Here is a 144,179-nt window from a genome sequence, read left to right on the forward strand (position 1 = left end):
GGGAGGGAGAGAAGATGTCACATCTAAAAAGCAAACCAAAAAGTTGTTTTGTTTGTTCTGTCAGTTGAGTTGGTTCTGCACTCGGATGAGACTGGATACTGATTTTAATGGATCAGAATTGAACACTACAATGGAACATCTTAAATTTCAAAAACGTTGAAAGGACAAATCAAACTGTAACCTTGAAGAGGTATGCTTCCATTTCTAACCTTCAGTGATCCAAATGAGACATTTTTACTGATCACTCCATTTCAGAGTGCTGCTCTTTCATCAGGAGGTCGTGGACAGTAAGATCATGATGACAGAATTTATAGCCAAAGGAGGCCACGGTCATGGAGATGTCCTTCATTGAACAATTTTAGATGAAATCTTTCATATTTTAGACTGGGCTTCTATTCTTTGGTACGTTAATCCCAGAATTTGATTTAAATTACTTTCAAGAATGTCATTTAAATGCAGAGCTTTCCGAACAACAATGTCAGTCTGACTCGATATTGGGACACAGAGAGAATGCACACCTATTGTTAGAAAAGCTCTACATTTAAATGACATTCTGAATTGGCTGATCTTTAACATTTGAGAATAGTTACATGATATATTCAGAAACATTGTTAACGTCCGAAAGCATGTTCACTTTTTGAAAAGAGCTGCTGAAATCTTTCTGAAACTTGCATTGAAATGTGTGCAGTTAGGCCACAGCCCAAGACAGGCTGTAAAGGATGAATGGCCTAATCCTAGTTTTGTGAAATAGAGTTGTAGAGCACAGAAGCAAACCCTTCAGTCCAGACAACCAAATATCCTAAATTAATCTAGTGACCCATTTGCCAGCATTTGGTCTATATCCCTCTGATTCTTTTCTATTCACGTCTCCAACCAGATGCATTTTTTTTCTTCTTCAGCTAATTGAAGCTGGAGAAGCCTGAAATCTTTAAGGATTTCCTGAAAAAAAAACTGGTGGATTTTCTACAGCTTTGCTATTGTAGTTTTCAATTTGTTCAAAAAAACTTTCAGTTGTTGTTGTCCAAGGCAGAGTAAATATTAATTTAAAATATAACTGAGATATATATATTCTTTACAATGCTTTTCCATAATTACTAGTGATTGTCCATCATTTCGTACACTGAGCATCATCTTTTTGTGATTCAACAGATTTGATTTGAAGCGAATTGTGCAAGATACTTTTGTATTTTATCTAACTTTGCTTTGTGTTAAAGATTTCCTTTGTGACATTTTAATTAAAATATCTCAATGTATAATAATGAAACAGCTAACTTATTCTGAAATTATTTCAATGAGTTGGTCGATTGCCAAATAATAGCTGCATAACTGTGAATATTTATTGCGCATTTCTGAAATTCTCTGCACTGCCATTGTATTTGGTTAAACAAGATATATATCCCTCCTCATAACTTTGTATTTCTTTGATATTTCATTTGCTGTTGCTATTGCCTAAATAACTTCATCAAATGCCAAAACACTTTTTACTAGACTGAAAATTCACAGCCTAATGTCATTCAGTTGTGAACAGTCTGAAGATTAATTTAAATACATATAAGAATGTCAAAGAGATGTGATAATAGAAAGTCAACATGTAGAATTGCCAATGAAACGTAAACCAAGGCTGCTCTTAATTTGGTACAGACTAAATCCAATCAAAATTATAAGAATAAGTAGAAATAACGTCATTGTGCACAAACTGTTTGTCGTGAGTTCAGAATTTTTCTGATCATTTAATTCTGACACATGCAGTGATGGCAGCACCATGATCGGTTTTATTTGTTCATGGAATGTGAGCATCACTGGCAGACCCAGTATTTTTCATCATCCCCTCTTTCCCTTAAACTTGACTGTTAAGCACACACATGAATATTGGGTGAGGGCACAATGAGGTTGAGTTGCAAGACCTACTGTGGCATAACAAATTGTACTGGCTTACACTGCACCCTGACGACAGATTTTGGGAGAAGAACAAAAATTGGAATTCCAACTTAAATACTGATGCTCCCATTTATATCTCTCAAAAGGATATTGTTTGCTCCGTAAATTTGTAATGGCTCTTTTGTTGAATTATTTCCCTGCATCCACATATATCTGGAATCATGTTCTTTTCAAGAATTTTGTATTAACTTTTGCCACTTGCAGGTGCCATCGCCCCTTCAAGATCATTCCAAATTGTAATAACTTGCTTACTTTCTTAAAAATTAATCTCTCCACGCCCCCCCCCCCCCCAACTCCCAACCCAGCGCGTGCCCCAGCCCAAATCCCTTTTCTTGTAAACTGGCTGCACTATTTCGAACATGGTCATGCTTTCTAAATATTACCATGTACTTTTAATTATGAGATTTCAATGTGTCTTTTTAAATATAAAAATGCCCCTTCAAATGTAGTTATGCCTTTTAAATGTGTTGTGTTCCTCTAAGCGCAATCTTGCCCCTCGATAATGTATATTTACCCCTTTAGATATAACTGTCTCTTAAAGGGTCATTTACTCTCTCTCATTCCTGATGAAGGGCTTATGCTCGAAACGTCGAATTCCCTATTCCTGAGATGCTGCCTAACCTGCTGTGCTTTTACCAGCAACACATTTTCAGCTACCTATAAAATAGGGCAACGTCTCTTCGAAATGTAGATTCATTTAGATATGACTGCGTCATTTTGCATATTAAGATATCCCTTTGAAATGTAATCTTGTCCATTTCAATCTATTTGCAGAAATAGCCCGTTAAATGTCCATGTCCCTTTAAAATGCAGATTTCCCGCTTCAGGGAGCAGCAGTTGTAGCGCGAGGTGGCTGTTGCTTGGTGACGGTGAGGCTCCCCCGGCCCCGCCCATCCCCCCCGTGCAGACGTCACGCGGGGGTGAAGGCGGTTGGGAGGAGAAGTCGCTCGAGCGGGGAAGCGGCGGCCGTTAGGAAAATGGCGCCGTGCGGCCCGGGGCAGACCCCCGTCACTGGTCACCGCCGCCTTCCTGGTGCAGCTGCTGTGTCACGGCCACACCGGCCGGCTGTACAGCAGGCAGGAGCCGGTGACCATTCTGGAGGCGGATGTTCCTCAGTCATTGAAGGGACAGGACCTGTTGAGAATGGTTAGTGAAGTGTGTGGTAACTAAACCTTATTAACATGGAGATAGTTTGTAATTTGTCAAAGTATACATTTTATTATTTAGAGTGGGAGAGATGTACAGCACAGAAACAGACCCTTCGGTCCAACCCGTCCATGCCAACCAGATATCCTAAATTAATCCAGTCCCACTTGCCAGCACTTGGCTCATATCCCTCTAAACCCTTCCTATACATATACCCATCCAGATCCTTTTAAATGCTTTAATTGTAGCAGCCTCCACCACTTCCTCTGGCAGCTCATTCCATACACACACCACCCACTACATGGAAACGTTGCCCCTTAGGTATGTTTTATATCTTTCTGCTCTCACCCTGAACCTAGGCCTTCTAGTGCAGATCTTCACCCCCAACACTAGGGAAAAGACAAAGTTGAGCAGCCAGACAAGATGCAAAAGCCACAAAATATCGAGCCAGATGGGGAAAAAAGTTGTGGTTCTACCTTTTTTTTTCTCCTCTTGGTATTTGGACACTTCAAAATCTGTCAATAATACCAGCATCACCACGGAGCATATTGCATCCGTTCCTGTGGGTCAACAAGTGTTGCACGTGTTCCTTGCTTTGGGTGTCACCCTTGTTCAGGACTGGGGGTGGGTGTTGGGAGAGCTGCAGAACAAGGGTGTGCTGAGAGCAGGGTGGTGAATTGGGGATAGGTGGAGATGGGTAGAGGGTACAAACTGGTTGGTCGGTGGGGGTGGAGAAAGGGAAGAACCTGGGAAGGGATTCGAGGAGTGGGGAAGGAGGTTATTTGAAATTGGAGAACTCAGTGTTGAGTCCTCCAGGCTGTAAGCTTCCCAAATGGAAGATGTTGTGGTGTTCCTCCAATTTGTAGTTTTCGTTTGTTGTGGCAATGGAAGCGGCCTAAGATGGTCATGTCAGAAAGGAGGTGGGAAGGGGAATTAAAATGGGTGTGATTGGGAGGTCCGGTCGGCCTCTGCAGACCCAGCTGTGATGCTCGGCAAACCGTTCCCCACGTTTACCCTCTGTCTCCCGAAGAACACAATTGGCAAACACATGGCAAATATAGTACCCCAATGTGAAGTTAGAGCCTTTGCGGTGTTAAAAAAAAAGCAGAAAAGAGGTGCATTGTTTAAATGGTGACATTGGGATATGGAGAAAGTGAGGACAGCAAATGCTGGAGATCAGAGTTGAAAAGTGTGATGCTGGAAATGCTCTGCCAACATTCGATAAGCAGGAGAGTTGACGTTTCAGGCATGGTCCCTTCATCAGGAATGACGTGTGGATGTACAAAGGGGCCTCAGCGTCCTTCTACAACTGTCAATGCCAGTTGTCAGGTGCAGCAAGCAATGCAAGTGGTGTATTAGCAAGTGGAATTGAGTTCAGAAGTGGGGATGCCTGCCTGCAGTTAGGGGATCATTGAATATATTCAAGGCTGAGTTCATCTGATTTTTGAACTACAAAGAGGAGGATGTTTATGGGGGAAGGTGAGAAAATGGCTTTTAAGACCAGTACAGTTACAGAGATCATACAGCATAGAAACAGACCCTTCAGTCCAACTAATCCATGCTGACTATGTTCTCAAACTGAACAAGTCATACCTGCCTGTGTTTAGCCCATATCCCTCTGAACCTTTCCTGTTCATGTACTTATTCAAATGTCTTTTAAATGTTGTTACTGTACCTGCATCCACCACTGTGTTGAGATGTTCATTCCACACACAAACCACTCTTTTTAAAAAAAAATGCTGCCCCTCAAGTCTTTTTAAAATCTTTCTCCTCTCACCTTCAAAGTTTGCTCTCTAATCTTAAAATCCCCACCATTCACTTCATCTACCCCCTTCATGATTTTATAAATCTCTAAGGTTACCGCTCAACCTCCTGTGCTGCAGTGAGAAAAGTCCCAGCCTATCCACCTAGATGTAGGTAGATTAATATCCAGTTATGTACGGGACTTTGGTGGAAAGTGGGAATTCATTGCACTGTAGGGATGAAACCCTACCCTATCCAAACATTTCTCCTGGTGGATGAGACTAGGCCACATAATTTGGAGGACTGGATTTCGGACAGAGATGAGGAGGAACTATTTTTCCTGGATAGTAGTCAATCTATGGAATTCTCTGCCCAAGGAAGCAGTAGAGACAGCCTGATTAAGTATATTGAAGACACAGTTGGTTAGGTTTTTGCATGGTAGGTTAATTAAGGATAGTTGGGATAATGCTGGGAGGAGGAGCTGAGACAATAGATAGTTTTACCATTATCTTAATGAATGGCGGAGCAGGCTGGATGGGCTAATGGCCTACTCCCATTACTATGAAACTATAACCCTGCATTTCCCATGGCTAACCCACCTAACCTGCACATCCCTGGACATGGGCAATTTAGCCTGGTCAATCCAAATTCAGGCTGGTGAGCAATGTAGTGCTATGGGAAATTAACATCAGAGAATGATAGAAAGGGACAAGGAGAGTAAATATACTAGCAATCAAAACTGGATTCTGAAGATCACAAAAATGGAAACAAAATGTGGTGTTTCTGCATGTGTGCTGCATTGTAACAAAAGTAAATGAATTGTCTGCACACATTGAAGAGAATAATTATGATCTGAGACTCCTTACAGAAACATGGCTTCAGGATGACAGGATTGGATCCTGAATATTAAAGGGGTAGTCAAATGGGAAGCTAGGTAAAGGTAGAGGGTTGCCACTGCTAATCAAAGTACTGACCACAGGGTAGTCTGATGTCTGCTCTGATTTCAGGTTCTCATTTCTCTGTCCTCTGATCTCCCTGTTCCCACAGAATAAGATGTCAGTCTGTTCTCAGCTCTACTGGATTTCTGCTGAAGCTTTGACCCCCACCCCCTCTTTTTACACATTCTGGAACAATATAATATTCAGTCAGTCAATCAAAGCCCAATGCACACAATCTCCGAGTCTCTCAACCAACCAGACACAAAAGTGTAGTCATTGCAGGGAATCAAACAAGAAAAATGAAACATTAGAAATAAATAGGTGCTAGTGCTTAATGTCTGTTCATTAGGAAGCAAACCAGAAATCGGGCTCTCCCAGGATTCGGATTGTGCCCAACTTGAGGATTCTCTCTCCCTTACATCTAACTGTTAGTACCCAGCTATGATTTACAATATTTACACCAGAAATGAAGCATCTTATCAAACAGAGGTAGACACGTACAGCACGGAAGTAGACTTTCCATGGGGGTGAATGTTTATTTGCAGATACATTCCATTTTGCTTAAAAATGTACAATCTGCAGACAGTCAATACATATAATATATTGTAAATTTGACTTTGGAAATAGGACCAGTTTGATTCAAGGTTTGGACTCTGACCTCACACATTTAATGCATTGTCTGAGCTGAGATGTCATCTTTTGTTACTAAACCTTAAATTATGTTGAGAAGTGCCTTACAGGAAGTTGGAGATTTACATATTAATGAAGCCTGCAACCTATTTCAAAAGATGAAAGACTTAACAATCCAGGTTTGTTCAATATATCATTTCAGTGGCAGGACACTGCAATGTTTTTCCATAAATTCTGTCCCTTATGATCTTATTCTCCACAACCACCTGATGAAAGAGTTTCGTGCCGAAAGCCAGTGCTTCCAAATAACTTGATGTTATGTGATTTTTAACTTTGTCCAGGTTAGGGTGGATTGGCCATGCTCAAATTACCTATAGTGCCCAGGGATGTCCAGGTTAGGTGCATAAGTCAGGGGTGAATGTAGAGAAATAGGGGTAGGGGAATTACTTTCTGGAGGGTCGAGTGGATTTGTTGGGTCAAGTTATCTGCTTCCACACTGTGGGGATTCTCTGAAGAGAAGAGATTTCTGCAAACTATGCAGGGCAGCACAGGTGTCTCAATGTGAATTTGTGCGTGAGTGTTTTTGCATGCGTGCTTGCTTGGTGAAGTGAGTGTTATGGAGTATCAGTCTGTGCGAGGGTGAGTATTGGGGATGTGTGTGTGTCAGAGAGTATGTGCATAAGAGAAGTGTGGATAAAAGCCAGGGATTGCATTTTGCTCAAACAAGGAAGGGCAAGAGGGTCTGCAGAGGCTGACCAGATGTCCCAGTCACCATCCATTTTAATTCCTCTTCCCTCTCCCTTTCTGATATGATCAGCTTTGGACTCCTTCATTGCCACAACGATCCAATCCACAAATTGGAGGAACAACACCTCATCTTCCACCTGGAGTTGTCTAATTTCTTCCCTCCCAGCCCCAACTCCCTTCACAGCCTCTGCCCCTCCCATTCACTCTTCCCTGCCACCAACCAGATTCCTTCCTCCCACTGACCATCAGGTTGTACCCTCTAACTTCACCAATCCCCATTTCAACAGCTTTCCCCGGCACCCCTTTATCTGCATCTTGTTCGACACCCATCCCCCATCCGGAAGAAGGATTACACCTGAAATGTCGACTTCTCCACCTCCTCATGCTGCCTGGCTTGCTGTGTTCTTCCAGCCTCCTGACTGTCTATATTGTCAATTGAGACACAGACCTGGACCAACTGTTCCAGAGTTTGCCCCCTTCCTGGATTCACTCCCTTTCCACTCAGTTGCTGCAAGTCAACAATTGAACCCCAGAATGAAAAATAAATTTAAAAAGTGGGTGAGAAAAGAGAGTATTGTACTCACAGATGTTGGACAAAGGAAGAAAGTTGCAGTCTGGGGTGAAGCTCAATCTTCATTCAGAGGGAGGAGCAGCATCTGTAACCAAATAGACAGTCATAGATGTATGGCATAGAAACAAACCCTTCACTCGAACCGGTCCATGCGGAGCAGATATCCTAACCCAATCTAGTCCCACTTGCCAGCACCTGACCCATATCCCTCCAAACCCTTCCTATTCATAAACCCATCCAGATGCTTTTTAAATGTTGCAATTGTACGAGTGTCCACCACTCTCTCTGGCAGCTTACTCCTTAACTGCACCCCACACTGCGTGGAAAAGTTGCCCCTCAGAACGCATATCTTTCCCCTCTCACTGAAAACCTATGTCTCTGTAGTCCCCCCCACCCACCACCCCCAGCCCCAGCCCAAACCATGCACTTCAAAGAATTTAGAAACCTCATCCTTTACGATGGATTCTAGAATTTTACCTACAACTGAGATTAGGCTAATTGGCGAGTAATTTTCCATCTTTTGTCTTGGTCCTTTCTTGAACAAAGGACTTACGACAGTGATTTTTCAATCACCTGGGACTTTCCCTGACTCCAGTGATTTTTGAAAGATTACAACCAACACCTCTGATAATTCTTCAGCCACGTCCCGCAGAACGCGAGGATGTAGCCATCAGAACCAGGAGATTTCTCAATCTTTAGACCTTTTAGCTTTTCTAGCACTTTCTCTTTTGTAATGGCTACCATACTCAACTCTGTCCCTTCACTCTCCTTAATTGTTAGGATGTTGCTCATGTCTTCCACTGTGAAGAATGACACAAAGTATTTATTAAGTTCTTCAGCTATTTCCTTATTGCCCAGCACTATCCTTCCATCATCAATTTGGAGCAGCCCAATCTCTACTTTTGCCTCGTTTGTTTCTTAATGTATTGCAAAAAACAGCTTACCTTCATATTTGATCCTCTCCTTCCTTATTTCTCTCTTTGTTATCTTCTGTTTGTTTTTTGTAGTCTTCCCAAGCATTTGATTTCCCAGTGCTCTTGGCCACATTGTAGGTTCTCTCTTTTTCGTTGATACATTTCCTGACTTGCTTTGTCAGCCACGGCTATCTTCTTCAACCCCCTCCCCCCCAACCCCCAATAATCATACTTTTTTTTGGATGAACCTCTGTACTGTGTCCTCAAATACACCCAGAAATTCCTGCCATTGTTAATCTACTGCCTTCCCCACTAGGCTCCAATAAATTTTTGGCTGTTCTGCTCCCATTGCCCTTGTAATTACCTTTTAACTGTAATACCATTACATCCAATTTTACCTTCTCTCTTTCAAACTGCACACTGTACTCTACCATATCATAAACACTGCCTCCTAAGTGTTCCTTTGCTTTAAGATTTTTTTATAAAGTCTGGCTCACTACATAGCACTAAGAATTAAAATATGCTCAGTTAGGCCACAGTTGAGGACAGTGTGTAAGAGGCAAATGGCCTATTCCTAGGATTGTGAAATTGGTTCTAGCTCTGGAGAAATAGAACCATTGAGTTGTAGAGCACGAAAACAACCGTTCGGTATGTGCTGACCAGATAGCCTAAATTAATCTAGTCCCATTTGCCAGCACTTTGTCCATGTCCCTCTAAAACTTCCTATTCATATACCTATCCAGATGTCTTTTAATTGTTGTATTTGTACCAGCCTCCACTATGTTCTCTGGCAGCTCATTAAGTTCACACACCAACCTATACGTGAAAAAGTTGCCCCTTGGGACCCTTTTAAATCTTTCCCCTCTCACCCAAAACTAATGGCCTCTTGTACTGGATTCCCCTGCCCCAGGGAAAAAAAAATATTTTTATCCTATCCATGCCTGTCGTGACCTTTTAAACCTCCATAAGGTCATCCCTCAGCCTCCAATGCTCCAGGGAAAACAGCCCCAGCCCATACAGCCTTTCCCTGGAGCACAAACCCTCCAACCCTAGCTAAAAATCACAACACCAGGTTATAGTCCAACAGGTATAATTGGAAGCACACTAGCTTTCGGAGCGATGCTCCTTCATCAGGTGATAGTAGATCGATTGTAACACAGAATTTATAGCAAAAATTTACAGTGTGATGTAACTGAAATTATAACCCTAGCAACACTCTTGTAAGTAATTTCTGAACTCTTTTAAGTTTCACAACATCCTTCCTGATTAGTCAGTAATAGGCTGTGAACAATATTTTGTTTGGGTCGTAAGAGAGGGCTTTTCTTGAAGTGAATTAACTTTCACACTTTTGGTTCTAATCCTTGCAACCCTTTTAAATTTTTCCCCTCTCACCCTAAACCTGTGCCCTCTACTTTGGGATTCCCCCTCCCCCTCTGAAGAGAAAAGCAAATGGAATGAGATGTGCAACCACAGGGAAAAAGAAATTGTGGCTCCCGCCATTTTTACCCCAAATTGGCAATTGGACACAAGATCTGTCAGTAACAACTAGCGCCGACCGCAATTGGTCAGGTGGAGTAAGGTGCGCTCTGATTGGAGGGGGCCCAGATGACGCACGTCAATGAAAGAGGAGACGGAAAGAAGAAGAAAAACAAAGATGGTGGCTTCTCCCCTATGTGGACCTGCTGGTGTTTCTGAAGTGTGATGGCCTGGGTAAAGCACTTGCCACACTCAGGATAACTAAAGGGCCTCTCCCCGGTGTGGGACTGCTGGTGTATCAGCTGGGCAGAGGCCTGGGTAAAGCACTTCCCGTATTCACAACAGCTCAAGGGCCTCTCCCCCGTGTGGATCCGCTTGTGGGTCTGTAGGGTGGAGGAATCGCTGACGCCTTTACCGCACTCTGGGCAGCTGACGGGCCTCTCCCCTGTGTGGACCCACCGGTGGGTCAGCAGGTGGGAGGAATCACTGAAGGCCTTCCCGCACTCGGGGCAGGAGAGTGGCCTGCCCGCCACCTTGTGGATTCGCTGGTGCCTCAGCAGGGCGAAGGAATTGCTGAAGACCTTCCCACACTCGGGGCAGCTGAAAGGTCTCTCCCCTGTGTGGACCCGCCAGTGGGTCAGCAGGGCAGATGCCTGGGTAAAGCCCTTCCTGCACTCGGGGCAGCTGAAGGGCCTCTCACCGGTGTGACTGCGCCGATGAGTCTCCAGAGCAGATGGGGCACAGAAGCCTTTCCCACAGTCGCCACACTTCCATGGTTTCTTTACGGAGCGGGATTCCTCGGGTTTCTCTATGGCCAAAACTTCAGCTGCACACAAATGTGGGTACAGCCCCACCCTGCCTTGAATTCCTCTTTTCAGGCCGTATAACTGTTTCAGGATCCACACTCACTGCGCTGCAACGTAGGGTCTCTCATCCAGTCCCACGGATTCCGAAAATGTACTTGAGCAAGAAGCAAATGCTTTGCTCCTCTCTCAGAATCACGCTCAAAATTCATTGCAGTCCCGATGTCCCAGTGTCACTGTCAGACATTGATGTGAAAGTGAGGATTGCAGATGCTGGACAGTCAAGAGTTCAAAAGTGTGACGCTGGAAAAGCACTGTAGGTCAGGCAGCATCCGAGGAACAGAAATCAATGCTTCGGCCACAAGGCCTTCATCTGTCGATTTTGAAATTTCCGTCTACAGATCTTCAAATACTCTGTAAAAAGAGATTACAAAAGTCATTACACTCAGTTCAGGGTAACAATTCTGAACAAGCAATTCCACTTTCTGCGGAATATACTTTTCTTTTGTTATTCCACAAAATTGAAAGCACCATCCCACTCTCTCTCCCCCTCTGTTCTCACTTCGCTCTAATTCTCCTCAAGGTGCTGATTCAGGATCTTACAGATGCAACCAACAGAGTCATAGAGATGTACAGCATGGAAACAGACCAAACCCAGGAAAAAGACTTCGTCTATTTATCCTATACATGCCCCTCATAAATTTGTAAACCTCTATAGGTTACCCCTCAGGCTCCAACACTCCAGGGAAAACAACTCCAGTCTGTTCAGCCTCTCCCTATAGCTCAAATCCTCCAACCCTGGCAACATCCTTGTAAATTGTTTCTGAACCCTTTCATGTTTCACAACATCTTTTCATTGAAAGGAGACCAGAACTGCATGCCATATTTCAACAGTGGCCTAACTGATGTTCTGTACAGCCACAACATGACCTCCCAAGAGTTCAAAATTAACATGAAAGCAGCCTTCGATAAGCATTTGGTACTTAAGGTTTGACAAGGCACTGATGAAATGCATCCAACAATTTTGAAGGAAGGGACGATAGAAATTGTGGAAGCCATAATTTATCAGTCTTCCATGGACTTGGAGGTGGTGCCAGAAGACTGGAGAACTGCAAACATTGCAGTCTGGTTTCAGAAAGGTTGTAATGCTAATCTCAGCAATTATAGAGTCATAGAGATGTACAGCATGGAAACAGACCCTTCGGTCCAACCCGTCCATACCGACCAGATATCCCAACCCAATCTAGTCCCACCTGCCAATTTAAATTTGGTGGAGAAGCATCCAATAATATTTATTCTGGTCAAAATTAGTAGTCACATGGAGAAAGGTGGATTGAGTAGGAAGAGTCTGCAAGGTATTTCTGACAGGGACACTGCATTTAACTAACTTGTTGGAGATTTGTGAAGACGTTACAGGCTTGATAAGGATAACACTTCAGCTCTCTTCTTTGTTATCCATCCTGGCTGTCTTGGGGAGCCTGGTACCCCTGTAGCCTTGACATTATTCCGAATGGCGTGTTTTTGAGGCGATTTTGAACACCAAAGTGTGACTTCAGTTTACTTGGCTACATTGGTGTCTCGGTTTTGCTATCCTATCTTTCCCATAAAGGCTGACACTGACTGTGAGCAGGAGTCTGCTGGGCACCACCTTCATTAATCAAAAGGGAAAGAGCTATTGATTCAGCACCTCAGTAAATCTCGAAACAGTCTTAGCTCCTATGCACATGTTGGGATGCATGCAAGGAGATGTTTATATTTTGCTTCTGTACTTAGAATTCATAAATTGAAGCCAATGTACATTTTAAAAATATTCAAGCTTAAAAGTACAGAGGAGATCAATATTATACAACAATCCAACAACCCGTCCCAAGACAACATGTGCCTGACCCTCACAAAGCTGGCGGCTGGTTGCCCGGACAACCCGAGAGCTCCTTCCCCGGTGAAGTAAACACTGGGCCTGTGGGGCTTTTATTCGCGGCCTGCGGCCTCCCCCTAGGAGTTTATAAACTCCCCAGTCTCCCTCCTCCCGCGGTTCCCAATCCTACCCTGTCTCACTGTCTCCTCTCTCCGGGGGCAGGAGCCGGGTCTTGGCGCTCGGATCTGGCGACCTCCCCGGGATGTTTCTGAAACCTGGTCCTGTTCTGAAGAAGGATCACCGGACCCGAAACACGTCCTCACATTTCTCTCAACACGAGCTGCCGGACCTGCTCAGCTTTTCCAGCGGTTTCTGTTCTTGTTCCTTCAGCCGCCGGCGCCATTCCTCTCCCACACTCAGTAACACTGGCTTTGTCCGGCCGCGGGACCTACACTGCACATGCGCCAACACGCAGGGGGTGTGGTCCAATCAACGTCGTCACCAATCGAGAGGGCGTGGTTGGGGAGCCATCCAACCAATCGGGGACAATGGTGCTTGGTTTTCCCCGCCCCCAGCCTCCTGAAAGGTGGGTTTCTTTTTAATTTTCAGCCTGTTCAGGAATGTTACTCCAGACCTTTGGAAAGCTGAAACATCAGGAAACTTCCAGGCACAAAGAAAGGGATTTTAAAATATGAATAGAAATAGGTAAGGTAAATTACGAAAGAAGCCTAGCATAAAATATCAAAAGCTTCTATTGGTATGCCAAAGGCAACAGAGTCGCTAAAGTAAATGTTGGTTCCTTGGAAGATGAAACAGGTGAGTTAATAAGGGGAACACTGAAATGACAGAGCTGCTAAATCAATACTTTTCCTCAGTTTTCACGTTGGAGGACAGCAGTACCGTTCGTATTGGAACGAGCAAGTCAAAGGCTCGAACTTGAACATCGATAGATACACGATTAGGATTGAGGCCAAACAAATCCCCTGGGCCTGATGGCCTACATCCTAGGGTACTAAAGGAAGTGGTGATGGAGATTGTGAATTCATTAGTTACAATATTCCAAAATTCCCTGGACATGAGAAAGATTCATTGAGTTTATTTAATACAGAGATAGGCGGGTTCTTGATTGTCAAGGTGATCAAAGGTTATGGGGAGAAAACGGGAGAATACGGGAGAATGGAGTTGAGAAACGTTTCAGCCATGATTGAATGGTGCAACAGACACGATGGGCTGAATGGCTTCGTTTCTGCTCCTGTATCGTATGGTTCCAGTGGATTGGGAAAATGGTAATGTAATGCCTGTGTTCAGAAAGGGAGACAGGCAATACGTGGAAAGTTGTAGACCAGTTAGTTTAACATCTGTTGTTGGGAAGGTGTTAGCGTCAATTATCAAGGAAGCAATATCAGGATGTTTGAAAAGTCAAAACTCTATCCATCAGAGTTTTTCATAGATGTAACAAGTGGATAATAGGGATCATGTAGATGTAATGTATCTGGCTTTTCAGAAGGCATTTGCTAAAGTGCCACACAAAGAGTTAATTCGCAAGGTTGGATCATATGGGACATGGGGTGATTTATCAGCTTGGATAGGTGACTGGCTGATGGGCAGAAGACAGACAGTCCGAATCAATGGCTTTTCTTTCTGGATGGCAAGATGTAACTAGTGAGGTGCCACAGGGTTGGGTCCTCGGACCCGAGCTATTTACAGTCTACATTAGTGACTTGGATACACGTATAAAAGACTCTTTTGCCAATTATGTGGATGACACATAAATAGACGTGATGGTAACTTGCAATGAGGATATATGAACCTTACAAATGGATCTAGATAGGTTAGGAGAGTGGGCCAAAATGTGGGCAGATGGCTTTTAAGGTGGATAGGTGTGAGGCCATGCATTTTGGTCAAAATAATAACAAGGCAACCTACTATCTATTAGAGGGTTTGGGGTGATCTGGTGCAGAGGGATCTGGACATACTCATTAATGAGTCACAGAAAACTAGCGTGCAGGTACAGTAGATAATAAAGTAAGTGAATGCAGCATTTGCTTTTATCGCGAAAGGAATAGAACATAAAGGGAAGGAAGTGTTGCTGCAACCAAATATAGCATTGCTGAAACTGCACCTGGAGGATTGTGCCCAGTTTTCAACTCATTTCCCCTTATATGGTTATGGTAGGGGATTTAACTTTCCAACCATAGACTGGGACTGCCATAGGTTTAAGGGTTTAGATGGAGAGGAATTTGTTAAGCGTGTTCAAGAAACTTTTCTCATTTAGTATGTGGATATACCTATGGAGAAAGTGCAAAACTTGACCTTCTCTTGGGAAATAAGGCAGGACAGCTGACTGAGGTGTCAGTGGGAGTGCACTTTGGGGCCAGCGACCATAATTCTATTAATTTTAAAATAGTGATGGAAAAGGATAGGCCAGATCTAAAAGTTAAAATTCTAAATTGGAGAATGTCTCATTTTGACAGTATTAGGCAAGAATGTTCAAAAGCTGTTTGGGGGCAGATGTTTGCAGGTAAAGAGATGGCTGGAAAATGGGAAGCCTTCAGAAATAAGATAATGAGAGTCCAATGAAAGTATATTCCTGTTAGGGTGAAAGGAATGCCTGGTGGGTGTAGGGAATGTTGGATGACTGGAGAAATTGAGTGTTTGGTTCAGGAAACGAAGAAAGCATATGTCAGGTATAGACAGGATAGATTGAGTGAATCCTTAGAAGAGTATAAAGGTAGTAGGAATGTGCTTAAAAGGGAAATCAGGAGGGCAAAAACTGGACATGAGATAACTTTGGCAACTTTGGGTTTAAGAGAATCCAAAGGGTTTTTACAAATACATTAAGGACAAAAGTGTAACTAGGGAGAGAATAGGGCACACCAAAAATGAGCAAGGCAGCCAATGTGTGGAACTACAGGAGATGGGGGGAGATCCTAAACGAGTATTTTGCATCAATGTTTACTCTGGAGAAGAGCTGAAAATGTGTTGCTGGAAAAGCGCAGCAGGTCAGGCATCATCCAAGGAGCAGGAGAATCGACGTTTCAAGCATGAGCCCTTCTTCAGGAATGAGGAGAGTGTGCCAAGCAGGCTAAGATAAAATGTAGAGAGGAGGGACTTGGGGGAGGGGCATTGGAAATGTGATAGGCCAGAGTGGTGGTGGGGGTGGGGGCAGAGAGGTCAGGAAGAAGATTGCAGGTTAGGAAGGTGGTGCTGAGTTCGAGGGTTGGGACTGAGACAAGGTGGGGGGAGGGGAAATGAGGAAACTGGAGAAATCTCGGTTCATCCCTTGTGGGTGGAGGCTTCCTACTCTGAAGAAGAATATGGAAGATATAGAATTTTAGATTAGATTAGACTTACAGTGTGGAAACAGGCCCTTCGGCCCAACAAGTCCACACCGACCCGCTGAAGCGCAACACACCCATACCCCTACATTTACCCCTTACCTAACACTACGGGCAATTTAGCATGGCCAATTCACCTGACCCGCACATCTTTGGACTGTGGGAGGAAACCGGAGCACCCGGAGGAAACCCACACGGACACGGGGAGGACGTGCAAACTCCACACAGTCTGTTGCCTGAGTTGGGTATTGAACCCGGGTCTCAGGCGCTGTGAGGCAGCAGTGCTAACCACTGTGTCACCGTGCCGCCCACAAATGAAGGGAATGAAGGGAAATAGATTACAACATCTTGAAAAATGTCCATATTACAGAGGAGGTGGTGCTGAATGTCTTGAAACACAAAGGTGGATAAATCCCCAGGACCTGATCAGGTGTACCCTAGAACTGTGGGAGGCTACAGGAAGTGATTGGTGGGCACCTTGCTGAGATATCTGTATCATCGATTGTCACAGGAGAGGTGCCAGAAAACTGGGGGTTGGTTAACGTGGTACCACTATTTGAAGGTGGGAAGGAAAAGCCAGGGAACCTGACATTGGTGGTGGGCAAGTTGTTGGAGCAAATCCTGAGGGACAAGATTTACATATATTTGGAAAGGCAAGGACTGAATAGGGATAGTCAACATGGCTTTGTGCATGGGAAATCATGTCTCACAAATTTGATTGTGTGTTTTAAAGAAGTAACAAAGAAGATTGATGAGGGCAGAGCAATGAAGGTATGCCAAATCTCTACCTTCTTCCAGTCAGCCAGTCCTCTATCCGTGCCAGTAACTTGCCCCTACATCAGGTACTCTTATCATATATTCACAGCCTCCTGTGCAGCACCTTGTCAAAGGCCTTCTGGAAATCCAAATCACTCACGTCCACTGGCTCTCCCTTTGTCTAACTTACTCATTACATGCTTAAAGAATCCTAATAGATTTGTCAGACATGACCTCCTCTTGTCAAAGCCATGCAGACTCAGTCCTGTTTTACCGTGCACCTCCACATACTTGTTACTCTCACGCTTCATAAAACCTGTTAAGTTTACTCATTTTTACCATAAATACACTGTTCTTTTCTTTAAAATGTATTCAAGTTTAAAGATTTCAGATTATGTATGTACACTACCTTTGCTCCTCTTAATATTTTATCCTTCTGAAGAAGACCTTCAAAAAAGATTAGCACAAGTTATGAAACTGACTGTGTGACTGCATCAAGTAAAGGAGATGGTAAGAATGAGAAAGGAGCAGCTAAATATCTAAACCTACCCATGCAATGGTCAAGAAGGCACAACAACGCCTTTTCTTCCTCAAGATGCTTAAGAAATTCAGCATGTCCATAATGACACTCACCAACATTTACAGATGCACCACAGAAAGCAATGTATCTGGTTGCATCACACCCTGCTACGGCAACTGCTCTGCCCAGGACTAGAAGAAACTACAGAAGGTTGTGTGCACAGCACGGTCCATCATGGAAGCCAACCTCCCACCGGTGGAATCCATCTACACTTCTCGTTGTTGTGGAAAGGCTGCCAACCTCAAAGACCCCTCCCACCCCGGGAATGATCTCTCACACCATCTTCTGTCAGGCAGAAGAAACAGAAGCTTGAACACATGTACCAACAGGTTCAAGAATAGCTTCTTCCCTGCCATTATTAGACTGCTGAATGGAGCTCTCCAATTTGAAATCTAATGTTGACCTTGCTTCTGCGCACCTCCTGTGCAGCTGTAACCCTGTACGCCTCACTCTGTCTAAGCGCAGTATGACCTGCATGTCCTCGTTAGCTCTGATCTGACTGTACTGCTGATAAAACAAAACTTTTGACTCCACTTAGGTACATAGCACAGTTCAGGCCCTTCGACATTCTATGCAGTACCGGCCCTTTATCCTACTCTAAGGTCAAACTGACCTACATACCATTTATTGTACTAACTTTCATGTGCCTATCCAAGAGTCGATTAAATGTCCCTAATATATCTGACTCTACTACCACTGTTGACAGTGCATTTCACACAGCCATAACTATCTGAATAAAGAACCTACTCTGACATCTCCCTGAAACCTTCCTCCAATTACCTCAATATTATGCAGAGTGTGGGGTACTGGAAAACCATATCAGGTCAGGCAGCAGCCATGGAGCAGGAGAATTGACATTTTAGGCATAAGCCCTTCATCAGGAATGATTGTTGTGGGCCAGGGGTACTGAGAGATAAATAGGTAGAGGGAGGGTTTGGGGGAGAAGGTAGCTGAGAATGTCATAGGTAGATGAAGGGTGTGTGTGTGGGGGATGGGGTGCGGTGGCAAGATGGTAGGTTGGAGGGGGTTATAGTGCAGAAAGCTGGGAAAACTGATGGACAGGTCAGAAGGACAGCACCGAGTTGGAGGCTTGGGACTGGGGAAAGTGAGGAAACTGTTGAAATACACATTTTGTCCTGTGTGATTGCAGGGTCGCAAGGCAGAATATGAGGCGTTCCTCCTCCAGGCATCGGGAAGTAACGGTTTGGCGATGGATAGGTTGGAGAAGTGGGTGGAGCTGATAGATTGAAAAGCTGATGGGATAGGTCAGGAGGGTGGTGCTGAGTTGAAGGCATGGAACTTGGATAAAGTGGGGGGCGGGGGGGAATATTTCTAGTATCTGCAGTTCTCATTTTCTCCTCCTCAAAATTATAGACATTTGTAAGGGGCATGGATAGGGTGAATACCCAAGGTCTTTCCCCAGGTAGGGGAGTCCAGCACTGAAGGGGCATAGGTTGAAGGTGAAGGGGGAAAGGGACCTGAGGGGCCATATTTTCACGCAGAGGATGGATCGTGTATGGAATGACCTGCCAGCAGAAGTGGTGGAGGCTGGTACAATTACAACATTTAAAAGGCATCTGGATGGGGAGATGAATAGGAACAGTACAGATGGACATAGGCCAAATGCTGGCAAATGGGTCACTAGATTCATTTAAGATACGGACTGAGGGTTTTGTTTCCGGCTCTAAAACTCTATGACTCTACGTCTACTTAGTCGAAACCAATTTCACAAAATGAGGAATAGGTCATTCACCCCTTCCAGCCTGTCCTGGGCTGTGGCCTAACTGCACATATTTCAGTGCAAGTTTCAGAAAGATTTCAGCAGCTCTTTTTAAAAATTGAAATGCGTTGAAACTTCAATGATGTTTCTGAATATATCATTTTAGCTATTCTCAAATTTTAAAGATAAGAGTTTCTAGTGAACACAGCCCACACCTCCCAGTGCTGCCAGTAACCTTTACAATGTTGATGAAACAATGCAGTACCTGTACTCCTTAAAAATTTACAAGTTCTAGCGATACGAGCAAATCATTCACTGCTCCATCTGATACACAGCATTAGAAACTGAGTGCAGGAGGCTGGAAGAAATGAGCAGCTTTAAATCAAAGACCATCTGGAGCTCAAAGCTTCCAATGAGAGTCTGAGTTCAGGTAATCTTTATTGTGACCCAACTTTGTTACAGCTTGAGATCTCCCCCAGCAAAAAGGGGGAGAGAAAGTAGCTGCTTTTTAAACAACTCAAGGTCAAAGCGCACAAAATCCCCCTCCCTCCACCCCACCCCACTTTCTTTACTCTTGGTCAGCACTCTTTATTCTTGGTAATTGGATCCTTGGTACAGCCTTAACCCGTGGGGCCGGGAACGGGGTCAGTGTGGAGTGAAACAGACTGCTGTGGGTCTGGAGTCACGTGTAGGCCAGACCGGGTAAAGGATGCAGCTGGGACGACTGAGTGAATCCTTTCCCACAACGGCAGTTTCCTTCCCTAAAAAGGGCGTGAGTGAATCAGATTGGGGTTTTCTCCCCCTCCCCCAGAGAAAATGGTTTCATCGTTAGATTCTGACCGAATTCCATTTCCACTATCTGCCGCGATGAGATTCAAACCCAACAGATCCCAGAACTGGGTGGATAGTCCAGTCAATAACGGCACTCGCTGTCAGTCCCCCTGCGATGGCACATGAAGTCGCTGGTGGTTCCGGAGGTTGGAGGAGCGGGTGAAGCCCTTCCCACACTCGGGGCATCTGAATGGCTTCTCCCCTGAGTGGACCCACCGGTGCCTCAGCAGGGCGGAGGAATCGCTGAAGGCCTTCTCACACTCAGGACAGCTGAAGGGCTTCTCCCCTGTGTGGACCCGCCGGTGGGTCAGTAGGTTGGAGGAATTGCTGAAGGCCTTGCCGCACTCAGAGCAGCTGAAGGGCCTCTCGCCCGTGTGGACCCGCCGGTGGGTCAGTAGGTTGGAGGAATTGCTGAAGGCCTTCCCACACTCGGAGCAACTGAACGGTCTCTCCTCCATGTGGACCAGCCGGTGCCTCAGCAGGTGGGAGGAATTGCTGAAGGCCTTCCCACACTCGGGGCAGCTGAAGGGCCTCTCCCCTGTGTGGACCCGCCGGTGCCTCAGCAGGTGGGAGGAATTGCTGAAGGCCTTCCCACACTCGGGGCAACTGAACGGCCTCTCCCCCGTGTGGATCCGCTGGTGCCTAAGCAGGGCAGAGACCTGGGTAAAGCCCTTCCTGCACCTGGGACAGGGGAATGGCCTCTCCCCGGTGTGATTGCGCCGATGAATCTCCAGGTGAGACGGAGCACGGAAGCCTTTCCCACAGTTACCACACTTCCACGGTTTCTCCATGTCCGAAGCTTCAGCCACAAACAAACACATGTACTGCCCCTCACTGCTGGGAATTCCTCTTTCCAGGCCGTATAACTGTCTCAGGCTCCACACTCAGTGCGCAGCAACAGTAGGGTCTCTCATCCAGTCCCACTGATAATGAAAATGTACTGAAATAGGAACCAAAAAGCTTTGCTCCTTCTCACAGAATTGTAATCAAAAGTTGTGGCTGCCCCAATCGATTGAGTGACTGTCAGATATTGACGTGAAAATGAGGACCGCAGACGGGGGAGAGTCTGTGTTGAAAAGTGCGGCGCTGGAAAAGGGTGCAGGTCAGGCAGTGTCCGAGGAGCAGGAGAGTCAACAATTCAGGCATAAGGCCTTCATCTGTTCATTGAGACTTCTTCAGATCTTCAAATACTCTGTAAAAAGAGATTACAAAAGTCATCACAGTCAGTGCAGGGTAGAAATTCAGAACAAGCAATTCTACTTTCTGTGGAACATCCTTTTCTTTTGTTAGTTCACAAAATTGAAAGCATCATCCCACTGTTCCTTCATCAGGTGGTTGTGGAGAATAAGATCATAAGGCACAGAATTTATGGAAAGACATTTGTGGCCTGCCACTGAAATGATATATTGAACAAACCTGGATTGTTAAGTCTTTCATCTTTTACAATGGATTACAGGTATCATTAATATGTAAATCCCAGAACTTCCTGTAAGGCACCCTCTCAAGATAACATAAGGCTTTATAACATAATGCAGTTCAGACAATGCATTAAAGGTATGAGGCTAGATTTTGTCAGTATCCCAATCTGGAGTCAGACTGGTTCTATTTCCAAAGTATTATCTGGATTGACTGCCTGCATGAACTGCTGAGTCTCATCCACCAGCTGAAATGACTGGATAGGGAGGGCTTGATCCCCACAGTGCAGTGAGTTCCCACTTTCCACCAAAATCCCAAATGTCCACACTCACTCAGTTGCTCTCTCACAAATGCAAGGTTTCTTCTGCTCCCGGGAAGCGCAAAACATCTATGAAACATCTATGGGTGGCACGGTGGCACAGTGGTTAGCACTGCTGCCTCACAGCGCCAGAGACCCAGGTTCAATTCCCGCCTCAGGCGACTGACTGTGTGGAGTTTGCACATTCTCCCCGTGTCTGCGTGGGTTTCCTCCAGGTGCTCCGGTTTCCTCCCATAGTCCAAAAATGTGCAGGTCAGGTGAATTCACCATGCTAAATTGCCCATAGTGCTAGTTGCAGGGGTAAATGTAGGGGAACGGGTCTGGTTGGGTGCGCTTCAGCAGGTCGATGTGGACTTGTTGGGCCAAAGGGCCTGTTTCCACACTGTAATTAATCTAATCTAATCACGAAAGTTGCTTTGAAAGTCCAGTCTTCACAACCACACTTCTGCTTTCACCAAGACAATTCGAGTCATACAGCATGGAAACAGACCCTTTGGTCAAACTCAGTCTGTGCCAAACAGATATCCAAAATTAATCCAGTCCCATTTGCCAGCATGTGGCTCTTACGGTTCCTGTTCATGTATCCAACTAGGTGCGTTTTAAATATAATTGTATCAACCTCCACCACTTCCTCTGGCAGGTCATTCCATACATGCACCACGCTCTGTGTGAAAAAAAATTGCTCCTCAGGTCTCATTCAAATCATTCCCCTCTCACCTCAAATATATGCCCTCTAGTTTTGGCCTCCCTGACCCTGGGGAAAAGACCTTGGATATGCACCCTATCCATGCCTGTTATAAACCTCTATAAGGCTGCCCTCAGCCTCTGATGCTCCGGGAAAAATATCCCTGACCTAATCAGCCTTTCCCTGTAGTTCAAACCCTCCAAGCCTCGCAACAGCCTTGTAAATCTTTTCCAACCCCTCTCAAAGTTTGAAAGTTCTTTCCTAAAGCAGGGAGACCAGAACTGGACATACTATTCCAAAAGAGGCCTAACCAACGTACAGCTACAACATGACCTCCCAACACCTATACTCAATGCTCTGACCAATACAGGAAAGCATACCAAACACCTTCTTCACTATCCTGTCTATCTGCGACTTCACTTTCAAGGAACTAAGAACCTGCACTCCGAGGTCTCTTTGTTCTGCAACACTCCCCTTCACTGTACCGGTCCTGTCTGGATTGTTTGACCAAAATGCAAAACCTCACATTTCTCTAAATTAAACTCCATCTGCCACTCCTCAGCCCACTGGTCCATCCAATCAATTCTAATTTATTGTCAATTCTGCTTCCTCTCTTATTCCCTCAAAGCTAAAAGTCTCCATCCCACACACTCTCCCTCCCTTCTCACTTTGTTGAGCCTAATCTCTGTTGTATCTCATCCTGAAGGGTCTAGGTGATGCTGATTAACAGGCCTACACTCAGGGGAGATCTAATTGAAACATATGGAATACTGTACGGCCTGGACAGAGTGGACGTTGGGAAGATCTTTCCATTGGGAGGAGAGACTAAGGCTCAAGGCACAGTCTTAGAGTAAAGGGAAGACCCTTTACATTGGAGATAAGGAGAAATGTCTTCAGCCAGAGAGTAATGAATCTATGGAATTAACTGCCACAGAAGGCTGTGGAGGCCAGGCCACTGAGGATATTTAAGACTGAGATAGATAGGTCCTTGAGTATCAAGGGGATCGAGAGTTATGGGGAAAAAGCAGGAGAACGCAGATAAGAAACTTAACCGCCACGATCGAATGGTATGAGCAGACCCAATGGGCCGAAAGGCCTAATTTCTGCTCCTATATCTGATGGTCTCTTGCTGTCCTAGACACAAAACTGCATGAATCCAGGTAAGAATCTGTTAATCCATTTTTAAAAATTAGAATCAGTCTGACCATTGTGGTACAGACAGCCTCACACAGGGAAACTCACACCTTCAATACATTATCTGGGACAATGTGACACCAATTGGGAATGTAACATTTAAAAAAAAATTTGCTGTTCACATATGAAAGAATGACCATGTTGGTTTCAGTTCTCAAAGATGAGAAACTTAACAATCCAGGTCACTCCAGCCTATCACCCTCACCTTGACCTCCTTCCACCTATCCCACCTCCATCGCCCCTCCCCCAAGTCCCTCCTCCCTATCTTTTATCTTAGCCTGCTTGGCTACTCTCTCTCATTCCTGATGAAGGGCTTATGCTCGAAACGTCGAATTTCCTGTTCCTGAGATGCTGCCTAACCTGCTGTGCTTTAACCAGCAACACATTTTCAGCTGTGATCTCCAGCATCTGCAGACCTCATTTTTTACTCGAAGACTTTTTCAACATATAATTTCAGTTACATCACACTGTAAACCTTTGCTATAAATTCTGTGTCTTACAATCTTATTCTCCACAACCACTTGTGGAAGGAGCAGCGCTCTGAAAGCTAGTGCTTCCAAATAAACCTGTTGGACTATAATCCTGTGTTATATGATTTTTAACTTTGGACACAGAGCGTGAGAATTGGGAGCAGGAGTTGGCCAATTGGTCTTTCGAACCTGGACCAGCATTGAACAGACCATAACTGGATATGAATCTACCCAAATCTAGGTGGATAAGCTGGGACTTTCTTCACTGGAGCACAGGAAGTTGAGAGGTGACCATACAGAGGTTTATAAAATCATGAGAAGTATACATGAGGTGAATGGCAGGTGTCATTTCCCTCAGGTGGGAGTTTCAGGATTATGCAGCAAATTGTGAAAAGTGAGAGGAGAAAGGTTTTGAAAAGATTTGAGGGGCACCTTTTTTTTTAAAATACAGTGGTTCACGTGTGGGATGAATGTCCAGAGGAAGTGGTGGATGCCGGTATAGTTACTTTTAAAAGACATTTGGTTAAGTACATGAATAGGAAAGGTTTGGAGGGATATGGGCCAAACACTGGCAAGTAGTACTAGATTAGTTTGTGAATACAGTCAGCATGGACTAGTTGGACTGAAAGGTCTGTTTACGTGCTGTGTGACTGTAACTGTTCTCTACTGGTCTTAAAAACATTTTCTTGCTTTCCCCCATAAACATCCACTTCATGGTTGCTCAAAAATCAGATGAACTCAGCCTTGAATATATTCAATGACCCCTAACTGCAGGAAGACATCCCCACTTCTGAACACAATTCCTCTTGTTAATATACCACTTGCCTTGCTGATTGCTTGCTGCACCCATCTGATAACTGGCAGTGACTGGTGTAGAAAGACACTGAGCCCCCTTTCTACATCCACATATCATTCCCTATTCCCTTGGGCCCAAAACATCGACTATCCTGCCTCTCGGATGCTGTCTGGCCTGCTGTGCTTTTTCAGCGCCACACTTACTGACTTTAATATCCAGCATCTGCAGATCTCACTTTCTCCACGTCTCAGTATATCACCATTTAAATAATACAATTCCTTTCTGCTTTTTCCCCCCACAGTAAAGGCTACAACTTCACATTGTTGTATTCTATTTCTCAGGTATTTTCCAATTGTGATCTTCTCTACGTTGGGGAGACCGAGCATAAAGTTGGGAACGGTTTGTCAAGCATCGCAGACAGGTCTACAGAGGTTGACGGGACCTCCCAGTCACCACATATTTTAATTCCCCTTCCCACTCCCTTTCTGGCCGTATAGACGTGCAGCAACGTTTCCAGAGTCCGTCCCCACCCCGATTCACTCCCTTTCCTTTCAGTTGCTGCAAGTCAACAATTGAAGCCCTGAATTTTAAAAAAATGGAAAAGATGGCGAGAAAACAGCGACCTGTATTCACAGATATTACACAGAGGAAGGAAGTTGGATTCTGGGGTGAAGCTCGATCTTCTTTCAGAGAAACAGCAGCAGCTTCAGAAGCTCATGGTCAAACTTCCGCATTCAGACAATGGGGTGACTCTGATTGGCGGGAGGACTAGACTCCTTCCGGTCCTCCAGTACTTCCTATTGGTCAATCAAAAGAAGATCGCGCGCCTTTTTTGGCAGACTGTGATGAGCATACCCGGTGTTTTGCTGACACCGGAAAACATGCGCAGTATGTTCTTTTAAGATGATGTTACTAACAGATTTTAAGTGTCCAAATGCCAAAAAGAAGAAAAGGAGTAGAGTCACAATATTTTTCCCCCGTGGTTCGACATTTTATTGCTTTTGCATTTTGTCTCGCTGCTCAACTTTTGTATGTCTTTTCCCCTTGTTGAGACAGTCTCCCCGTGAACTGACTGGGCAGAGCTTTAACCAGTTACACTGACTGAGAGGGTCTCCCCGTGAGCTGACTGTGGGAAGGAGCTTTAACCAGTTACACAGACTGAAGAAACATTACACTATTCGCAGGAGGGAGTGACTGTACACGTTTCCTGAGTGTGATCACACTTTCAGTTGTTCATTTGAAACACAGAGTCAAAAAGTCAGCAGAACTGCGGAGAAGTTGTGGAAATGTGGGGACTGAGGGAAGGGATTCCATTCCCCGTGGGCACTGGAGATTCATCAGCTCAGTCGCAGTGCGGAGAGGCCGTTCTTCAAAAAATTATTACAACATTATTTCTCATTGACAAAAACACATTCACGCTGCCTGATTACCTTGAACTTATACAAGTGCCCTGTCATAATATCTTTAATAATAGCTCTGAACATTTTCCCAACGACATATGTTAAGTTAAATGGTCTGCAGTTTCCTGTTCTCGGTCTCCTACCTGTTTTTATTGTTTTTGGCTAACTTTCTAACCCTAATTGCTGTGTTCCTGCCAACATCTCTCTAGGATTCACTTGAATCCTTCTCAGGATTCCAAATATTCCTGGTAATTGTACATCCTGGCAACCCACAATAGGCCCACAATTGGCCAAACTGTATCAAAACACCCAGAATGTCTCAGCAGGGACCAAGCAGGCTGACAAGTGAAACTAGGCAGCACTCGCAAACAAGGGAATACCTGTACACTTCAAGCACCCACTAACAATGACAGAGCACCACAGCTATCCCAAAGCCCTGAGGGCAGCTTCACAACCCAGCAACACCAAAGCCACACAAAGAACAAGTCAGACAGAGAGGCACCAGCAAGAGCACTACTCCCAGGACAGGACAATGGAAGCAACTCACCACTTCAGAGGAGACATTAGCACCTCCCTGCAAAGAGGAATGATCCATCGATACTGTCAGAATGTTGCTTTGTGTGGAGAATTAGGACATTCCACTGATAACTGTTTTCCAATTAACATCATTGTAACTGGATTACTCCATTTCCTGCAGCAACATTTCATTGCCATACAGAGAACTGGCTATGAGGTCACTTTACTACCTAAAGCCAACCTGTCCCTACAACGTGCCCCTGCCCCGAACCCGCCACCCTGCTCCCACTCACTCTGACCACCACTACGGATGACCACGACTGTTTAGACCTTGTCCAGCAGGTCGTTACCCCGCACCTTGACCGCTCTGAAACATCTCTAGACAACCCTGATCTCATACTCGATACAGATGGTTCCTCCTTCAGGCCCTCAGACCACTGCACACTGGCAGGGTATGCCATCTGCACTCCTTTCTCAGTCCTAGAGTTAGCTGCACTGCCAGATGGGGCACATCTGCACAAGCTACGGTGCTGTTTGTGCTCACTAGGGCTTGTGTCATTGCTAAAGGACACACAGCAAACATTGATCCTGACTCCAGATATGCCTTCGGAGTCGTTCACAATTTCGGCACATTCTGGAAACAGAGAGACTTCATCATTTCAGCAGGGAGGCCACTACAACACGCTGCGCTGATTTCTAACCTCCTGGAAGCAGTCCTGTTACCCTCAGCCCTAGTAATTATCAAATGCCGTGCCCATACCTCAGCCACTGACCCGGTCACCCTCGGGAATGCCTCAGCTGACACAGCAGCCCGGAAATCGCACTGCACCCCACCATCGACATCCTGCACCATCCCAGAATAGCAAAGACCCCAGTATTCCCTGAGCCCATGGAGGCAGTGCGAGCTACTCAAGAAACTTCTCCACAGCAGGGAAAGGACAGTTGGGCCCACAGTGGGGCCACACAATCTCCTTCCCTTAACCTGCTAATACACCCTGATGGCCACATCATTTGTCCAAGAGCACACACTGGCCCTAGCAGCCCACGGCATTGACCACACTGGCAAGAAGGTATGATGCATACTGAATCAGTCCTGGTATGCACCAGGATTCACTGCTGCTGCCCAAGCCCTGCTATCCCAGTGCCTCATCTGCTGGCAAGACAATGCAGGAAGCCAGTTGCCAAGTATGACCATCTGCCAGGTCCTGAAGGGCCTTTCAGCCTCTTACAGGTTGACTTCACACACATGCCCCAAAAACGGGGTTACAAGTACATCCTGGTCATCATAGACTTGTTCTCCAAATGGGTGGAAGCATTTCCCACAAGAAAAGGACAATGCACACACGGTAGTACAATGCCTCCTAAAGGATGTCATTCCCAGATTTGGAGTTCCGGGTAGCATAGAGATGGACAGGGGGACTCACTTCACTGCTAGGTTCACGACTAGCATTAGCGAGGCACTAGGGATACCATGGCGACACCACACCCCCTACCAACCTCAGTCATCAGGAATGGTCGAGCGGATGAATAGCACCCTTAAAACCACACTGACCAAGATCACCCAGGACACAGGACTGACCAGGCCAGACACTTTGCCACTTGCCCTGTATACTATACCTGTACAGGCAAACCACATGACTAGGCTCACCCGTTTTGAGATGCTTATGGGGTGACCTATGCCCACCGATACCAGGCCCCCTAAACTCTCCACAGAGACAGCTCTTCTCCTGACACAAGAGGCCCTGCAGTATGTCCAGGCCCTTAGCAGGAGCATTAGTGTTACGCACGACCAGGTCAGGGCTGCATTGCCCACATCCCAATCAGTGCCCATTCATCCGTTCCAACTCAGGGACTACATCATGATAAGATCACTCGAAAAGGACTCCCTCTCCCTGAGTTGGAAAGGCCTGTACCTCACCCTGCTGACAACCTGAACAGCTGTGAAACTGGAAGGAAGGCTCAAAATGGACACATGCCACCCGCTGCAAGAAGGCTCCACAACCAATGAACAGGGACCAGAGAGAGAAGAAGACACTACTCCAACCACCGAGGATGGATCCAGCTGCTCGCCTCAGCATCAGCACCCTCGGCCTGACCATCACACTGTGACTTGCTGGTAAACAGGGACAAGGGGCAAGATATTTAATAATCCGGCGTGACTTGTGGGCCAACACCTTCCTGAGAATGGCCCAGAGATTCAACCAGACCCACTGTTGGGTCTGCACTAGGGTCCCTGTCCACTCTCATGGGGGCATTCCCTTAGCCCCATTCCCTTTTAACATCTCTGACAAGGTGGAATGGTGGCTGGAATCAGACAGGTCCCCGGAGGTTACCACACTCAAAATAGCACCAGCAATGACCAAATATGGAGACAAGAGCCCAGCCTGCTGGAGGTCTGTGGGTTACCACCTGGACAAATTGAAAGAGTGGTTTTACCCGGCCTACAACCTCTCCCATGAGCCCCCAGCTCTGACCATTGCTGACACCAGCCCACATGGGCCACCTGCGGGATCCATCTGTTTGAAACACACACAGCCATCCGGATGGGAGGCTGGCTGGAGCCAGTGCATTGACTCCCTGCTCCTAACTCCCACACACGCCGATCTACTGAAGATGGCAGCATTTTAAACCAACGGGTCCTCAACAGGATCACCCAGAATACCACCTTCCTCACCATCTGGACAGGGACCCAGACACTCCATCTCCAAACCTACAATGGCACCTATTTTATCTGTGCCCACAAAGCCTATCCCTGGTTGCTGTTATCCTGGACTGGGAGCTGCTATGTCAGGTACACGGTACCATTCATCTATCACTCCCAGTCCCCTCCCTTCCCAAAGCCCATGACATGCAGCAGATAAGCCCTTGCTGCCCTTGAAGTAGCCCTCTACCTGATGGCACTGCATCGCCACCCACCCCCCACCCCCAATATCTTGCACATCTCTATCAAGTCACCTCTCATTCTTCTTCACTCCACGGAGAAAAGCCTTGGCTGCCTCAACCCTCCAGCCCAGGCAGCATGCAAGTAAATCTCTCTGCACCTTTTCTAAGTTTCCACATCTTTCCTATAATGAGGCGACCAGAATGGAACACAGTATTCCAAGTGTGTCTCACCAGGATTCTATGGAGCTGCAACATAACCTTGCATCTCTTAAACTCAATACCTCGCTAATGAAAGCAAACACAACATACACCTTCTTAACAACCTTATCAGCTTGAATGGCAATTTGGAAGGATTTGTGGACATGGGCCCCAAAATCCCTCTGTTCCTCCATACTGCCAAGAATTCTGCCTTTAACTCTGTATTCTGCATTCAAATTTGACCTTCCACAGTGAATGACTTCACACTTTTCCAGGTTGAACTCCATCTGCCACTTATCAGCCCAGTTACGCATCTTGTCAATGTCTCATTGCAACTTACAACAGCCCTCCACACTATCCACAACTCTACCAACTGAATGTGGTACACGTGGCAATAAATCAAATCAAAATGCTCTCCCAAACAGCCCTCAGTGGGAATCTGACCCCTGGCCAGCCCCCTATTTCTCATACAGATTCAGTCTCCTTGCATCTGTCCTTATGGCAGATCAAGAGACAATTAAATGTGTCAAGTTGAGGAAACAAAGCTGTCACACAAATGTGGACCAACATTTTCCACCGTCTGTCCGCTCCTCCGGATTGACTTGCGTTCCCTCCAGCTCCTGCAAACCAACAGTTAAACCTCAGGGAGAGAAAAGAAATGGAAAAGGAAGCGGAGGGTGAGAAAAGAGAGCATTGTGCTCACAGATGTTGGACAGAAGAAGACTGGGATAATGTTTATTCTTCATTGAGAAAAAGAGCAGCATTGGGGAGGCAGGGCTCTGATTGGCAGGAGGACCAATCTCCTTCCGGTCCTCCAGGGTTGACCAAAGGTCGATTCCCGTCCATCAAAACAATGAGGGGCGGGGCCCTATTTCTCACACATGCGCACCAGCACCTCCATTACTGCACGCATACTGCCACGGCAGATAGCGGTTTCTAGGCCGCATAGGAATGTGGGAGCTAAAGCCGCCATTAACGTGGTGAAATCCATTTTTCCTATGCCTTCTTAAGGTCCTATTCATGTGTTGGTGAAGTATATGCCAAGAGCCAATCTTTCATCGAGTTTCGATTTATGCACTGAGTTAAAACACTACAAGTGTTTAATTCTAAACTCTGTTTCCAATTCAGTGTCAGTATATCACTTTCTCTGTCCTCAAGTAAGGACCGAAACAGTGCCCTCCATCTATCTCTCTTTTCTAGGGTTTTCTTTCAGTTGGAGATTCAAACTCTCTGTTTCGATCATTTATTAAACATTACTCGTGGTGCATGGGCATCACTGGCTAGCCAGCATTTAGTTCCCCTTGAAAAGATGGTGGTGGCCTGCCTTTTTCAACTGCTGTGGTCCACACACTGTACAGTGACCCATAATGCCTTTGGGGAGGTAAATTCCAGGACATGGACCCAGCAACGCTGAAGGAACAGCAATAGGTTTCCAAGTCAAGATGGTGAGTGGCTTGGAAGTTATTTGCAAAAGGTTGTGTTCCCAAGTACCTGTTGTCCTGGTCCTTCTAGATGGGGTTAAACATTACACAATACCAGATTAGAGTCCAACATGTTTATTTGGAAGCACTAGCTTTTGGAGGCTACTCCTTCATCAGGTGGTTGTGGAATATGAAGAAGCACACCTAAAGCTCGTGCTTGCAAATAAACATGTTGGACTATAAACTGCTGTTGTGAGATTTTTAACTTTGTACATCTCAGTCCAACACCAGCATCTCCAAATCGCTTCTACATGGAGGTGATTGTTGATTTGGAAGGCATTTTCCAAGGATCTTTGGTGAATTTCTGTGGTGCGTCCTGTCGATACTGGACACTATTGCTTCTGAACCGTGGGGCAAACGGAGTGGCTGTATGTGGATATGGTGCCAATCAAGCAGGCTACTTTGTCATGGAGTCATAGAGATGTACAGCATGAAAACAGACCCTTCAGTCCAACTCGTTCATGCCAACCAGATATCCCAACCTAATCTCATCCCACCTGCCTGCACCCAGCCCATATCCCTCCAAATCTTTCCTATTCATATACCCTACCAGATGACTTTTAAAATGTTGCAATTGTACTAGCTTCCAACACTTTCTATGGTAGCACATTCCAACCACGCATCACCCTGTGAGTGAAAAAGTTGCCTTTTAGGTCTCTTTTATATCTTTCCCCTCTCATCCTAAACCTCTGCCCTCATTCTGAACTTGCCCATCCCAGGGAAAAGCCCTTGTCTATTCACCCTATCCATGCCCCTCATGATTTTATCAACCTCTATAATGGTCACCCCTCAGCCTCAAATGCCCCAGGAATACACCCAGAGTCTATTCAACCTCTCCCTATAGCTCAAGTCCTCCAACCCTGGCAACATCCTTGTCAACCTTTCAAGTTTCACAACATCCTTCCGATAGGAAGGAGATCAGAACTGCACGCAATATTCCAAAAGTGGCCTAAACAGTGACGTGTTCAACCAACCTAACAGTATTTAAAAACTTGGCTTCAATTAACACATACCTCAGTTTCCTAGACTTGCGTATTAGCATATTTGCTTCCTATTTGTCAAATGCAAGTTGCAGTTCAACTGATCGACCTTACTTAGTGATCTAAACTTGCGTATCTCTTACTCCTTTTTAATGCTATAAGGTTATACTTGTCCAAAATTCCCCATAGCACATCCTTCCCCTTCACATTTGCTGCTCTTATTTCCAACTTCCCCAAAAAATATTTATCCATTTTTGTGGCATTGTAACTAAACTGAACATACTGTCCCAGATAAGCAGCAATATTTAAACAAGGCAAAAATGCTCTTGTCCCAGTGTTCTGGTTATATTTCCCAATACTTCAAAACTATGTCTCATTAAACAGTACAAACAGCGTACTATCATTCCTCAGTTATACAATCGTTTGACTCATGCGAATAACTTTTAATCTCAGTTGAAATTTTAGTTTTCACTCGTTTTCTTTCCCATAACTCATTTAAATCCCTTGTATATCTTTAGCACTTATTGAGTACGTAATGCTGTCTATTGTAGTTTTATGGAAATTTGATAAAGGTTGCAATTGGTTTTGATTCCTACGTTATTTAAAGATCAGAAGCAACAAGCGTCTAACGGCCTTAGCATTCCACTCAACACCATTCCCTCAGTCTCAACCCAATTCTTTCCAGTTGCACTTTTTCTTATTTTTGAACTAAATTCTTAGTTTGATTTCCCATAGAATTAAATGCTTTTGCTGGGTTCAAACTTTAACATGGAATGATAGATTGTGACCACTAAGGGCGAGATACTCAGTACAGGTTTCAAAACTGAATTTCATCAATTGAATGTCCGGTTTACAGATTAAAACTGAATGTCCAATGCCTTGAGCTGCTACTAGTAGCTCTGGAACATCTTTCATAAATTGCTAATTCAACTTTTCTAAAATAGTTCAAAAAATCTTCACTTGATCTATAAAGTTTCTAATCTTCATTTATTCTAAGTGGATTGCAGAGTTGTTTTTTCCCAGTTCCGTGAGACCCATTTCCATTAGAATTCAGCATTGAGAAACTCAACGTCAGATCTTTCTAATTATTAGATATTATTTTTTAAAGTAATAAAATCCTATGCTGTTTTCATCCCTTAAGTCAAATCAATGGATAATTGAAATTGCTATTTACACAGAAAACAACTAACCAGTAATTATCAAGAGGCAGATTGCTTGGCAAAGATTCCATTTATTATTCACCATATCTCCAGCATACATCAATAGTAATCTTGTTAAACTGAATTGTTTTAAACTCTCAGTTTATAGTCAGCAATGTGCATTGATGTAATCCCGGATGGTATCAAGCTTTTTGCATGTTGTTGAAGCTGCACCCATCCAAGCTGGTGGGGGAGTATTCCACTACACTGCTGACAGGTTTTGGGAGTCAGGAGTGGAGTTACTCGCTGCAGTATTCCTGACCTCTGACCTGCTCTTGTAGCCACTATGCATATGTGGCTAGTCGAGTTGAGTTTCTGGTAAATAGTAACCCCCAAGGATGTTGGCAGTGGGGTACTCAGTGACAGTAATACTGTTGAATATCATGGGGCAGTGGTCAAACTCTCTTTTGTGGATGAGTCATTGCTTGGCATTTGCATGGCACATGTTACTTGCCACTCATCAACCCATTGGATATTGTTAAGATCTTGTCACATTTCAAACTGAACTCCTTCAATTTGGGAGGAGTTGTAAATCGTGCTGAACGTTGTGCAATTATTGGCGAACATCTCCACTTCTGATGATGGAGGAAGGTCATTGATGAAGATGGTTGGGCCAAGGACACTACCCTATGAACTCCAGCAGAGACGTCCTGGACCTGAGATGACTGACCTCCAATTTCCACAGAAAGATGGCTATGTGCTGGGTATGACTTAATTATTAAGATGCACAAACAATATTTCAAAACTAATTGAAGGAATAGGTATGAGACACCCCTCTTCTGGGTGTTTCTAGATCCAAGTGTTGACTTTCATCACTTTTTTTGATCTTGGCAGTTTTCTTTCTCTCCAAAATTTGTTTCATGTTAGCAAGTTGAATTCTTCATTTCCAGGAAAACATTTTATAGAAGGTAACATTCTTAATATCTGTGTAACTTTCCGTGGGAAAATTGTTTGTAGTCTGCCAGTTGGAGAGAATTTCTCTGAAAATATTTGACAAATGCACAGCTTCCACAAGACCCAGTGTTCCCAAAGTTGGAGTACTTTTAACAGCCCCTTTCTATTTTCCAGGATTCCCAGGATCGGGGACATGTGCCACTTTTACCCACAAATCTCCTGAAACTGGGTGCACTAAAAAAATCCAGCAGGAAGATCGTCAGTAAAAAGGTCTGGTTTTGGTAATAGTTATAGACTTATAGAGAGTCACACTGCACAGAAACAGACCCATCGGTTCAACTCATCCATGCTGCCCAGATATCCCAATCTGACCCAGTCCCAAGTTCCAGGATTTGGCCCATATCCCTTTAAACCCAAAATGTTCCTCCAGTCACCTTTTAAATGTTGTAATTGTACCCACCTGCACTACTTTCTCTAGCAGATTGTTTCACACGCACACCACCCTGTGCAGGAAAAAGTTGCACCTTTGTAAATTTTTCCCCCTCTCACCTTCAACTTATACCCTCTAGTTCTGGACTCCCCCTCCCTGGGAAAAAGGGCCTTGGCAATTTTCCATATCCTTGCCCCTCGTGATTTTATAAACCTCTATAAAGGTCACCCCTTCGACTCCGATGCTCAGGGTAAAAATGCCCCAGCATCTCCCTCTAACTCAAAACCTCCAGTCCTGGCAACATCCCTGTAAATCTTTTCTGCAGCCTCTCAAGTTTAAGAGAGTCCTTCCAAATGAATGGCGACCAGACTTCCATGCCGTGTCCCAAAAGTAGTCACCCCAATGTCCTGTACAGCCACAACAGGACGTCCCAACGCCTCTCCTCAATGCTGTGATTAACGAAAGCAAGCATTTTCTTCACAATCCTGTCTTCCTCCAATTCCACTTTCAAGGAATTATGTGCTGCATTCCTGGGACTAGTTGTTTAGCAGCTGATACATTCACTGTATCAATCTGCCCTGCTTAGTCTTCTCCAATTTTGTTCCATTTGCCCACACAGGTGTGTCTTGTTGACTTTGTTCTGAGCAGTGTGGACGCTTTCTCCCTTCCATTAACACCTATATGATACCTCAATTGCTTCTTCACCATCATTACCAATGTATGCCTTTGGCTCTAGGTACTCTCACCATGTTACCCTCGCTCTTATTCTCCCCTCTGACAAGGACATAAAAACGAGCATTTTCCAGCACCATTCAGTTCTGAACAAGAGTGAAATCAGACTTTGGATATGAACTGTTTCTCATTCCATGCACGTTTCCTGATGTGAAGACTTCTTCCCCCCTCCCCGCCAGCCCACACAAGGATAGAAATGTCAGGACCTATTTCTCCAAATGTCATGTTTGATCTGTTCATGACACATTCCTTGGATTTGGAGTGTTCTGATGTAGTGTTTAATAGGGATCCATCAAAAGCAACATCCAGTCTTGTCTGAGAGCAGAACCAACTCAACTGACCGAACAAGCTGCACAACTCTTCTGTCGGATCTGTAGATGCGACATCCTCTCTGTCTCATTAATGCAACAGGATTAGAGAGGCTTGGAGTACTATTCTCTCTAAACACTATTCCTAATCTACTGTTGTTCCAGACTTATATGTGTAACATCTAAACCTAAATAGTTAAAGCTCCTCAGCCTGATCTCCCACAAACAACAGAATGGTTTCAGCACAGAAGGAACGTGCTCTAACAGAAATACGTCTTCTTAAATTCCACGTTAAGGTTATTATTGCATTAATCTATTATAAATGGTGTCTGTTTCAGAAAGGCACAGAGGCATGATTTTGTGGAACACTACAGGAGTTTTCTGATCACAGAATCATATAGTACAGAAAAGGCCCTTTGGCCCATCAAGTGTATACCACCAATATATTATCACTTACACGAGAGTCATAGAGCTGTACAGCAAGGAATCAGACTCATTGGTGTCCAAAACTAGAGGGCATAGGTTTAAGGTGGGGCGGGGAATCTAAGGGGCAACATTTTCACTCAGAGTGGTGCATGTATGGAATAAGTTACCAGAGGGAGTGGTGGGACTGGTACAATTACAACACTTCAAAGGCGTCTGGATGGATAGGTGAGTTCAGAGAGATATGGGTCAATTGCTGGCAAATGGGATGAGATTAATTTCAGATATCTGGTCATCACGGCTACATTAGATGGAAAGATCAGTTTCTGTGCTGTCCAGTTCTATAGTGGGGTCATAACCCATGTCCACATTCCCCCCTCCACCCTGCCACTCGTTGTGTGGCTCAGAGCCCGGGAATATCGTTGAGTCACCCAAACCCTGACAATTTCCACATAGCTCTGGGCATTTCTCACAAACGCCACTCGGATTGTCAGACGCCGTCAGAAACTTTAGTTTTCTTTTTTATCCATCCTTCAGCACTGGGCAAGCATTCTCTGTTCCCGTTGTGGAATCATGTTCAAATAGCAACCAAAATCAGCGACTGGCGAAAATAGCCTCTTTATTCAGCAACTGCAAGTTGTACAAATTTGAGGTGGTGATGGAAACCCGAAATACCGTCCTTACAGCAGCCTCTTTACACACAGTTCTTATAGAGATTAACACTCCGTCACTATGGTGTCCCATTGTTTTATCTATTGTACACAAACGCTGGCTGCTACTCCCGATAGGATTGAGATTGTCTGTGTGGTCTGCTTGCAGAACTAAGAGGTGACAGTCCTTTTGCCTGTTAAGTCAGCAAATGTTAGGAAAATTATTAGGCCTCTGTGCTCTAAATAAGTTAGCCATTGTACCTGCACTGAATAAAAGAATAAACGGAATTAAACTGTTTACCGCAGCTGGGTTGGGAGACTTGTTTAGTATTTGCCAGTGAGAGTTTCATTCATTCCTGCAATTTCATGGAAGCGCAGTCTCGATAGTCAGCTTCTTAAAGGGGACAGTGGCTGCGAGTCAGGGAAACTGTTTGATGTATTTATGTATTCAGGTCCCGATAGACGGTTGGCAAGGGCTGATTAATATTGTATTCTTTCATGGAGATAAGCTGGCAGGGAGGTATTGTTCTGAAAACATGTTGACAGTTATTGAGAGGTAGCTTTTGATGCAGAAATAGGCCTAAACACTGCTTGTAGCAAGAGCTGGTAAGGGATGAAGGTGTGAAAAATCAGGAATGAGTTGAAAGAGGTGTTTTAGCTTATTCTATTTTGTAATAGTAAAATACACTACAAAACTGTGATTTTATGAATGAATGAATGAATGAATGAATGAATGAATGAATGAAGCTATGTTACAGGAAAGAGTTATGAGTGAATGAAATGGGAATGCAATATTATTAGATACAGGGCTCCTGTGAGCAGGTTAGAAAAGACTTATGAATAACTAAATAGAAAGAAAGAGTTTGAGAGTGTTAGTAAAGAGACCTACAACACAATATCTCGCACCATGTCATCATCCTGCCAGCCTTGTGGAGTCGGAGAAACCGGAGCCAATCTTTACACAGGGCAGGTTTCTTCAGCGTCAAACATGACAGATATACACCTCCTGACTTCAGTCCATGTTCCAAATCAGTAAGGGTGTCTTAACAGTTGCTCAACTCACCAGGCAATGTATGCCCTCGTGAATATTAAGACAAGTAACACCCACAAAGCATCCAAATGTTCACTACTCTGTGACTGGATTGGTGTCTGAGCAGATGGCATGACTGACTGAATCTCTTCCCACACACTGACCAGGTGAATGGTCCCTCCCCGGTGTGGACCTGCTGGTGACTCTGCAGGTGTGAATGAATGCCTTCCTGCAAATGGAGCATGTGAACGGCCTCTCCCCGGTGTGGACCCGTGGTGTCTCTGCAGAGAAGACGAATCAATGAAGCCCTCCCTGCACATGGAGCAGGTGAATAGTCTCTCCTCGGTGTGGATCAACCGGTGTCGCTGCAGGGTGGATGAATCGCTGAAGTGCTTACCGCACACAGCAGATGAATGGCCTCTCCCCGGTGTGGACCCGTTGGTGGGTAAGCAAGGCAGAGGACTGGGTGAATGCCTTCCCACACATGGAGCAGGGGAACGGCCTCTCCCCAGTGTGAATCCGCCAGTGGGTCACCAGGGTGGATAACTGAACGAACGCCTTCCCGCAGACAGAGCAGGTGTACGGCTTCTCCCCGCTGTGGACCCGCTGGTGACTCTGGAAGTTGGATGACTGGTTGAACGCCTTCCCACACACAGAGCAGGTGAAAGGCTTCTCCCTAGAGTGGACCCACTGATGACTACGCAGGGTGGATAACTGAACGAACGCCTTCCTATACACCTTGCATGTGAAAGGCCTTGTTCCCCCGTATAGACCCGCTGGGGGGTCACCAGGGCGGATGAATGGGTGAACCCCTTCCCACACACAGAGCAGGTGAATGGCTTCTCTCCAGTGTGACAGTGGTGATGGCTTTTGCAAACTCTGGAATTTGAATTCCTTCCCGCAGTCCCCACATTTCCACTGTTTCTCCATCACGTGGGAATCCCCACCGCCCTCTAGTGTCTACAATCAGTTGAAGGACCACTCACAAATGGAAGGTGTTCTATGCCTTGCTGCTGCGAATGAGGTGTTGCTATTTCAGTCTTTGTACCCGCTTAAAGCTCTTCCTACAGTCAGTTCACTGGTACACGCTCACTGAGGTCTGTGTACTTCGGTCTCACTGAAGTTTGAAACCTTTCAAATCAGACAGGACAGAAGACAAATTAAATATCCAGTGAGATTCAAAAGGCTGATAACATTCCTGTGCCAGTGAATCGATTGGCTCGATCAGATCTTGTTTTGAGATTTCTGGCTGCAATTCCATCCATTCTCATATCCTGCAAAATGGAGATTACAGAAGACATCACTGTCTACGCAGGATAGAAACTCCAAACAGACAGTTTTGGTTCCTGTGGAACATTCTTTCTTCTCTCCCTCCCCCCAGAATTTGAATCTCAATGCCACAGTCTCCCTCCATTCTCACTAGGTATTGCCCCATGTTCCAAATTCTCCATAAATGCTGAAAAATGTTGACTGATGGATCTATGCTCGCCTCTTCCTGCCCTGGACACAGGTTGTCACAGATTGAACCAGAGGTAAGCTATTCACCTCCTGAGGTTTGCTCTGCTGTTCCATAAAATCATATCTGTACTGCTTTGGCCTTCACTCCATTTCCTGCTGTTCTCCATAACCTTTCACATCCCTGTCATTTAAAATGCTCTTCAATTAAGCCTTGAATATATTCCATGAGCCAGTCTCCATTATTCTCTATGGGGGTGCATTCCATAGACTAACAAGAAAGGAATACATTCCGAATTTCTCCCTGAAATGGGAGACCACTTCCAGGCAGGTGGAGACTAGTTAGGTTTAGAATCATGTTCAGCATGGACTGGATGGAATAAAGAGTCAGAAACTGAGCAGTTTAACCCCAGAATGGAAAGGGGGGTAAAAAAAAAGTGCCGTACTCACAGATGGTGGACAGAGAAAGGAAGTTGCAGTCCGAGGTGAAGCTCAACCTTCATTCCGGGGGGTGGGGGGGGGGGGGGGGGGGGGGGGGCAGGAGTAACATCAGCTTCAGAGGCTCATGGTCAAACTGATTGACACGCGGAACAATCACCTTCCAGCCATCCAGGCATTCCAATTGGCTCACAATTGACCTGTGTGATGTCATGATATGTGGCCAATAGGAGAGACCCATCTTGGAATACGGGATTGTCATCGGCCGGCTCCCTCCGGACGTCCCGCCCTCGTATGTGGACGTCACAATGCGGAAGTAGCTCGATCAGTTTCAGACTGATACCCCGAACTCTGAGCAACATCTGGGAGCAAAGCAATATTTCCCCCTTTCTATTCCTCATCCTGGGAGGGAGAGAGAAGAGGGAAGGCACTGTGCACTTGTACCAATTGGCGTCGGAGAGTGTCGAATGCAAGCGAAGGGGTTTCAGATTCGCGCTCTCATAAGGCTTTCTGATCCTCGTGGTATTTATCAGAACTAGAACGTGAAAAGGGTCAGAGATTTATCCAGTGTTATTAAACTGCTAAACATTCAACGTGCTTTTCGTGGCTTTCTCACATTCGATTGTAATTAATTGTTGTACTTATGTGTTGTTGCTATGTCATACACTTCCAATTATGCTGTTATCGAAGGGGACGGTAAGTGGGCACTGGACAAAGAGACATAGCGATGTCCAGCATGGGAACAGACCCCTCAGTCTAACTCGTTCATGCTGACCAGTTAACCTGGATAAATCTAGTCCCATTTACCAACATTTGCCCATATCCCTGTAAACCCTTCCTAATTCATTCACCCATCCAGATGCCTTTTAAATATTGTAATTGTAGCAGCTTCCACCACTTTATCTGCAGATCATTCCATATGTACAAAGAGAGTACATTCATCAGTCTAACAATGGCAGGGAAGAAGCTCTTTCTGAACCTGTTGCACGTGTTTCCAGATTCTGTATCCTCTGCCTGACCAAAGATGTTGTGAGAGAGCATTCGGGGGTTGGAGGAGAATTTGATGATTTCGGCAGCATTTCTGTGGCAAAGGGAAATGTAAGTGGTGACCATGGATGGTAGGTTGACTTCCATGATGGTCTGCGATGTGCATAAAACCTTCTGTAGTATCTTACCATTCTGGGCAAAGCAGTAGCTGGACTAGGTCATTACACATCCAGATAGAACACTTTCTATAGTGCATCTGTAAATGTTGGTGAGGGTCTTATTGCCATGCCGAATTTCATAAGCCTCCTGAGGAAGGAGTGTTGTTGTGTTATCCTGACTGAGATTGCCCCATCATTTTTCCAGATGGTGAGAAATAATCCACCAAGGAGTTTGCATTGCTGACAGAAAGCAGTTTGTGTTCAGCAGCAGCTTAGTCACTCACGCACTAGGTGCTGTGAGATTAAAAGTACAAAGAGCCATGAGGAACTAGAGGTTTTTCCAACCAACATTCAAACTGATCAGTCTAAACCTTGAAGTCTCAAACGAAATCTAGAAGTTCACTTAGCCAAAAGCTAATGGAGGCATCCTCATAAAATTACCAGATATTCTTGGAATCCTGAGAAGAATTCAAATGAATCCTAGCAAGATATTGCATGTCTTGGACTATTTTCAAAAAGTGAATAAACTATCAAGATTCATATAAAGATTTGTGGGAACTATGGCAGGGAAGGAAAGAAAACTAGATTTACAATTTAATGCCATACACACTATTCTGCTAAGTTACTCATGTTGATTAGGTCTTCACATTTTTTAAACAAAAAAAAGAGCTGTTCTTCCAGTTAATGACTGGGTTTTCAAACTTCTCTTCAAAGTTCATAGTTCTTTTCTTCAAACTGAATGTTTGTAACAAAACAGCATCTCATTGTTGAATTTTGAATCTGTAGGATGTGCTTAGTAAAGTTTGAATGAACAATATTTCAAAGTGAATTTTATCATTTTAAGTACCAAGACATTCTGGAGAGGAAAGACTTGTCCTTGTGTGTTTTACAACACTTAATCAAGGTCAGTTCAATAGAAGAAGTAGACAGGTTGATGCTCGAGTTGAGAGCTGGGGAAAAACAGCTGTAATGATGCTGGCAGTAGCACAGCAATTAGGGTTAGAAAGTTAGCCAAAAATACAAAAACAGGTAGGAAAGTTTCTTCAGCTTTCTTTTAAAAAGTTAACAAAATAAGTGTTGGCTCTATAGAAAATGAGTCTGGGGATTCAATAACGGAGGATAAAGAGATGGCAGATGAATTTAAAAAGAGCTTGAATCTGTTTACACTAGAGAGGATACAAGTAACACCCTGGAACTAGCCATAAATCAGGAATTCAAAGGGAGGAAGGAACTGAAGAAAATTACAATTACCAGGGAAGTAGTACTGAGTAAACTGTTGGAACAACAATTTGACAACTTCCGGGTACCTGAAGGATTTCATCCAAGACTCTTAAAGAAACACTAACCAGTGAAATGGTTAACACATTGGTTTTAATTTTCCACAACGCCATTAGTTTCAGGGAAGGGTTCTTTAAATTGTTAAACTCTTTTCTTCAAAAAGGGAGACAGAGAATGGGAAACTGCAGACCATTTACCTTAACGTATGTCATAGGGAAAATGTCGAAAGCTATAATTAAAGATGTTATGACAGGGCACTTGTATAAGTTCGAGGTAATCAGGCAGTGTGAATGTATTTTGTCAACGGGAAATAATGTTGTAATAATGTTTTGAAGAACTGCCTCTTCCCAATGTGACTGAGCTGATGAATCTCCGGTGCCAACAGAGAATGGTATCCCTTTCCCCAGTCCCCACATTTCCACGACTTCTCCGCAGTTGTGGTGTCCTTTTAGCTCTTTATTTCTGATGAGCAAGTGAAACTGTGATCACACTCAGGAAACGTGCACAGTTACTCTCTGCTGCGAATAGTGTAACGTTTCTTCAATCTGTGTAACTGGTTACAGCTCCTTCCCACAGTCAGCTCACTGGGGCACACACTCTCTCAACATTGGGAAAAGATGGACAAAAGTTGAGCAGCGAGACAAAATGCAAAAGCAATAAAATGTTGAGCCGCAATGAAGATTGAGCTTCACCCAGATTGCAAATTCTTTCCTCTGTCCAATATCTGTGAGTGCGGTATTTTCTTTTCTCACCCCCTTTTCCATTTCTTTTTCATTCTGGAGTTCAACCGTTGACTTGCAGCAACTGAAAGGAAAGGAGTGAATCCGGGAGGGGAAAGACTCTGGAAATGTTAGTCCAGGTCTGTGTCGTAATAGGAAAAGTAGACAGGCAGGAGGCTGCAAGAACATAGCAAGCCAGGCAACATCAGGAGGTGGAGAAGTCAACATCTTGGGTATAACCTTTGTTCATAACTGGGGGTGGGTATAGGGAGAGATACAGAGAAAGGGTGTGCTGGGGACACGATGGTGAAGTGGGGATAGGTGAAGACAGGTGGAGGGTACGACCTGATGGGTCAATGGGAGGAAGGAATCTGGTTGGTGGCAGAGAGGAGTGGAAAGGAAGGGTCAAGGCTGAGAAGGCAATTGGGGGATGGGAAATGAAAATGGGGAGCTCTATGTTGAGTCCTCTGGGCTGTAGGCTGCCCAGGTGGAAGATGGGGTGTTGTTCCTCCAAGTTGCAGTTTAGTTTGTTTTGACAATGCAAGAGGCCAAAGATGGTCATGTCAGAAAGGGAGTAGGAAGTGGAATTAAAATGGATGGTGTCTGGGGAGGTATGAGCTGAAAGTGTGTTGCTGGAAAAGTGCAGCAGGTCAGGCAGCATCCAAGGAGCAGGACAGTCGACGTTTCGGGCCTGAGCCCTTCTTCAGGAATGATGTGTGGATGTACAAAGGAGCCTCAGCGTCCTTCTACACCAGTCACTGCCAGTTGTCAGACAAGTGCAGCAAGTAATCAGCAAGGCAAGTGGTATATTAGCAAGAGAAATTGAGGTCAGATGTGGGGATATCTTCCTGCGGTTAGGGGGCCATTCCTGAAGAAGGGCTCCGGCCCGAAAAGTCGACTCTCCTGCTCCTTGGATGCTGCCTGACCTGCTGCACTCTTCCAGCAACACACTTTCAGCTCTGATCTCCAGCATCTGCAGTCCTCAATTTCTCTACTGGGGAGGTATGGTCAGCCTCTGTGGACCCGGCTGTGATGCTCGGCGAACCGTTCCCAAGTTTATGCTCTGTCTCCCCGATGTAGAGAATACCACCATTTTCAAACACACGGTAAATGCAGTACTGTAATGTGAAGTTATAGCCTTTGCTGTAAAAAAAGGCAGAAAGGAGGTGTATTGTTTAAACCATGATGTATTGGGATGTGGTGAAAGGGAGAACTGCAGATGCTGGAGATCTGAGTCAAAGTGTGGCATTGGAAAAGCACAGCAGGTCAGGCAGCATCCAAGGAGCAGGAGTGTCGACGTTTCGGGCACGAGCCCTTCATCAGGAATGATGTGTGGATGGACAAAGAGGTCTCAGCGTCCTTCAACACCAGTCACTGCCAGTTGTCAGACAGGTGCAGCAAGCAATCAGCAAGGCAAGTGATATATTCGCAAGAGGAGTTGAGGTCAGAAGTGGGGATGTCTCCCTGCAGTTAAGGGTCATTGAATATATCCAAGGCTGCATTCATCTGATTTTTGAACATCAAATAAGTGAGCGTTTATGGGGAAAGGCAAGAAAATGATTTTAAGACCAGTATAGGACAGTTACAGAGTCATACAGCACAGAACCAGACCCTTCAGACCAACTAGTCCATGCTGAATATATTCACAAACTAAACTAGTCACAGCTGCCTGTGTTTGGCCCATGCCCCTCCAAACCTTTCCTATTCATGTACTTATCCAAATGCCTTTTAAACATTGTTACTGTACCTGCATCCACCACTTCCTCTGGATATTCATCCACACACAAACTACTCTCTGTGTATAAAACAAAAGGTACCCTTCATACCTTTTTAAAATCTTTCTCCTCAAACCTTCAAATTGGCTGCCTAATCTTGAAACCCCCATCCTAGGGAAAGGATACCCGGCGGTCAACTCAGCTATGTCTCTTGTGATGTTATAAACTTCTGTAAGGTCACCTCTCAGCCTCCTATGTTCCAGTGAAAATGTCCCAGCCCATCCACGTAGATGTTGGCAGATTCATATCCAGTTATGATCTGTTGAATGGTGGTGCAGGCTTGAAAGACCAAATAGCTTACTCCTGCTTCCAATTCTCACAGTCTGTGTCCAGGACAGCAAGAGACCATAGGACATAGGAGCAGAAATTAGGCCATTCAGCCCATTGGGCCTGTTCCACCATTTAATGATGGTTGATAGGTTTTTCAACCCCATTCTCTCACTTTGTCCCCGTAACCCTCTTATCCCCTTGATACTCAAAGTCTCCATCTCAGTCTTAAATATCCTCAATGACCAGGCCTCCACAGCCTTCTGTGGCAGTGAATTCCATAGATTCACCACTCACCGCCATTCTGAAAGGTCTTCCCTTTACTCTAAGGCAGTGCCCACTGGTTCTAGTCTCTCCAACCAATGGAAACATCTTCCCAACTTCCACTCTGTTCAGGCCGTTCAGGATTCAGTATTGTTTGTTTCAATTAGAACCCCCCCCCCCCCCTCAAGTGTGGGCCTGTTAACCAGCATGAACCAGACCCTTCAGGTTGTGGTATAGGAAGGATTAGGTTGAGCAAACTGATGGAGGGAGAGTATGTGGGATGGAGATTTTCAAATTCGAGGGAACAAGAGAGGAGAAATAGAGTTCACTATAAATTAGAATTGATTGGATGGGCTGAAGAGCCAAGGAGTGGCAGATGAAAATGCGTGGTTTGCATTTTGGTCAAGCAATGCAGGAAAGACTGACACACTTCAGAGGGGTGTTGAAGAACAAAGAGACCTTGGAGTGCAAGTTCATAGTTCGTTGTAGATGGAGTCACTGGTAGACAGGATAGTGAAGAAGGCATTTGGTATGCTTTCCTTTATTGGTCAGACCATTGAGTATAGGAGTTGGGAGGTCATGTTGCAGCTGTACAAGCCATGTTTGGAAGACTGCATTTGTTTCTGGTCTCCCTGTTATTGGAAAGATATTGTGTAACTTTGAAAGTGGTCAGAAAAGATTGACAAGGCTGTTGCCAGAGTTGGAGGGTTTAAACTATAGGGAGAGGCTGAATACACCAGGGATATTTTCGATGGAGCAGCGGAGGCTGAGGGGTGACCATGTCGACATTCATAAGGGGCATGGATAGGGTGAATACCCAAGGTCTTTACCCCAGGGTAGGGAAGTCCAAAACTAGAGGGGCATATGTTTGAGGTGAGAGGGGAATTTTAAAATTCTTCTGGCTGGGTACATGAATAGAAATGATTTAGAGGGATATGGACCACATGCAGGCAAATTGGACTGGATTAATTTAGGATACCTGTTTGGCACAGACAAGTTGGACCGAAGGGTCTGTTTCCGTGCTGTATGACTTTAATCGTCTTCTGTGAAAGCAGAAATCTGATGGTGAAGACTGGAGTTTCAGGATGTTTTGCCTTTCCTGGGAGCAGAAATGTTTGACTGAAGTGTGTTGGTGTTAATGTCTTGATGTTCCATTTTGCTCCCACCTTCCCAGGGATGTTAACCAGGTTGTTCATCAAGAAGCTGCAATGCACCCTAAACTGACATTTTTTTTTGCTGAGGCAATACTTACTTCGAGTTACGCTGTACAAAGGATCCAGTTACAAAAGGACAACTTGGTGGTGACAAACAGTGAAGAAGGTGAGGTGGGATGGGTGGAGAGTGTGTGTGCTTTGAACGGTTTAAAAAGCAGATCCTTTTTCTTCGCGTTTTTGCTGGGGGAGGGTGGTTCTGAAGCTGGGTCACAATAAAGATTACTGAACTTACTACCGGGCTCAGATTCTCATTGAAAGCTTTGAGCTCCAAGAGTTTTTAGTTTTAAAGCTACTCATTTCTTTCAGCCTGCTGCACTAAGTTTCCAATGTCGCGTATCAAATGGAGCAGTGAATGAGTAGCTAGTATCTTGAAAAATTGGGAATTTTTCAGGAGTGCAGAGTGAGTCATTTCATTGGCATTGTAAAGTGTAATGGCAGCACCGGGAGGTGTGGGCTGTGTTCACAAGTTACGAAATGCAGGAGCTGGTATTGGAGTGGGTTGGATAGAGTTAAAAATCTCACATCACCAGGTTATAGTCCAACAGATGTATTTGGAAGCACTCGCTTTTGGAGTGCTGCTCCTTCATCGGGTAGCTGTGGACCAGGGTAATAAGACACAGATTTCATAGCAAAAGATCACAGTGCCATGCAACTGATAGGAGATATTGAACAAGCCTAGATTGCTGTTACCTCTTTCATCTTTTAGAATGGGTTGCAGGTTTTGGTTCATTAATATAAATCTTTTAAACCACATTCTCGAGATGACTTAAGGTTTTATAAAAAATAGGTGACATCTCAGTTCAGACAATGCTTTAAAGGTGTGAGGTTCGAGCCTATCAGTATCCCAATCTTGAATCAGACTGGTTCTATTTCCAAAGTAGGAATGTATAAAATATTACATGGATTGACTGCCTGCAGTTTACGTGCTCTTTGAGCAAAATTGAATGTATCTGCAAGAATAATCCTGCCAATACAAATTCACCCCAAAGAGTTATGTGTGTGCATTCATGAAAGAATGTGAGTGTGTGCATGTAAGATTGTGTGCGTGCAGGTAAATTGTGAGTGTGATGGAGTATAAGCCTGTGAATGTGTTGGGGGGAGTATGTCTGTGTGTCTAAGAGAGAGCACGTGTGTATGAAAGTTATGGATAAAAGCAAGGGCTTGCATTTTGTGAAAACCAGGAAGGGCAGGACATGTACAGTTAATGGTAGGGCCCTGGGTTATGTTGTAAAACAGAGAGACATGGGGGGGGGGGGGTGGTGAGGGATCATGTACTTTTTTAGAGAGGCTGGGACTTTTTTCACTGGAGTGAAGGAGGCTGAGGGGTGACCTCATTGAGATTTATAAAATCATGAGGAGTGGCGGTAAGGTGAATAGCAAAGGGTTCTTCCTTAGCATAAAACTGTTAAAATGAGCTCGAGGCTAGGTGACATATTTCTTTAAGATGAGAGCAGAGAGATTTAAAAGGAACCTGATGGGCAATGGTTTAACAGAAGGTGATTTGCACGTGGAATGAACTTGCTGAGGAACTGGTAGATGCAGGTACAGTTACAATGTTTAAAGACATTTGGGTGGGTACATGAATGGAAAGGTTTAGAGGGATATGGGCCAAATGCAGGCAAGTGGGACTCGTTTAGTTTCGGAATCCTGCTCGGCATGGACGAGTTGTTCCTGTGTTGGATACCTCTATGAACCAGAAGTGACCTTATTGAAACCAATAGAATTCTGAAAGGGGGTTGACAGAATAGATACAGATAAAATGCTCCTTTGGTGGGGGGCGTGGTTAGGGAGTCATAGAATCCCGAAAATGTGGAAGTAGGCCATTCAGCTCATCTATTCTACACTGGCCCTCTGAAGAACATCCCACCCATACCTACCCCCTTACTCCATATTTCCCATGGATAATCCACCCTAATTTGCACATCCCTGGGCACTATAGGTAATTTAGCACAGCCAATCCACCCTAATTTGCACCCTAATCTATAAATTACCTTCTCAAGAGTGTAATTTAAATGCAGAGCTTTTCTAAGAGAAATGTCAGTCTGACTCAACATTGGGACCCAGACAGAATTCACACCTGTTATTAGAAAAACTCTGCATTTAAATGACATTCTTGAGAAGGTAATTAAAAACTAGTTCAGGGATTAACATATCACAAAACAGAAACCCATTCTAAAAGATGGAAGATTTAATCTAAAATTGTTTAATGTATCACATTTTCATGACACTGGACTCTTGCTACAAATTCCGGGATCACGATCTAATTCTCCACAACCACCTGATGAAGGAGCGGCGCTCCGAAAGCTATTGCTTCTAAATAGACCTGTTGGATTCCAATCTGGTGTTGTGTGATTTTTAACTTTGTTCATGGGAAACTCATGAGTTGTGGGACTGGTAACAGTTGTTATTTTGTGATCCATTCCAAGTGAAAATTATCCTCTGCGCAGACACGGGTGAACAGTCTGTTTTTGTGCATTGTGCGGGATCGGGCTAGCAGCTTTTAAATCCTTATGTTCAGTAGCAGAAGCAAACTGTAGATCAGCAATCGTATTCTGAGAGTGGTACTTCCAGCCCTGGTTAATCCCATTGGGTCAACAGAGAGAGAGGGAGAGGATGTCACATCTAAAGTTCAGGCAGAATAGTTATTTCGGTTGTTCAGTCAGTTGAGTTGGTTTTGCACTCAGATGAGACTGGATATTGCTTTTTAATGGATCACAATTGAAACAACAATGAAACACCTTAAATTCAAGGAATTTTGATGGGCAAATCGAACCTTGAAGAAATAATATTCTTACATTAATAACTTTGGGTGACCCAAATTAGACATTTTTTATTGATAGCTCCATAATCATATTCCTGCTGAATTTTTTTCAGGGCTAACAATTTCAGATGGGAGAACTTCTGTATCCTGGCAAGGCAGTGAAATAAAAAAAACGGCTGTTTAAAGCATTTTAACTGTGAACCCACGAGCTCTTGTCAATTAAATCTCTTTATTTGCAACAATAGCCCGTGATAATGTCCATGTCCCTTTAAAATGCAGATTTCTCCCTTTAGATTTGACGACGTTTCGATATTATGTAGAAATATCTGTTTAAATGGAGCCGTGAGCTTTCCCAATGTAGACAGGGCTCCTCGAAACGTGGCAGTGTCCCCCCTGCAGCTGCAGAGCGAGACAGGAGAGTTTGTTTTTGTGAATGAGCAGTTGTAGCGCGAGGTGGCTGTTGCTTGGTGACGGTGAGGCTCCCCCGGCCCCGCCCATCCCCCCGTGCAGACGTCACGCGGGGGCGAAGGCGGTTGGGAGGAGAAGTCGCTCGAGCGGGGAAGCGGCGGCCGTTAGGAAAATGGCGCCGTGCGGCCCGGGGCAGACCCCCGTCACTGGTCACCGCCGCCTTCCTGGCGCAGCTGCTGTGTCACGGCCACACCGGCTGGCTGTACAGCAGGCAGGAGCCGGTGACCATTCTGGAGGCGGATGGGGTTAAGGGCCTGTTTGGGAACTGGTCGGCCGCCTGGGTGGTGGAGTTCTACTGGTCGTGGGGCGGCCCCTGTGTCAACTATGGGGCCACCTGGAAGGTACTGGGCCCGGGAGGTGAAAGGTGAGGCAGGTTGTGGGGGGGACGGAGGGGAAGGAATGTGGGGCCTGTCCTGTCATAGTCACATTTTACACTCACTTTCCATCTGCTTTTACTGGCGCTTGTGCTGTTTACCCCTCACTGTTTTATTAATCCTTGAGCTTTTTGCCCTCAATGTTTTTTAATCCTTTGCTGTTTATCCTCACTTTTTAAAAATCCTTGTGCTGTTTACTCTTGCTATTACTTGTGCAATATCCTAGGGTAGTGTGGAAATACTAGTGAAGGAGATTAGGTTAGTGGAAGTACTGGTGAGGTAGATTATGCACCAGCATGTATATGTTCCTCAGTCATTGAAGGGGTAGGATCCTGTTGAGAATGGTTAGTAAAGTATGTTGTGTACTAAGCCTTGTTAACAAGGACATACAGTAGTTTGTAACTTGTCAAAGTATGCTTCTCATAGACTTGTACAGACCCTTTGGGCCAACCTGTCCATGCCAACCAGATATCCAAAATAGTGACAGTGTAATGTTGGAAAAACACAGCAGCTCAGGCAGCATCCGTGGAGCAGGAGAATCGATGTTTCGGGCATAAGCCCTTCATCAGGCGAGCGTATGCCCGAAAGGAATCAAAAGATTCCAAATGAAGTGCTTATGTCCGAAACATCGATTCTCCTGCTCCTTGGGTGTTGCCTGGCCTGCTGTGCTTTTACAGTACTTCACTCTCGCCTCTGATTTCCAGCATCTGCAGTCTTCACTTTCTCCTAGTTGGTTTCAACATTACTGCGAAGCCTCTTCCATGGAAGCCTACCTGGAAGAAGTTCTCCTCCTCTGTCTACAAAGATCTGAGTCCCTCTCTCGCTGTACCCCCCAAGTCCTCTCCTCTGCCCAGAATTTATTCAGCCATGTCCTCAAGCAATTTGACTACCACAGCCATATCTCCTTTCTCATTGCTTGGCTACAGATCCATCTGATCCCACATGGACTCCGGGTCACATTCAGACCAACCTAGTTTGGACCTGAACAGGATACCAAGTACACCCTACAAAACCTTCAACGATTCTCTTCCTGAATCCTCCACTCCACAGTATCAGCCATCTACTTTACCTGCAGTCAGTCCTGCCCAAGCTCAGAGCCTCACTTTTCCCAGAACTGCAACCCAGATTCTACATCCTCAGAAAAGATTCCTGTTGAAGGGCTTATGCCCAAAATGTCAATTCTCATGCTCCTTGGATGCTGCCTGACCTGTACTGTTCCAACATTCTCAACTCTGATCTCCAGCATCTGCAGTCCTCGCTTTCTCCAAGATATCCCAAATTAATCTAGTCCCATTTGCCAGCACTTGGCTCATATCCCTCTAAACCTTTCCTATTCATATACCCATCCAGATACAATTACAACATTTAAAAGGTATCAGCCTCCACCACTTCCTCTGGCAGCTCCTTCCATACATGCACCACACTGTGCATGGAAATGTTGCCCCTTAGGTACCTTTTACATCTTTCCGCTCTCAACGTAAACCTATGCCCTCTAGTTCTGAACTTCACCCCTACAGCGGGGAAAGCACAGAGATTGAGCAGCCAGACAAAATGCCAAAACAATAAAATGTCAAGCCATGTGGGAAAAAAAGTTGTGGCTCTACCCCCTTTTTCTCCTCTTGGTATTTGGACACTTAAAATCTGTCAGTCACACTAGAATCGCCACAGGGCATATTGCAGGGCGCGTGTTCAGTGGTGTCACCAAAACATTGGGCATGTTCTTTGCTGTCGGCAGAAAAAGTACAAGATCTTCTTTTGATGGACCGATAAGGAGCACTGGAGGACCTGAAGGTGACTTGTCCTCTTGCCAATCACAGCTCCCCTACTGTCTGAAAGCAGAAGCTGGACCATGACCTTCTGAAGCTGCTGCTGTTCCACTCTCTCAGAATGAAGATTGAGCTTCAGCCCAGACTGCAACTTCCTTCCTCTGTCTAACATCTGTGAGTACAACACTCTTTTCTCACTCCTTTTTCTATTTATTTTTCATTCTGGGGTTTAATTGTTGACTTGCAGCAACCAAAAGGAGAGGGAACAAATCCAGGGAAGGGGCAGACTCGGGAAATGTTGGTCCAGGTCTGCGTCTGAATTGGCAAAATCGACTGGCAGGAGGCTGGAAGAATGCAGCAAGCCAGGCAGCATCAGGAGGTGGAGAAGTTGACGTTTCAGGTGTAACCCTTGTTCCAGACTGGTGATGGTTGTAGGGGAAGATGCAGAATAAGGTTGTGCTGGGGGCAGGGTGGTGAAGTGGAGATAGTTGGAGACAGGTAGAGGGTACAACCTGGTTGATCAGTGGGTGGAAGGAATCTGGTTGGTGGCAAGGAGGAGTGGAATGGGAGGGACTGGGAAGGGAGTCGGGGATGGAAAGGGAGGTTATTTAAAATTGGAAAACACAATGTTGAGGCTTCCGGGCTGTTGGCTGCCCAGGCAGAAGATGAGGTGATGTTCCTTTAATTTACGGTTTGGTTCATTGTGGCAATGCAGGAGGCCTAAGGTGAGTATGTCAGAAAGGGAGTGGGAAGGGAAATTAAAATGGGTGGTGACAGGGAGGTCCATTCAGACTCTGCGGCTTCAGCTGTGGACCATTCCTCAAACTTACATTTGGGTCTCCTCGATGTAGAAAAGACCGCAATTGACAAACACGCGACGAATGCAGTACCGCAATATGAAGTTATAGCCTTTGCTGTGGGGAAAAAAAAACAGAAAGGAGGTGCATTGTTTAAATGCTGACATATTGGGATGTGGAGAAGGTGAGGTCTGCAGATACTGGAGATCAGAGTTGAAAAGTGTGGTGCTGGAAAAGCACAGCAGGTCAGGCAGCATCCAAGGAGTAGGACCATCCACGTTTTGGGCATGAGCCCTTCATCAGAAATGATGTATGGATGTACAAAGGGGGCTCAGCGTCCAGTGAACGCCAGTTGTCAGAAGTTGCAGCAAGCAATGAGCAAAGCAAGTGGTATGTGAACAAGAGGAATTGAGTTCAGAATTAGGGATGTCTTCCTGCAGTTAGGGGGTCATTGAATATATCTAAGACTGCATTCATCTGATTTTTGAACATCAAATAAGTGAACATTTATGGAGAAAGGCAAGAAAATGATTTTAAGACCGGTATAGGACAGTTACAGAGTCATACAGCACAGAAACAGACCCTTCAGACCAACTAGTCCATGCTGAATATATTCACAAACTGAACTAGTCACAGCTGCCTGTGTTTGGCCCATGCCCCTCCGAACCTTTCCTATTCATGCACTTATCCAAATGCCTTTTAAATATTGTTACTGTACCTGCACCCACCACTTCCTCTGGATATTCATCCGCACACAAACTACTCTCAATGTATAAAACAAAAGATTACCTTTCATGTCTTTTTAAAAGCTTTCTCCTCAAACCTTCAATGACAAGGCCTCCACAGCCTTCTGTGGCAGTGAATTCCATAGATTCACCACTCACCTCCATTCTGAAAGGTCTTCTCTTTACTCTAAGGCTGTGCCCACTGGTTCTAGTCTCTCCAACCAATGGAAACATCTTCCCAACGTCCACTCTGTTCAGGATTCAGTATTGTTTGTTTCAATTAGAACACCCCTCTTTCCCCCCCCCCCCCCCCCCCCCCCAAGTGTGGGCCTGTTAACCAGCATGAACCAGACCCTTCAGGTTGTGGTACAGGAAAGATTAGGTTGAGCAAACTGAGAATGGAGGGAGAGTGTGTGGGATGGAGATTTTCAAATTCTAGGGAACAAGAGAGAAGAAATAGAGTTCACTATAAATTAGAATTGATTGGATGGGCTGAAGGGCCAAGGAGTGGCAGATGAAAATGCATGGTTTGCATTTTGGTCAAGCAATGCAAGAAAGACTGACACACTTCAGAGGGGTGTTGCAGAACAAAGAGACCTTGGAGTGCAAGTTCATAGTTCGTTGAAGGTGGAGTCACTGGTAGACAGATTAGTGAAGAAGGCATTTGGTATGCTTTCCTTTATTGGTCAGACCATTGAGTATCGGAGTGAGGTGGGAAGTTTATCTGAACAACAAAGGAGTGGATGTTTATGGGGGGGAAGCAGAAAATGGTTTTAAGATTAGTACAGAACAGTTACAGAGTCATACAACACAGAAACAGACCCTTCAGTCCAACTACTCCATGCTGACTATGTACTGAAACTAAACTAGTCTCACCTAGATTGGCCCGTATACCTCAACCTTTCGTATTCATGTACTTATCCAAATGCCTTTTAAACATTGTAACTGTCCCTGCGTCCACCACTTCCTCTGGACATTCATTCCACACAAACCACTCTGTAAAAAAAAAAATCATGCCCCTCATTACTTTTTAAAACTTTCTCCTCTCACCTTCAAAATTTGCTCTCTAATCTTGAAACCCCCCACCCAAGGGAAAGGACCTCCGCCTTTCATCTCATCTATCCCCTTCATGATTTTTATAAACCTCTAAAAGGTCACTTTTCAATCTCCTGTGGTCCAGTGAAAATGAGTGTGGTGCTGGAAAAAATACAGAAGGTCAGGCAGCATCCGAGCAGCAGGAAAATCTACGTTTGGGCATAAGCTCTGATGAAGGACTTATGCCCGAATCATTGATTTTCCTGCTTTTCAGATGCTGCCAGTCCTGTGCTTTTCGAGCATCGCACTCTGGACTCTGATCTCCAGCATCTGCAGCCCTCACTTTCTTCCAGTGAAAACACCTCGGCCTATCCACCGAGATGGAGGTAGATTCATATCCAGTTATGATCTGTGCAATGCTGGTCCAAGCTTGAAAGACCAAATGGCCTACTCCTGCTCCCAATTCTGACACTGTGTCCAGGATGTCAACAGACCACAAGACATAGGAGCAGAAATAATGCCATTCTGCCCATCAGCTCTGCTCCAACATTTAATCATGGCTGATGAGTTTCTCAAGCCCATTCTTCCACTTTCTCCCTGTAACGCTCAATCCCCTTGATACTCAAGAACCGATCTGTCGCAGTCTTAAATTTTCTCAGTGACTTGTCCTCCACAGCCTTCTGTGGCAATGAATTCCATAGATTCGCCGCTCTCTGGCTGATGAAGTTTCTCCTTGCCTCTATTCTGAAAGGTTTTCCCTTTACTCGAAGGCTGTGCCATCAAGTCCTAGTCTCTCCTACCAGTGGAAACATCTTCCCAATGTCCACTCTGGCCATGCTGTTCAGTATTCTGTATGTTTCAGTTAGATCCTCCTGAGTGTGGGCCTGTTCATCGGAATGATCCAGACCCTTCAGGATGAGGTTCAGCAAAGTAAAAATGGAGGGAGAGTGAGTGGGATGGAGATTTTCAGCTTCTCAGGAATAAGATAGGAAAGAGTGTTCACTATGAATTATAATTCATTAGATAGGCCGAGGGATAGTAGATGGAGTTTGATTTAGAGAAATGTGAGGTGTTGCATTTTGGAAAGGCAAATTGGGACAGGATGTATATACTAAATGGTCAGGTCCTGGGGAGTGTTCCTGAACCAAGAGACAGGAAGTATAGGTTCCTTTCCTTAATAGTGGAGTCACAAGTAGAGATGGTAGTGAAGAACGTGTTTGGTATGCTTTCCTTTATTGGTCAGTGGATTGAGTATAGGAGTTGGGAGGTTATGCTGAGGCAGTAGAGGAGGTCATTTTTGGAATACTGTACACAGTTCTGGTCTCTCTACCATAGGAAAGATGTTGTGAAACTTTTGAAAGGATTTTGAAGAGAGTTACAAGGCTGTTGCCAGAGTTGGTGAGTTTGAGCTACAAGGAGAGGCTGAGTAGGCCAGGAATGTTTTCCCTGGAGCATTAAAGGCTGAGGTGACCTTAGAAGTTTCTCAGGGGCATGGATAGGGTGAATAGCCAAGGTTTGTTCCCAGGGGAGGGGAGTCCAGAACAAGAGGGGCATAGGTTTTAAGGTGGGTGAGGAAAGGGACCTGAAAGGCATTTTTTTTCAAGCAGAGGGTGGTGCATGTATGGAACAAACGAACAGGGGAAGTGGAGGAGGCTGGTACAATTACAACATTTAAAAGGCATCTGGCTGAGTACATGAATAGAAAGGGTTTAGAGGGATGTGGTCCAAATGCTAGCAAATGAGAGGAAATTAATTTAGGATATCTGTTCGCTATGGACGAGATGGACGGAAGGGTCTGTTTCCATGCTGTATGATTCTAATCGTCTTCGGTGAAAGCAGAAATGTGGTTATGAAGAATGGACTTTTTTGCCCTTACTGGGAGCAGAAGTTACAGTAAAATCTTTCAATTGTGAGACTGCAACTGAGTACATCTGGGATCTTGGTGGGAGATGGGAATTCATTGCACTGTGGAATGCAGCCCTATCCTATCCACACATTTCTGCTGGTGAATGAGACCAGGTGTCAAGATTAGGGGGAGTAGATTTAGGACAGACATTAGGAGGAACCACTATTCCCAGAGAGTCATGAATCTATGGAATTCTTTGCCCATGGAAGCAGTAGAGGCAGCTTCATTAAGTATATTGAAGACACGGTTGGATAGGTTTTGCATGGTCGGGGACTTAAGGGTAGTTGGGACAATGCAGGGAGGAGGAGCTGAGATGATGGATAAATCAGCCATGATCTTAATAAATGGCGGAGCAGATTGGACGAGCCAAATGGCCTACTCTTGCTTCTATTATTATGAAACTATAACCTTGCATTTCCCATGGTTCACCATGGCATGTTGGAACCGACGGGCAATGAGTTGAGCGTCCCTGAATACTTCTAAGTGCCCGTCACATTCTTCCTCATCTGAACAGATCCTGTGTGTGCGTAGGGCTTGTCCATAAGGGGATGGCTGTTTTGGGTGGAAGCTGGAGAAGTGTATCATCGTGAGGTTATGCGTGGTTTTGAGGTTGTGTGTGGTGCTGAGTTGCTGCCCATCCTTGATGGAGATGCAGGTGTCCAAGAATGAGACAGATAGTAGAGAATAGTCCAAGATGAGTTTGACGATGGGATGGAACATGTTGATATCACTGTATAGCTTTTTCCGTGACTCCTCTCCATGCATCCAGAAGAAGAAAATGTCGTCAATGTACCCGGTGTATAGTGTTGGTTTGAGGCCCTGCGTAGAGAAGTCGTCTTGTTTGAACCAGTGCGTGAAAATGTTGGCATATTGGGGTGCAAATTTGGTCCCATGGCTGTTCTGTGTGTCTGGATGAAGAACTGGTTGTCAAAGGTGAAGATGTTGAGATCGAGGATAAAGTGGATGAGTTGTAGGATGGTGGTCAGAGACTGGCAATTGTTGGTGTTAAGTAATGAGGCTGTTGCCGTGATGCCGACATTGAGACTACTGGTCTGTGGGTGCTGAGTTTCTGTAAGAAATCTGTAGTGTCGTGACAGAAGCTAGGGGTTCCATGAATGATTGGTTTCAAGATGCCTTTGACATAGTTGGAGAGATTCTCACACAGTCCTATTGTCAGGGATGTGCAAGTTAGGATGGATTAGCCATGGGAAATACAGAGTAAGGGGGTAGGTATGGGTGGGATGCAAAATAGAGGGCCAGAATGGGCCGAACGACCTGCTTCCAAGTTGTCAGGATTCTATGACGCCCCCAACGAAGGAGAATTGTATCTGCATCTATCCTGTTAAACCCCTTTCAGAATTCTACTAGTTTGAATAAGATGACTTCTGGTTCATTGAGGTATACAGCACGGTCCAACCCCTTCATGCTGACCAGGATTCCCAAATTAAACTCATCCCATTTGCCTGCATTTGGCCCATATCCCTCTAAACCTTTCTCTTCATGTACCCATCTAAATGTCATTTAAATGTTGTAGCTGTACCTGCATCTACCATATCCTCAGCAAATTCATTCCACATGCAAGCAACATTCTGTCAAAACGTTGCCTTTCAGGTTCCTTTTAAATCTCCCTCCTCTCACGTTAAAACAATATGCCCCCCAATTTTGAGCACCCCGACGCGAAGGAACAGCCCTTTGCTATAATCCTTATCTGCACGCATCAGATTTTATAAATCTCAATGAGGTCACCCCTAAACCTCCTGTGCTCCACCCTCTCCTTATAATTCAAACCCTCCAGTCCTGGTAACGTTCTGGTAAATCTTTACCGAACCCCCTCTAATAGAGTTCTTCCTATAACAGGGTCACCAGAACTGCACTCAGTATTCTAAAATGGCCTCACCAACATTCTGTACATCCTCAACATGATGTCTCAACTTGGAAACTCAACAGCGTGAACAATGAAGGCATTTGTGCGAAATGTCTTCTTAACCACCCAACCTACCAGTGATGCAACTTTCAAAGAACTGTGTACCTGAACTCCTACTCCTCCATGTCTCTGTTTCACAACATGATCCAGCAATCCCTCATTTTTATTCATAACACACACACAAACACTCCATCACACACACTTTACCAAGCATGTGCACATGCTTGCATGCACTCTCCACACAAATCCACATGCATACAGAGTCTCTCATGCATGCACACACAAACTCAACTCTGTGGAGTGATTTTGTATTGGCAGAATTATATTTGCAGATTCATTCAATTTTGCTCAAAAAGCACACAATTTGCAGGCAGTCAATCCATGTAATTTTTATAAATTCCTATTTTGGAAATAGAACCACTCTGATTCAAGATTGGAATACTGACAGACTCGAGCACTTTTCATGCATTGTTTGAACTGAGATGCCACCTTTTTTAAAAATAAAACCTTATGTCATCTAGAGAACGTGACTTAAAAGAGAAGCGAGTCAAACAGTCAGGGCAGGCAGGGACAAGGTAGGACTAATAAATTAAACTGCATTTATTTTAATGCAAGGGGCCTAACAGGGAACGCAGATGAACTCCGGGCATGGTTAGGAACATGGGACTGGGATATCTTAGCAATTACAGAAACATGGCTCAGGGATGGGCAGGACCAGCAGCTTAATGTTCCAGGATACAAGTGCTACAGGAAGGATAGGAGCGGAGGCAAGAGAGGAGGGGGGTGGTGGTAGGGGGTGGCATTTTTGATATGGGATAGCATTACAGCTGTGCTGAGGGAGGATATTACCAGAAATATATCCAGGGAAGCTATTTGGGTGGAACTGAGAAATAAGAAAGGGATTATAACCTTATTGGGATTGTATTATAGACCCCCTAATAGTCAGAGGGAAATTGAGAAACAAACTTGTAAGCAGATCTTCGTTATCTGTAAGAAAAATAGGGTGGTAATAATAGGGGATTTTAACTTTCCAAACATAGACTGGGACTGCCATCGTGTTAAGTGTTTAGATGGAGAGGAATTTGTCAAGTGTGTACAAGACAATTTTCTGGTTCAGTATGCAGATGTACCTACTAGAGAAGGTGCAAAACTTGATTTACTCTTGGGAAATAAGGCAGGGTAGATGACTGAGGTGTTAGTGGGGGAGCACTTTGGAGCCAGCGACTATAATTCTATTGGATTTAAAATAATGATGGAAAAGGATCGACCAGATTGTAAATTGGAGAAAGGCCAATTGTGACGGTATTAGGCAAGAACTTTTAAAAGCTGATTGGGGGCAGATGTTCGCAGGTAAAGGGATGGCTGGAAAATGGGAAGCCTTCAGAAATGTGGTAAAGAGAATCCAGAGAGAGTATATTCCTGTTAGGGTGAAAGGAAAGGCTGGTAGATATAAGGAATGCTAGATGACGAAAGAAATTGAGGGTTTGGTTAAGAAAAAGGAAGCATACGTTGTGTATAGTGAATCCTTAGAGTATAAAGGAAGTAGGAGTATACTTAAGTGGGAAATCAGGAGGGCAAAAAGTGGACATGAGGTAGCTTCGGCAAGTAGAATTAAGGAGAATCCAAAGAGTTTTTACATATTAAGGACAAAAGGGTAACTAGGGAGAGAATAGGGCCCCTCAAAGATCAGCAAGGCGGTCTTTGTGTGGAGCTGCAGAAAATGAGGGAGATACTAAATTAGTATTTTCCATCAGTATTTACTGTGGAAAAGGAAATGGAAGGTATAGATTGTAGGGAAATAGATGGTGACATCTTGCAAAATGTCCATATTACAGAGGAAGAAATGCTGCATGTCTTGTAACCACCTAACAGTGGATAAATTCCCAGGACCTGATCAGGTGTACCCTCAACTCTGTGGGAAGCTGGAGAAGTGATTGCTGGGCCTCTTGCTGAGATTTGTATCATTGATAGTCAACAGGTGAGGTGCTGGAAGACTGGAGGTTGGCTAACGTGTTGCCACTGTTTATGAAGGGTGCTAAGGACAAGCCAGCAAACTATAGACCAGTGAGCCTGACCTCTGAGGTGGGCAAGTTGTTGGAGGGAATCCTGAGGGACAGGATGTACATGTACTTGGAAAGGCAAGGACTGATTAGGGATAGTCAGATTGGGTTTTTTTGAGGAAGTAACAAAGAAGATTGATGAGGACAGAGTGGTAAATGTGATGTGTATGGAATTCAGTAAGGCATTCGACAAGGTTGCCCATGGGAGACTGATTAGCAAGGTTAGATCTCATGGAATACAGCGAGAACTAGCCATTTGGATACATAACTAGCTCAAAAGGTAGAAGACGGAGGGTGGTGGTGGAGGGTTGTTTTGCAGACTGGAGGCCTGTGACCAGTGGAGTGTCACAAGGATCAGTGCTGGGTCCTCTACTTTTTGTCGTTTACATAAATGGTTTGGATGTAACCATAAGAGGAACAGTTAGTAAGTTTGCAGATGCCTCCAAAATTGGGGGTGTAGTGTACAGCGGAAGAGGGTTACCTCCGATTACAACAGGATCTTGACCAGATGGGCCAATGGGCTGAGAAGTGGCAGATGTAGTTGAATTCAGATAAATCTGAGGTGCTGCATTTTGGGAAAGCAAATCTTAGTGGGACTTATACACTTCATTGTAAGGATCAACTAGGCAAAAGTGAGGACTGCAGATGCTGGATACCAGAGTTTCGATCAGAGTGGTGCTGGAAAAGAGCTCTATTCCTGATGAAGGGCTTTTGCCTGAAATGTCGATTTTCCTGTTCCTTGGATGCTACCTGACCTGCTGTGCTTTTCCAGCACCACTCTGATCTAAAGACTGAATGGTAAGGTCCTAGGGAGTGTTGCTGAACAAAGAGACCTCGGAGTGCAGGTTCATAGCTCCTTGAAAGTGGAGTTGCAGGTAGATAGGATAGTGAAGAGAACTTTTGGTATGCTTTCTTTTATTGGTCAGAGTATTGAGTACAGGAGTTGTGAGGTCATGTTGCGGCTGTACAGGACATTGGTAGGGCATTGTTGGAATATTGTGTGCAATTCTGGTCTCCTTCCTATCGGGAAGATGTTGTGAAACTTGAAAGGGTTCAGAAAAGATTTACAAGGATGTTGCCAAAGTTGGAGGATTTGAGCTATGGGGAGAGGCTGAACAGGCTGGGGCTGTTTTCCCTGGAGAGTCGGAGGTTGAGGGGTGATCTCATAGAGGTTGACAAATTTATGAGGGGCATGGATAGGGTAAATAGACTAAGTCTTTTCCCTGGGGTCAGGGTGTCCAAATCTAGAGGGCATAGGTTTAGGGTGAGAGGGGAAAGATATAAAAGAGACGTAAGGGGCAACTTTTTGACTCAGGGTGGTGCATGTATGGAATGAGCTGCCAGAGGAAGTGGTGGAGGCTGGTACAATTGCAACATTTAAGAGGCATTTGGATGGATACATGAATAGGAAGGGTTTGGTGGGATATGGGCCAGGTGCTGGCAAGTGGGACTCGATTTGGTTAGGATATCTGGTCGTTGTGGACAAGTTGGACCGAAGGGTCTGTTTCCATGCTGTACATCCCTATGACTCTATGTTCTGGGATTTACATATTAATGATCTGAAACCTGCAACCCGTTTTAAAAGAGGAAAGACTGAATAGCAACCTTAGGTTGTTCAATATATCCTATCAGTTGCATGACACTGTGATCTTTTGCTATAAAATCGCTGTCTTATGCTCATGCACCACAGCTCCCCGATGAAGGAGCAGTGCTCAAAAAGCTAGTGCTTCCAAATAAACCTGTTGGACTGTAACCTGGTGTTGTGTGATTTTTAACTTTACCCACCCCAGTCCAATACCGGCACCTCCACAACATTTTTAGTGAACACAGCCCACACCTCCTGGTGCTGCCAGGAAACATTACAATGCTGATGAAGCGAAGCACTCTGCACTCCTGAAAAACTTAGAATTTCAAATAATACTAGCTACTCACTCACTGCTTCTGCTGATACATGACATTGGAAACTCTGTGCAGGAGGCTGAAAGAAAGGAGCAGCTTTAAAACAAATCCTCTTGGAGTTCAAAGCTTTCAATGAGAGTCTGAGCCCGGCGATAAGTTCAGGTAACCTTTCTTGCGAACCAACTTTGTTACAGCTTCAAATCCCCTCAGCAAAAAGGCACAGAAAAGATAGCTGTTTTTAATCAGCTCAAGGTCAAAGCTCACACACTCCCCATTCCACTTTCTTTACTATTGGTCGCCACCGAGTTGTCCGTTTGTAATTGGATCCTTGGTACAGCCGTAACCCGGAGGAGGTGTTGCCTCATTCAGCAATTTCACCCCATACACTGCATCTAAGTCAGTTTCTTCCCACTCGTTTGCCCAAATGGGACAGTGTTGAGTCATCCATATTGCTGTGGGTTGGCAGGGCACAGGCATGGGTAAAGCCCTTACCGCACTCTGAGCAGCTGAAGGCCTCTCCCTGGCGTGGACCCACTGGTGCCTCAGCAGAACGAATAACTCACTGAAGGCCTTCCCACACTCTGTGCAGAGGAACAGCCTTTCCTGCAGTCTCCACACTTCCATGGTTTGTCCATGGGGCAGGATTCCTCTGGTTTCTCCATGGCCAAAGCTGTAGCCGCACACAAGTGAGTGAGTGTATAGCAACTTCATGCCGTGAATTCCTCTTTCCAGGCTGTTTCAGGTTCCACACTCCAAGGTCATGTTGTGGCTGTACAGGACATTGGTTAGGCCACTGTTGGAATATTGCATGCAGTTCTGGTCTCCTTCCTATCGGGAAGATGTTGTGAAACTTGAAAGGATCCAGAGAAGATTTACAAGGGTTGGAGGATTTGAGCTATGGGGAGAGGCTGAACAGGCTGGGGCTGTTTTCCCTGGAGCATCGGAGGTTGAGGGGTGACCTTCTAGAGGTTTACAAAATCATGAGGGGCATGGATAGAATTAATAGACAGTCTTTTCCTTGGGGTTGGGGAGTCCAAAACTAGAGGGTGTAGGTTTAGGGTGAGAGGGGAAAGATATAAACGAGACCTAAGGGGCAACCTTTTCACACAGGGTGGTACGTGTATGGAATGAACTGCCAGAGGAAGTGGTGGAGGCTGATATAATTGTAACATTTAAAAGGCATTTGGATGAATAGGAAAGGTTTGGAGGGATATGGGCCAGTGCTGGTAGGTGGGACTCGATTGTGTTGAGATATCCGGTTGGCATGGACGGGTTGGACTGAAGGGTCTGTTTCCATGCTGTACATCTGTCTCTTATGATAATTGGTAAACAAGTTAAGTCATAAAGGTTAGGTCATCTTTATCTTGAGATACAAAGGGCTTGCAGAGTGTGGTTAGTACTTTCTCATCGGTCTACTTCTGCATTCTAATGGTTTTAGTAGTTATTTATACAGCTATAGACACAAACAGCAGCTCGTCACGTAGCAATGCAGAAGCAATCTTGTGCAGCTCCTTCAGCCATTTTATCCAACCTTCCAGAGGCCCCATATCCTCTCACTCTCCCTCCATTCTCACTTTGTCGTACCTAATCCCATCTCATCCTGAAGTGTCTGGTTCTTGCTGATTAACAGGTGTCACAAAGCTAGTACCTTTTTTTTCCTGAAAGATGTTCCTTGGCTCAAGGAGACTGTGTCTTTGATTTTTTTTTTCCCCCAGAGGGATAATAAACTGGGTCAATCTCCGATCAGTCTGCTTTGGTACAGAGATGAAAAGGATTTTAAGATGCCTTTTGTTTATATGTAAACTGATGAGATTTCAGGCCAAAGTGGTCATATTTTAGAAGTGGCCTGTATATTTAAAAAAAAAGGGGGCGTAGTCAGCTCTTGAGCTGAGCAGTTTTAGTTCATCTTGAACTGGTTGGAAGCTGTGTGGCATTGCTCTCTCGCGTGCTCTCTACTTCAATCTGTAGGCATGTGTTCTATTTATACTGATTTTCAGATTGAGTTTGCTTATTGGGACTGTTGTATATATTCAAACAGCATAATTAAGTTCTAGTTGGATAGGCTGACCTCTGTAGGTGTTCTTTATTCTGATCTTTGTGTTTAATGATGTAATTTTATGAATAATTCTCCGTTTTAAAATCTAGTCATCAACCAAGCAAACTTATTCCAGGTAATTTTTACTGTACACTTACCAAAACAAATTGCAAAGTCATGGTGTGGGGCTGCCTGCTTAAGAATGTTTTGCATGGTCTGGTTTAGTCCATAACACAGGCCCACACACAGGGAGATCTAATTGAAACATACCGAACACTGAATGGCCTGGGCAGAGTGGACGTTGGAAGATGCTTCCACTGACAGAAGAGACTAGGAACCGAGGCCACAGCCTTCAAGTAAAGGGAAGACCTCTTAGAACAGAGATAAGGAGGAACCTTTCAGCCAGAGAGTGGCGAATCTATTGAATTCATTGCCACCGATGGCTGTGCAGGCCAGGTCACTGAGGATATTTAAGACCGAGATAGATAGGCTCTCGAGTATCAAGGGGATTGAGAGTTACGGGGAGAAAGCGGGAGAATGGGATTGAGAAACTTATCAGCCATGATTGAATGGTATGAAGATACCTGATGGCTGAATAGCCTAATTTTGTGCTCCAATGTTTCATGGTCTCTTGCTGTCCTTAGACTTATGAGGGTGAGAATTGGGAGCAGGATGCCATTTGGTCTTTCGGGCCTGCACCAGCATTGAACAGATCATAACTGGATATGAATATACCTGCATCTAGGTGGATATGCTGGGACATTTTTCACTGCAGCACAGGAGGTTGAGAGGTGACCTTAGTTTATAAAGTCAAGAAGGGATATTGATGAGGTGCGTGGCAGATGCTGTTTCCTTCGGGTGGGGGTTTCAAGATTAGGGAGTACATTTTTAAGGTGAGAGGAGAAAGATTTAAAAAAAAAAGACATGAACAGTACTTTTTTCTTTTGATTCCACACACAAACCACTCTCTTTCAATGTCCTGAGGAAATGGTGGATGCAGGAATAGTGATAACATTTAAAAGACATTTGGATAAGTGCATTAATAGGAAAGGTTTGAAGGGATATAGGCCAAACTAGATGGGATTAGTTTAGTTTGTGAATATAGTCAGCATGAATTAATTGGACTGAAGGGTCTGTTTCTGTTCTGTATTACTCTGCAACTGTTCTGTACTGGTCTTCAAAACTTTTTTTTTAATTTCCCCCATCACCATCCACTTTGTTGTTCAAAAATCAGATGAACTCAGCCTTGAATATATTCAATGACCCCCTAACTGCAGGAAGACATTCCTACTTCTGAACTCAACTCCACTTGCTAATATACCACTTGCCTTGCTGATTGCTTGTTTCACCTCTGACAATTGGCATTGACTAGTGTAGAAGGACGCTGAGCCTCCTTTGTACATCCACACATCATTCCTGTTGAAGGGCTCATGTCTGAAACGTCGACTCTCCTGGTCCTCGGATACTGTCTGACCTGCTGTGCTTTTCCAGCGCCACACTTTGACTCTTAATGTCTAGCATCTACAGTCCTCACTTCCTTCACATCCCAATGTGTCACTTTTAAACAATGCAACTCCTTTCTGATTTTTATTCCACATTAAACGCTACATTATCACATTGTGGTAACGCAATTGCCATGTGTTTGCCAACTGAGAACAGACCTGGACCAATGTTTCCATAGTCCGTCCTGCATTCACTCTCTTTCCTTTCACTTGCTGTAAGTCAACAATTGAAGCCCAGAATGCAAAACAAGAAATGGAAAAGAGAGTGCTGTACTTCACAGATATTGGACAGAGGAATGAAGTTGCAGTCTGGGGTCGCAGCTCAACCATTCAGAGATGAGCAGCTTCCAAAGCTCATGGTCCGACTTCCGCATTCAGAGAATGGGGAGCTCTGACTGGCAGGAGGTCCAGTCTCTTTCCGATCCTCCAGGGCGCTCTATTGGTCCATCAAAAGAAGGTCGCAAACCGTTTGTGCGGAAATCTAGGAGTATACGCAGATTTTTGCTGACACCGAAGAGCATAAGCAGTCCTTTGCTGCCTCTGACTCTTGTTCGACATAGTTGGAACCTATATCACAAGACTAGGAATACACCGCTCACCCATTACAGCCTATACCTAACTGCACATATTTCAGTGCAGATTCAGAAAAGTGCCTGCAGCTTTTTAATAAAATTGAAGATGCTTTAATGATGTTTCTGAATATATCACCTTAGCTATTCTTTTTAAAGATCAGCCATTTCTCATGCACCCCCATCTCTCATATAGACTCATCAACATTCATTCTCTCTCTTTCTTGAGGCACGAGAAATAACAGGTACTGGGGGGAAAAGGGAAAGAGAATGGTTGGGGGTCTAGAGAGAAAATTGACAGGAGTTGGGGGGACAGGAAGAGAATGGACAGCGGGCAGCGACACCACAAATCCCACCTTTCCCAGGACCTCAGCAGTTACTTCTCAATATACACATGGCCATGGCAGCAGAATCATATAATCCCTGCAGGCTATTTGGCCCATCTAATTCACAGGAGAAAGTGAGGTCTGCAGATGCTGGAGATCAGAGCTGAAAATATGTTGAATTCCTGATGAAGGGCTTATGCCCAAAACGTTGAATTTCTTGTTCCTTGGATACTGCCTGACCTGCTGCGCTTTTCCGGCAACACATTTTCAGCCATCTAATTCACACCAAACTTCCAAACAGCATCCCACCAGACCAACTCACCTACCATATAGCTCTGCAGCTCCCCATGGCTTACCCACCCTAAACTGCAGATTGTTGGACTGTGGGTAGAAACCACAGCACCCAGAGCTAAACCATGCACAAAGTCCACACAGACAGTCCCCAAAGGCTGGAATCAAACCCAGGTCCCTGGCGATGTGAGGCAGCAGCACTAGCCACAGAGTCACTGTGCTGCCCATAGCTTTGGGGTTCTGCTTTGTCTTTGTAGCTTCTGACTGGCTGTCTCCTCCTGACATTGTTGGACCACACCCACTGCAGCCTCCCTTTCCCACTTCTCCAGCCCTAAGCACGTTGGTTCCTGAATCCTGGTGCCATCTGGCCTCCTGCTGCCAACTGCAGAGAACAGAGACGATTGTCACTATTCTGTCCCTTACCGTCACCTTTCTCTCCTCCCCCCCACCCCAACTTTGTTCTTCCTCCCACCACCCAGCCAGTTAACTCCTCCCCCCCTGCAGCCCTCTCTCAAATCCCCTTTACCTGCGTGATTCACACTCACACCCACCTGATCCTGTCCACTGACCCAATGAGAAGGCTCTGTCTGGAGATGAATGACCATTACCCGGAATAAAATGCTGGTTAACTTTTCCCCCTGATGTCTATGCAGCCTGGCTTCCAGCTCCAATTCTGAGCCGAAGGTCCTCCAGCATGTGTTTGCTCTCATCCAGAGCCTCCCACCTTCTGCAAAACAAAACACAAGTCCCACCCTGTACTGTCCAATGCGTGTTGTGTAACTGCTCAATTGTTTTTAGTGGCTGAGCAGAGGCTGATAGCCAAGTTCGGAACCCATGAGGATGGTCTCAACAGGGACTTTGGGTGACCCCACTACATTATACACACTCTCTCTCACACAGTCACACAGACCCTCTCATATACACATGGTCTCTCAGACACACACATACAAACACACCCCACTCACACCCATGCACACGCCTTCTCAGAGGCTTATACTCCATCACACAGACAAACTTTACCAAGCATGCACACATGCAAACACATACACATGGGTCTATGGGGTGAATTTACATTTGCAGATACATTCATTGTGCACTTTCTGAGCAGAAATCGGCAGGTAGTCAATCCATGTATTATTTTATAAATTCCTACTTTGGTAATAGAAACCAGTCTGATTCAAGATTCGGATACAGACACACTCAAACTTCACACCTTTCATACATTGTGAGAGCTGAGCTGTCACCTATTTTTATAAAACCTTAAGTCATCTCGAGATTGTGACTTAAAAAGTGTTCTGGGATTTATACATTAATGAATCAAAACCTGCAACCCATTCTAAAAGATGAAAGACTTAACAGCAATCCAGGTTTTTTTCAATATATACTTTCTGTTCTATGACACTGATCTTTTGCTATAAATTCTGTGCCTTATGATCCTGCTCCACAGCTACCCGATGAAGGAGCAGCGCTCTGAAAGCTAGTGCGTCCAAAGAAACCTATTGGACTATAACCTGGTGCTTTTTAACTTAACTATGATTTTTAATTTTACCCACCCCAGTCCAACACCGGCTCCTCCACATCGTTTTTAGTGAACACGGCCCACACCCTTTACTGCTGCCAGTAAACTTTACAATGCTGATGAAATGGTGCAGCACCTGCACTCCTGAAAAATTTACAATTTTTAACGATAGTAGCTACTCATTCACTGCTCCATCTGATACACAGCATTGGAAACTTAGTGCAGGAGGCTGAAAGAAATGAGCAGCTTTAAAACAAAAACCATTTGGAGCTCAAAGCTTTCAATGAGAGCCTGAGCCCGATGTTAAGTTCAGGTAACCTTTATTGTGACCCAACTTTGTTACAGATTCAGATTCCCCCCCCAGCAAAAAGGCATAGAAAAAGTAGGTTTTTTTAAAAACAGCTCAAGGTCAAAGCGCACACACTCTCCCCACCCAACACCACCGCCACCAACCCCTCCAACCCGTTGCTCCTTCAATCTTCCTGCGATGGCACGTGAACTCGCTGATGGCTCCGCAGGTTGAAGGAGCGGGTGAAACCCTTCCCACACTGAGAGCAGGTGAAGGGTTTCTCACCCGTGTGGACCCGCTGGTGGTTCAGCAGGTTGGAGGAATTGCTAAAAGCCTTCCTGCACACGGTGCAGGGGAACGGCCTCTCCCCAGTGTGGAACCGCTGATGGGTCAGCAGGTGGGAGGAACTGTTGAAAGCCTTCCCGCACTCGGGGCAGCTGAAGGGTCTTTCCCCCGTGTGGACACGCCGGTGGGTCAGCAGGTTGGAGGAATTGCTGAAGGCCTTCCCGCACTCTAAACAGCTGAAAGGCCTTTCACCCGTGTGGACCCGTTGGTGGTTCAGCCTGTAGGAGGAACTGCTGAAGGTCTTCCCACACTCTGGGCAGCTGAAGGGTCTTTCCCCTGTATGGACACACCGGTGGGTCAGCAGGTTGGAGGAATTGCTGAAGGCCTTCCCGCACTCTAAACAGCTGAAAGGCCTTTCACCTGTGTGGACCCGTTGGTGGTTCAGCCTGTAGGAGGAACTGCTGAAGGTCTTCCCACACTCTGGGCAGCTGAAGGGCCTTTCCCCGGTGTGGACCCGCCGGTGGGCCAGCAGGGCAGAGGAATAGCTGAAGGCCTTCCCACACTCAGGGCAGGAGAACGGCCTCTCCCCCGTGTGGACCCGCTGGTGCTTCAGCAGGTCAGAGGATTTGCTGAAGGCCTTCCCGCAGTCAGGACAGCTGAAGGGCCTTTCCCCTGTATGGACCTGCCGGTGGGTCAGCAGGGCAGAGGAATCACCGAAGGCCTGCCTGCAGTCAGGGCAGGAGAATGGCCTCTCCCCTGTGTGGACCCGCTGGTGCTTCAGCAGGTCGGAGGAATTGCTGAAGGCCTTCCCACACTGAGCAGCTGAAGGGCCACTCCCCCGCCTGGACCCGCTTGCGGGTCAACAGAGTGGTGGAATTGCTGAAGGCCTTGCCGCACTTGGGGCAGCTGAATGGCCTATCCCCAGTGTGGCTGTGCCGATAAGTCTCCAGGGCAGACGGGGCATGAAAGCCTTTCTCACAATTATCACACTTCCATGGTTTCTCCACAGGGCAGGATTCCTCCGGTTTCTCCATGGCTGAAGCTTCAGCTGTACACAAATACGTGTACAACCCCCTTCCCGCTGTGAATTCCTGTTTTCAGGCCATATAGCTGTTACACACTCCACGCTCAGTGCGCTGCGACACTAGGGTCTCTCATCTAGTCCCACTGATGCTGAAATAGTACTCAAACAAGAACCAAAAAGCTTGTTTCCTTCTCACAGAATCATAGTTGAAAATTGTTGCGGTCCTGATGGATTGGGTGACTGTCAGACATTGATGTCAAAGTGAGGACTGCAGTCGCTGGAGAGTCAGAGTCAAAAAGTGCAGCGCTGGAAAGGCACAGCAGGTCAGGCAGCATCCGAGGAGCAGGAGAGTCAATGTTTCTGGCATAACACTTACACCTGTTCATTTTGAAACTTCTGTCTTCAGATCTGCAAAAAGAAATTGTAAAATTCATCACTGTCAGTGCAGGGTAGAAATTCAGAACAAGCAATTCTACTTTCTGCAGAATATTCTTTTCTTATTCCACAAAATTGAAAACACCATCCCACTCTCTCCCCCTCTGTTCTCACTCCGCTCTAACTAATTCTTACGGGGCAACCAACAAGGTGACTTTGTCACTGTATGAGTTCAAAATTAATATGAAAGAAGTCTTCGATAAGTTGTTGGCACTGAGAAGATGACAAGGCACTGGGACTCGATGAAATGTATCCAAGGATCTTGAAGAAAAGGACGACAGAAATTGTGGGAGCACTCGCCATAATTCAACAGTCTTCCATGGAATCGGAGGAAGTGACTGGAAAACTGCAAACATTATAGCCTTATTTAAGGAAGGTTGTAAAGATATACTCAGCAATTATAGGGCAGCCAGTTTAAATTTGGTGGAAAAGCAGAATTAGTTATTCTGGTCAAAATTAGTAGTCACATGGAGAAAGGTGGATTGATTAGGAAGAGTCAGCGTGGGATTGCTGAACGGAACATTGCATTTCACTAACATGATGGTGTTTTTTGCAGAAGTTACAGGCTTGACGAGGATAACACTTCAGCTCTCCTCTTTGTTATCTATCCTGGCTGTCCTAGGGAGTCTGGTACCCCTACAGCCTTGACGTTAGGCTGAATTTGAGGGGTTCAAAGCACCAAAGTGTGACTTCAAATTACTTGGCTGCACGGGTGTCTCAGTTTTGCTATCGTATCTCTCCCATAAAAGCTGACAGAACAGGCGGTGTACAGGAGTCTGCTGGGCACCACCTTCATTCATCAAAAGGGAAAGAGCTAATGATTCAGCACCTCAGTAAATCTTGAGGCAGTCTTGGCTCCTATGCACATGTTGGGATGCATGTAAGGAGATGTTTATATTTTGCTTCTGTACTGAGAATTCATAAATTGAAGCCAGTGTACATTTTAAAAATATTCAAGATTAAAAGAGGAGATCAATATTATACAACAATCCAACAACCCCGTCCCAAGACAACATGCGCCTGACCTTCTTAAAGCTGGCGGCCGGTTGCCCGGACAACCCGAGAGCTCCTTCGCCGGTGAAGTAAACACTGGGCCTGTGGGGCTTTTATTCGCGGCCTGCGGCCTCCCCCTAGGAGTTTATAAACTCCCCAGTCTCCCTCCTCCCGCGGTTCCCAATCCTACCCTGTCTCACTGTCTCCTCTCCCCGGGGGCAGGAGCCAGGTCTTGGCGCTCGGACCTGGCGACCTCCCCGGGATGTTTCTGAAACCTGGTCCTGTTCTGAAGAAGGATCCCCGGACCCGAAACACGTCCTCACATTTCTCTCAACACGAGCTGCCGGACCTGCTCAGCTTTTCCAGCGGTTTCTGTTCTTGTTCCTTCAGCCGCCGGCGCCATTCCTCTCCCACACTCAGTAACACTGACTTTGTCCCATTGCACATGCGCCAACTCACAGGGGGCGGGAGTCCCACCTGGTGACGTCATCACCCGCCGAGGTGGCGCGGTTGGAGGAGTCCTCCAAGAATTCGGAGACAATGGGGGCGGGGCGATCGTTTTTCCCGCCCCCAGCCACTTGAAAGGTGGGTTTCTTTAAAGTTTGAATGTAGTTTTCTTTCAATTTTCAGAAATGTTATTCCAGACCTCTGGAAGGCTGAAGCATTGAGAAACTTGCAAACATAAACAAAAGGATACGAATAAAATTCATAAAAATAGGTAAGGCAAATTACGAAATAATTCCAGCACAAAATATCAAAAAGAATAGCAAGAGCTTCTATTGGTGTGCTGAAGGGAACAAAATCGCTGAAACCGCTGAGTTAATAGGGGAACACTGAAATAGCAGAGCTGCTGAATCAAAACTTTCCTCAGCTTTCACATTGGAGGACAGCAATACTATCCTTATTGGAACAGGCAAGTCAGAGGCTGTAGAAAGGGTAGAACTTAAACAATCAACGTTGACATGTACACTATCAGGATTGAGGGCGGACAGGTCCCCTGAGCCTAATGGCCCACATTCTAATGTACTAAAGCAAGTGGCGGCAGAGATAGTGGCTTCGTTAGTTACAATATTCCAAAATTCCTTGGACATAAGAAAGATTAATTGACTTTATTTAAGACTGAGATGGGTAGATTCTTGATTGTCAAGGTGATCAATGGTTACGGGGAGAAAGCGCCAGAAAGGAGTTGACTTCAGCCGTGATTGGATGATGGAGCAGACTTGCTGGGCTGAATGGCCTCATTTCTGCTCTGATATCTTATGATTCCACTGGAGTGGAAAAATGCTAATGTAACACCTGTATTCAAAAAGGGAGCGAGGCAATATGTGAGAAATTGCAGACCAGTTAGTTCAACATGTGTTGATGGGAAGTTGTTAGGATCAATTATCAAGGAAGCAATATCAGGATGTTTGGAAAGTCAAAACTCTTCAGATAGCTCCTTTCAAACTACTACCGTTAAGAAGGTCAAGAGCAGCAGTTACATGGCAGACCATTACCTGCAAGTTCTCTTCAAAGACACTCACCGTTGGAGCAGCACACACATTTCAACACACGGAGATTACAAAGATAAAGATGGGAAAACCATTGGAGAGATTTGAAGACTAAAATGAGAATTTTAAAATTTGGTTGTTGCTTGAATGGGCACTAGTACAGGTCAGTGGTCACATGAGCCATAGAGGAATGAGAATTGTTGCCATGAAACAAGAGCAAAGTCTGAGATGATTTCAAGTTTCCAGAAGGGCAAATGCATAAAATTATTGATTGCAGCATTGAAGTAGTCCAGCCTGGAGGTAAGGAAGAGACAAAAGATGATTCCAGCAGCAGCAGCTACTTTGAGAATGGGACTGGCTCGAATAAGATGACAGAGGCGGATACAGGAGGCTTTGTGCTGGCACAGGTCAGAAGCTCCTCTCAGAATCCAATGTAGCAAGTTATGAACACAGAAACAGACCCTTATCCGAGGATGGATGCGGTGTCCCTACATTGGACAGGCAGAAAACTAGCCACTAGGATATATGAACATCAACTAGCCACAAAAAGACATCACCCACTATCCCTAGTATCCTTACATATACATGAGGAAGGACACCTTCAGACAATAGAGAGGCTGTGATTAACAAGAAGACTAGACTCCTACTGGTCCTGCAGTACTCATCATTGGTCCATCAAAACAATGTAGTGCCGTTTTTGCGGACAGCTACAAGCATGCACGTTTTTTTTTGCTGACACCGAGGAGCACGCGTAGTAGACTCTGTGGAGATGGAGTTACTGACAGTTTCTCACTGTCCAAAGGCCAATGTGAGAAAAAAAGATAGAGCCACAATGACCACCACCACACTCCCGCCCCGCCGCACCCATCCTTTCACCCCCCCCCCCCCCCGTAGCTTGACATCTTAACATGTGCGCCTTGCTATTTTTGCTAATCACTTTACTCCACCTCTCATGATTTTATATATCTCATTAAGGTCACCCCTCAACCTCCTCTGCTCTAGTGAAAGAAGTCTCAGCCTCTCCTTATAACTCAAACCCTCCAGTCCTGGCAAATCTTTTCCGAACCCTCTCCAATAGTATTCTTCCTATAACAGGACAAACTGTACTCAGTACTCTAATAGTGGCCTCACCATCATCCTGTATAACCTCAACATTATGTCCCAACTCCTATACTCAATGGTGTGAACAATGAAGGCAAGTGTGCTAAATGCCTTCTTAACCAACCAGTCTACCAATGATGCAACTTTCAAACTACTATGTACCTGAACACCCCCAGATCTCTCTGTTCCACAATACAACCCAGGGCTCTCCCATTAACTGTACAAGTCCTGCACTGCTTTGTTTTAGCAAAATGCAAACTCTCACTTTTATCCATACCTCTCAAACACACTCTGTCAGACATACACACACCCCAACACTCTCAACTCCTGAGGCTTATACTCCAACACACCCACACTTTACGAAGCATGGTACGTGCACTCTGATGCACAAGGTCACATGCATGCATACACACATATATATAAAATCTATGGGGTGAATTTGCATTTGCAGAATTACATTTGCAGATACATGCAATTTCGCTCAAAAAGCACACAATCTGCAGACAGTTAATGCAGGCAGTCAATCCATGTAGTATTTTATAAATTCCTACTTTAGAAATGATACCACTCTGATTCAAGATTGGGATACAGACAGACTCAAACCTCACATCTGACATGCATTGTCTGAGCTGAGAAGTCACCTATTTTTATAAAACCTTATGTCATCATGAGATTGTAACTTAAAAGAAATTCTGGAATTTATACATTAAGGAAACCTGCAACCCATTCGAAAAGATGAAAGACTTAACAGCAATCTATGTTTGTTCAATATAGCCTATCAGTTGCATGACTCTGTGATCCTTTCCTATAAAATCTGTGTGTTATGATCCTGCTCCACAGCTACCTGATGATGGAGCAGCGCTCCGAAAGCTAGTGCTTTCAAATAAATGTGTTGGACTATAAACTGGTGTTGCGTGATTTTTAACTTTATCCACCCCAGTCCAAGACCGGCTCCTCAAAACAGTTTCTAGCGAACGCATCCCACACCTCCCAGTGCTGCCAGTAAACGTTACAATGCTGATGAAATGATACAGTACCTGCACTCCTGAAAAATTTACAATTTCTAATGATACAAGCTCCTCATTCACTGCTCCATCTGATACACAACATTGGAAACTTAGTGAAGCTGAAAGAAATGAGCAGCTTTAAAACAAAAATCACTTGGAGCTCACAGCTTTCAATGTGAGTCTGAGCCCGATGGTAAGTTCAGGTAACCTTTATTGTGACCCAACTTTGTTACAGCTTCAGATCCCCTCAGCAAAATGGCATAGAAAAAAGTAACTGATATGTTTTTAAACAGCTCAAGGTCAAAACCCACACACTTCCTCCCACTTTCTTTACTATTGGTCAGCACCTAGTTATCCCTTTGTAACTGGAGAAAGTGAGGACTGCAGATGCTGGAGACCAGAGCTGAAAACATGTTGCTGGAAAAGCGCAGCAGGTCAGGCAGCATCCAAGGAGCAGGAGAGTCATGAGTCCTTCTTCAGGAATTCCTGAGTTTTGGTTTTCTTCACCCCCAAAAATGGTTTCATCGTTAAATACTGAACTCCAGGTTTCTGACCGAATTCCAATTCCGCCATCTTCCGAGGCAGGATTTGCCGGAACTCGGTTGTGAGTCCAGTTGATAATGGCACTAGGCCATCGTTCCTTCAAACCCCTGCGATGACAAATGAACTCGCTGGTGCCTCCGCAGGAGGGAGGAGCAGGTGAAGGCCTTCCTGCACTTGAGGCAACTGAAGGGCCTATCCCCCGTGTGAACCCGCCGGTGGGTCTGAAGATTAGAGGAATCGCTGAAGGCCTTCCCGCACTCGGGACAACTGAAGGGTCTCTCCCCCGTGTGGACCCGTCGGTGGGTCTGGAGATTAGAGGAATTGCTAAAGCCCTTCCCGCACTCGGGGCACCTGAAAGGCCACTCCCCGGTATGGACTAGCTGATGCCTCAGCAGGGCAGAGGAATCGCTGAAAGCTTTCCAGCACTCGGGGCAGCTGAAGGGCCTCTCCCTGGTGTGGAGCAGCTGGTGCTTCCGCAAGGTGCCCACTTGACTGAATCTCTTCCCACACTCGGGACAGCTGAAGGGACTCTCCCGCGTGTGGACACGCCGGTGGGTCAGAAGGTGGGAGGAATTGCTGAAGGCCTTCCCGCATTCGGGGCAGGGGAATGGCCTCTCTCCAGTGTGGACCCGCTGGTGAGTCAGCAGGATGGAGGCCCGGGTAAAGCCCTTCCCACACTCAGGGCACCTGAATGGCCCCTCCCCCGTGTGGTGCCGCTGGTGCCTCAGCATGGAGGAAGCCTGGGTAAAGCCCTTCCTGCACTCGGGGCAGGAGAATGGCCTCTCCCCCGTGTGGACCTGCTGGTGCCTCAGCAGGGTGGAGGCCTGGGTAAAACCCTTCCTGCACTCCGTGCAGGAGAATGGCCTCTCCCTGGTGTGACTGCGCTGATGAATCTCCAGGGCAGACGGGACACGGAAGCCTTTTCCACAGTCGCCACACTTCCATGGTTTCTCCACAGGGCGAGATTCCTCGGGATTCTCCATGGCCAAAGCTTCAGCTGCACACAAACATGTGTATAGCCCCTCCCCGCCGTGAATTCCTCGTTCCAGGCCGTATCACTCATCCATGCTCCACACTCAGTGCGGTTCAACAGTCGGGTCTCTCATCCAGTCCCACTGATGCTGAAAATGTACTGAAACAGGAACCAAAAAGCTTTGCTCCTTCTCACAGAATCTAAGTTGAAAAATTGCTGAGGTCCTGATGGATTGAGTGACTGTCAGATATTGATGTCAAAGCAAGGATTGCAGATGCTGTACAGTGAGTCGAGAAGTGTGCTGGAAAAGCACATCAGGTCAGGCAGCATCTGAGGAGCAGGAGAGTTGATGTTTTGGGCAGAAGTCCTTCATTTGTTGATTTGAAACTTCTATCTTCAAATACTCTGTAAAACGAGATTATAAATGCCATCACTGTCAGCCCAGAGTAGAAACTCAGAACAAGCAATTCTACTTTCTGCAGAATATTCTTTTCTTTTGTTATTCCACAAAATTGAAAGCACCATCCCACTCTCTCCCTCTGTTCTCACTCCATTCTAACTAATTCTCCTGAAGGTACTGATTCAGGATCTTACAGGGGCAGAGAAGCAAAAATATCAAGACTGACATCTCTCTGAAGTTTGGATGACTCCACCTGAAAGTTAATATCTTCCATGAAACTGCTGAGAGCGAGCAGGTCTGATTTTGGGAAGCAAACAAAAATGTTAATTCAGGGTGAACCTGCCATGCAGCTTCATGAGGAACAACCAGACACAAAATGGTTAACGCCCCCAGGAAGAGGGGAACAAAATGAGACATCAAGGCATGAACACTGACACCAGAAAGAAACTGAACATACAGATGTGGCAAACTTTAGTGGAAAGCCAGAGTCATAGAGATATACAGCACAGAAACAGACCCTTCAGCCAAACTCTTCCAGATATCCTAAATTAATTGAGTTGCATTTGCCAGCACTTGGCCCATATGCCTCTGAACCCTTTCTATTCATACACCCATCCAGATGTCTTTTACATGCTGTAATTGTACCAACCTCCGTCACTTCCTCTGGCAGCTCATTCCAAACATGCACCAGGCTCTGTGTGAAAAATTTGCCCCTCATGCTTTTAAATGCCCACCCCACCCTAAACCTCGGTACTATCTAGTCCTGAACTCCCCTATCCCACGTAAAAGACCTTGTCTATTTGCCCGATCCATACCACTGAATGATTTTATACAAGTCTATAAGGTCACCCCTCAGACTCTATCACGCTTGGGTAAACAAACCATCCTATACTTCCATCTTCACTCACCCGGGTAATTAAGATTCATAGCTGAGTTTGCTCCCTCCCTGGATTCACTCCAGTTGCTCAAGTGAACAAATGTCCCTCCCTTCTCTCTCTTGCCCCCAGGATGAAGAGTTGCCCAGAGGGAGGAAGTTTCACTCTGAAACTGTAGGGCCACTTCCGCGCTGTGACATCAATAACGATTCACAAGATCGGACCTAGGCCAACACACAGCCCCCGCACTGCACCGGCTCCGGACGCCGGCGTGCGACTGACCTGCATTACGTCTGCTCCGGATGGCCGGCGTGCGACTGACCTGCATTACGTCTGCTCCGGATGGCCGGCGTCCGACTGACCTGCATTACGCCTGCTCCGGATGGCCGGCGTCCGACTGACCTGCTTTACGCCTGCTCCGATTGGCTGGCAGCCTCCAGCTGACCTTTACTTGCGCCTGCTCCGGATGGACGGCATCCGGCTGACCCTCACTGCGCCTACTCCGGACGGACGGCATCCGGCTGACCCTCACTGCGCCTACTCCAGATGGACGGCATCCGGCTGACCCTCACTGCGCCTATTCCAGACGGACGGCATCCGGCTGACCCTCACTGCGCCTACTCCAGACGGACGGCATCCGGCTGGCCCTCACTGGGCCTGCTCCAGATGGACGGCATCCGGCTGGCCCTAACTGCGCCTATTCCAGACGGACGGCATCCGGCTGGTCCTCACTGCGCCTACTGCGGTCGGTGTCAGACTGACCCGCATTCCGCCCGCTCCAGACGGCCGGCACAGGACCTGCACTGCCCTGCACATTTGGGAAAATCTCTTCCTTTCAACCAATCCCCAAAGTGCGGAAAAAAGCAATTCGGCCCAACGAGGCCACACCGACCCTCCAAAGGGTAACCCACCCACACCCTTTCCTCAACATACACCCCCTGACGAATCCACTGAACCTGCACAACCGTGGCACTATGGGTAATTTAGCATCGCCAATCCACCCGAACCTGGACAAAGTTAAAAATCACATCACACCAGGTTATCGTCCAACAGGTTTATTTGAAAGGAGTAGCATTTGGAGCGCTGCTCCTTCATCATGTGGTTGTGGAGAATAAGATCATAACGCACAGAATTTATGAAAAAACATTACAGTGCCCTGCCACTGAAATGATATATTGAACAAACCTGAATTGTGTAATCTTTCATCTTTTAGAATATGTTGCAGGTATTACAAATATGTAAATCCCACAACTTCCTGCAACGCACCTTCGAGATAACTAAAGTTTTATCACAAAAGGTGACATTTTTCAGACAAGGAGGGGGGAGGAGAGTGGGAGTGGAAGGGGTAGGGGTAGGGGTAGGGGGAGGGGGAGGGCAGAACTAGAAGGCATAGGTTTAGGGTGAGAGGGGAAAGATTATAAAAGAGACCTAAGGAACAACCTTTTCACAAAGAGGGTGGTACGTGTACGGAATGAGCTGCAAGAGGAAGAGGTGGAGGCTAGTACAATTGCAACTTTTCAAAGGGATCTGAATGGAATATTTGAATAGCAAGGGTTTGGAGGGATATGGGCTGGGTGTGGGAAGGTGGGACTAGATAGGTTGGGATATCTAGTCAGCATGGACAAGTTGGATCGCGGGGTCTGTTTCTGTGCTGTACATCTCTATGACTCTATTTCAGCTCAGACAATGCATGAAAGGTGTGAGATCAGAGCCTGTCTATCCTAACCTTGAGTCAGGCTGGTTCTATTTTCAAATTTCAAAGGGCGGCACAGTGGCAAAGGGCGGCACGGTGGCACAGTGGTTAGCACTGCTGCCTCACAGCGCCAGAGACCCGGGTTCAATTCCCGACTCAGGTGACTGACTGTGTGGAGTTTGCACGTTCTCCCCGTGTCTGCGTGGGTTTCCTCCGGGTGCTCCGGTTTCCTCCCACAGTCCAAAGATGTGCGGGTCAGGTGAATTGGCCATGCTAAATTGCCCGTAGTGTTAGGTAAGGGGTAATGTAGGGGTATGGGTGGGTTTTGCTTCGGCGGGTCGGTGTGGACTTGTTGGGCCGAAGGGCCTGTTTCCACACTGTAAGTCTAATCTAAAAAAAAGTTGAATTTAGATAATACTACATGTATTGACTGCCTGGAGATTGTTCATTTTAGGAGCAAAATAGAATGCATTGGCAAATATAATGCTGCAAACACAAATTCACTGCCATGGACTTGTGTGGACACACACACGCATGAGAGAAATAAAAAGTCTATTTCTGTGCTGCATATCACACAGACATTGAGATAACAGATGCTTTGTTTCTGCGGTTGTAAATGTTGTTGTAATTTATAGCTGGGTACTAATAGTAGATATAAGGGACAGAATTCCTCAAAATAGGGCACTATAAGAAACCTGGGAGAACCCTATTCTGGTTTACTTACTAGTGAACAAACACTAAGCACAAGTATCTATTTATTTCTAATTTTTTTTCGTTTTTCTTGTTTGATTCCCTGCTCTGACAACACTGTATCTGGATGGTTGACAGGCTGAGATGGTGGGTTGGGCCTCGATTGACTTCAATGTTTTATTGTTCCAAATGGTGCAAAATGGGTGTCAAAGCTTCAGCAGAAATCCAGCAGAGCTGACAGACCAACATCTTACTCTAAGCGAACAGGGAGATCAACAGAGGAGAGAGAAATCTGAGCTGACACCAGACTACCCTGTGATCAATGCTTTGATTAGCAGTGCCAACCCTCTACCTTTACATCGTTCACATTTGACTACCCCCTCAATATTCAGGATACAATCCTTGTCATCCTGAAGCTGGGTTAGCCATGCGAAATGCAGGGTTATAGTTCCATCGTAATAAAAGCAGGAGTAGGCCATTTGTCCTGTCAGGCTTACTCTGCCATTCATTAAGATCAACCCACCATCGCAGTTCCTCCTCCCTGCATTGTCAAAGCTACCCTTAATTTACCAACCATGCAATAACCCGAATTTCCTGTTCCTTGGATGCTGCCTGACCTGCTGTGCTTTAACCAGCAACACATTTTCAGCTCTGATCTCCAGCATCTGCAGACCTCACTTTTTACTACAACTTCAGCTCCCAGTCAGGGCAAAACATCTTTGACAGCTGCTCTGAAAGTTCAGTCTTCACAACCACACTTGTGAATCATTCTCCTCTCACCTCAATATGCACCGTCTAGTTTTGGACTGCACCATCCTGGGGAAAGGATCTTGGGTATTCACCCTATCCATGCCCGTTACAAACATCAATAAGGTCACCCTTCAGTCTCTGATGCTCCAGGGAAAATATCCCTGGCCTATTCTGCCTCTCCCAGTAGGTCAAACCCTCCAACTCTGGCAACAGCCTTGTAAATCTTTTCCAACCTCTTTCAAAGTTTCACAACATCTTTCCTCTATCAAGGAGACCAGAATTGAATGCAGTGTTCCAAAAGTGGCCCAACCAATTTCGTGTACAGCGGCCACATGACCTCCCAACTCCCATACTCAATGTTCTGACCAATAAAGGAAAGCATACCAAACGCCTTCTTTACTATCCTAGCTACCCAAGACTCCACTTTCAAGGAATTATGAACCTGCACTCCAAGGTCTTTGTTCAGCAACACTCCCCTTAACTGTGTCAGTTCTGCCTGGATTGCTTGACCAAAATGCAACTCCTCATATTTGTCTAAATTAAACTCCATCTCCCACTCCTCGGCCCAATGACCCATCTGCTCAATTCCCAATTATAGCAAACTCTCTTTCCTCCCTTATTGCCTAGAAGCTGAAAATCTCCTTCCCACACACTCCCTCCATTCTCACTTTGCTGAACCTAATTCCTGCTGTATCTCATCCTGAAGGGTCTGGTTCATGCTGATACACAGACCCACACTCTAATTGAAACATACAGAACACTGAATGGCCTGGACAGACTGGACGTTAGGAAGATGTTTCCATTGATAGGAGAGACAAGAACCTGAAGGCATAGCCTTAGAGTAAAGGGAAAGCCTTTTGGAACAGAGATAAGGAGAAACTTCTTCAACCAGAAAGTGGTGAATCTTTGGAATTCATTGCCACAGAAGGCTGTAAAGGACAGGTCATTGAGAACATTTAAGACGGAGGTAGACAGGTTCTTGAGTATGAAGGGGATCAAGGGTTACGGGGAGAAAGCAGGAGAATGGGGCTGAGAAACTTATCAGCTGCGATTGTGTGCTATCAGCAGACCTGATGGGCTGAATGGCCTAATCTCAGCTCCTATATCTTATGGTCTGTTGCTGTCCTGGACACAGAGGGTGAGAATTGGGAGCAGGACTAGGACATTTGGTCTTTCGAGCCTGGACCAGTATTGCACAGATCAGAACTGGATATGAAAATACCTACATTTTGGTGGATAGGCTGGGACATTTTTCATTGGAGCATAGGAGGTGAGAGGTGACCTTACTGAGGTTGATTAAATCATAACAGATATAGCTAACGTGAATGGCAGGTGTCCTTTCCCTTGGGTGGGGGTTTCAAGATTAGGGAGCAAATTTTGAAGGAGGAGAAAGATTTGAAAGACATGAGGGACACTATTTTTCATTTTACACAGAGAGTGGTTCATGTGTGGAATGAATGTTCAGAGGAAGTGGTGGATGCAGGTGCAGGTATAGCATTTAAAGGACATTTGGATAAGTATCTGAATAGGAAAGATTCAGAGGATATGGACCAAATACTGGCAGTTGGGACTAGTTTAGTTTGAGAACATAGTCAGCATGCACTGGTTGGACTGAAGGGTCTGTTTCTGTGCTGTCTGACACTGGAACAGTTCTATACTGGTCTTGAAACCATTTTCTTGACATCCCCCATAAACATCCATTTCATTGTTGTTCAAAATATCAGATGAACTCAGCAGTGAATACGTTCAATGACCCCCTAACTGCAGGAAGACATCCCCACTTCTGAACTCAATTCCTCTTGCTAATATACCACTTGCCTTGCTGATTGCTTGCTGCACCTGTCTGACAACTGGCAGTGACTGGTGCAGAAGGACACTGAGGTCCCATTGTACATCTACACATCATTCTTGGTGAAGGGGTTGTGCCCAAAACATCAACTCTCATGCTGCCTGACTAGCTGTACTTTTCCGATGCCACACTGCGACTCTGATCTTCAGATTCTGCAATCCTCACCTTCTCCACATCCCAATGTATTACATTTTAAAACGCACCTCCTTTCTGCTTTTATTTTGCCACAACAAAGGCTATAGCTTCACATTGAGGTACTGCATTTGCCATGTGTTTGCCAACTGTGACACTGACCTTGTCCAACATTTCCAAAGTCTGTCTGCACCCCAGAGAATCACTCCCTTTCCTTTCAGCTGCTGCAAATCAACACTACATGAACAGGGATATCGGCTGGGTGCTGGCAAGCAGGACGAGATTAGGTTGCAATATCTGGCCGACATGGACGAGTTGGACCGAAGGGTCTGTTTCCGTACTGTCCATCTCTATGACTATAAATGAACACCAAAATGAAAACTAAGTGGAAAAGGGGGTGAGAAAAGAAAGTGCTGTACTCACAGATGTTGGACAGAAGGAAGTTACAGTCTGGAGTGAAGCTCAATCTTCACAGCAGCGACAAAAGCTTATTCTCCTCCTTCTGCATTCAGACAATAGGGGTGCTCTAACTGGCAGGAGGACCAATCTCCATCCGGTCCTCCAGGCTTTACCATTGGTCCATTAACAGGAAGTCGCGTGCCGTTCTTCGGACTTCGAGGAGCATGCGTACTACTTTGCTGACACCGGTGAGCATGCGCCTTCCTCGCTGACACCTCGGAGCATGCGCAGTGTGCGCTTTGGTGACTACTGTTCCTGACAGATGTAAAGAATCTAAAGGCCAAAAGGAGAAAAAACGGCTGGAGCCACAATTTTATTTTTCCGGGTGGCTCGACGTTGTATTCTTTTTGCACTTTGTCTGGCTGCTCAACTTTTGTAAGTCTTTTGACCAGGGCAGATGAAGTTGTAAACTGGAGGGCATCGGTTTAAGGTGAGGGGAGAAAGATTTAAAATGGTCCGAAGAGGCAACTTTTCTGCACAGAGGGTGGTGTGTGTACGGAATGAACTGCCAGGCGAAGTGGTGGAGGCTGGTGCATTTACAATGTTTAATAGGAATCTGAATAGGAAGGGTTTAGAGGGATATGTTAAATTCGGATATGGTTAGATCAGTTAAATTCCCGAAAGTGTGGAAACAGGCCCTTCAGCCCAACCAGTCCACACCAACCCTCCGAAGAGTAACCCACCCAGACCCATTTCTCTCTGACTAATGCACCTAACACAATGGGCAATTTAACATGGACAATTCACCTGACCTGCACATTCTTGTACTGTGGGAGGAAACCGGAGCACTCTGAGGAAACCCACGCAGACATGGAGAACATGCAAATTCCACACTGACAGTCACCCGAGGCTGGAATCGAACCTGGAACTTTGGTGCTGTGAAGCAGCAGTGCTAACTACTGAGCCACCGTGCGGTCATTCAAGTAAATTTCTCCCCGGGGGAGGACGGACAATCAAGAGTCAACCATACTGCTATGGGTCCGAAGTCACATGTAGGCCAGACTGGGTAAAGAATGCAGCTAGGACAACTGAGTGAATCCTTTCCCACAATGGCAATTTCCTTCCCTAAAAAGGATATGAGTGAATCAGATGTCTTTTACCCCCACTAATTCAAAAGATCACATTAGTTTTGGTTCCTTCATATGTAAATCCCACAACTTTTCGAAAGTTACATTCTCAAGATAGCTTTAACAATCGGTGCCATCTCAGCTCAGATAATGCATTGAAAGTATGAGGTTAAAGTCTGTGTTCCAATATTTCTATCCTACCCATGCCCCTTATTTTATAATCCCCTATAATGTCACCCCTCAGCTTCCGACGATCCAGGGAAAACAGCCCCAGACTTTTCGGACAATATAGCTCAAATCCTCCAAACTTGGGAACATCCTTGTAAATCTTTTCTGAATCATTTCAAGTTTTATAACATTCTTCCAATAGGAAGGAGACAAGAATTGTACACAATATTCCAAAAGTGGCCTAACCAACGTCCTGTACAGCCGCAACACGACCTCCCAACTCTTATAGTGAATGCTCTGACCAAAAAAGGAAGGCATACCAAACATGTTCTTCATTATCTTATCTACCTGTTTCAAAGGGAGACTCCCTCTGGGCAACATCTGGGAACAAAGCATTGTCTCCCTCTTTCCATTCCTTATCCGGGGGCGGTGGGGCGGGGTATGGACTCGCCCACACTGGGGAAGCAACATCAGTATTCACCCTATCCATACCACTCATGATTTTTTTAACCTCTATAAGGTCACCCCTCAACTTCTGAGGCTTCAGAGAAAACCAGTCCCAGCCTATTCATCCTCTCTCTTTACCTCAAACCCTTCAACCCTGGCAACGGTCTTGTAAACTTTTTCTGAATCGTTTAAGTGTTAAATCCTTCCCAAAGCAGAGAGACTGGAGCTGAACATAGTATTCCAGAAATAGCCTCAATTATTTGGGATATCTGGTCGGCATGGACGTGTTGGACTGAAAGGTCTGTTTCTGTGCAGTGGAGTTTTATGGCTCTATGGTCGGGACATAACCCATGTCTACATTCCCCCCTCCATCCTGCCACTTGTTGTGTGGTTCAAACCATGGATCTCAGTTGGTCACCAGACTCTGACAATGTCCAAATACCTTGAGGCATTTCTCACATAAGCTACCAGGATTGTAGCCGCAGTAAGAAACTTTATTTTTCCTAATTTTAATTGTCCAACCTTCAGCACTGGAAGAGCTCTCTCTTTTACTCATGTAATCATCCTGACAGCCTCACTGGGAAGGGAGAAAGTGGAGCTAATCTTTACATGGGGCAGATTTTGTCACAGACTCAGAGGAGGCGAGGACTGCAGATACTAGAAATTCAGGGTCAAAAAGTATGGCACTGGAATGTGATGTAGGGCTTATGCTCGAAACATCAACTCTCCTGCCCCTTGGATGCTGCCTGACCTGCTGTACTTCTTATAGTGCCACACTTTCCAACTCAGATTTCTTCAAAGAGTCAAACATTTCAGGTATATACCTCCTGATGTCACTGAATGTTCCAAATTGTTAAGAGCCTCTTAATAGATGCTCAACTGACCAGTAAATGTGTGCTATCTTGAATACTAATACAAGTCACACCTACATAAAGAATTTCAAAACTCTCTACTCGGTGTGGCTGAAGAGGTGTCTCAGCAGATGGGACGGCCGACTGAAGGCCTTCCCACACACTGAGCAGGTAAATGGTCTTTCCCCGGTGTGAACACACTGGTGTATCTGCGGGGCGGAGGAATCTGTGCTCCCTGCAGGTGGAGCAGGAGAATGGCTTCTCACTGGTGTGAATGTGCTGGTGAGTTAGCAGAGAAGTCGCATGGGTGAAGTCCTTCTCACACACTGAGCAAATTAATGGCTTCTCCCCAGTGTGAACCCACCGGTGAGTCACTAGGTGGATAGGTGAACGAATGCCTTCCCATACACTGAGCAGGTGAATGGCCTCTCCCCAGTGTGACCACGATGATGGGAATCAAGCAGACACAGGAATTTGAATTCTTTCCTGCAATCCTCACATTTCCATGGCTTCTCCATCACGTGGAAGTCCTGGTCTCTCTCCAGGTTTGACAATCAGTTGAAAGACCACTCACACACGGAATGTGTTCTGTCTCTTGTCCCTGCAAATGGGATGTTGCTATTTCAGGCTGTGTATCCACTTAGAGCTCTTCCCACAGTCAGTTCACTGGGACATTCTCACTTAGGTCTGTGTGCCTCAGTCTCACTGATGTTTGAAACCTTTTGAAGCAGACAGGGCAGCAGAGAAATAATAAATCCTGACAGATTCAAAGGCTGATGATTGTCTCTATCAAATCTTGTTTTGATATTTCTGGCTGCAATTCCTTCCCTTTCTCATATCCTGTAAAAGGAGATTACAGGAAGCATCACCATCTGCACAGGATAGAAATTCAAAACAGACAATTCTGGTTGCAGTGGAACCCTGGGTCTGAATATCGTGCATAGGTTGAAGCACTTTATCCATATCTGCCCTGTCAAGATCCCACAGGATGTTTATAAAACCTTTGACCAAAATAATCCATTCAGCCCATTGAATCTGCTCCACTATTTATTACCATAATGTCTAATATTATAATCCAAATATCCACGTTCAAGCCTTATTATTGATTCCCTTATTGACTAAAATTCTGCCTACCATCTGCCTTGACTATACTTAGTGATAGAACTTCAGTAGCCCTGTCATTCATTACCCTCTGAGAGAAGATATCCACCTCATCTCCATAATAAATATGCAAACACTTAAGATGAGAGGTTATTCCTTCAGGTCTGAGACTCTCCCACAAATGAACAGCACCTTTTTGGCAACTAACCTTTCAGGCCCACTAAGATTCTGATATTTATTCATTAAGGTCTCCTCTCATTCTTCCAAACTCGAACGAATGCTCAACTAAGCTACTCAACATTGCATCATTAGCAAACACGTCAATTCCCAGGATTAATTTTGAGAACGCTCTCTCACCAGCTTCCAATGTTTCTGTCATCTCCTCTACTTCGAGGGACCAGAAGTGCAAAACACACAAGTTACAGCATAATAAAAGAATGATAAATAATACACATTTTTCTAGCAGCAATTCGAAGTTGTGCAAAAGAGTCCAATCAGAAAGTGTTAAGGAGTCAGATGGCTTAGGTGAAGAAACTATTGCACAATCTGGTCGTGAGAGACTGAATTGGGAGGTGGGTTGGCGGTGGGGGGGGGGGGGCGGGAGTTGGAGTTCCTCGCTGCCACATAATTTTGCGCCTCAAACTATGCATAAAAAGTTGTTCAACTCATCCAGCAGTGGGGAGGCACCACCAGCACAACCAGGCAATGCTGGTCGGTGGTTAGTGATGGCCTGGATGCCCTTGCACACGCTCAGTTTATCACTGCTATCCTGAAAGTGGCTGTGTATTTTCTGTGTGTATGCACATTTTGACTCTTTGATGCCCGGGTCAGGTTGGCCCTCACTGTTGTTAGGCCCGCCTTGTCATCTGCTATGAAGGTAGAATCACAGGTCCTCAGCACCGCACACCTTTGCAGTCATTCATGGCTTCTGGTTGGGGCAACAAGTGATGGTCTTGGACAAAATTACACCGTCAATACACTTGCTAATGTAGGAAATCGCCGACACCATGTACTCCTCTAAATTGATGGAATCGCTATCATTTGTGGTCTCCCTGAACACCCACCAGTCAGTGCGCTCAAAACAGTCTTGAAGTGCAGAAATGGCTCCACCTGGCCAGGTTTTACCTGCTTCAGAACCAGTCTGACACGCCTGTATACTGGGATTAGCATAACAGAGATGTGGTCTGAGGAGCTGAGGTAGGGCAGGGATATCAGTTTAACCCCAGAATGAGAAAAGAAATTGAAAAGGATGGGAAGGGTGTAGAAAGGAAGTGCCATACTCAGAGATGTTGGACAGAGGAAGAAAGTTGCAGTCTAGGGTGAAGCTCTATCTTCATTCAGAGAAGTAGTAGCAGCTTCCCCAGCTCATTTAGACAATAGGTGAGCTCTGATTGGCAGGAGGACCAGACTCCTTTCGGGTTCTCCAGGGTTTGCAATTGGTCAGTCGCCAAGTATGATTCATGTCATTGTGCGACGTACGGGCCGTTGGCCAAAAGGACTTCGAACACAGCGACATCACCGGTCGGTGCTGCGATTCCTATTGGCTCCTTCACGACGCCCCGCCCTCCATCGTGAACGTCACAACGCGGGACGAGGCCAGTTTCAGAGGGAAACTCCCTCCCTCTGGGAAACATCTGCGAGCAAATCAATGTCTCCCCTTTCCATTCCTCACCCTGGTTTGGAGACGGGGAATGAGAGGGGGAGGGGTAAAGCAATTCAATATAGCAGCTGGAAAAAGAGGAAGTGAATCAAATAGAAAGGGTTTCAGATTCTGTCTGTCTCTCAAGGCTTTCAGATCTGCAAGGCATTTATCAGGACTGGAACTTGAGAAAGGACAGAGATCTATCTGAGATTCAAATACAAATATCTGTTGTATTTTGTCCTTTAGCTATGTCATATACTTCCAATTATAGAATTATTGAAGGGAACAGTAAGTGACCATTGGAGAGAGACCTCCCAATTCTTATACTCAATGCTCTGACCAAGATAGGGCTACTTTATCTGTAGTGTCAGAGGGTGAGGGGGTGACATTATACAGGTTTATAAAATCATGAGGGGCATGGATAGGGGAAATAGACAAGGTTTTTTTTTCCCAGGATGGGGGAGTCCAGAACTGGCAGACATAAGTTTACGGTGAGAAAAGAGACCTAAGGGGCAACTTTTTCACGCAGAGGGTGGCACATGTATGGAATGCGCTATTAAAGGATGTGGTGGAGGCTGCTACAATGACAACATTCAAAATGGCATCAGGATGGGTATATGAATAGGAAGGGTTCGAGAGACATGGGCCAAGTGCTGGCAAATGGGACTAGTTTAGGTTTGGATGTCTAGTCAGCACGGACAATTTGGAATGAATGGTCTGTTTCCGTATATACATCTCCATGATTCTAAGGCTCTATGACTCTCCCTAGAGCTCAAACTCTCCAGGCCTGGCAACATCCTTGTACATCTTTTCTGAAACCTTTCAACTTTAACATCCTTCTGATAGCAAGAAGGCCAGAATTGAACACAATATTTCAGAAGTGGCCTCACCAATTTGGGATAACTGGTCAGCATGGATGAGTTGGATGGAAAGGTCCGTTTCCATGCGGTTAGGTTCTGTGACTCTATGGTAGGGATATAACCCATGTCTGCATTCCCTTCTCCATCCTACCATTTGTGGTTTGGCTCAGACTCTGGGAACATCAGTGGGCCACACAGACCATGACAATTTCAAAAATACCTCCAAAAGCCACCAGGATTGTAAGACATTATCAGAAACTCTCATTTTTCCAATTTGTTCAACCTTCAGTAATGGACAAGCATTCTCTGTTTCCCATGTTATCGTCCTGACAGCCTCCTGGGGAAGGGACAAACTGGAGCCAATCTTTCCATGGGATAGATTTCTTCACAGAGTCAAACATGACAGGTATACATCTCCCGACTCCACTGCATGTTCCAAATCAGTAAGTGTGTCTTAATAGGTGCTCAACTGACCAGTGAATGTAAGCACTCTTGAGTATTAATAGTCGAGAGTGCGTTGCTGGAAAAGGACAGCAGGTCAGGCAGCATCCCAGGAGCAGGAGAATGGATGTTTTGGGCATAGGCCCTTCATCAGGATCGATGTTCAGGCAGAAGCCCTTCATCAAAATCAGCTATTCCTCAGAACTGCCTATGGAACCATCTGATCTCACATGGACTCCGGACCACATTCAGCCCAACACAGTTTGAACCTGATCAGGATACCCAGTACACCTACAAATTCAAAACCTTCATCAACAATTCTCTTTCCGGATCCTCTGCTCCATGCTATCAGCCATGCACCGCCACCTACTCTACCTGCAGTCAGTCCAGCCTCAGCAATACTCCCCTTCCTCTTGAATACTAACACAAGTCACACCCACAAAGAATCCAAACGTGCTCTGCTTGGTGTGACTGGATTGGTGTCTGAGCAGATGGGATGACTGACTAAATCCCTTTCCGCACTTGGAGCAGGTGAAAGGCCTTTATCCAGTGTGAACCCGCTGGTGTCTCTGCAACTGGAATAATCTGTGAATCCCTTACCATACACAGACCCGGAGAATGGTCTTTCCTCAGTGTGGATGCGCCTGTGCGCCAGCAGGATGGATGAATGGCTATACCCTTTCCCAAAGACGAAGCAGGTGAACACCCTCTCCCTGGTGTGAATGTGCCGGTTTGTCTGCAGGTCAGAGGAGTTAGTGGATCCCTTCCCACACTTGGACCGAGTGAATGGCCTCTCCCCAGTGTGAACCTGCTGGTGGGTCACCAGGGTGGAGAAATGAATGAACGCCTTCCTGCACATGGAGCAGGAGAACAGTCTCTCCCTGGTGTAAACTCGAAGATGCATAAGCAGGGCAGACAAATTAATGAATACCTTCATGCAGACACAGCAGCAGGATGGTCTCTTCCCTGGTATGGACCTATTGGTGGATCAGCAAGGCGGATGACTGGGTGAATCCGTTCATGCACTTAGAGCAGGCGAACGGCCTCTCTCCGGTGTGAGCCGGCTGGTGGGTCACCAGGGTGATAAATAAAAGAACTCCTTCCCACACACGAAGCAGATGAAAGGTCTTTTCCTCGTGAAACTCTACCGGTGGATCACCAGGGTGGATAAATGAATGAAGCCCTTGCTGCACATGGAATAGGTAAATGGCTGCTCCCCGGTGTGACCATGGCAATGACGTTCAAGCAAAGATGGAATTTTGAATTCCTTCCCACAGTCCTCACATTTCCACGGTTTCTCTATGATGTGGGAATCCATGTCTCTGTCCAGCTTCGACAACTGTTTGAAGGACCACTCACACATGGAACGTGTTAAATCTCTTGCCACTGCCATTCATCAGGCTTACTTTCCAATTAAGAAGATCATGCATGTCTGCTGTAGTGTTAATTTCATTTGCTACCTGTACTCAATAACCTTTCATTCCCTGTCACTCAAAATTCAGTTCAGTTCAGCCTTAAATACATTCAAAGAGCCTGTCTCTATTACTCTCTGTGTGGGAGCATTGCAATAAAGAAGAGAGAATAAATTCCTCACTCTGCCTGATATGGGAAAGCCCTTATTAATAATCTGTGTCATCGAGTTCTAGATTCTCTGACAAGGAAGCATTTTATTGGCATCTATCCTGACAAGCCTCCCCTCCTCAGAAAGTGCCGTACTCACATGTTGGACAATGGAAGGAAGTTGCAGTCTGGAATGAAGCTCTATCTTCATTCAATTTCAGAGTAAAACTCCCTCCTCTAGACAACACCGAGGAGCAAAGCAATGTCTCCCCTTTTCCATTCTTCATATTGGAAGGGAGAGATGGGGGAAAACTGTTCACTGATTGCAACTGCAGTGAATCCAGGGAGGGACAAGACTCTGCAAAGGTGCTCAGATGCTCTCTGTCCCTCTTAAATGTATTTTCACTTTTTTCCTTAATTTGGCACATTCATTTGAATACAATTTGCACCCTAGAAATGGATAGCTTCTTTCCTCACGTACACAAATAAAGGGGTAGTTTCTGATGGAACCGAGCAGCATTTAAGGAATTAGCACATTGTTATAAACAGTACATATGTGTTGCTTCACTTTGAGTATATCTATTATTATTCACTGTGGTAAAAGTTTAATGGCTAATATGTTTCACCTTCTAATAACATTCTATATTTCTTGTCATCTTTTTCATTTAATAGAATAGAAGGAAGTTATTCAGCAACTTAAATGGCTTTCTTTTCTCAAGCGGCCTTGATATTTCATTTTAATGTCCTTGATTCAGCTCCATTTGCAGCATCTTTGACAGCATTTTGTTCTATGTCATTGTGTATGGAGGAAAGCTTCACTTAGGTGATTCTTAAGGCTGGCTGACTGCATGACAGTTTTCAGTTTTGGTGTCCTGGATAACGTGTGATCAGAAGGCATCTGGCAGTTTACAGGAATTTGGTGCCTATGCTATGTTCATTTAACAGCACACTTACTTTGTTAATTTTTCTGAAGGATATCAATTGAAAGACCAGGGTTGAACAAGGGAACCACATTTGCTATCCTCCAGTCTTCTGGCACTATTCCTGTAGACAACAAGGACATAAAAATCAAGGCCAATGGCTCTGCAATCTCCTCCCTTGCTTTCCAGAGAATCCTAGGATAAATGCCATCAGGCCCAGGGGACCTATCTATTTTCCCCCTTTCCAGAATTTCCAATACCTCTTCCCTACATACTTCAAAGCTATCCATTCTAATTAATTGTGACTCAATATTCACATCCGCAACAATGTCCTGTTCCTCAGTGAATACTGACAAAAAGTATTCATTCAGTGTCTCCCCAATCTCTTCAGCCTCCATGCGCAATTTCCCACATCTATGCATGACTGGACCTTTTCCTACCCTAGTCATTCTTTTATTCCTAACATACCTATAGAAAGCCTTTGGGTTTTCCCTAATCCTACCAACCAAGGACTTTTCATGTCCCCTCCTTGCTGCTCTTAACTCTCTCTTTAGATCCTCCCTGGCTACCTTATAAACTTCAATCACCCCAATTGAACCTTCACGCCTCATCTTTACATAGGCCACCCTCTTCACTTTAACAAGGGATTCCAATTCATTATTAAACCACAGCTCCCTTACACTACCCTTTACTCCCTGCCTGACAGGTACATACTTATCAAGGACACTCAATAGTTGCTCCTTGAACAAGCTCCACATATCGATTGTGCCCTTCCCTTGAAGCCTACTTTTCCAAGCCACGCATCCTAAGTCATGCCTCACCGCATCATAATTTCCTTGCCCCCAGCTATAACTCTTGCCCTGCAGTGCACACGTATCCCTCTCCATCACCAGAGTAAAAATCACCGAATTGTGGTCACTGTCCCCAAAGTGCCCACCTACCTCCAATTCTAATACCTGGCCTGATTCGTTACCCAGAACCAAATCCAGTACGGCCTCACCTCTTGTTGGCCTGTCAACATATTGTGTCAGGAAACCCTCCTGCACCCATTAGACAAACACCGACCTAGCTAACGTACTCGAGCTATAGCTTTCCCAGTCAATATCTGGAAAGTTAAAGTCCCCTATAACAACCATCCTATTACTCTCACTCTTCTCCTGAATCATCCTCGCAATCCTTTCTTCTATGTCTCTCGGACTATGAGTAGGTCTGTAGAAAACTCCTAACAGGGTGACCTCACCTTTACTATTTCTAACCTCAGCCCAAACTACCTCAAATGGCGAGTCTTCATCCATCGTTCTTTTACCGCTGTAATACTATCCTTGACAAGCAATGCCACACCTCCCCCTCTTTTACCCCCACCTCTGACCCTACTAAAGCATTTAAACCCTGGAACCTGCAACAGTCAGTCCTGTCCCTGTTCTACCCATGTCTCCGTAATAGCCACAAATCGAAATCCCAGGTACCAACCCACGCTGCAAGTTCACCGACCTTATTTCGTATACTTCTCGCATTGAAGTATATACACTTCAAGTCACATTCCTGTTTACAGGCACCCTCCTTCGAGATTGATGCCATGTTCCTAACCTCCCTACACTCAAGGTCCTGCACCCTAAAGCTACAGTCTAGGTACCCATACCCCTGCAGAGTTAGTTTAAACCCCCCAAAAGAGCACTAGCAAACATCCCCCGAAGGATACTGGTGCCCCTCAGGTTCAGGTGTAGACCATCCTGTTTATATAGTTCCCACCTTCCCCAGAAAGAACCCCAGTTATCCAGATACCGGAATCCCTCCCTACTGCACCATCCCTGTATCCATGCATTTAATTGTTCTCTCTCACTATTCCTCGACTCGCTATCACGTGGCAAGGGTAACAAACCAGAGACAACAACTCTGTTTGTTCTAACTCTGAGCTTCCAGCCTAGTTCCCTGAAAGCCTGCCTAACATCCTCATCCTTCTACCTACCTATGTCTTTGGGGCCAACGTGGACTACGACTTCAGGCTGCTCCCCCACCCCCTTAAGGACCCGGAAAACACGATCAGAGACGTCACTTACCCTTGCACCTGGGAGGCAACATACCAATCGTGGGTCTCTCTCGCCCCCACAAAACCGCCTATCTGTGCACCAAACTATCGAGTCCCCAATAACTATTGGTCTGCTCTTCTCCAAACTTCCCTTCTGAGCAACAGGAACAGGCTCCGTGCCAGAGGCCTGAACCCCATTGCTTACCCCTGGTAAGTCACCCCCCCCACCACAATTATCCAAAATGGTATACTTGTTCATGAGTGGAACGACCGCAGGGGGTCGCTGCACTGGCTGCTTTCTCCAAGTTCCCCTCACTGTCACCCATCTGTCTGCAACCTTTGGAATTACTGGTTCCCTAAAGTTCTGATCTATGACCCCCTCCGCCCCCGAATGATTCGAAGTTCATCCAACTCCAGCTCAAGTTCCCGAACACAGTCTTGGAGGAGCTGGAGATGAGTACACTTCCTGCAAGTGTAATCAGCAGGGACGACCATGGCATCCCTCACCTCAAACATGTTGCAAGAGGAACATTGCACTGCCTTCACTACCATCCCTCTAAAAGTAACCTTTAAAAAATGCTAGGTCTAAAGAATAGAACCAGCAAAACGCAGCACTTACCTGCTTACCACAACGGGTCTTATTATCAGGTTAGAGGAGGAGGGCGGGTGGGAGGCACTACCCCTGTAGTGCCTGGGGTCCCTCTCCTGCGCGCCTTTACAGGGAAAAAACACCTACCCAGGTAAGCTTGCGCTACACCAGCTTCTGGGTCCGCTCCGCGCTTTTTTCCCTATAAAGGCGCGCAGGAGAGTCGCGGAGATGTGACTTGACTCTCTAGTCTCCCCAATGTTCTCGAGATCGGTGGAAGTCTTCTTACTGCCGCAGCCCGGGTACGATTCCCGTGCAGAGAGGAAATTTTCAGCAGAGCTACAGGAATGAATCTACGTCTCCCTGGTGGTCTAGTGGTTAGGATTTGGCGCTCTCACCGCCGCGGCCCGGGTTCGATTCCCGGTCAGGGAAGCAGTTTTCAGCGGGTCGACGGGCTATCCAATCGTCTTAAATGCGCTGTACGGTTGTTTATTGATCTTCGTCGTTCCTGGGTGCTGCAGACTGAAGTAGCTCGTTGAAATAGCATCCTGATGCGGATTTGTTTGCATGTGTTGGGATGATTGTTTCTGCAGCTATAAACGAGTGAACAATCCTCACTCTCTCGGCGGAGCAGGACAGGGCTGTTTGTAGACGCGGTTACGTTTGTTTGACAGTTTAAATTTAATTTTTTGTATCCATTGCTCCCGATGCGATCTCTATAACATTGGGGAGACTGGAGAGTCAAGTCACATCCCCGGGACTCGCCTGCGCGCCTTTCTTGGAAAAAAGCGCGGAGCGGACCCAGAAGCTGGTGTAGCTCAAGCTTACCTGGGTTGGTTTTTTTTCCCTGTAAAGGCGCGCAGGAGAGGAACCCTAGGCACTACATGGGTAGTGCCTCCCACCCGCCCTCCTCCTCTAACCTGATAATAAGACCCGTTGTGGTAAGCAGGTAAGTGCTGCGTTTTGCTGGTTCTATTCTTTAGAACCAGCATTTTTTAAAAGTTACTTTTAGTGGGATGGTAGTGAAGGCAGTGCAATGTTCCTCTTGCGACATGTTTGAGGTGTGGGATGCCATGGTCGTCCCTGCTGATTACACTTGCAGGAAGAGCTCCTCCAAGACTGTGTTCGTGATCTTGAGCTGTAGTTGGATGAACTTCGAATCATTCGGGAGGCGGAGGGGGTCATAGATCAGAACTTTAGGGAAGTAGTAATTCCAAAGATTGCAGACAGGTGGGTGACAGTGAGGGGAACTTGGAGAAAGCAGCCAGTGCTGCGACCCCCTGCGATCGTTCCCCTCGAGAACAAGTACACCATTTTGGATACTTGTGTGTTGGAAGACTTACCAGGGGTAAGCAATGGGGTTCAGGCCTCGGCACGGAGCCTGTTCCCGTTGCTCAGAAGGGAAGGTTGGAGAAGAGCAGAGCAATAGTTATTGGGGACTCGATATTTTGTGGCACAGATAGGCGGTTTTTTCGGGGCGAGAGAGACTCACGATTGGTATGTTGCCTCCCAGGTGCAAGGGTAAGTGACGTCTCTGATCGTGTTTTCCGAGTCCTTAAGGGGGTGGGGGAGCAGCCCGAAGTCGTGGTCCACATTGGCACCAACGACATAGGTAGGAAGAGGGATGAGGATGTTAGGCAGGCTTTCAGGGAGCTAGGTTGGAAGCTCAGAGTTAGAACAAACAGAGTTGTTGTCTCTGGTTTGTTACCCGTGCCACGTGATAGTGAGTCGAGGAATAGTGAGAGAGAACAGTTAAATGCGTGGCTACAGGGATGGTGCAGGAGGGGGGGTTCCAGTATCCGGATAACTGGGGTTCTTTCTGGGGAAGGTGGGACCTCTATAAACAGGATAGTCTACACCTGAACCTGAGGGGCACCAGTATCCTTAGGGGGACGTTTGCTAGGTATCTTTGGGGGAGGGGGTTTAAACTAACTCTGCAGGCGCATGGGAACCTAGACTGTAGCTTTAGGGTGCAGGACCTTGAGTGTAGGGAGATTAGGAGCATGGCATCAATCTCGAAGGAGGGTGCCTCTAAACAGCAATGTGACTTGAAGTGTATATACTTCAATGCGAGAAGTATACGAAATAAGATAGGTGAACTTGCAGCGTGGGTGGGTATCTGGGATTTTGATGTTGTGGCTATTACTGAGACATGGGTAGACAAGGGACAGGATTGGCTGTTGCCGGTTCCTGGGTTTAAATGTTTTAGTAGGGTCAGAGGTGGGGGTAAGAGAAAGGGAGGTGTGGCATTGCTTGTCAAGGATTACAGCTGTGGAAAGGACGATGGATGAAGACTTGCCATCTGAGGTACGTTGGGCTGAAGTTAGAAATAGGAAAGGAGAGGACACCCTGTTAGGAGTTTTCTATAAGCCTCCTAATAGTGCTAGAGATGTAGAAGAAAGGATTGCGAGGGTGATTCAGGAGAAGAGTGATAGTAATAGGGTGGTTGTTATGGGGGCTTTAACTTTCCAGATATTGACTGGGAAAGCTATAGCTCGAGTACGTTAGATGGGTCGGTGTTTATCTAATGTGTGCAGGAGGGTTACCTGACACAATATGTTGACAGGCCAACAAGAGGTGAGGCCGTACTGGATTTGGTTCTGGGTAACGAATCAGGCCAGGTGTTAGAATTGGAGGTAGGTGGGCACTTTGGGGACAGTGACCACAATTCGGTGATTTTTACTCTGGTGATGGAGAGGGATACGTGTGCACTGCAGGGCAAGAGTTATAGATGGGGGCAGGGAAATTATGATGCGGTGAGGCATGACTTAGGATGCGTGGCTTGGAAAAGTAGGCTTCAAGGGAAGGGCACAATCGATATGTGGAGCTTGTTCAAGGAGCAACTATTGAGTGTCCTTGATAAGTATGTACCTGTCAGGCAGGGAGGAAAACGTCGTGTGAGGGAGCCGTAGTTTAATAATGAATTGGAATCCCTTGTTAAAGCGAAGAGGGCGGCCTATGTAAAGATTAGGCGGGAAGGTTCAATTGGGGCGATTGAGAGTTATAAAGTAGCCAGGGAGGATCTAAAGAGAGAGTTAAGAGCAGCAAGGAGGGGGCATGAAAAGTCCTTGGTTGGTAGGATTAGGGAAAACCCAAAGGCTTTCTATAGGTATGTCAGGAATAAAAGAATAAGTAGGGTAGGAATAGGTCCAGTCAAGGATAGTCGTGGGAGGTTGCGCATGGAGGCTGAAGAGATTGGGGAGACACTGAATGAATACTTTCCAGCAGTATTCACTCAGGAACAGGACATTGTTGCCGATGTGAATATTGAGTCACAATTAATTAGAATGGATGGCTTTGAGGTATGTAAGGAAGAGGTGTTGGAAATTCTGGAAAGGGTGAAAATAGATAAGTCCCCTGGGCTTGATGGCATATATCCTAGGATTCTCTTGGAAGCAAGGGAGGAGATTGCAGAGCCATTGGCCTTGATTTTTATGTCCTCGTTGTCTACAGGAATAGTGCCAGAAGACTGGAGGATAGCAAATGTGGTTCCCTTGTTCAAGAAGAGGAGTAGGGATAACTCTAGTAACTATAGGCTGGTGAGTCTCACTTCTGTTGTGGGCAAAGTCTTAGAGAAAATTGTAAGGGATAGAATTTATGAACATCTGGATAGGAAAAATGTGATCAAGTATAGTCAGCATGGTTTTCTGAAGGGCAGGTCGTGCCTCACAAACCTTATTGAATTCTTTGAGAAGCTGACTACGGAGGTGGACGAGGGTAAAGCGGTAGATGTGGTGTATATGGATTTCAGTACGGCGTTGAATAAGATACCCCATGGTAGGCTACTGCACAAAATACGGAGTTATGGCATTGAGGGTGCGTTGGAGGTTTGGATTGGTAATTGGCTGGCTGGAAGAAGGTAGAGGGTAGTAGTTGATGGTAAAGGTTCATCTTGGAGTGCAGTTACCAGCGGTGTTCTGCAAGGTTGTGTTTTGGGACCATTGCTGTTTGTCAATTTTATAAATGACCTGGAGGAGGGGCCAGAAGGTTGGGTGAGCAAGTTTGCGGATGATACGAAAGTTGGTGGAGTTGTTGACAGTGAGGAAGGATGTGGCAGGTTACATGAGATATAGTTAAGCTGCGGAGCTGGGCAGAAAGTGGCAAATGGAGTTCAATGTAGGTAAGTGTGAAGTGATTCACCATGGTAAGAGTAACAAGAAGATGCAGTACTGAACTAATGGTCGGATACTTGGTAGTGTGGATGAGCAGAGCGATCTTGGTGTCCATGTACACAGATCTCCGAAAGTTGCCACCCAGGTAAATAGTGCTGTGAAGAAGGCATATGGCGTACTGGCTTTTATTGGTAGAGGAATTGAGTTCCAGAGTCCTGAGGTCATGTTGCAGTTGTATAAGACTCTGGTGCGGCCGCATCTGGAGTATTGTGTGCAGTTTTGGTCGCAATACTATAGGAAGGATGTGGAGAAACAGGAACGGGTGCAGAGGAGGTTTACCAGGATGTTGCCTGGTATGGTAGGAAGATCGTATGAGGAAAGACTGAGGCACTTGGGGTTTTTTTTCCATTGGAGAAAGGAAGGTTTAGGAGTGACTTGATAGAGGTGTACAAGATGATTAGGGGTTTAGATAGGGTTGGCAATGAGAACCTTTTCCACGGAAGGAGTCAGCTATTACGAGTGGGCATAGCTTTAAATTAAGGGGTGGTAAATATAGGACAGGTGTTAGGGGTAGCTTCATTACTCAGCGAGTCGTGAGTTCATGGAATGCCCTGCCAGTAGCAGTGGTGGACTCTCCCTCTTTATGGGCATTTAAACGGGCATTGGATAGGCATATGGAGGATAGTGGGCGAGTGTATGTTAGGTGGGCTTGGATCGGCGAAACATCAAGGGCCAAAGGGCCTGTACTGCGCTGTAACTTTCTTTGTTCTATGTTCTATGAAGCTGCATCAGGATAATATTTCAACGAGCCACTACACACTGCAGCACAGAGAAACTACAAAGAGCAGAAGAGAACGATGTATGTAGTGTATTTAAGGAGAACAGGTACCTAATAAACCCAGTCCGCCGATTTCTCAATGATGCTTCCAAGTTGACTTCAAAAATTCGTTTTGTCCTACCATTTTTTCCTATTTTATTTTGTGAGTTCTAAAAGCTTTCGCAATCCTCTGACTTGAGTATTGGAGTTGGGAAGTTACGTTGTGGCTGGACAGAACACTGGAATATTGTGAAATACTTTTGGAATATTGTGTGTAATTCTGGTCTCCCTCCTATCAGAAGGGTTCTGTGAAATTTGAAAGGGTTCTGAATCACCAATGTGTCCACAGAGAGGAGAGGCCCTTCTGCTGCCCTGAGTGCGGGAAGGCCTTTCATGATTCCTCTGCCATGCGGACGCACCAGTTGGTCCACACCCGGGACGGCTGTTCTCATGCCCTGAGTGCGAGATGGCTTTCAACAGTTCTTCCCACCTGCTGAGACACCAGTGGGTCCACACCGAGGAGAGGCCGTCCTTCTACCCCGAATGCAGGAAGGACTTTGCTCTTTCTTCTGACCTGATGGCCCACTGGTGGGTCCACATAGGGGAGAGGTTGTTGAGTTGCTCTAAGTGCAGGAGGCCTTCATCAAACCTCGGACCTGCATATCTTTGGACAGGACCACCCAGAGAAAACCCACGCAGACACTGGGAGGATGCGCAAACTCCTCACAGACAGTCACCCAAGGCTGGAATCAAACCTGGATCTGTGGCACAGTGAGGCTGCAGTTGTAACCACTGAGCCACTACATATTGCAACCCGAAGTAGGCAAGCAGGAGGTTGGGAGAATACAGCAAGCCAGGCAGCACCAGGATGTGGAGTAGTCAGCATTTTGGGTATTAACCCTTCTTCAGGACTGAAACGTTGACTTCTCTATGAGAAACGGTTTACAGAATGTTGCTGGGGGTTGGAGGGTTTGAGCTCCAGGGAGAGTCTGAATAGGCTGGGGCTGTTTTCATTGGAGCATCGGAGGTAGAGAAGTGACCTAACACAAGTTACAAATTCATGAGAGGGATGGACAGGGTAAAAGACAAGGTATTTTCCGTGGGATGGAGGACTCCAGAACTTGAAGGCATAGGTTTAGGGTGAGAGGTGAAATACATTAAAGGGACAACTTCTTCATGAAGAGGGTGGTACATACATGAAATGAGCTGCCAGAGTATATGGGTCAGGTGCTGTCAAATGGGACTAGATTAATTTAGGTTATCAGGTCAGCATGGAAAAGTTGGACTGAAGGGTCTGTTTCCATGTCATATATGTCTCTGACTACTGGTCCTGATGTTAGTTTAAAAGAGAGTCCAAGTAACTTTGAAAACTTCAATCTTGTTGAGCTCACCTCCTCAAATGTTTCAAATGACTCCCTCCAAACATGCTGAGTTGGACAAAGTATCCCATCAAGTTCAACACAAACCCAGAGTTGATGAAGTCAGAAGTCACACGATACCAAGGGAACCAAAACTGATCGCAATATTCCAGGTGCAGCCTCATCAACGTTCTGTATAACTACACTATATCTTGCCAACATATACTCAATTCCCTAACTTTTGAAGGTTAGTGTGTCTAAACCTTTCTTCACTGCCTTGTGTAGCTATGTTATCAGAGATATAGGATCGACTTTAAACTGATCCACAATCCAGCGACTGGGAGCACTGAAGCAGAGTAGTGCAGCATGAGTGTGCTGGGCACATAACCCAGAGGTCGATTGGTCAAAACCATGTGATGCTATTGCTCAATGTCTCCAAAAGTTGCTTTCCTTGGCAAAGGTGCTCTGTTCTGTATCTTGCCTTTGCATCTGCTTCCCAAAGCTTCTTCAGTGGAGGAGTGACAGTGGCAGCTGGAGCCCAGGAGCTCAACAACCCACCGGAGCTGGAGGAAGCTCCGAGCTCCAAAGTAGGGGGGGGGGGGGGTGCAACTGGAGGCTGGATTTGCTCAAGGCTTGTATCGATTAACTTATTTAAATGTAACCTACTGTATGGGGATTTGGTTCACCTTAAAACTGGAGGATCATGTCAGAGTGTTTGTTTATATTGAGCAGTTGTAGTTGGTAAAATACACTCCCTGGAGAAACACCTTCTATGATGCTGCATTTCTTGCCTTCTGCCCTTTCCCCATTTCTTATCTCCCATCTTGATTGTATTTTTTTTGGGTCAAATTTGATTTCATATTTATCTGACTTGGTATTCACTGTGTGCTATTAATTTGTTTGTTCGAATGTTGTAAGTCAAAATTAATGGTGTAATTTCATTTCTGATGTCAGAGTTTGACATTGAATGTGTAGGTGTGAATACCAGTAAGTTGTGAAAATAAATCAATAACTTGTGATTTTACAGCAAAAAGAGCAGTTCACCGCTATCAATAGCATTGTCTCATTTGAAGGGGATGAGTTGAGCCTGACCAACAATTTCAAACAGTCACCCAATTTTATTAATATTTTCGTTATCTTCATTGAAGATAATAACTGCGGCATGCTAAAATTTACACAATTTGTTTTAAGATTTATTTATATATCCATTGCTCTGCCACATTGGGGAGACTGGATGCCAACTTGCAGAACATTTCAGGGAACAGCTCTAGGACTCCAAACCTAAACGATCCCACCGCCCTGTGGCTGAATATTTTAACTTCCCCTCCCACTGCGTCAAGGGCATGCACGTCCTGTGCCGCATCCCCTCAAAGCTCCAGCTACCTGACCCTTGTAGGAAGAACAGTTCATCTTCCGCCTTAGGACCCACCAACTACATGGGATCAATATCGATTTCACCAGTTTCCATATTTCCCCCCACCCTCACTCCCACACCACGCGCCTTGTCCCAGATCCAAATTTCCAACTCGGCATTGGCCTCTTGAGCTGTCCTACATTTTCATCTTGCTTCCCACCTATTCGCTCCACTCTCCTGTCTTACCTCTCATGATAAATCAGCACCTCCATCGACCTATTTCATTCACAGTTACCTCCCCTCCATCCCCATCCCCTTCCCAATTATCTCTCAGCCCCGTTGGACCAACCTTCATTCCTGATGAAGAACCTATGCTGTAAACCAAGACTGTGGTGAAGGAACATCCTTAATAAGAAAGAGTTCCCAATTCAGACTGATTCCCCATTTGTTCCCCCGTTCTTCTAGAAATAAGAAATGTCTTTTCTTCCACTAGAAAGTGGTCTTACACTTTGCGGTGTCTGAAGTGTTATACAACTCCACTTTTTTGCCTACCTTTTAAGAATCCTTTCAACCTGTTTTTCGGACAATGGTGGCGATGACCAAAAGTAATCATTTCACTCCTCTTCAATGCCTCATTTCTCCTCCTAGGAACCACTTTGACATGTTGTCTGAGTGTGCTTGGTTTTCAAAATGTAATTTGGCCATTGAAGTAAACAGGGTTAGTCTTTATCGATCGCTAGCTTTGTTGCACTAACTGTAATTATCCACCAATTTGCCTTTTGTTTGTTCCACCAAAGCTGGAAACAATGATCTGTATTTATTTTGCACTCAGGTGTGAAAAATCATCCCAAGGGTCGTCATATTATTATAGTTGATTGAAGCTGTAACAGGAGGCATTCTGTGGCAGTTTGAGACTAAAATCTTGGCTGGAAAGAATGTAGATTGATCATGAAAGTCAAAAAGCAGAATCTCTGGCCACAATCTATCAGTCTTGCTTGATTAATTGGTGGCTCTTCAAAAGCACTTCCAAGCCATCACCTCAACTACCAAGAGCAGGTAAGTGTGAACACAGCATTCCAACTGTGAAATATATCGCATTGCTTCTTTGTTATTGATCAAAAACCTGGAATTCGCTCCTGAACATTATTGTAGACCAAATCATAATGTGAAGCAATTTAAGTGGCAGCTCAGCACCACTTTTCCAAGGACAGTTTGGGAAGGGTTGTTGGCAGAGCCAATGATATTCACATCTCATGAAATAATAAGCAAAGAGGCATAGATAGAGGATTGGCTAACCAATGATACAATTGGGATAAGGGGCATGTTCAGGATAGCAACTTGTAACCAGTAGTGTGCCACAGAGATCAGTGCTGGGGCCAAAATGATTTACAATATGTATTATTTACAATTATTTACTTGGATAAGTAAAGTGAATGCATTATTGTCAAGATTCCAGAAAAGATGGTTGATGGGAAGGCAGGTGGTGAGAAGACATGAAATATCTGCAGAGGTTTATAGACAGGTTAACCAAATGGCAAATGGAATAGAATTTGGGGAAATGAGGTTGTGCACTTTGCCAGGAGGAACAGTGCTGAATGTTAAATGGAGAAAGCTGTTGAATAGAGGGATTTGGAAGCCCATACCCATGCATCTCTTCATCCAAGTTCAGCGAATAATAGGGAAGGCAATGGGAGGTTGACCTTTAAATAGAGTATAACATTCGGGAGGTTATAGTGAACCTATGTCAGGCACCAGTCAGGCCACAACTGAACACTGGGTGGGTCCTTTACCCAAGGAAAGATATACTGGCTTTGGAGGCAGTCCAGAGAAGGTTGACCAGGATGGAAAGAATATCATATGAAGAGAAGTGAATAGGTTGGGCCTATACTTCTTAGAAGTGAGAAGATTTAGAGGTAACCTTATTTTCACATAAACGATTCTGAGGAGACTTGACAGGCTTGATGTGGAAAAGTTTACCTTTATGGGTGAGCCTAACACCAGAGGGAATAACCTGCAAATGAGAGATTGCATGTTGAAGAAAGATAGGAATTTTTACTGAGGGCAGTAAATCTGTGGAACACGTTACTACAGAGGGTTGTTGAGGTTGGGTCGTTAAGTACATTCAAGGCTGTGAGTTTTTGTTTAACTAGTGAGGAAATTGAGGATTATGTGGAAATAGCAGGAAAGTGGAGTTGATGTTTACCAGAGCAAACGTGATCTGAATAAATGGCAGAATTGATTCAATGAGCTGAATTAAATAGTTAAGAATAAAGGGGAAAAGGATACAACTGGCAACTACAGGCCAGTCAGTGTTGGAAATTAGAGATTGGACGGAGTTGGTGGCATTTTGGCATTGTTACTGGATTTAACATCTGGAGATTCAAATTGATGCTGCTATGTCCCCGATGCACTTTGGAATCAATTAATATATCTGGAATATAACGCTTATCGCTGCTTTGGTGATCTTAGCAATTGATATAAAGACCTATCTTGTTAAGGAAGGAAATCTTTAGTCCTCACCCAGTTTGGCGATTGTGTCAATCTTGATCCACAGTAATGTGATTAACTCGTAACTGCCTCTGAAATGGCCCTTGGTATTTCTGGGAGATAACGTGCCACATCCCATGAGTGAATAAAGGAAAATATTCAGCAGAAAATTGTCACTGAAGTGAAGATTGTGATCTAGTGATAGTGGTTGAGTAACCCAGAGATCTAGGTCTTCTGAAAACAAAAAGTCAAATCCCATCATGGCAGCTCGTGGAATTTATGTTCAACTAATAAAAAGATCTGGAAGTGAGAGTTTGTCTCAGTACTGGCCACCAGGGAACCATTATTGATGAAAACAATGAACTGCAGATGTTGGACATCGGAAACAAAAGGCACATTGCTGGGGCATTGCAGCAGATCTGGCAGCATCTGTGGAGAGAAAACAGTTATTGTTTTGAATCCAGCCAGTTTTGAAGGGCCATTGGACACAAAACATTAACACTAATCTCTTTGTAGATGTTGCCAGAACTGTTCTGTTTCACCAACCATTATTGATCGATGTGTAATTATTCCTTTATGGAGGAAAATCTACTATTCTTTAACACTGTGCGTGCACCAGGGACCATGTGATTCCAGACCTACTACAGTGTGGGGTTGACCCTCAGCTGCCTTCTCGCATGTAATCAATTACTCGGTCCAAGTGACATCAGGGACGGTGAGAAAATGTTGCACATGTTTGCAAAAATCATATGCCGCAATTTCTTTGTACAAGAAAAGCACCAGTTAACGAAGGACAGCCAAGACAAATTGCTATGGGAAGGTCATGCCCAACTGGTTTCATTTCCTTGTAGTAATACCAGAATTGTAAGTATTTTTAAAAGTCGTGTTCAGAGGTTACAAAGCTGTAGGAATACTGAAAGGGTTCAGAAAAGATTTACAAGGACGCTGCCGGGGTTGGAGAGTTTGAGCGCAAGGAAAAGGCTGGACAGACACGAGCTATTTTCCCTGGAGCTTTGGAGGCTGAGGGATGACTTTATAGAACTTCATAAAATCATGAGGAGCATTGATAGGGTAAATATGAAAGGTCCTTTACCTGGGGTGGGGGGAGTCAAAAACTAGAGTGCATAGGTCTAACTGAACATGTGGCTGCAAGGATGGTGTAGGAGGGAGGGTTTCAGGTTCTTGGATAATTGGGGTTCATTTTCGAGTTTTTTTTATAGACTTCCGCAGAGTTCCAGGGAGGTGGAAGGGAGGATAAGCAAAATTATTCTGGGTAGAAGTGAATGGAACAGGGTGGCCATTATGGGGGACTTTAACTTCCCCAACTTTGACTGGAAATGCTATAACTCTAGTACGTTGAATGGGCCTGTTTTTGTCCAATGTGTACAGGAGGGTTTCCTGACACAGTATGTCGAAGGACCGAGAAGAGGCCACATTGGATCTGGTGCTTGGTAATGAACCAGGCCAGGTGTTTGATTTAGTGGTAGATGAGCAATTTGTAGAGAGTGACCATAATTCAGTTGCATTTACTTTAGCGATGAAAAGGTTTAGGTACATGCCACAGGTCAAGAGTTGTCGGTGGGGCAAGGGCAATTATAATGCGATTAAGCAGGAATTAGGATGCATAGAATGGAGTAGCAAAATGCAGGGCGTGCAGACAATGGAAATGTGGAGCTGGTTTAAGGAACAGATATTGCATGTCCTTGATAGGTATGTCCCTGTCAGGCAGGGAGTCAGTGATATGGTAAGGGAACCGTGGTTTACAACAGAAATTGCATCTCTTCTTACAAAGAAGAAGGAGGCTTTTGTGTTGATGAGGCAAGATGGTTCAGATGAGGCGATGGAGAGTTACAGATCAGCTCGGAAGGATTTAAAGAGACAGATTCTGGATTAGTGGTGCTGGAAAAGCACAGCAGTTCAGGCAGCATCCGAGGACCAGTAAAATCGACGTTTTGGCACCTGGATACCCCGTGCTGGCCTATTACCTGCCCTCGATCTCTTCATTTCCAACTGCCACCAGGACATTAACCACCTCAACCTGTCGACCCCCCTCCCCACTCCAACCTTTCATCCTCACAACGCACAGCCCTCCACTCCCCCTGCTCCAATCCCAACCTCACCATCAAACCAGCAGATAAAGGGGTGCAGTGGTAGTCTGGTGCACTGAGCTCTACACCGCTGAAGCCAGAGGCCAACTCGAGGACACCTCCTCCTACCGCTCCCTCGACCATGACCCCACCCCCATCACCAAACCATCATCGGCCAGACCATACAGAACCTCATCACCTCAGGAGATCTCCCACCCACAGCTTCCAACCTCATAGCCCAGGAACCCTGCACTGCCCAGTTCTACCTCCTTTCCAAGATCCACAAGCCTGACCAGCCTGGCTGACCCATTGTCTCAGCATGCTCCTGCCCCACTGAACCCATCTATACCTACCTCGACACTGTCCTATCCCCCCAGCCCAGGAACACCCCACATACGTTCGAGTCACCACCCATACCCTCCACTTCCTCCAAGACTTCAGTTTCCCCAGCCCCCAAAGCCTCATCTTCACCATGGGTATCCAGTCCATCGACACCTCCATCCCCCATGACCAGGGCCTCCAAGCCCTCCGTTTCTTCCTATCCCGACGTCCCCAACAGTACCCTTCCACCGACACTCTCATTCATTTGGCTGAACTGGTCCTCACACTTACCAATTTCTCCTTCGAATCCTCCAACTTCCTCCAGACCAAAGGGGTAGCCATGGGCACCCGTATGGGCCCCAGCTATGCCTGTCTCTTTGTTGGCTAGATAGAACAGTCCATCTTCCGGAATTATACCGGCAGCACTCCCCATGTCTTCCTCCGCTTCATTGATGACTGTATTGGCGCAACCTCGTGCTCTTGCGAGGAGATTGAGCAATTCTTCAACTTTACCAACACGTTCCACTCTCTTAAATTTACCTGGACCATCTCTGATACCTCCCTCCCCTTCCTGGACCTCTCCATCTCCATTAATGTCGACCGACTTGACACCGACATTTTTTACAAACCCACCGACTCCCACAGCTACCTGGATTACACCTCTTCCCACCTTACCTCCTGCAAAAATGCCATCTCGTATTCCCAATTCCTCCACCTCCACCGTATCTGCTTCCAGGAGGACCAGTTCCAATACAGAACACACCAGATGGCCTCCTTCTTTCAAGACCGCAATTTCCCTCCCCACGTGGTTAAAGGTGCCCTCCAACGTGTCTGGTCCACATCCCGCACCTCCGCCCTCAGACCCCACCCCTCCAACGTAACAAGGACAGAACTCCCCCATGTGCACATCTTCCACCCTACCAAGCTTCACATAAACCAAATTACTCGACGACATTTCCGCCACCTCCAAACGGACCCCACCACCAGAGATATATTTCCCTCTCCACCCCTTTCCGCCTTCCACAAAGACCATTCCCTCCGTGACTACCTGGTCATGGCTACGCCGCCCAATAATCCACTCTCCTGTCCTGGCATCTTCCCCTGCCACGGCAGGAATTGCAAACCCTGGGCCCACATCTCCTCCCTCTCCTCCATCCAAGGCCCTAGAGGAGCCTTCCACATTCATCAAAGTTTTACCTGCACATCCACCAATATCATTTATTGTATCCGTTGCTCCCGATGCGGTCCCCTGTACATTGGGGAGACTGGACGCCTCCTGGCAAAGCGCTTGAAGGAGCATCACTGGGGCACTCGCACGAATCAACCACACCGCCCTGTGGCCCAACATTTCAACTCTCCCTCACACTCTGCCAGGACATGGAGGTCCTGGGCCTCCTTCACCGTCGCTCCCTCACCCACCCAACGCCTGGAGGAAGAACGCCTCAACTTCCGCCTTGGAACACTTCAACCCTAGGGCATCAATTTGGGCTTCAACAGTTTCCTCATTTCCCCTTCCCCCACCTCACCCCAGGTCCAAACTTCCATGACGTGCCCTACCTGCCTATCTTCCTTTTCACCTCTCTACTCCTTCGTCCTCCCTGACATATCATCTTCATCCCACCCCCATCCACCCTCTGTACTCCTTCATCCCCACCCCCACTCACCTATTGTACTCTATGCTCATTTTTCCTCACCCCCACCCTCCTCTCATTTAGCTCGTATTCCTTCAGGCACTCTGCCTGTATTCCTGATGAAGGGCTTTTGCCCGAAACGTCCCGAGCTCTTACCTCTGATACAGGACACTGACTTCAGTATGTGTCATTACTGAGAGTGCTGATGTTCCCTTGTGTAATATCAACAACTTAGCAGCTTCTGACACCTCTTGCTCCTTTGTTACCTCTAAACACAATATGCCAATGTGTTCTGGGGAGGCGATGGCCGACTTTATTGTCAGCAGACTATTCACATAGGTAATGTTCTGGGGACCTGGTTTCAAAACCTGCCACGGCAGATGCTGGAATCTGAATTCAATATAAATCTGGTATTAAGAGTCTAATGATGAAACCGTTGTGATTTGTTGTAAAATCTTATTTGGTTTCCTGCTGTCCGAACCTGGTCTGATCTACTTATGATTTCAGATCCACTGTCAGCTGGTTGAATCTTCACTGCCCTTTCAGTCGATTCTTAAAGCTCATCTTTTTTAACTATGATATTGCCAGAATGATTTATAGACGGCATAGGCTGGGACTTCCTTTCACTGGAGTGTAGAAGGTTGAGGGTGGAGATTATGAAGGTTTATGAAGTCATGAGGGACAAAGATAAGGTGAATAACCAGTGTCTTTTCCCTAAGGGAAGGGAAGTTCAAAACTTGGGAGAATATTTCTAAGATGACAGGGAGAAGATTGTAAAAGGACGTGAGGGAGGGGGAACTTTTTTACATTGAGGGTGGTTCGTGTGGGAATGAACTATCAGAGGGAGTGGTGGATGCAGGTAATGTGACAATGTTTAAAATTATTTGGATAAGTACATATGAGCCAAACACAGGAGGGTGGGTCTAATCTAATCTTCCCCCAGATATTCAGAGCCACGCCTATCATTGTTGTGTGGCATGTGTGACAGCTGCTACAAGACGTCCCAACTCCTGAACTCAATGCTCTGACCAATGAAAGCAAACATGCCAAAAGCCTTCTACACCACTCTGTCTACCCACGACTCCATTTTCTAGGAGCTAATACCCGCAACCCTAGATCTCTTGGTTCAAAATACTGCATATGAAACAGATTTGCTGCTTGTTGGTAGACGTTAATATTTGGTGCACATCTCTCCTCTAATTTGGTATTTTATACTGAATGCCATCACTGATGAAGTCCAGTGTGCCAAAACCTGAACTTCAAAATCCCTCTGTTCAACTACACTCAAGGTCCTGCCATTCACCATGTAAATCCTACCTTGATTTGACTGTATAAAATGTAAGACCTCATACTTAGCTATATTAAACTCCATTTGCCAATGACTTAAACCTATGCAATCTAGTTCTGGACTCGCCCTCCCCAGGGAAAAGATCCTTCCAATTTACCCTATCCATGCCCTCATGATTTTATAAACATCTATAAAGTCAACCCTCACCATTCAAAACTTCCGGGAAAATGACCCCAGTCGATTCAGCCTCTTCCTGTAGCTCAAACCTTCCAACCCTGGCAGCATCCTTGTAAATGTTTTCTGAACCCTTTCAAGGTTCACAACCTCCTTCCTGTAGCAGAGAGCCCAGAATTGCCTGCAGTATTCCAACAGTGGTGTAATCAATGTCCTCTGTGAAGAGGATTTAAAAAAATATAACTACAAGCAAATCAGGTTAGTTGGGCATGACTTTCCCATAGCAGTTTGGTTTGGCTGTCCCTTATTAATCTATGTTTTTTATCAGTTATGAGAAAATATTTTGTGGGATGTGATGATTGTGAGCACATCCAACATTTGCTCATTGTCCCTCATGGCCCTTGGACAGAGTAACTGTGACTACATGCTAGAAGGCAGTTGAGAGTCAACCACATTATAGTAGGTCTGGAGTCACACGGTGTGTGTGTGTGTGTGTGCACGCACGCACGTTAATACATGCATGCAGGGTTCATGAATGGTAGATTTCCTGCCTTAAAAAGGACAGTTTCTGGAGAAACACAACAGTTCTGGTAGCATCTATGAAGAGACAACAGTGTTACTGCTTTGAGTCCGGTGGTCCTTCAAAACTTGGCTGGATTCAAAACATTAACTGGTTTCTCTCCACAGATGCTGCCAGACCTGCTGCGTTTCCCCAGCAATTTTGCCTTTTATTGCTGATCTCCAACATCTGCAATTCATTATTTTAGTGACTAACTGTTTCCTGGTTGCCAGGACCGAGAGAAACTTTCACTTCCAGATCTTTTTATTAGTTGAACATAAATTCCACCAGCAGCCATGATGGGATTTGAAATTGTGTTCTCAGAAGACCTAGATCTCTGGGTTGCTCAACCATTATCACTAGATCACAATCTTCACTTCAGTGACAATTTTCTCCTGACTATTTTCCTTTATTCATTCATGGGATGTCGGCACTTTGTCTCCCACTATTATTCTGGTAAACATCAACTTCACTTTCCCGCTGTTTCCCCATAATCTCAATTCCCTTTCTGATTAAAAAAAATGTTAGTTTTGAATGCACTTAACAATCCAGGCTCAACAGCTGTCCTAAACATGCAATCCCTTATTTGCAGGTTATTTTCTTCGGTTCTAAACTCACCCACAAGGGTAAACTTTCCCACATCTAGCCTGTCACGTCTCCTCAGAATCTTGTTTGTGACAAGATGGTTACCTCGAAATCTTCTAACTTCTATTAACAACAGGTCCAACCTATTCATTTCTCCTCATATGACATTATTTCCATCCCTGATATCATCCTGGTCAACCTTCTCTGGACTGCCTCCAATGCCAGTATATCTTTCCTTAGCTGAAAGTCCCAAAACTCTTCCCAGTATTCAGTTGTGCCCTAATTGGTGTCTGATTTAGGTTCGCTATAACCTCCCTACTTTTATACTCCATTTAAAAACCAACATCCCATTTGCCTTCCCTATTACTCACTGAACTTGGATGAAGTGGTCATGGATGCGAGCTTCCAAATCCTCCTATTCAGCAGATTTCTCCATTTAACATCCAGCACTTTTCCTTCAGGCAAAGTGCAAAACCTCATTTTCCCACATTCTATTCCATCATTTGCTTAACCTGTCGATATCCCACTCCATGTCATCCTCACCACCTGCATTCCAATCAGCTGTCTCTACTGCAGTCTTGGCAATAGTACATTCACTTGACTTAGATATGTGATTCATATCCATATTGTAAATAATTTTGGCCCCAGCACTGGTCCCTGTGGCACGCTGCTAGTGACAGGTTCCAATCCTGAACATGCCCCTGACCCCGACTGTATCATTGGTTAGCCAATCACCTGTCCATACGATTAGACTGTCTCCAATATCATGTGCATATCATTGGCTCTGCCAGCAAATCTTCCCAAACTGTCCTTGAAAAAGTGGTGGTGAGCTGCCTCTTAAATTGCTTCACAAATATGATGTGGTCTATAATAAAGGTTCAGGAGCGAGTTCCAGGATTTTTATCAATAACATCGAAGTAATGCGTGTATGTCACAGTTGGAATGTTGTTTTCACACTTATCTGCTCTTGCTGGTTGAAGTGATGGAGTGGAAGTTGCTCTTGAAGAGCCGCCACTCATATAACCAAGCCAGACAGATCGATTGTGGCCAGAGACTCTGCCATTTTGACTTCTCATCAATCTACATTCTTTCCATCCAAGTTTTAGTCACATCAAACTGCCACACTTTGCTGTTATGGCCTCAGTAAACTATAATAACGTGAAGATCGCTGGGATGATTTTCTACATCCGACTGCAATATAAACACAGATCATTGTTTCCAGTTTTGGTGGAACAAAAGACATGGTATTGGGGGATAATTACAGTTAGTGCAAATGCAGCTAGCCATCGATAAATATTAATCCTGTTCACTTCAATGGCCAAATTTCAATTCAGAAACCAAGTGCACTCGGCTGCTTGTAACATAGACAACATGACAAAATGGCTCATAGGAGGAGAAATGGGACATTGAGGAGGAGTGAAATGCTCGCTTTTGGTCACCTTCACAATTGTTAGAAAAACAGGTTGAAAGGATTCTTAAAAGGTGGCTGAAGTAATGGTATGGCATAACACTTCAGACAGCGCAAAGTGAAAGATCATTTTCTAGTGGAAGAAAAAGACATTTCTTATTTCTGAAAGAACTGGGAAACAGAAGACGAAATGAAATCTGACTTGAGAGCTATTTCCTATTTTTTGAAGATGTTGCTTCATCACAGTCTTGGCTTAGAGCGGAAGCTCTTCATCAGGAATAAAGGGTGCCCCAGGAGGGCTGATGGATAAATGGGAAGGAAGTGAGGCTTGGGGAAATGCAGCTGGGAGTGCAATAGGTAGATGGAGGTAGGGATTGATGGTGATAGGTCAGAGATGAGGGTGGAGCAAATAGGTGAGAAACAAGGTGGACAGGTATGACAGGTCAAGAGGTTGGTGTCGAATTCGAAGGATGGATCTGGGACAAGTGGGGGAGAGGAAATGAGGAAACTGATTAAATTTACATTGATCCCATGTAGTTGGATGGTCCCAAGGCAGAAGATGAGGGGTTTTTCCTACAAGCGTCGTGTAGCAAGAGTTTGGCAGTGGAGGAAGCCCAGAACTTGCATGTCCTTGGCGGAATGGGAGGGGGAGTTAAAGTGTTCAGCACAGGGCGGTCGGTCGTTCAGTTTCAGTATCCCAGAGGTGTTCCCTGAAACGTTCTGCTAGTTGGCATCCAGTTTCCCCAATGTGGATGAGACCATATTGCGAGCAATGGACATAATCTTATAAATAGATTGCATAGATCTTCGCCTGCCAGAGTTATTTTCTTTAACTAAATTAAAGAAAACTTTAATTAAATTGGGTGACTGCATGAAACGGTTTGTTGGTCAGATTTGAATCATCACACCCAAATGAGACAATGCCATGAATATCAGTGAACTGCTCTTTTTGTTAAAAACCACAAGTTCTTGATTTATTTCCACAACTTGCTGGTATTCACACCTGCACATTCAATGTCAAACTCTGACATCAGAAATGAAATTACAGCATTAATTTTGACTTACAGTATTCGAACAAACAAATTAATAGCACACAGTGAATACCAAGTCTGATTAATATGAAATTAATTTGACCAAAAAAAATAAAATCAAGCTGGGAGATAAGAAATGGGGGAAGGGCAGAAGGCAAGAAATGCAGCATCATAGAAGGTACTCCTCCAGGGAGTGTATTTTACCAACTACAAACTGCGAAATATAAACAAACACTCTGACATGATCCTCCGGTTTTAATGTAAACCATAGCCCTATACAGTAGGTTCCATTAAAACGAGCTAATAGATACAAAGTCTTGAGCAAATCCAGCCTCCAGCCTTACCCCCCGCTTCTTGGAGCTCGGGCCTTCCTCCAGCTCCGGGGGATTGCTGCCACTGCCACTCCGCCACTGAAGAATCCTTGGGAAGCAGGTGTAAAGGCAAGATACAGAACAGAGCACCTTTGCAAATGAAAGCAGCTACCAGAGACATTGAGCAACAGCATCACAGGGTTTTGACCCATCGACCTCTGGGTTATCTGCCCAGCACGCACCCACTGCACTACTCTGCTTCTGAGCACCCAGCAGCTGGATTGTGGATCAGTTTAAAGTAGGTCCTATATCTCTGACAACACCAGTACACAAGGCAGTGAAGAAAAGGTTCAGCACACCGGCCTTCATCAGTTAGGGAATTGAGTTTAGATGTTGGCAAGTTATGTTGTAGTTATACAGGACGTTGATGAGGCTGCACCTGGAATATTGTGATCAGTTTTGGTCCCCTTGATGTTCTGACTTCTGACTTCTTCAACTCTGGGTTCGTGTTGAACTTGATGGGATACTTTGTCCAACTCAGCATTTTTAAACAGTATCGTTCGGAGGGAGTCATTTGAAACTTTTCAGGAGGTGAGCTCAACAAGACTGAAAAATTCAATGTTACTTGGACTCTATTTTAAACTTACATCAGGACTAGTAGTCAGAGACACGTACAGCATTGAAACAAACCCTTTGGTCCAACTTGTCCATACTGACCTGAATACCCTAAATTAATCTAGTCCCATTTGACAGCACCTGACCCATATACTCTGGCAGCTCATTTCATATATGTACCACCCTCTGCATGAAGAAGTTGTCCCTTTAATTTCGCCTTTCACCCTAAATGTCTGCTCTCTGGTTCTGGACTCCCCCATCCCAGGGAAAGGACCTTGTTTATTACACTGTCCATGCCCCTCATAATTTTGTAACCTCTATTAGGTCACTCCTCTGCCTCCGATGCTCCAGTGAAAACAGCCCCAGCCTATTCAGCCTCTCCCTGTAGCTCAAACCCTCCAACCCCCAGCAACATTCCCGTAAGTCATTTCTCATAGAGAAGTCAACGTTTCAGTCCTGAAGAAGGGTTAATGCCCAAAACGCTGACTACTCCACATCCTGGTGCTGCCTGGCTTGCTGTATTCTCCCAACCTCCTGTTTGCCTACTTCGGGTTGCAATATGTCGTGGCTCAGTGGTTACAACTGCAGCCTCACAGCACCGGGGACCCAGGTTTGTTTTCAGCCTTGGGTGACTGTCTGTGAGGAGTTCGCACATTCTCCCAGTGTCTGCGTGGCTTTTCTTTGGCTGGTCCTGTTTTCTTCCATAAACCAAAGATGTGCAGGTCATGTGGATGGGCCATGCTTAATTGCCCATAGAGTTAGGTACATTAGTAAGAGAGAAATGGGTCTGGATGGGTTACTCTTCGGAGGGTTGGTGTGGACTTGTTGGGACGAATGGCCTGTTTCCACACTGTAGCTAATCTCATCTGCACTACTTTTGTCACTAACGAATGGCAGAGTTGACTCAACGGGCCAAATGGGCTAACTTCTGCTCCAATGGTCTTGCACTCTTAGGATTCTCTGGATCATTTCATTGGTAATGTACATCCCTGGCTCAATGAGCAGCAGTGTCCACTGAAAGCAAAGCTCAGAGGATCGTAGAACTCCTACAATGTGGAAACAGGTCCTTCAGCCCAACACATCTGCATTGATCTTCCAAAGACTAACCGACTCAGATCCATTTTCCTACCCTCCATAAATTGCGCACAGATCCCCAAGGGTGGAATTATTCCTGGGTTCCTGGTGTCATGAGGCAGCAGTGCACACCCTGAGCCACCATGGGGTTGTGGCTGTGGGGGGTGGGGGAGGCAATTGCAGTCCATCAGAAAACAAAAACAGCCCACCTACTCTCCCACTGCACCCAGTGTCAGAGCTGGCAGGAGATTCAGTCCTGGGGGGTGCCCCAAGGCAGCGTCACCGGTGGGATCTGATTGCTGGGAGCGCTGGTGCCCGCTCAGGTGCTTCTGCAAGTTGCAGGAAAACATGAACCTCTTCCCACACTCGGGCAACTGAAGGGCATCTCCACAGTGTGGACACACTGATGCTTCAGCAGGGAGGAGGAATTGCTGAAGGCCTTCCCGCACTCAGGGCAGCAGAATGGCCTCCCCACCCCACCCTCCCTCCCACCATGTGTGGATCAGCTGGTGCTTCAGCAGTGTGGAGGAGCGGGCAAATCCCTTCCCACATTCGGGGCAGGAGAACGGCTTGTCCACGGTGTGGACGCACTGGTGCCTCAACAGGGCCATGGAATTGCTGAAAGTCTTCCTGTACTGAGGGCAACTGAACGACATCTGACCAATGTCAATGGGTCGGAGGAAAGAGCAAAGCCCTTCCTGCACTCGGGGCAGAAGAACGGCCTCTCCTCGTTGTGGACCCATTGGTGTCTCAGCAGGTGGGATCACCTGCTGAAGGCCATCTCGCACTTGGGGCCGGAGAACAGCCTTCCCCGGTGTGGACCAACTGGTGCGTCAGCAGGGCAGAGGAATCATTGAAGGCCTTCCCACACTCAGGGCAGCAGAAGGGACTCTTCACCTCTGTGGACCCATTGATGCTTCAGAACCCTTTCAAATTTCACAATATCCTTCTGATAGGAGGAAGACCAGAATTGCACACAATATTCCCAAAGTGGTCTAACCAATGTCCTGTCCAGCCACAACATAACTTCCCAACTCCAATACTCAGTCAGAGGATTGGGAAAGTTCTCAAAACCCACAAAAACAAACAGGAAAGAATGGAGGACAAACCGACGTTTTGAGAGTCAGCTTGGAAACATCACTGAGAAATCGGCGGACTGGGTTTATTGGGTACCCGTTCTCCTTAAATACACTATATACGTATTTCTCCTGTACTCTTCCTAATTTCTCTGTGCTGCAGTGTGTAGTGGCTCGTTGAAATAATGTCCTGATGCAGCTTCGTTTGTGGGTGTTGGGATGATTGCTTCTGTAGTTAAGAATTTGGTTTGTCTGTGTTGTTTTTCTGTAGACGCTAGTTTGAAGTTCCCCATTGACTGTTCGCTCTACTGTGACATCTAAGAATAGCACTTTGTTGTTGTTCTTCTCCTCTTCAAACCAGGAGCCCCACCTCAGGCCATAGTCTCACCACTTGGAACACCAATATACGGACTATTCAAAGGCCTACACTGAAGACTAAAACAGCAAGTCAAAGATTCACGCCACTCCATTTACTCCATCCAAGAATTCCTGAACATCAAAGACCCTAAGATAGAAGAGGATGGAATAATGCTATCCTTTGACAAAACAGCCCTGTTCACATCCATTAACATCAATGCGGCCAAAGAAAACTGAAGACACTACTCGAAGAACCAAAGACACAAACACAGCAACAACTTCATAAGCAAAGATAACACTGTCAAGCTCGTGGAGCTGTGCCTTTCCTCCCACTTCCTATTCAGTAACAAGCCCTTTAAACAAATAAAGAAAATAACCAATAAACCACCAGTATCAGGATTCGGAGCAGAAGCAATAATGCAGACTCGAACAAACAGTCCTTCCAACGACCCAACCCAAACTTTGGGTCCGCTACAGTGATGACACTTTTGTCATGAAAAAATGAAACAAATTAGAGGAAACTTACAACACCATCAACAATCTCCTTACTGGCATAAAAGTCACAAAAGAGGAGAACAACAACAAAGTACCGTTTCTAGATGTCAAACTAGAACGATCAGTCAATGGTAAATTCAAAACAGCGTCTACAGGAAAACAGCGCACGCGAACGAAGTACTTAGCTACAGAATCAATCACCCCTCCACATACAAACAAACTGAATCAGGACACTATTTCAAAGAGCCATGACACACGGCAGCACCCAGCAACTGCCAAAACCAATAAGTAATTGAACAGCGCATTTCAGGACAATGGGTAGCCAAAGAATCAACTGAAACTTGTTTCCCCGACCGGGAATGAAACCCACGCCGCAGCGGTGAAAGCGCCGAATCCTAACCACTAGCCCACCAGGGATATACGGATGTTGGCCGACAGCTCTACTGAAGATTGCTTTTCTGTCCGAAAATCGAACCCGGGCCACGGTTGTGAGAAGGCTTCCACCAATGTCATTTCTTGTATCCATTGCTCCCGATGCGGTCCCCTCTACACGGGGAAGACTGGAGACTCCTCCCAGAGTCAAGTCACAGCGCTTGAGGGAACATCCACAGTCTACCCGCAACAATCAACCCCATCGCCCTATGGTCCAACATTTCACCCCCCCCCTCCCCACTCTGCCGAGGACATGCAGGTCCTGGGCCTCCTTCATCGCCGCTCCATCCCCACCCGATGCCTGGAGGAAGAACGCCCCATCTTCCGTCTCGGATAAATTCAACCCCAGGACATCAATATAGACATCACCAGTTTCGTCATTTCCCCCCCCCCACCTTACTTCAGTTCCAACCTTACAGCTCAGCGCTGTCCTCATGACCTGTCCTACCTGCCAATCTCCCTTCCCACCTATCCGCTCCACCCTCCTCTCTGATCTGTCACCCCCACCCCCACCCCCATTCACCTATTGTGCTCTTTGCTACCTTCGGCCCAGCACCCCCCAATTTATCTCGCCATCCCTGGAAGCGTCCTGCCTCTATTCCTGATGAAGGGATTTCGCCCGGAACGTCGATTTTCCTGTTCCTCGGAAGCTGTCTGACCTGCTGTGCTTTTCCAGCACCACTCTGATCTAAACTCTGGTTTCCAGCATCTCCAGTCCTCACTTTTGCCTACCCAATAAACCCAGTGTGCCGATTTCACTTCAACAAACTGACACAACGTCTGCAGAAACCCTAGCACATTACCTTACATTAAATACATCTGTGAAATGATGTCCAGACAACTCAACCCTCTCAGCATTAAACAGAGGCTCATGAACCTGAAATACCCGATGCAAACAACCAGCAAACGAATGTTATTTACAAAATACCATACAAGGAAATATATACATGAACTCTGCCGCACAGTTCCCTGCGGCAAGTAATGCTGGGATGAGATAAGGAAGATTTTTTCAGCCCAAACGAATCGGCACTGACTGGACAGCCATTTAAAATCAACGCTGTCAGGCCAGGACAGAAGATCCAAAGGGATGAACAGCTTTCTTATTTCCTGAAGACTTACAAAGCTGAGACTGTGTTTTGGTGTTTCTTCCCTTTCCACTCCCAGGAGCCGCAGTGGTTGGGGCAGTGATTTGGGGAAAGTGAAATGTGTGAATGAGCAGCGTGTGGAGCTCTTTCAGCTTCCCCTCCTCTGACAGCGCTGTGACGTGACTCTGATGTTCTCAGGGACATTTACTGAAGCGAGACAGTGAAAAGAGTCTCGTTCCTGCAGATCAGGAATTCAAACCGAATGCCGGCTTCAAACAGAATGCTTTCCATAGTCCCAACTTTGTGAAGCAGTATCTTTCACTGGGAAATAAAACAGATTAATCCTCAGGTGCCTGCTTCATTTCGATCACGACTTCACGCCCCTCACTGCTCTCGTCTCATTTCCAAACTTGGCTCATAGCCTCAAAAGCAGCTCTGTGGGTATCTGCTTGTTCCACCCTGACAGGCGGTGGGTTGCTGATTCCTGACCAGCCCCAATGTGATTGAAATATTTCAACCCCTCCACTGATTTGCATCTTTAAAAAAACCGTGGAGCAATCTCTCTTTCCTTTTGACGACGTTTCTCAACTGTAGTCGGCAGGGTTCACACCTGCGTGGGGAAACCGCAATGGATTTCAAGTCCATCGCATTAACCACTCGGCCCACGAATATAGAACCACACTGACAGCTTCATTTCCCAGGTCTCTCTGCCTGTGGAGTTGAGAAAGAGTGAATCATTGCAGAGTTTGTTTGAATCCAATCACTTCCCAGGTTTCAAAAGGGTTAAATATCTGCAAATGGCGAGTCTGTGTGTTTCATCCCAAAAGATGAAATGGACGTTCAGTTAAACACAAAAACAGAAATTGCAGAAGCAACTCAGCAGGCCAGGGAGCATCTGTGGAAAGAGAATCAGAGACAACATTTCAGAACTTTTTGTTCCTTCTTCAGGTCCAGCCAATCCTGCTGAGTTTCTCCAGCAGTTTCTCTTTCTGTCTCAGCATCCGTTAGAAATTTACGTTAGAAATTCAATCAATTCAGAAACCCCTTTGTGCTTCCTCAGTGGAGAAGATTTCCGTTTGGGAAACATTTTCCTGACACCATTAAAAACGCGAAATTCGCAGCGGTAGGAGCGAGAAAAACAAACACTCCAGCTCTCGAACCATCAGCCTTGCGATTAATAGGCGAATGCGCGGACTTATGGAGCCACAGAGACAGGACGGGGCACCAGCCCCGCAGTCTCTTTGAGGAAGCTACTATTTAATTCATAATTCAGCCTGCCCCGCCCAGAATTGCCATTGTCTTCTAACAGTTTTACTTTTCCATAATAAAGCCTTGGACATTCATTGTGAAGACACCGGGGATAGTCTGATCCCACCATCTGCAGGCACATCCATGTCACGAGGAACTAGCCCGCCTACACCGGGGCCATCGCCCTCCGAGCCTTTCAGTGTTTTGCCTCTTACCGAATTTTCTCATTGACCCCCAGCTGTGAAGGGGTTTGAATTCCTGAAGTGCAGAGAATTCTTTCAATGTCTCAGATCAGTTCATGTCCCGAGAATATCAGAGTCAATCTCCCGGCCTCTTAAACAAGGGGACGGTGTCTGGACTGTCTCTGCTCAGTCGGACAGTTCATCCTTCATTCTCCTCTAATTCCACTTCCCAGAGTTTCTAAAGGTTCACAAAGCTGGAGACTGGGATTTCTGTTTTACTTCCTGAAAATTATTCCACCTGCTAACTGACAATATTTTGCCAAAACCTCTTCCCTATTGTAACACTTGCATCATGTCCAGGGATGAGGAGTTTACATTTTGTGGAGACATTCCCAATTTGGGAATGTTCTCTTTGGAGCAAAGAAGGTTAACTGGAGATTTCTAGGGGCTGTTGGTAATGATGGGAGAAGAAGTGGTGGGACTGGGCAGGTTAATGATCAGAAGAACCTATTACCACTGACCAGGGTCAGTTACCAGAGGACAGGGTTTGAAGTTCTTTCATGGAAAGCAGCATTTGTGTAGAACAAGCACAGCGAATACTGCAGAAAGCCAACGGGTCGAGCAGCATCTGTGGAAAGGTAAACAGAGCCGACGTTTTGAGTGTGCTACGGTTTTTGTTCAGAACTCAGTGATTTGCCTCTTCCCGAAGTTGGTCCAGGTCTGTGTCTCAACTGGCAAACACATGGCAAGTGCAGTGCCGCAATGTGGCTCGGGGCCAATGAGAAAATTCGGGAAGAGGCAAAACACTGAAAGGCTCGGAGGGCGATGACCCCGGTGTAGGAGGGCTCGTTCCTCGTGACATGGATGTGCCTGCAGATGGTGGGATCAGACTGTCCCCAGGTCTCCACAATGAATGTCCAAGGCTTTATTAAGGAAAAGTAAAACTGATAGAAGACAATGGTAATTCTGGGCGGGGCAGGTTGAATTATGAATTGAATAGTAGCTTCCTCGAAGAGAGTGTGCGGCTGGTGCTGCAACTAGTCTCTGTGGCGCAATTGGTCAGCGCGTTCGGCTGTTAACCGGAAGGTTGGTGGTTCGAGACCACCCAGGGACGGAGTGCCTGCTTTTTTTAAAAAAAAATCAGTGCATTGTTTAAATGGTGATATATTGGAATTTGGAGAAAGTGAGGACCAGAGGTGAAAGTCGAAAAATATGGCACTGGAAAAGCCATATTTTTCATAGGTCAGGCAGCATCTGAGGAGCAGGACAGTGAACATTTCGGGTACAGGCCCTTCTTCAGGAATGATGTATGGATGTACAAAGGGGTCTCAGAGTCCCTCCACACCAGTCAATGACAGTTGTCGGGCAGATGCAGCAGGCAATGAGCAAGGCAAGTGGTAAATTACGAAGAGGAATTGAGGTCAGAGGTGGGGTCATTGAACATATTAAAGGCAAAGTTCATCTGAGTTTTGAACAACAAAGAAGTGGATGGTTGTTGGGGGAGGTAAGAAAATGGTTTTAAGACCAGTACAGATCAGTCACAGAGTCAGACAAAACTGAACAGACCCTTCATCCAACTTGTCCATGCTGAGTATATTATCAAACTAAGTTCGTCCCACCTACCAGTGTTTGGCCCATAAACGTTCGAACTTTTCATATTCATGTACTTATCCAAATATCTTTTAAACGTTGTAACTGTGCATGTATAATATCATGAGGGGCACGGGTAGGATAAATAGACATAGTCTTTTCCTTGGGGTGGCGGAATCCAGAACGAGAGAGCATGGGTTTAGCGTTAGAGGGAAAAGATACAAAAGAGATCTAAGGGACAACTTCTTCACGCAGAGGATGGTACGTTTATTGAATGAACTGCCAGAGGAATTGGTGAAGTCCAGTACGATTGCAACATTTAAAAGGCATTTGGTGAGGTATATGCATAGAAAGGGTTTGGAGGGATGTTGGGCCGTGCGCTGTCAGGTGGGACTAGATTGGGTTGGGATAGTTGGTCGGCATGGACAAGTTGGACCAAACAGTCTGTTTCTGTGCTGTACATCTCTATGACTCTATGACTTCCTCTGGACATTCATTCTGCACTCAGACCACTCTCTTAAAAAAATCCATGTCCTGTCTTTATAAAATATTTCTCTACTCACCTCAAAATATTTGCTTCCCTGTTCTTGAAACCCCCAGCTGAGGGAAAGGACACCTGTAGTTCACCTCATCCGTATCCATCATGATTTTATAATTCTCTATACGGTCACCTCTCAATCTCTTATGTTCCAGTGAGAAAGGTTCCAGCGTATCCACCCTATATGGAGGTATATTCATATCCAGTTATGAAGTGTTCAATGCTGGTGCAGGCTGGAAAGATCATGTGGTTTACTCCTGCTCCCAATTAATCCTGGCTGTTGCGTTTCTCAGCCCCATTCTCCCAATTTCTCCCCACAACTCTCAACCTCTGATACTCCATCCCAGTGTTAAACATACTCAGTGACCTGGCTCCACAGTTTTCTGTGACAATTAATTCCATAGATTCACCACTCTCTGGCTAAAGAAATTTCTCCTAATCCCCATTCTCCCTTTATGCTGAGGCTATGCCCATGGGGATTAGTCTCTCCTCCCAATGAAAACATCTTCCCAATGTCCACTCTGTCCAGGATGTTCAATATTCTGTACGTTTCAGTTAGATCCCCCCTGAGTGTGGTCCTGTTACTCAGCATGAACCAGACCCTTCAGGATGAGGACAGCAGGGATTAGGTTCAACAAAGTGAGAATGGAGGGAGAGTGTGTAGGATGGAGATTTTCAGCTTTGAGGGAATAAGAGAGGAAAGAAAGTTTGACATAAATTGTAATTGATCAGATGAGCCGATGGGCCAAAGAGTGGCGGATGGAGTTTAATTTAGACAAATATGAGCTGTGGCATTTTGATGAAGCAAATCAGGGCAGGACCTATGTGGTTAATGGTAAATTCCTGGGGAGTGTTGATGAACAAAGAAACCTTGCAAAGCAGGTTCATAGTTCCTTGAAAGTGGAGTTGCAAGTAGATAGGATAGCAAGGAAGGCGTTGGTACGCTTTCCTTTCTTGGTCAGAACACTGAGTTATAGGAGTTTGGAGGTAACGTTGTGGATGCACAGGACACTGGAAAGGCCACTTTTGTTCTGGTTTCCCTGCTGTCGGAAAGGTGTTATGAAAAGTGAAAGGGTTCGGAAAAGATTTAGGAAGTTGTTGCCAGAGTTAGAGGGTTTGAGCTACAGCGAGAGGCTGAATCGGCTGGGGCTGTATTCCCTGGAGCGTCTGTGACCATTCGAAGTTAATAAGGGGCATGTATATGGTGAATAACGGAGATCTTTTCCCCAGGATATGGGAGTGCTAAAGTAGAGAGTATAAGTTTGAGGTGAGGGGAGGGGGGGTGGAAGACTTTAAAGGGACCTGAGGTGTAGCATTTTCATGTAGAGGATGATGTGTGCATGGAACAAGCTGCCAGAGGAAATGGTGGAGGCTGGTACAATTACAATATTTAAAGGCATCTGGATGAGTATATGAATAAGAAGGGTTTAGAGGGTTATGGGCCAAATGCTGGCAAATGGGACGAGATTAATTTTGGATATCTGGTTGGCACAGACGAGTTGGACGAAGGGTCTGTTTTCGTGCTGCATGACTCTAATGATCTTTGGTGAAAGCAAAAATGTCGCTGTGAAGAGTGGACTTTCAGAAGCAGCTTTCAAAGATGTTTTGCCCTTACGAGGAGCATAAATATTCTTTTTTTTTGTAAGTTGCAGCTGAGTGAGTGACATCCAGGACTTTGTTAGAAAGTGGGAATTCATTGCACTGTGGGGATGTAGTGTTTTAAGGTTTGCCGGCAGTAAGTACAGTGTGCTGAGCGAGAAGCCTAGTGAAGGGTTAGGTCGGTTTTTGTTTAAACTGTTCATTTCTGTCAGGCTCCAACATTGTATTTCCAATGCTGTCAATCAGAAGGTGCAGTGAATCAGTAACTGGTATCGTTAGAAGCCTTACTATTTTCAGTACTGCAGGTTCATCAGCATTATAAAGGTCGCTGGCAGCAGTGGGAGGTGTGGGCTGTATTCACTAGAAATGATTAAGCATTTAGATAGTACACATACAAGACGGCAGGGTGGGAATTGTATTTCGCTTTGTGGAAGATGGGGCATTCTGGGTGCTGTGATCTGGGGCAAACATAGCTGCAGTATACCATTGAATCCCTACAGTGTGGAAGCAGGCCATTCCGGCCATCGAGTCCACACGGAGCCCTCCAAAAATACACCAACCAGACACACCTCCCAACCATTCCACCATCACCATCCCATCAGGTCTTTTCTGCTGGCTGTTGAGACTAGGCTGCAAGATTAGGGGGGAGTAGAATTCGGACAGAAATGAGGAGGAGCTGGTTTTCCAAGAGGTCGGTGCATCTATGGAATTCTGCGCCCAAGGAAGCAGTAAAAGCAGCTTCATTAAGACACTGTTGCATGGGTTTTTGCGTGGTAGGGGAATTAAGTGTAGTTAGGATAATGCAAGTAGGAGGAGCTGAGGTGATTGATAGATCAGCCATGATTTTAATGAATGGCGAAGCAGGGTCGATGGGCCAAATGGCCTACTGTTTCTATTACTTTGAAACGATAACCCTGCGTTTCCCATGTCTAACCCACCTAACCTGCACAACCCTGGACACTGGGCAATTTAACATGGCCAATCCAAATCAAGGCCGGTGAGAAATGGAGTGATGTGGAAAATAAACATCAGAGAATGAGAGAAAGGGATAAGGAGAATAAATGTACTAGCAATCAAAACTGGATTCTAACCATTGCAAAAATTAAAACTAAAAGCTCAGTATGTGAATGTGTGCTGCATTGTAACAAAAGCGAATTAATTGACTGCACATGTTGAAGAGAATAATTCTGATCTGAGACTCCTTACAGAGATATAGCTTCAGAATGATAAGGATTGGATCCGGAATATCGAGGGGATACGTGGCATTCAAGACGAGTGGGAAGCTCAGTAACGGTAGAGGATGGGCACTGCTAATCAAAGCACTGATAACACGGTAGTCTGATGTCAGCTCGGATTTCAGGTCCTGATTTCTCTGTCAGCTGATCTCCCTGTTCCCACAGAGCTGGATGTTGTCTGTTCTCAGCTCTGCTTGATTTCTGCTGAAGCTTTGACCCCCTTTTACACCTTCTGGGGCAATAAAATATTCTGAGCCTCCTGAAAATGACACCTTATCTATACCTCTCCTGATTTTAAAAACCTCTATAAAGTTATCTGTCAACTTGCTAGGCTCCGTTGGAAAAATGTCCCAGCTTCTTCTTAACTCAAACCCTCCATTCCCAGCAACATCCTGGTAAAGTAGGGAATAAGGAATTGTATCAAATCACATAAATGTACTGTCTGAAACAATCTGGCTGTGTTCTTGCCTGAGATATTGAGAGTCCCTGGTGTAAGTAATTACGAATGCAATTATTTTGGTCACAGAATTGGGCAATCATTTTGCAACAAAGTGATCTACTCTGATAAGGACGTAGTGGTCATTTCTACGGTAAGTGAACAGTTTGCAGATCAGGGAGATGAAGTTCCAAACACTTGGGAAGGGCAAGAAATGACTGTGATAAATAAGACAAAGAACTGTGGATGATGGAAATCTGAAACAAAAACTGAGAACACTGGAAAAACTCAGCAGGACTGGAAGCATCTGTGGAGAGAAAGCAGAGTTAAAGTTTCGAGTCCGACAACTCCTCTTCAGGATTCTGAAATAGTTTGTGAGAACCCCTTAAGTCATCTGCCCAGCTTTAAGACCATAATATACAGGAGCAGGATGAGGCCATTTGGCCCATCGAGTCTGCTCCATCAGTCGATCACGGCTGATATGTTTCTCCATCCCATTCTGCTGCCGTCTCCTCATAACCCTTGACCCCTTCCTAATCAAGAACCTATCTCTGTATTAAATGCCCTCAATGACTTGGCATCCCTTCTCCGAGTGGAAACATCATCTCCACATCCACACTATCCAGTCATAGAGTAGCACAGCGCTGCCTGACCAACTGTGATCTCCAGCATTGGTTGTTTTCAAGAAGCATTCCAGAATCTACAACAACGCGCTTCTAAATTTTGTACCCAGTTGGTTAGCTCTCCCGAGATCCCGTGAGATTTATCCTTACTCAACAATCCACTGTGTGGTACAATTAACAGAGGCCCCTGTCCCCATCTCGTTCTGCCCACAGTAGTAGCACGATAGCTCAGTGATTAGCACTGCCTCATAGTACCAAGGACCCGTGTTCGATTCCAGGTTTGGGGCGACTGTTTGTTTGGAGTCTGCACATTCTCCCCGCCGTGTCTGCGTGGGTTTCCTCCGGGAGCTCTGGTTTACTCCCAAAATCTAAAAATGTTCTGGTGAATTGGCCGAACTAAACGGGCCCTCAGTGTGCATTAGTCAGGAGTAAATGTGGAATAATGGGATAGAGGAATGTGTCTGGATGGGTTACACTTTGGACAGGCAGTGTGGACTTGTTGGGCTGAATGGCGTATTTCCACATTGTAGAAATTCTACGTGGTATTCCCCCAACTCCAGAATCTCAGAGCTCTTGGCTTTTCCCATGGATAGTGTGGGGGGAGGGAAACAGTGTTTTACACGGGAGGAAGGTTCGGTGAGTGTGAAGCTACAACTAAACGTAGTGCATTACTTGAGCTGTTTCCCCGGTATACCAGAGGCTGGGGTTGACCTTACAGATGTTTATCGAATCATGAGAGGCAAGCATAGGGTAAATAGACAAGGTCATTTCCCGGGGATGGGAGAAGTCCAGAACAGGAGGCTAATATGTTTGGTGTGAGGGAGGCAAGTGTAAGGAATGATCTGCCGGAGGAAGTGATGGGTGTAGTTCCAATTATAACATTTAAAAGGCAGTTGGATGGGTATATGAATAGGAAGAGTTCAGAGGGATATGGGCCAAGTACTGGTAAATGAGACGAGATTAATTTAGGCTATCTGGTCGGCACAGATGAGTTAGACCGAAGGACCTGTTTTTGTGCTGTGTATCTCTATGACTCTGGCTTGCTCGTAATGTTTGCCATGCCTATATGTTCAGTTTCTGTCTGGTGTCGGTGCCAATGCCTTGATATCTCATTTCCTCCAGCTCCCCACGTCCACCTCCCCAGATGTTAACCATTTCATGTCTGGGGGTTTCTCAAGAAGCTGCATTGAATGTTCATCCTGAATTGACATTTTTTTTTGCTTCCCAAAAGCAGACTTACTCACTCCTAGATGTCGTGAAAGATGCTAGCTTTCAGGTAGATGTAGCCAAAATTCAGAGGTGTCTATCTTGATGTTTTCACTTTTCGGTCTCTGTAAGTTCCTGAATCAGTACCGTCAGGAGAATTAGTTTGAGCGGAGTGAGAATAGAGGGGTGAGAGAGGGTGGGATGGTGCTTTAAATTTTTTGGAAAAAGAAAAGAATCTTTTGCGGAAAGTAGAATTGCTTGTTTGGAATTTCTAACCTGGACTGACAGTGATGATCTTTGTAATCTCTTTTTACAGATTATTTGAAGATCTGAAGACGGAAGATTTCTCCCCAGGGGGAGGAGGGACAATCAAGAGTCAACCATACTGCTGTGGGTCTGAAGTCACATGTAGGCCAGACTGGGTAAAGAATGCAGCTAGGACAACTGAGTGAATCCTTTCCCACAACGGCAATTTCCTTCCCTAAAAAGGATATGAGTGAATCAGATGTCTTTTACCTCCACCAATTCAAAAGATCACATTTAGTTTTGGTTCCTTCATATGTAAATCCCACAACTTTTTAAAAGTTACATTCTCAAGATAGCTTTAACAATAGGTGCCATCTCAGCTCAGATAATGCATTGAAAGTATGAGGTTAAAGTCTGTGTTCCAATATTTCTATCCTACCCATGCCCCTTATTTTATAATCCCCTATAAGGTCACCCCACAGCCTCCTACGCTCTAGAGAAAACAGCCCCAGACATTTCAGCCTTTCAATATAGCTCAAATCCTCCAACCTTGGCAACATTCTTGTAAACCTTTTCTGCACCCTTTCAAGTTTTATAACATTCTTCCAATAGGAAGGAGACCAGAATTGCATGCAATATTCCAAAAGTGGCCTAACCAACATCCTTTACAGCCGCAACACGACCTCCCGACACCTACACTGAATGCTCTGACCAAAAAAGGAAGGCATACCAAACGTGTTCTTCACTATCTTATCTACCTGTTTCAAAGGGAGACTCCCTCCCTCTGGGCAAGATCTGGGAACAAAGCAATGTCTCCCTCTTTCCATTCCTTATCTGGGGGCGAGGGTGTGGGGTGGGTTTGGACTTGCCCACACTGGGGAAACAACATCAGTATTCACCCTATCCATACCATTCATGATTTATTAACCTCTATAAGGTCACTCCTCAACTTTTGATGCTTCAGAGAAAACCAGTCCCAGCCTATTCATCCTCTCTCTTTACCTCAAACCCTTCAACCCTGGCAACAGCCTTGTAAACTTTTTCTGAATCGTTTAAGTGTTAAATCCTTCCCAAAGCAGAGAGACTGGAGCTGAACATAGTGTTCCAGAAATGGCCTCATCAATTTGGGACATCTGGTCAGCATGGACGTGTTGGTCTGAAAGGTCTGTTTCTGTGCAGTGGAGTTTTATGGCTCTATGGTCGGGACATAACCCATGTCTACGTTTCCCCCCTCCATCCTGCCACTTGTTGTGTGGTTCAAACCATGGATCTCAGTTGGTCACCAGACTCTGACAATGTCCAAATATCTTGAGGCATTTCTCACATAAGCTAGCCGCAGTAAGAAACTTTATTTTTCCTAATTTTAATTGTCCAAACTTCAGAACTGGAAGAGCTCTCTCTTTTACCCATGTAATCATCCTGACAGCCTCACTGGGAAGGGAGAAAGTGGAGCCAATCTTTACACGGGGCAGATTTTGTCACAGACTCAGAGGAGGCGAGGACTGCAGATACTAGAAAGTCAGTGTCAAAAAGTATGGCACTGGAATGTGATGAAGGGCTTATGCTCGAAACATCAACTCTCCTGCCCCTCGGATGCTGCGTGACCTGCTGTACTTCTTATAGTGCCACACTTTCCAACTCAGATTTCTTCAAAGAGTCAAACATTTGAGGTATATACCTCCTGATGTCACTGCATGTTCCAAATTGTTAAGAGTCTCTTAATAGATGCTCAACTGACCAGTGAATGTGTGCTATCTTGAATACTAATACACGTCACATCTACATAAAGAGTTTAAAATCTCTCTACTCGGTGTGGCTGAAGAGGTGTCTCATCAGATGGGACGGCCGACTGAAGGCCTTCCCACACACTGAGCAGGTAAATGGTTTTTCCCCGGTGTGAACACACTGGTGTATCTGCGGGGCAGAGGAATCTGTGCTCCCTGAAGGTGGAGCAGGAGAACGGCTTCTCGCTGATGTGAATGTACTGGTGAGTTAGCAGAGAAGTTGAATGGGTGAAGTCCTTCTCACACACTGAGCAAACTAATGGCTTCTCCCCGGTGTGAACCCGCTGGTGAGTCACTAGGTGGATAGGTGAACGAATGCCTTCCCAATACACTAAGCAGGTGAATGGCTTCTCCCCGGTGTGACCACGATGATGGGAATCAAGCAGACACAGGAATTTGAATTCTTTCCTGCAATCCTCACATTTCCATGGTTTCTCCATCATGTGGAAGTCCTAGTCTCTCTCCAGGTTTGACAATCAGTTGAAAGACCACTCACACACAGAATGTGTTCTGTCTCTTGTCACTGCAAATGGGATGTTGCTATTTCAGGCTGTGTATCCGCTTAGAGCTCTTCCCACAGTCAGTTCACTGCGACACTCTCACTCAGGTCTGTGTGCCTCAGTCTCACTGATGTTGGAAACCTTTTGAAGCAGACAGGGCAGCAGAGAAATAATAAATCCTGAGAGATTCAAAGGCTGATGATGATTGTCTCTATCAGATCTTGTTTTGATATTTCTGGCTGCAATTCCTTCCCTTTCTCATATCCTGTAAAAGGAGATTACAGGAAGCATCACCATCTGCACAGGATAGAAATTCAAAATAGACAATTCAGCCCATTGAATCTGCTCCACCATTTATTACCATAATGTCTAATATTATAATCCAAAAATCCACATTCATGCCTTATTATTGATTCACTTATTGACTAAAATTCTGCCCACCATCTGCCTTGACTATACTTAGTGATAGAAATTCAATAGCCCTGTCATTCATTGCCCTCTGAGAGAAGATATCCACCTCATCTCCATCATATGTATGCGGACACTTAAGATTAGAGGCTATTCCTTCTGGTCTGAGACTCTCCCAAAAATGAACACTACCTTTTTGGCAACTAACCTTTCAGGCCCACTAAGATTCTGATATTTATTCAAGATCTCCTCTCATTCTTCCAAACTCGAACGAATGCTCAACTAAGCTTCTCAACATTGCAGCATTTGCAAACACGTCAATTCCCAGGATTAATTTTGAGAACGCTCTCTCACCAGCTTCCAGTGTTTCGGTCATCTCCTCTACTTCGAGGGACCAGAAGTAGAAAACACACAAGTTACAGCATAATAAAAGAATGATAAAGAATAGACATTTTTCTAGCAGCAATTCGAAGTTGTGCAAAAAATTTCAGATAGAAAAAGAGTCCAATCATACAGTGTTAAGGAGTCAGATGGCTTGGGGGAAGAAACTGTTGCACAATCTGGTCGTGAGGGACTGAATTGGGAGGTGGGTTGGTGGGGGCGGGGAAGTTGGAGTTCCTCGCTGCCACATAATTGTGTGCCTCAAACTATGCATAAAAAGTTGTTCAACTCATCCAGCAGTGGGGAGGCACCACCAGCACAACCAGACAATGCTGTTCGGTGGGTCATGATGGCCTGGATGGCCTTCCACACGCTCAGTTTATCACTGCTGTCCTGAAAGTGGCTGTGTATTTTTTGTGTGTATGCACATTTTGACTCTTTGATGCCCGGGTCAGGTTGGCCCTCACTGTTGTTAGGCCCGCCTTGTCATCTGCTATGAAGGTAGAATCGCAGGTCCTCAGCACTGCACACACCTTTGCAGTCATTCATGGCTTCTGGTTGGGGCAAGAAGTGATGGTCTTGGACAAAATGACACCGTCAATACACTTGCTAACGTAGGAAATAGCCGACACCATGTACTCCTCTAAATTGATGGAATCGCTATCATTTGTCATCTCCCTGAACACCCACCAGTCAGTGCGCTCAAAACAGTCTTGAAGAGCAGAAATGGCTCCACCTGGCCTGGTTTTACCTGCTTCAGAACCGGTCTGATACGCCTGTATACTGGGATTAGCATAACAGAGATGTGCTCTGAGGAGCTGAGGTAGGGCAGGGATATCAGTTTAACCCCAGAATGAGAAAAGAAATTGAAAAGGATGGGAAGGGTGTAGAAAGAAAGTGCCGTACTCACAGATGTTGGACAGAGGAAGGAAGTTGCAGTCTGGGCTGAAGCTCTATCTTCATTCAGAGAAGTAGTAGCAGCTTCCCGAGCTCATTTAGACAATAGGTGAGCTCTGATTGGCAGGAGGACCAGACTCCTTTCTGGTTCTCCAGGGTTTGCAATTGGTCAGTCGACAAGTATGGTTCATGTCTTTGTGCGACGTACGGGCCGTTGGCCAAAAGGACCTAGAACACAGCGACATCACCGGTTGGCGCTGCAATTCCTATTGGCTCCTTCAGGACGCCCCGCCCTCCATCGTGAACGTCACAACGCGGGTCGAGGCCAGTTTCAGAGGGAAACTCCCTCCCTCTGGGAAACATCTGCGAACAAATCAATGTCTCCCCTTTCCATTCGTCATCCTGGCTTGGAGACGGGGAATGAGAGGGGGAGGTGTAAAACTATTCAATATAGCAGCTGGAAAAAGAGGAAGTTAATCAAATAGAAGGGGTTTCAGATTCTCTCAGTCTCTCAAGGCTTTCAGATCCGCAAGGCATTTATCAGGACTGGAACTTGAGAAGGGACAGAGATATATCGAGTGTTATTAAATGGTGATATATTCAATGTGCTAGCCTCTGAGATTCAAATACAATTATCTGTTGTATTTTTGTCCTTTAGCTATGTCATATACTTCCAATTATAGAATTATTGAAGGGAACAGTAAGTGACCATTGGACAGAGACCTCCCAATTCATATACTCAATGCTCTGACCAATATAGGGCTAATTTCTCTGGAGTGTCAGAGGGTGAGGGGTGACATTATACAGGTTTATAAAATCATGAGGGGCATGGATAGGGGAAATAGACAAGATTTTTTTTCCCAGGATGGGGGAGTCCAGAACTAGCAGGCATAAGTTTACGGTGAGAAAAGGGACCTAAGGGGCAACTTTTTCACGCAGAGGGTGGTGCATGTATGGAATGCGCTATTAAAGGATGTGGTGGAGGCTGCTACAATGACAACATTCAAAATGGCATCTGGATGGGTATATGAATAGGAAGGGTTCGAGAGATATGGGCCAAGTGCTGGCAAATGGGACTAGTTTAGGTTTGGATGTCTAGTCAGCATGGACAATTTGAAATGAATGGTCTGTTTCCGTATGTACATCTCCATGTTTCTAAGGCTCTATGACTCTCCCTAGAGCTCAAACCCTCCAAGCCTGGCAACATCCTTGCACATCTTTTCTGAACCCTTTCAACTCTAACATCCTTCTGACAGCAAGAAAGCCAGAATTGAACACAATATTTCAGAAGTGGCCTCACCAATTTGGGATAACTGGTCAGCGTGGATGAGTTGGACGGAAAGGTCCGTTTCCATGCGGTTAGGTTCTGTGACTCTATGGTAGGGATATAACCCATGTCTGCATTCCCTTCTCCATCCTGCCATTTGTGGTGTGGCCCGGCCCTGGGAACATCAGTGGGTCACACAGACCATGACAATTTCAAAAATACCTCCAAAAGCCACCAGGATTGTAAGACATTATCAGAAACTCTCATTTTCCCAATTTGTTCAACCTTCAGTACTGGACAAGCATTCTCTGTTTCCCATGTTATCGTCCTGACAGCCTCCTGGGGAAGGGACAAACTGGAGCCAATCTTTCCATGGGATAGATTTCTTCACAGAGTCAAACATGACAGGTATACATCTCCCGACTCCACTGCATGTTCCAAATCAGTAAGTGTGTCTTAATAGGTGCTCAACTGACCAGTGAATGTCAGCACTCTTGAGTATTAATAGTCGAGAGTGTATTGCTGGAAAAGGACAGCAGGTCAGGCAGCATCCCAGGAGCAGGAGAATCGATGTTTTGGGCATAAGCCCTTTATCAGGATCGATGTTCAGGCAGAAGCCCTTCATCAAAATCAGCTATTCCTCAGAACTGCCTATGGAACCATCTGATCTCACACGGACTCCGGACCACATTCAGCCCAACACAGTTTGAACCTGATCAGGATACCCAGTGCACCTACAAATTCAAAACCTTCAGCAACAATTCTCTTTCCGGATCCTCTGCTCCATGCTATCAGCCATGCACCGCCACCTACTTTACCTGCAGTCAGTCCAGCCTCAGCAATACTCCCCTTCCTCTTGAATACTAATACAAGTCACACCCACAAAGAATCCAAACGTGCTCTGCTTGGTGTGACTGGATTGGTGTCTCAGCAGATGGGATGACTGACTAAATCCCTTTCCGCACTTGGAGCAGGTGAAAGGCCTTTACCCAGTGTGAACCTGCTGGTGTCTCTGCAACTGGAATAATCTGTGAATCCCTTACCATACACAGACCAGGAGAACGGTCTATCCTCAGTGTGGATGCGCCTGTGCGCCAGCAGAATGGATGAATGGCTAAACCCTTTCCCACAGACGACGCAGGTGAACACCCTCTCCCTGGTGTGAATGTGCCGGTTTGTCTGCAGGTCAGAGGAGTTAGTGGATCCCTTCCCACACTTGGACCGAGTGAATGACCTCTCCCCAGTGTGAACCTGCGGTGGTTCACCAGGGTGGATAAATGAATGAACGCCTTCCTGCACATGGAGCAGGAGAACAGTCTCTCCCTGGTGTAAACTCGAAGATGCATAAGCAGGGCAGACAAATTAATGAATACCTTCATGCAGACACAGCAGCAGGATGGTCTCTTCCCTGGTATGGACCTATTGGTGGATCAGCAAGGCGGATGACTGGGTGAATCCGTTCATGCACTTAGAGCAGGCGAACGGCCTCTCTCCGGTGTGAGCCGGCTGGTGGGTCACCAGGGTGATAAATAAAAGAACTCCTTCCCACACACGAAGCAGATGAAAGGTCTTTTCCTCGTGAAACTCTACCAGTGGATCACCAGGGTGGATAAATGAATGAAGCCCTTGCTGCACATGGAATAGGTAAATGGCTGCTCCCCGGTGTGACCATGGCAATGACGTTCAAGCAAAGATGGAATTTTGAATTCCTTCCCACAGTCCCCACATTTCCACGGTTTCTCTATGATGTGGGAATCCATGTCTCTGTCCAGCTTTGACAACTGTTTGAAGCACCACTCACACATGGAACGTGTTAAATCTCTTGCCACTGCCATTCATCAGGCTTAGTTTCCAATTAAGGAGATCATGCATGTCCTGCTGTAGTGTTAACTTGATTTGCTACCTGTACTCAATAACCTTTCATTCCCTGTCACTCAAAATTCAGTTCAGTTCAGCCTTAAATACATTCAAAGAGCCTGTCGCTATTACTCTCTGTGTGGGAGCATTGCAATAAAGAAGAGAGAATAAATTCCTCACTCTGCCTGATATGGGAAAGCCCTTATTTATAATCTGTGTCATCGAGTTCTAGATTCTCTGACAAGGAAGCATTTTATTGGCATCTATCCTGACAAGCCTCCCCTCCTCAGAAAGTGCCGTACTCACATGTTGGACAATGGAAGGAAGTTGCAGTCCGGAATGAAGCTCTATCTTCATTCAATTTCAGAGTAAAACTCCCTCCTCTAGACAACACCGAGGAGCAAAGCAATGTCTCCCCTTTTCCATTCTTCATCTTGGGAGGGAGAGATGGGGGAAAACTGTTCACTGATTGCAACTGCAGTGAATCCAGGGAGGGACAAGACTCTGCAAAGGTGCTCAGATGCTCTCTGTCCCTCTTAAATGTATTTTCACTTTTTTCCTTAATTTGGCACATTCATTTGAATACAATTTGCACCCTAGAAATGGATAGCTTCTTTCCTCACGTACACAAATAAAGGGGTAGTTTCTCATGGAACTGATTAGCACATTGTTATAAACAGTACATATGTGTTGCTTCACTTTGAGTATATCTATTATTATTCACTGTTGTAAAAGTTTAATGGCTAATATGTTTCACCTTCTAATAACATTCTATATTTCTTGTCATCTTTTTCATTTAATAGAATAGAAGGAAGTTATTCAGCAACTTAAATGGCTTTCTTTTCTCAAGCGGCCTTGATATTTCATTTTCATGTCCTTGATTCAGCTCCATTTGCAGCATCTTTGACAGCATTTTGTTCTATGTCATTGTGTATGGAGGAAAGCTTCACTTAGGTGATTCTTAAGGCTGGCTGACTGCATGACAGTTTTCAGTTTTGGTGTCCTGGATAACGTGTGATCAGAAGGCATCTGGCAGTTTACAGGAATTTGGTGCCTATGCTATGTTCATTTAACAGCACACTTACTTTGTTAATTTTTCTGAAGGATATCAATTGAAAGACCAGGGTTGAACAAGGGAACCACATTTGCTATCCTCCAGTCTTCTGGCACTATTCCTGTAGACAACAAGGACATAAAAATCAAGGCCAATTGCTCTGCAATCTCCTCCCTTGCTTTCCAGAGAATCCTAGGATAAATGCCATCAGGCCCAGGGGACCTATATATTTTCACCCTTTCCAGAATTTCCAATACCTCTTCCCTACATACTTCAAAGCTATCCATTCTAATTAATTGTGACTCAATATTCACATTCGCAACAATGTCCTGTTCCTCAGTGAATACTGACGAAAAGTATTCATTCAGTGTCTCCCCAATCTCTTCAGCCTCCACGCGCAACTTCCCATATCTATGCATGACTGGACCTTTTCCTACCCTAGTCATTCTTTTATTCCTAACATACCTATAGAAAGCCTTTGGGTTTTCCCTAATCCTACCAACCAAGGACTTTTCATGTCCCCTCCTTGCTGTTCTTAACTCTCTCTTTAGATCCTCCCTGGCTACCTTATAAACTTCAATCACCCCAATTGAACCTTCACGCCTCATCTTTACATCGGCCACCCTCTTCACTTTAACAAGGGATTCCAATTCATTATTAAACCACAGCTCCCTTACACTACCCTTTACTCCCTGCCTGACAGGTACATACTTATCAAGGACACTCAATAGTTGCTCCTTGAACAAGCTCCACATATCGATTGTGCCCTTCCCTTGAAGCCTACTTTTCCAAGCCACGCATCCTAAGTCATGACTCACCACATCATAATTTCCCTGCCCCCAGCTATAACTCTTGCCCTGCAGTGCACACGTATCCCTCTCCATCACCAGAGTAAAAATCACTGAATTGTGGTCACTGTCCCCAAAGTGCCCACCTACCTCCAATTCTAATACCTGGCCTGATTCGTTACCCAGAACCAAATCCAGTACGGCCTCACCTCTTGTTGGCCTGTCAACATATTGTGTCAGGAAACCCTCCTGAACCCATTAGACAAACACCGACCTAGCTAACGTACTCGAGCTATAGCTTTCCCAGTCAATATCTGGAAAGTTAAAGTCCCCCATAACAACCATCCTATTACTCTCACTCTTCTCCTGAATCATCCTCGCAATCCTTTCTTCTATGTCTCTCGGACTATTAGTAGGTCTGTAGAAAACTCCTAACAGGGTGACCTCACCTTTACTATTTCTAACCTCAGCCCAAACTTCCTCAAATGGCGAGTCTTCATCCATCGTCCTTTCCACAGCTGTAATCCTTGACAAGCAATGCCACACCTCCCCCTCTTTTACCCCCACCTCTGACCCTACTAAAGCATTTAAACCCTGGAACCTGCAACAGTCAGTCCTGTCCCTGTTCTACCCATGTCTCCGTAATAGCCACAACATCGAAATCCCAGGTACCAACCCACGCTGCAAGTTCACCTACATTATTTCGTATACTTCTCGCATTGAAGTTTATACACTTCAAGTCACATTCCTGTTTAGAGGCACCCTCCTTCGAGATTGATGCCATGTTCCTAACCTCCCTACACTCAAGGTCCTGCACCCTAAAGCTACAGTCTAGGTACCCATACCCCTGCAGAGTTAGTTTAAACCCCCCAAAAGAGCACTAGCAAACATCCCCCGAAGGATACTGGTGCCCCTCAGGTTCAGGTGTAGACTATCCTGCTTATATAGTTCCCACCTTCCCCAGAAAGAAGCCCAGTTATCCAGATACCGGAATCCCTCCCTCCTGCACCATCACTGTAGCCAAGCATTTAACTGTTCTCTCTCACTATTCCTCGACTCGCTATCACGTGGCACGGGTAACAAACCAGAGACAACAACTCTGTTTGTTCTAACTCTGAGCTTCCAACCTAGCTCCCTGAAAGCCTGCCTAACATCCTCATCCTTCTACCTACCTATGTCTTTGCGGCCAACGTGGACTACGACTTCAGGCTGCTCCCCCACCCCCTTAAGGAGCCGGAAAACACGATCAGAGACGTCACTTACCCTTGCACCTGGGAGGCAACATACCAGTCGTGAGTCTCTCTCGCCCCCACAAAACCGCCTATCTGTGCACCAAACTATCGAGTCCCCAATAACTATTGGTCTGCTCTTCTCCAAACTTCCCTTCTGAGCAACAGGAACAGGCTCCGTGCCAGAGGCCTGAACCCCATTGCTTACCGCTGGTAAGTCACCCCCCCCTCCCACAATTATCCAAAATGGTATACTTGTTCATGAGTGGAACGACCGCAGGGGGTCGCTGCACTGGCTGCTTTCTCCAAGTTCCCCTCACTGTCACCCATCTGTCTGCAATCTTTGGAATTACTGGTTCCCTAAAGTTCTGATCTATGACCCCCTCCGCCTCCCGAATGATTCGAAGTTCATCCAACTCCAGGCTCCAGTTCCCGAACACAGTCTTGGAGGAGCTCTTCCTGCAAGTGTAATCAGCAGGGACGACCATGGCATCCCTCATCTCAAACATGTCGCAAGAGGAACATTGCACTGCATTCACGGCCATCCACTAAATGTAACTTTTTAAAAATGCTAGTTCTAAAGAATAGAACCAGCAAAACGCAGCACTTACCTGCATAGCACAACGGGTCATACTATCAGGTTAGAGGAGGAGGGCGTGTGGGAGGCACTACCCATGTAGTGCCTGGGGTCCCTCTCCTGCGCGCCTTTACAGGGAAAAAAACCTACCCAGGGAAGCTTGCGCTACACCAGCTTCTGGGTCCGTTCCGCGCTTTTTACCCTATAAAGGCGCGCAGGAGAGTCGCGGAGATGTGACTTGTCTCTCTAGTCTCCCCAATGTTCTCGAGATCGGTGGAAGTCTTCTTACTGCCGCAGCCCGGGTACGATTCCCGGGCAGAGAGGAAATTTTCAGCAGAGCTACTGGAATGAATCTACGTCTCCCTGGTAGTCTAGTGGTTAGGATTTGGCGCTCTCACCGCCGCGGCCCGGGTTCGATTCCCGGTCAGGGAAGCAGTTTTCAGCGGGTCGACGGGCTATCCAATTGTCTTAAATGCGCTGTACGGTTGTTTATTGATCTTCGTCGTTCCTGGGTGCTGCAGAGTGAAGTAGCACGTAGAAATAGCATCCTGATGTGGATTTGTTTGCATGTGTTTGGATGATTGTTTCTGCAGCTCCAAACGAGTGAACAATCCTCACTCTCTCGGCGGAGCAGGACAGGGCTGTTTGGCAGTGTCTGTTTGTAGACGTGGTTACGTTTGTTTAACAGTTTAAATTTAATTTTTTGTATCTATTGCTCCCGATGCGATCTCAATAACATTGGGGAGACTAGAGAGTCAAGTCACATCTCCGCGACTCTCCTGCGCGCCTTTACAGGGAAAAAAACCTACCCAGGTAAGCTTGCGCTACACCAGCTTCTGGGTCCGCTCCGCGCTTTTTACCCTATAAAGGCGCGCAGGAGAGTCGCGGAGATGTGACTTGACTCTCTAGTCTCCCCAATGTTCTCGAGATCGGTGGAAGTCTTCTTACTGCCGCAGCCCGGGTACGATTCCCGGGCAGAGAGGAAATTTTCAGCAGAGCTACAGGAACGAATCAGCGTCTCCCTGGTAGTCTAGTGGTTAGGATTTGGCGCTCTCACCGCCGCGGCCCGGGTTCGATTCCCGGTCAGGGAAGCAGTTTTTAGCGGTTCGACGGGCTATCCAATCGTCTTAAATGCGCTGTGCGGTTGTTTATTGATCTTCGTCGTTCCTGGGTGCTGCAGAGTGAAGTAGCTCGTAGAAAAAGCGTCCTGATGTGGATTTGTTTGCATGTGTTGGGATGATTGTTTCTGCAGCTACAAACGAGTGAACAATCCTCACTCTCTCGGCGGAGCAGGACAGGGCTGTTTGGCAGTGTCTGTTTGTAGACGCGGTTACGTTTGTGTAACAGTTTAAATTTAATTTTTTGTATCGCAGATTGCAGACAGATGGGTGACAGTGAGGGGAACTTGGAGAAAGCAGCCAGTGCAGCGACCCCCTGCGGTCGTATGTTGGAAGACTTACCAGCGGTAAGCAATGGGGTTCAGGCCCTGGCATGGAGCCTGTTCCCGTTGCTCAGAAGGGAAGGTTGGCGAAGAGCAGAGCAATAATTATTGGGGACTCGATATTTTGTGGCACCGATAGGCGGTTTTGTTGGGGCGAGAGATACTCACGATTGGGATGTTGTCTCCCAGGTGCAAGGGTAAGTGACGTCTCTGATCGTGTTTTCCGAGTCCTTAAGGGGGAGAGGGAGCAGCCCGAAGTCGTGGTCCACATTGGCACCAACGACATAGGTAGGAAGAAGAATGAGGATGTTAGGCAGGCTTTCAGGGAGCGAGGTTGGAAGCTCAGAGTTAGAACAAACAGAGTTGTTGTCTCTGGTTTGTTACCCGTGCCACGTGATAATGAGTCGAGGAATCGTGAGAGAGAACAGTTAAATGCTTGGCTACAGGGATGGTGCAGGAAGGGGGTATTCCGGTATCTGGATAACTGGGGGTCTTTCTGGGGAAGGTGGGACCTCTATAAACAGGGCAGTCTACACCTGAACCTGAGGGGCACCAGTATCCTTGGGGGGACGTTTGCTAGGTATCTTTGGGGGAGGGGGTTTAAACTAACTCTGCAGGCGCATGGGAACCTAGACTGTAGCTTTAGGGAGCAGGACCTTGAGTGTAGGGAGATTAGGAGCTTGGCATCAATCTTGAAGGAGGGTGCCTCTAAACAACAATGTGACATTGAAGTATACTTCAATGCGAGAAGTATACAAAATAAGATAGGTGAACTTGCAGCATGGGTTGGTACCTGGGATTTCGATGTTGTGGCTATTACGGAGACATGGGTAGGATTGGCTGTTGCAGGTTCCAGGGTTTAAATGTTTTAGTAGGGTCAGAGGTGGGGGTAAGAGAAGGGGAGGTGTGGCATTGCTTGTCAAGGATGGTATTACAGCGGTGGAAAGGACGATGGAAGAACACTCGCCATCTGAGGTACGTTGGGCTGAAGTTAGAAATAGGAAAGGGGAGGACACTCTGTTTGGAGTTTTCTATAGGCCTCCTAATAGTCCTAGAGACGTAGAAGAAAGGATTGAGAGGGTGATTCAGGAGAAGCGGGAAAGTAATAGGGTGGTTGCTATGGGGGACTTTAACTTTCCAGATATTGACTGGGAATGCCATAGCTCGAGTACGTTAGATGGGTCGGTGTTTATCTATTGTGTGCAGGAGGGTTTCCTGACACAATATGTTGACAGGCCAACAAGAGGTGAGGCCGTACTGGATTTGGTTCTGGGTAACGAATCAGGCCAGGTATTAGAATTGGAGGTAGGTGGGCACTTTGGGGACAGTGACCACAATTCGGTGATTTTTACTCTGGTGATGGAGAGGGATACGTGTGCACTGCAGGGCAAGAGTTATAGCTGGGGGCAGGGAAATTATGATGCGGTGAGGCATGACTTAGGATGCGTGGCTTGGAAAAGTAGGCTTCAATGGAAGGGTGCAATCGATATGTGGAGCTTGTTCAAGGAGCAACTATTGAGTGTCCTTGATAAGTATGTACCTGTCAGGCAGGGAGGAAAACGTCGTGTGAGGGAGCCGTGGTTTAATAATGAATTGGAATCCCTTGTTAAAGCGAAGAGGGCGGCCTATGTAAAGATTAGGCGTGAAGGTTCAATTGGGGCGATTGAGAGTTATAAGGTAGCCAGGGAGGATCTAAAGAGAGAGTTAAGAGAAGCAAGGAGGGGACATGAAAAGTCCTTGGTTGGTAGGATAAGGGTCAACCCAAGGGCTTTCTATAGGTATGTCAGGAATAAAAGAATGACTCAGGTTGGAATAGGTACAGTCAAGGATAGTAGTGGGAAGTTGCACATGGAGGCCGAAGAGATTGGGGAGACACTGAATGAATACTTTTCATCAGTATTCACTCAGGAACAGGACATTGTTGCCGAAGTGAATATTGAGTCACAATTAATTTTAATGGATGGCTTTGAGGTATGTAGGGAAGAGGTATTGGAAATTCTGGAAAGGGTGAAAATAGATAAGTCCCCTGGGCCTGATGGCATATATCCTAGCATTCTCTGGGAAGCAAGGGAAGAGATTGCAGACCCATTGGCCTTGATTTTTTATGATCTCGTTGTCTACAGGAATAGTGCCAGAAGACTGGAGGATAGCAAATGTGGTTCCCTTGTTCAAGAAGGGGAGTAGGGAGTAACACTAGTTCCTATAGCCAGTGAGTCTCACTTCTGTTGTGGGCAAAGTCTTAGAGAAAATTGTAAGGGATAGGATTTATGAACATCTGGATAGGAATAATGTGATCAAGGATAGTCAGCATGGTTTTGTGAAGGGCTGGTCTTGTCTCACAAACCTTATTGAATTCTTTGAGAAGGTGACTAAGGAGGTGGACGAGGGTAAAGCGGTTGATGTGGTGTATATGGATTTTAGTAAGGCGTTTGATAAGGTTCCCCATGGTTGGCTACTGCAAAAAATACGGAGGTATGGCATTGAGGGTGCGTTGGAGGTTTGTATTAGGAATTGGCTGTCTGGAAGAAGACAGAGGGTAATAGCTGATGGTAAAGGTTCATCTTGGAGTGCAGTTACTAGTGGTGTTCCGGAAGGATCTGTTTTGGGACCATTGCTGTTTGCCATTTTTATAAATGACCTGGAGGAGGGGCAAGTTTGCAGATGATACGAAAGTCAGTGGAGTTGTTGACAGTGAGGAAGGATGTGGCAGGTTACAGTGAGATATAGTTAAGCTGCAGAGCTGGTCAGAAAGGTGGCAAATGGAGTTCAATTTTGGTTAAGAGTAACAAGAAGATGGATTACTGGGCTAATGGTTGGATACTTGGTAGTGTGGATGAGCAGAGGGAGCTTGGTGGCCATGTACACAGATCTCTGAAAGTTGCCACCCAGCTAAATAGTTCTGTGAAGAAGGCATATGGCGTACTAGCTTTTATTGGTAGAGGAATTGAGTTCCGGAGTCCTGAGGTCATGCTGCAGTTGTATAAGACTTTGGTGCGGCCGCATCTGGAGTATTGTGTGCAGTTTTGGTCGATATACTATAGGAAGGGTGTGGAGGCGCTGGAACGGGTGCAGAGGAGGTTTACCAGGATTTTGCCTGGTATGGTAGGAAGATCGTATGAGGAAACGCTGAGGCACTTGGGGCTTTTTTCATTGGAGACAAGAAGGTTTAGGGGTGACTTGATAGAGGTGTACAAGATGATTAGGGGTTTAGATCGGGTTGGCAATGAGAACCTTTTTCCACCTAAGGAGTCAGCTATTACGAGTGGGCATAACTTTA

At 45.6% G+C, this 144,179-nt stretch overlaps 2 protein-coding genes, 1 long non-coding RNA gene, 4 other non-coding genes and 1 pseudogene across 8 annotated transcripts; 4 read left to right on the top strand and 4 right to left on the bottom strand.

Annotated features, from left to right (window-relative positions):
- Positions 1-2,266: 2,266 nt before the first annotated feature.
- On the bottom strand, positions 2,267-8,817 carry LOC132807956 (uncharacterized). The gene is made up of 3 exons (XR_009642015.1): positions 8,658-8,817; positions 7,727-7,798; positions 2,267-3,072 (listed from the first exon to the last, which is right to left on the bottom strand). It is a non-coding gene; the product is annotated as an uncharacterized LOC132807956 (long non-coding RNA).
- A 10,915-nt stretch (positions 8,818-19,732) lies between these two features.
- On the bottom strand, positions 19,733-25,678 carry LOC132807958 (gastrula zinc finger protein XlCGF71.1-like). Its single transcript, XM_060821852.1, has 2 exons — positions 25,490-25,678; positions 19,733-21,178 (listed from the first exon to the last, which is right to left on the bottom strand). The coding sequence occupies exon 2, from the start codon at positions 20,805-20,807 to the stop codon at positions 20,088-20,090; it is 720 nt and encodes a 239-aa protein (XP_060677835.1). The 5' UTR covers positions 20,808-21,178; positions 25,490-25,678; the 3' UTR covers positions 19,733-20,087.
- An 11,241-nt stretch (positions 25,679-36,919) lies between these two features.
- On the bottom strand, positions 36,920-75,699 carry LOC132807959 (gastrula zinc finger protein XlCGF57.1-like; annotated as a pseudogene).
- LOC132807962 (zinc finger protein 239-like) lies at positions 75,077-83,531 on the bottom strand. 2 transcript variants are annotated; one of them, XM_060821856.1, is made up of 2 exons: positions 83,455-83,531; positions 75,077-77,047 (listed from the first exon to the last, which is right to left on the bottom strand). In XM_060821856.1, exon 2 carries the CDS (start codon positions 76,650-76,652, stop codon positions 75,753-75,755), a length of 900 nt encoding a protein of 299 aa, XP_060677839.1. In that variant the 5' UTR covers positions 76,653-77,047; positions 83,455-83,531; the 3' UTR covers positions 75,077-75,752. The 2 variants fall into 2 exon arrangements, with proteins under 2 accessions (XP_060677839.1, XP_060677840.1); XM_060821857.1 differs by lacking the exon at positions 83,455-83,531 and adding an exon at positions 78,280-78,300.
- An 11,988-nt stretch (positions 83,532-95,519) lies between these two features.
- On the top strand, positions 95,520-95,591 carry trnae-cuc (transfer RNA glutamic acid (anticodon CUC)). Its single transcript has one exon. It is a non-coding gene; the product is annotated as a tRNA-Glu (tRNA).
- A 26,695-nt stretch (positions 95,592-122,286) lies between these two features.
- trnan-guu (transfer RNA asparagine (anticodon GUU)) lies at positions 122,287-122,360 on the top strand. Its single transcript has one exon. It is a non-coding gene; the product is annotated as a tRNA-Asn (tRNA).
- Positions 122,361-139,821: 17,461 nt separating this feature from the next.
- trnae-cuc (transfer RNA glutamic acid (anticodon CUC)) lies at positions 139,822-139,893 on the top strand. The gene has a single exon. It is a non-coding gene; the product is annotated as a tRNA-Glu (tRNA).
- Positions 139,894-140,480: 587 nt separating this feature from the next.
- On the top strand, positions 140,481-140,552 carry trnae-cuc (transfer RNA glutamic acid (anticodon CUC)). Its single transcript has one exon. It is a non-coding gene; the product is annotated as a tRNA-Glu (tRNA).
- The last annotated feature ends 3,627 nt before the right edge of the window (positions 140,553-144,179 follow it).

Source organism: Hemiscyllium ocellatum (assembly GCF_020745735.1).
Source record: "Hemiscyllium ocellatum isolate sHemOce1 chromosome 27 unlocalized genomic scaffold, sHemOce1.pat.X.cur. SUPER_27_unloc_28, whole genome shotgun sequence".
Taxonomy (NCBI): domain Eukaryota; kingdom Metazoa; phylum Chordata; class Chondrichthyes; order Orectolobiformes; family Hemiscylliidae; genus Hemiscyllium; species Hemiscyllium ocellatum.

Excerpts from the sequence above, each read along its gene's own strand:
- LOC132807962 (XM_060821856.1), bottom strand. The coding sequence starts at position 76,652 with ATGGAGAATCCCGAGGAATCTCGCCCTGTGGAGAAACCATGGAAGTGT.
- LOC132807958 (XM_060821852.1), bottom strand. The coding sequence starts at position 20,807 with ATGTGTTTGTTTGTGGCTGAAGCTTCGGACATGGAGAAACCGTGGAAG.